Raw genomic sequence first — 144179 nt, 5'->3', positions numbered from 1 at the left:
TGTACTTACAAACCAAATTTCTGTGACATTTCTGGTTTCTCCAACGTGTTGGGAGCAATAGAATGCACAGGCGCCGCTAACCCCTCCAGCTCATTCTGAACATCTCTATAGGAATAGAAAACTGGACATGGAGTGATTTCAGATATTGAATTACAAGCTAGAATAAAAGCAACAAACAAAATCACAAAAAAATAACAAAACAAAAAACAATATACTACATCTCTCTAGAGAGCAGCACCTTCATGCAATGGGCATGTTGGAGGCTGGACTGGGGCAGCGTACTGTGGCTCGCCACCTTGGGGGCTCACAGCCAGCAATTTCAAGCCTAGTGAGATGATATAACCAGACACACTCTGTCAATGACAGACCACAAACTGGGAGACCAAGAGTCACAACACCTGCCCAAGACTGACAGATCATTTTGCAGCATCTTTGTGGTGTCAATTGATAATCAGCACAATAAAAAGTCACTGCACCAGCTCTAAAACAGAGGTTGTCATTTTTCGATAGCTTCTGGTAATTTTATCCAAATATAAGTGATAAGTTTCTTTTGATTCTCAGTATACAAACTGACATTATACATTTGGCTTATAGGCTACTCATGATAATATGAATTAGTGGTATAATTAAAAAATAAGCTAAAATCATTTAGATGTATATAATGCAGCAACATTATTTATTTTTGTTATCGGAAGCTTACAGGCTAAAGTAAAAGGAAAGTGTGGTGGGTATTAATTTGATTTTACTACTGTACTGTATAGGCGTACTGTACAGGTTTATATTTTTACATACTGTAATGTGTAGCCTACCCAAAACACATTAGTGCTATTTCAGCACAATGATTTATATTTAAAATACATAGAGAACTGTAAATGTATGTGTGTGAGCAATTTTTATTATATATTTTTTAAACCCGACCCCTCCTTATGTCAGAGAAACATATCCAGTTTAATGTGGGGCTGCTGTATGAATAAGAAAAGCTTTTTGATAGAAACACATTTTTTATTTTGGGGTGACAGTGGGGGGGGGGGGGGGGGGGGGCACTATAGAATATGATGGGATTAAACTGCCTTTTATTATTTATTTGAAAAAATGTCGCACGACTTTTGCAAAGGTAGAGATCTCGCTAAGATGACACAACAAATATTTAAATTAGTATATTGCGACGTTCTTTATTAACATATCTTCTCTTAGTATATGTGACAAAATGTATACTTTGAGAATTGTTGCAAATTGCTTTATGTTAGCGCTGCAACTTGCCCATTTCAGTACATTTACCCCTGAACGTTTTCAGCACCTGTCAGATATTTAAATGCGTTTTCCTTAGATTATTTTTTGTAAAGAGGGCCCTGTGCCCTTATAATCTATAATTGGTTAAGCAATTATTTGCATGCTAGTCAGCGCTTTAGCCATGTGTCTTCTTTATGCAAATACACATTTTTTTTTAAATATAAAAAACTACTGGTTCCTTTGTACTTAAATTGAATTGAGCTATGCAAGTAAACTCCAGTAGGATCAATCCTTACACCCTGGCCTTCTTTGCATTTCCATCATTTTGCACCCTTCTATATTTTAACTGTTTTATTTACTAATAAGGCAGCCATAGACTGCTCAAGGTTGTCTGAAAGCAAGCAACACTCTTAATTACTTTTCCAAAAATGTTTCACCTTCATCAATGTACAAGATGTCACTTGTCACCTTTTCTTCACTACGCCTGCTAGGAAAAGCATGTCAATCTTGTTCACATCGAATCGAGAAAGTCCAAGCGGAGAAACTCTGAGGTCGAAATCTACGCCGACTGCGACTGCAGCAAGAAAGAGTTTAACGAGCTGATCCTGGTTCTGAAACTCCACAGCAGCAGCATCACTCTGAACCCTCCTGGCAGCATGTGGACAGAGCAGGAGGAGGAGGGGGGTAAGGGCGCCTTCTCCATTCCAGATTCAGTATTCAAACCCACCCTGTAGCTGTTAGGCAGTGTCTCTGTGGAGCTTTGCTCAGAGATTATACCAGGTCTGACCCCACTCTCAGTCATAAATCAAAGTCTATCAAAGTATTAGAAGATCATCTTTTGACTTCCTCTGTGATGCTTGCTGTACGAGACTCGAGATGTTGCTTAATATTACACCCAACCATAATTTCAACAAGCATTGTATTAAAATCTGACAACACTGTGGTTCATATTTACAATGCCTAAGTCCACAAGAAAATGCATTATTGGTTATTTTCTGGTCTTTCACTTGACTGTCTTTGTACCTGAGACTGCACTTTAACTACCAGGCTTCCGTTGGTCTACTCTGCTCTTCGTTCACTGATTATTTGATTTAATTGTATTTCCAGTCCAAGCTCTAGCCTCCTGCAAGGCTTTTTTTTTTTTTTATAACGCTAGCTAGCACTGTAACCTATAAGCCACTTGTTCCTTTGTACTTTGCTAATTGTTTTCTGCAGGAAGCTTCATTAATGACTTTCTACAGTGTCTTATCTGTAATCAGCTTGCTGTATCATTATGCTATATGCAGTGTCTAATTCCTTTTGGGAAACCTTATGCCTGACAACTACTAGTTATCTACAGAAACTATAGACAGCAGATGTTTGAATCTTTAAATGACCCTGTGGTAGATGGTATTCTTGTCACGGAAATGCACTCAGAGTAATTGATCCTTTTTCCACTTTTCTGCACTGTAATTAATGCTTCTTTACTTTAACAAAGTAGAAAAATGACAGGTGCTTTATTTAAATAGTTGTAGCAACATGTGACGACATATAACGCTATATTTTTCGGAACCCGGCTACTTAATCTTTTTAAGGTCATTAAAAAGTATACAGTTTATACCTCAACTACCCTCTTTCTGGTAATAATTGAACCTCACCAATATAAATCTTACATTTATACTTTCAAGCTAGGAATTTATGTTAAAATATTATTGGTGAATTGTTTTCCACTGTAGAAAATCTTCTTCCTCTTAACTTTCTAGATTGCCTTTATAACTAATAAATTCCGATCGAGTTCTGGAGTTCATTGCGTTCTGTGTTTTATTTGACAGGATTGGATGGTGTTTAAATTCCGATCGAGTTCTGGAGTTCATTGCGTTCTGTGTTTTATTTGACAGGATTGGATGGTGTTTAAATTCCGATCGAGTTCTGGAGTTCATTGTGTTCTGTGTTTTATTTGACAGGATTGGATGGTGTTTAAATTCCGATCGAGTTCTGGAGTTCATTGTGTTCTGTGTTTTATTTGACAGGATTGGATGGTGTTTAAATTCCGATCGAGTTCTGGAGTTCATTGTGTTCTGTGTTTTATTTGACAGGATTGGATGGTGTTTAAATTCCGATCGAGTTCTGGAGTTCATTGTGTTCTGTGTTTTATTTGACAGGATTGGATGGTGTTTAAATTCCGATCGAGTTCTGGAGTTCATTGTGTTCTGTGTTTTATTTGACAGGATTGGATGGTGTTTAAATTCCGATCGAGTTCTGGAGTTCATTGTGTTCTGTGTTTTATTTGACAGGATTGGATGGTGTTTAAATTCCGATCGAGTTCTGGAGTTCATTGTGTTCTGTGTTTTATTTGACAGGATTGGATGGTGTTTAAATTCCGATCGAGTTCTGGAGTTCATTGTGTTCTGTGTTTTATTTGACAGGATTGGATGGTGTTTAAATTCCGATCGAGTTCTGGAGTTCATTGTGTTCTGTGTTTTATTTGACAGGATTGGATGGTGTTTAAATTCCGATCGAGTTCTGGAGTTCATTGTGTTCTGTGTTTTATTTAACAGGATTGGATGGTGTTCCTTGGTTCCCCAGAAAGATCGCAGAGCTGGATCAGTGCTCCCACAGAGTGCTGATGTACGGCTCAGAACTGGATGCCGATCATCCTGTAAGTCACTTTCCTGCCAGTCATCAGTCCTGAGGAGGCTTTTCAGAAGCATTGTATTGGTATAGTTAATAAGCCTGGCCAAAACAACAATAGAGAATCCTACAGAACACACATACTAGGGTTTTAAACTGGTAAGAACCCCCCTTTCTACTTACAATAATTTGGTAACACTTTACATTAAGTGTCTCTAATTATGATGCATTTACTTAGTAGTTACTTTGTAAATACAAAAATACATGTGTACTTGTACAACATTTTTTGCATGGTATAACCCAAATCCTAACCCTATCCCTAACTCTAAACCTAACCCTTTCCTGATAAACTGTGCAATTACATATGTAAATATAAAAAAAAAAGTTAAGTGCATTGTAACTATGCACAGTAACGTTGCAATTATGTGTAAGTGCACATGTATTTACTCTGTAACTAATATGTAAATACACAGTAATTAAAGGCACTTAAAGTAAAGTGTTACACATATTAAAACTAAGGAAGCACATGGGGAAAACTAAGTTACTGGGCAAAAATAATCTGAAATAGTTTGATAAAACATTTCGTTGTAATTGAAAAACAAACTATTGTAGTATTCTGATATTTTCAGCACTTGCTAATTCAAATGACTAAATAGAATACAGTTAAAGTGAATGACCTCAAGGCAGATATACAAAATAAGGCAATTTATTGCTGCATTAAAATTACCTTCAGGTATTTACCACATGCTGTAAAGATTTTGTGAGCCCTCTGTAGTTTTACTGTCAGAATAGCATACTAATTTAAGACAACAGCAAGGCTTCTTGTATGTAAATGATTATGGGACATAAGAAGAGTTTTCCAGCTCTGCTCATGTGGTGTTAGATAGATGAAGGATGCAGTTCTGCTCAGTTCTACCCCGGGACAGCGGTGATACAGAGAATGAAGAACAGGTTATCAAAGCTAAATGAAAAGCTCTGAGAGATGAAGTCATTGCAAACAGCTCCAAGCTGTTTGGAAATGAAGTGTGCTGTGTGGAGGCAAATGGCAAACTTTTAATCCTTGGCGATATCGAAAATGGTTAAAAACTTTCATTCTCATTATCGACTGGGTTTGTTTTAATGATTCCCCGTGGCAATGAAAGTGGTGGCTGCATTGTGAATGAATGGAATGTGAGAGCGCTACAGTAACAGGGCAGCTCTACTTGCAGGCTTGATTGGCTGATGCCCTTTAAGTGCCATCCCACCCCCAGTGTATAATTACAGCATCTAGCAGAACCAACACCTTGCTGCTTTCATGGGGTAAAAATAGACCGTGCTGGAGTTAATTACTGCCATCTTAATCGTTAAAGTATGGGAGGCTGTTACCATGGTAAACTGCAGACTCATTACAAAGTCTTGCCGCTAAGTAGCACACTTTGAAATATTGCAGTGAATATCTGACAGGCTAAACACAGTTATTGTCCTATTAGAAGGCAAATGATTTCCATGTCCCCTGTATTCTGCACTATGAGAGTGACTTGAAACAGAGCAGGATGCAAGAAGGGAGTATGACTCTGTGTCTAATGTATACTTTTTAAGCATTTATTGTTCAGCCCTCTTGCATTTAGTACCGAGTTTCACGTCTTCCCCATCACTGTGTAATCAAAAATTGTATTTGTTTTCCTTGGCTCAATCAAGTGGAGCAGAGGGCTGCACTGTCCAGCAAAATACAGTTATTGGCCATAATAACAAACCTTCCTTTAAAAAAAATGGCATACTGTACATAGCCAATTCAATCCAAAACCTATTGTAATCTTACATGATTAACAACTTGCATTCTCATTATTGACTGGGTTTGTATCTATATATAGCCCTCCCTCTTGTGCTCATTCTTACTAATACAGTATTTTAGTTACACTTTAGTCATTTTAGTTCTACTTTTAGAAATATTGATCATTTCAAATGATCAGTGATGTGACTGTATTGAATGCTACATGTCTCCTTTTTTTCAGGGGTTTAAAGACAACGTTTATCGACAAAGGCGAAAATATTTCGTGGATGTTGCCATGAATTACAAATAGTAAGTACTAAACCTATTTGCCAGTTTTACAGTACATATAGCATAGAGGCCAACACCCTTATCTTGTCTTAATAAACGTGCAAACCATAATGGTTAGTGGACCTAAACATGTTGAACAAATCGTCTGTTAAATGTGTAAAGGGTGCATTTGGGATTTTGGGATGACTTTCGTCCTCTCTGTGTTGGCCTGTGTTTTATCTAATTCCGATGACAGCATTACGATGCCTGCATAAGCACCACAATAGATTCTGATCAGGGCTTGGTCAATGCTTAAAGGGAATTAAGCAGAGCTGCAGAAACAATTTTGGGAGCTCAGAAGGGATGAGACATTAAACAGAGATTCTATCCACGCCGCAGACCTCAAACATTCAGGCCTCATTCTAAGAGAATCTGGGTGTCTGGCATGATTGCTAGACTTGCTTGAATTAAATGACACTTTAAAATACAGTGTTGCTTGTATAATCATAACAAAAAATGTTTAATCTCCAGGTTATTCCCCAAAAAAGATTTCTACTTCAATCAATAAATATACACCTAATACACCTAACATAACGGAGGACAGAATAGTTAGTACAGGCTTGATAAGTGAATGCGGTTTTAGAGGCAGCTTGAAAATAAAATGCTTTTAGGTAACACTTACACATAATTACAATGTTGTTATGCATAGTTACAATGTACTTAATGTATAAATCTTTTTTTGCACAATATAACCCTAACCTTAATCCTAATCCTATCCCTAACCCTTTTCTGATACAATTGTGTACTTACACATCATGCAAAATATTTACACATTAAGTACTGTACATTATAACTATGCATAATAACATTGTAATTATGTGTACATGGTACATAATAATTAGAGACACTATCTAAAGCGTTATCATATTTTATAATTGAGTAAAACAAGGAAAAAAACCCTTATATATACAAACATCTCTGTGTGAAACATCTAGCTGCCTTTCATTGAAATCTTATGTAAACTACTGCAAGAAAGACCCCATTACAAGAGTAGCTGTGGTGCCCTAGATGACTGGGACATGGCTGCGTTATTCATACAACAATCCTTTTAATTAAAATGTTTACAGAAATTAATTAACGAGATGTAGCTGCTGCTGCCAAACAAAGAACGGTGAAAAACCAACCGAAGATAGCTCTGTAGGGTGCTTTGTATGGTTATCAAAGCTGGTACTTTCACTTCCACAGATGTACAGATTTTACTGTTTAAAGAATCACAAAAATTAGGAAAGGACTTTTGTTAGAAACATCAAGCAATAGTGGTAGATTACTAAAAGGCCCATTATTAAAATCGACTGAAGTATACTGTGTGTGGTAAAGCACAGTAAACCATGTTTAAGCACTGATGAGTACTGTGTGGTACTGTAAATCCCACATCTTAGCAGCAACATCAAAACCATGCTTAGGTGAAAAGTTACTGTACAGTGATTTTTAAACCACGTTAATGGAAGTTAATTGCACAGGCTGACCCTAACTTGACCTACTTGGATCATGAACATCGCCAATTAATCATTTGCGCATTAAAAATTGATCATAATATGGCTATCAAACTTTCAATTTGTTAATAAATAAGTAGCTATGTCCAGAAGACATACCAGATACCCTCATGAGACCTTTGAAAGGTATATTCAGATGAGCCAGAGCTTGCTGGAGGGCATAACACAGTCGGCATTTGTGCTTCAAGAGAATGGAAAACATCCCGTCAGTAGGATAAACTCGGCTCAGTTTAGAACAATCCCAGAGGAATTTCTGTTGGGGAGTTGAAACCACTGAACCGCACCAAAGTATTGAATTGTAGCTGTTTAAGCAAATGCTGCATTCCAGCAGTACATCTTTTCTTCTGTTCTCTCTAGTGGGCAGCCCATTCCCCGTATCGAGTACATGGAAGAGGAAGTGAAGACCTGGGGCATAGTGTTCAGAGAGTTGACAAGGCTTTATCCCACTCATGCCTGCCGGGAATATCTCAAGAACCTTCCTTTACTGATGAAACACTGTGGGTACAGGGAAGACAATGTACCACAGCTTGAGGATGTTTCTAAATTCCTGAAAGGTATGTCTTGTAGCCCTGTCATTTATGAATAGGAAGTCTGCAAGATAAATAAGGCACTCAAACCTAAAAAAATTTAAAAATCTGGTAGTTCCTTTCAATGCCCTATACTTGCCACAATAGATTGCTTATAACGATGACCATTGAATGAGATTGAAAAGTCCTCAGTCAACCATAGTGCCATTTACTGTAAGTACAGTATGGTAGGGTTCAAACCCAATGAAGTCCACATTTTTGGATATATTAATTACTATATAACAAATACTGGAAACTTAAAAAAAGGTTACTAATACTGAGGTGGCAGACACAGCAACCCAGGGCATAATAATTCCAGTTGCAAGGGTGACATTGTATGGGATGTGCAACAATTTTAACCTATCTTTGGTTCAAGAATCTAAATATTTTGGATTGTGTTCAATTCTGAAAATGTGATTAACTTCATTTTATGTGCAGTGTGAGCTTTAGGAAAGTAGGCAATGATTACATCTTGTTGAAGGGACACCATTCCCGGCGTCTCATTGGCTTAACCACAAAAACAATCCTGCATAATACAACCCCCCCCTCCCCTTATTCGGTAAGATTTGCCCTTCAGCTCCGAGCACACTCTTAGTAATCACCTCAAAATTAAACCTGACAGTTGAATATCTGAGGGATAATTGCCAGTTTGAGAAGCTGTTTAAAAATGCGGTGGATGAAGTGGACGGTTGAGCATGGGGACTATACGATTAAAATGACTCGTGTGGGTTGAGATTTTGATGCTCTCTCTTTCTTTCTCAAATGTCACAAGCTGTCATTTTGGAGTTACACTGTGGAGAATGAAGCATACTACATGGGTTTCATGGTTGACCACTGTAGAACCAATAATACTGGTTAATAAAGAGCTGGTGATACACTTTTACCTGAACACATTTTGGTGAGAGTAAAAATATTCAGATTTTGGTATTCCACAATGTGTCATACTCTCAGTTTCTTTGAAAATACCGGCATACTGAGGTTACCATTCACTATTTACTACATGCGTCTCTTACAAGGATGTAACGCCACACATTTACAACATATATGTAATCGTAAAACATCCTCAGCCCGGGGGCCAGTAGATTGAATTAGAAATGACCCTTTCAACACAAGTGCCAGAAATTTAAAATAACTTGTGTGCTGCTATTGAGATGGTCTCAATCCGTCATGTAAAACATAAAGACGCTCTGATAATCCAATAAGTGAGGCACGTTACGTTTGATGAAGATATGGATTTCCTATCCTGGTCGCTCGTAGTTCTGCAGTTCAGTTGATATGGTACAGTGAATTTTATACTTTATATCATGTTAATATTGCAGCAAATTCTGTGAAAATCTTAAGAATTGAAAAGTATGAGCCTTGGCAGTAGTATTATCCTGTGTTATTGAAATGTAGGGTGGTAGATATGGATGAACGTGAATGAGTCCTGGGCTTCATTACTGACCAGTGTTGTGTGAAACCTTTACGTTGTGAATCCAATACTAACACACCCATCGATCAACAGAACACTGTCCTCGAAACCACAAATAAGACTGGCTCTGGAACCTGCAGGTGCTGGCCCCCGTTAAACACAGAGGTTTTTATTTATTTTCTGTTTTATCATTATTATTCCGCATGGTAAAGACGTACGGCTTTTCTTACTATGATAACATACATTAAATCATTGAAAATAATCCGATCACAGGCATTTCTGTGCCTCCGAAGACTGCATTCCTGTTCCTAACACTATAGTTCTCCTGTAATTACTCTTGGTAGAAGCTGTTTGTAAGTTTGTGTAGATGCTTACTACAGACAGTTTGATGAACGCCTTTACATTTTGTAATAGAAATACATAATAGACATTTACCCCAAGCCATACTCAACTGAGCATTCCTTGGCACTGCATGTTCAAAATTGTTCCATATGTTTTTTTTGTGTTTTTTTTTTTTTTTTTGCCATGGTGACCAAATCCCATTTGAAAGGGCCAGAGCAGTGGCTGTAATATGATTGGAATCACAAAGTATCACAGCAGGATGTCACTCTCTTTTCAGAAAGATCTGGTTTCACAGTCAGGCCTGTGGCAGGATACCTGTCACCCAGGGATTTCTTAGCTGGATTGGCCTACCGAGTGTTCAACTGTACACAGTACATACGCCACGGCACGGACCCCCTCTACACCCCTGAACCGTAAGTGTCTGGCCTTAACAGAGACCACCTCATGGCAGGTACATTGTATTATATAGATGCGTGTGCTGACATGCATTGGCTAATTGCTAAACTAGATGTGTTTTTACAGAGTAGTTATATAGTAGATACATGTGTACTTACACATAAGTATAATGTTATTATGCATAGTTACAGAGTACTTAATGTGTACATCTTTAGGGATTGGGGTTAGGTTTAGAGCTACATTTTGGTGGCTTAGGGTTAAGTTTAGAATTAGGTTTATTTAGAGTTAGAATCATGCAAAAAAATATGACACACATTAAATACATTGTAACTATGCATAATTACATTGTAATTATGTGTAAGTACACAAATATTTACTAAGTAACTACTATGTAAATACACAGCAGTTAAAGATACAATGTAAAAATTGCTGCTCCTTGTTTTAGGGACACATGCCACGAGCTGCTGGGACACATGCCTCTCCTTGCCGATCCAAAGTTTGCCCAGTTTTCACAGGAGATCGGACTAGCCTCGCTGGGAGCCTCCGATGAAGATGTTCAGAAACTAGCAACAGTGAGTCTGTTATCTGTCTAATATAGAACAGCACATTCATCCAGGGCTTGACAGTGTTCTATCGATAGAATGTTCTGACCGGCAATATAAATTCTAAAGAGAGGAAAACTGTCCTTATTTGTCTGTGACAGACCGGACACTGTCTGAGAGATAATCTTAGCCTTACATTAAGAAAACATGTGAAGTCTAATTTCATAAAACACAGCATATCATATTTTTTTTCATACCATCCCGCTCTGGTCAGTGGATCGTTCCGTTTGTACAGGTTTTTGTATGGTATCTGTTCCCTGCTAAGAGGCAGGCATGCTTTCTGCAACCATGCACAGATTCAGCAATGATGCCCCTTCTCACCATTATTGGACTCTTCGAATGCCACTGCTGTGAGGTATTAATAAGATTGTTACCTTGCAGGATAAAGTGCAACATAGTTTAATATTTACAACCCCCCCCATCCACCCCACCTACCCCACACCAGTACAGTACATGGATAAAAATGATAAAAAGGCTGCGGATGTGAATAACTCAATATTTTATAGTGCAGCACATCCTCCCAAGTCCACAAACTCCTAATTTTTAAACTTTGATATACACTCTGGATTACTGATGGAGGGTTAGGGATTACTATGCATCATGCACTAAGGATAGATATGAGGAATTAATGTCTGCAAAATGAATCCTGAAAAAAATGGAACTATCCATCACAGATCCTGCACCTTTTGTCAGTACTGCAGTATTTACTGTGAAAACTTAACAATGCAAAGTCTGTGTGTGTGTGTGTGTGTGTGTGTGCTGTTAACTAGAACTGTGACCTTACAGCTATTCTTGGATAATTATATTATAGCAATGATTACATCTAACAAACATGTAGAATAGTTAATACTACTACTAAGGCTATTGATAATAATACCAACACAAATACTACTAAATACTTTTGTTGCATACCTTTCATCATTTATCATATCAGATTCAGCCAAATATTAATCTCACCAAATAACACACACTGCCTCTCATAATGATATGCATAATGAGCTGTTTTGATCAATTGTGATGTGGCAGGTGAGAGAGAGAACACTGTTACAAGGGCATTCTTATATAATAAACATGCTACACGTCCTTCATTTCACAAAGTATCAGATGCAAAGGAGTTATCTAGTAATATAGTCCCAACCTTGGCAGTGACCTCTTCGTCTTGAAAGTAACCCTAATTAATGACTGCACATTGCGGATCATGACGAGAGCCAGGTTTAGGTGATTGATGCTCTTGTGAGCCTTGATGTTGTTTTAAGGTTTTTTTTTTTTTTATAACCTTTATCACTATTACAGCTAAAGGCTTGTAAATCAAGTTGTATTTATTGGAACCTTTAGCAAAACAGTAAATTTCAGTGTCGGCAAGAAGGTGATGAAAACCATGTGGATCGTGTGATGTGAGCCTCGTAGTTTGGATCGCTTGATGTAAACTTCAGCGTTGCCCAATTCATGGATTCATAAACATTTCAAGAAACACAAAAATGTAAAAATCATATATTTGGTTGGATCAAATTGATGCATCAATGCTTTTTAATGAAACTGCTAATTGAAGCTCTCTCTCTCTCTCTCTCTCTCTCTCTCTCTCTCTCTCTCTCTCTCTCTATATATATATATATATATCACTTTGGAGTATTCTAATAAGCTAGACAGCTAAGTTGTTTACCAGCTAACAAAACACACAGTTTTGGACAACTATAAAATACACACAGTACCTTTTGTATTACAATTGAGCACACCTTCAATCAGGCTCCTTCACACAGCAGCAGCCCCGAAGAGACTGCTTGCTCTCTTTAAATACCCTACACCTGGCTCTAATTTACAATGGTAGCCAGATGCAGGTGATAATTAACTAATAAAAAAAGTGCACTGCCCACTCGATATATCTCAGGCGTCGGGGTCCAAAATTAATCTGCTATATATCGAGGGCCGCGATATCGTGAGAGACCCATAGAAAAACAATTAGGCTATCAAATAAATACTGCACAACCACTCCCTCTTTACAAATAAACCCAAAACACAGCAGGTCCCATAAATTGGCTTGATGCTTGTTCAAGTAGGTTCAAATAGCAGAGTTTTTGAATTCATAATCAAATTTAAATCATTAGGAAGCCGAGATCGGGAATATTGGTTACGGTTTCTTTTTAAAGCCAATGAGTGCCGGCTTGCTTATTAGCTGTGTCAAGTTATATTTGATATGATATTTTGACATCCATTTGAAATTTGAAATTTATGTAGATAAATTGGTCAGTAGAAAGAATCGCATCAGAACTCAAAACAAATCACCCTTTTGAGACACCTTGTGGCAGAGCAAAGCTCTGACCTTTTTAAATTGGCAGGGATGGGGTTAATTTCCCCTCCCTGCCTGGCTTTATTATGTTCAGGTGGCTGGGGTTGATTAGTTGATTAGGTTAATTAACGATCAATCAGCGCCCAGCCACCTGACATAAAAGGAGGCCTCTGCTTCTCATTTGGGAAGAAGGAGCTGAGGAAGCAGGTTGGTGGTTTGTTTGTTTGTTTGTTTGTTTGTATGTTTGAAAGTTTGAATCCAGTGAAGGCATCGCCCAGCCTGGAAATTGTTCTTTTTGCTTTTTGTCTTGCTTTATTTGTGTTTAAATTCCTTTATTTTGGCCCTTGTGCCTTTTTATTTTTGTATCTATTTATAATAAAAGTATATTTTTTTGAACTGCAGTCTGTATCTGGGCCTCTATCCACTCACCAGCCTGCCACACACCTCTTTGACCTGTTTTGCTTTTTGGAGGCCAGTACTCATTCTGTGCACATTAGTTTTATTTTAGGGTTCTTTAAGCATGAAACAAGCTATGGGAATAATGAATCTATTATCCAGTTCTAATGAAGTGGCCTGGGAGAGGACCAGTCTAGTGGATTGCATTGACCCTGGTGTGGGGCATGTTCTCCTATTATACCCCGGTGTGGGGCATGTTCTCCTGGAATACCCCGGTGTGGGGCATGTTCTCCTGGAATACCCTGGTGTGGGGCATATTCTCCTGGTATACCCTGGTGTGGGGCATGTTCTCCTGGAATACCCTGGTGTGGGGCATGTTCTCCTGGTATACCCTGGTGTGGGGCATGTTCTCCTGGTATACCCAAGTCATTTGCTTACTCAGAAGAGCTGAACAAGTGCTGTAGTTTACTTGAAATGCACTTCCAACTGGTGGCAAAGCTTCATTCTAGAGGATAAAGGCACTGGCATGTACTCTAGTCTATGAAAATGTAACAGGCTAAGCAACTGGGTTGTACTTTATAGGGGTGCGCGCGATAATACTGATATACTGGTATATTGCAATATTCATCAGGCAATACAATAACAGGCATTTGAACAACAATACCGGTATTTTTGGTTGAACTGATTCAGGGAAACATCTACTGGAAAATGCCGGCTATTACTTCCCGAGACAATCATTTCCTGAGAGAGCTCGTAATGAGAGCAGTGCTAACACAAAAGAAAATATGGTAGAAGCACACCGAGATTTTGAGCTGCTTAAATTCTGCAAAGCAAAGTCATATGCGGAATCATTTTCAAATAAAACAAATATAAAAAGGATGGCTATATAATATCAAACATTGCTCTATGTTGTTTATGCAAGGCTGAAGTGAAATATGCTGACCGTACCACCAACTTTGTATACGGTAGTGTAATCCTACAGTAGTCCTACATCTTAAAGTACCGGAACACCAATTAAAATATTAATTATTTTTCAAACAAATGATATGAATTCACATTTTACTTGTACACTGAACTCGAGGTAACGTTAATAGGTAATGCATGTGTTTCACATGAAACTTTTAGCATAGTCCCCCTTGATCAGTGCTGAAAGATTGTCAGTTTTCCAGACAAATGTGGCTTGTTTTGAAAGTATCTGGAAGGTAAATGTTGTCTTTGGTGGTTTGGTTATTTTTGGACTATTTTTATCATGCATGTTTTTTTCTATTCCTTTCGATTTATGAGGTAATCTCCAGCATAGAGCTTCAATCACATTGATACCTTGTGTAGTATATCACATCCTGCCCCTGTCTTCAATCACATCGATGCCCTGTATAGTATATCACATCCTCCCCCTGTCTTCAATCACCATCGATGCCCTGTATAGTATATCACATCCTCCCCCTGTCTTCAATCACATCGATGCCCTGTATAGTATATCACATCCTCCCCCTGTCTTCAATCACATCGATGTCCTGTATAGTATATCACATCCTCCCCCTGTCTTCAATCACATCGATGCCCTGTATAGTATATCACATCCTCCCCCTGTCTTCAATCACATCGATGCCCTGTATAGTATATCACATCCTCCCACCACAACATCTTTTTTTTTCTGGAACTCTGCATCCAATAAAATTACAAATTACACAAATGCTCAGTTATTTTTTATTCGTCACAAATTTAAGAACTGTATCAGTGCATTTTTAATAGTTTTTACATTTATTTTTAAAGTCTTTCTGCCGACAGTTCTGGACAATGATGTAATTTTACACTATATTCTGAATATCTTTTTTTTTCCCCTGGACCTACCGCATTTGATCTTTAATAAAAAAAACAGCGGTTAATTTTAAATAAATGTCTCACTTATTTGTGCTTTTGTAATACATATTACATGTGCTTCAGAGGATCCAACAAAAATGTATTGCTGGGCATTTCTAATACTTTAAATTCCATGAAAATGACAAAAAGCACAGTTTATTTAGATTTATTTTGGCAGCAGAAGATCAACATCAGCATCATTTAGCATTCAATGTATCGCAATATATCACAATATTGTCTTCAGTATTGCAATACAGATCTTCAGTCCCAATACCCACCCTTAGTATTTTGTGAACACAGATACACTTCACTATTCTGGTAAAGGGAAAATGTGAAATTCAAATATTCCACGGTCTGACATTATTTTGGAGTGAAGACCATTGTCTTTCTTTTTGTTTTCAGTGCTATTTCTTCACCATAGAGTTTGGACTTTGCAAACAAGAAGGGCAGCTCCGGGCCTATGGGGCAGGACTGCTGTCTTCTATTGGAGAGCTGAAGGTATACAATGGCTTTGTTGGCCTCAAACCAGTTCATTTGCACACTGAACCAGACATGCAATGATGTGAACGCTGTTTTACTTGTTGTCTTTGCAGCACGCGCTCTCTGATAAGGCAAGTGTAAAGCCGTTTGACCCTAGAACCACATGCAATCAGGAGTGTCTGATTACAACTTTCCAAGAAGTCTATTTTGTTTCTGAAAGTTTCGAAGAAGCCAAAGACAAGATGAGGTGATTTGTTTGAGCTTGGTGGAAATGATTTATAAATGTTATGACTTGTTTTTATAACTGAATGACATCTTTATTGATTTTTTTTTCCAGGGAATTTGCAAAAACAATCAAACGTCCATTCTCAGTGTATTTTAACCCTTACACTCAAAGTGTGGAAATGTTGAAAGACACCAGAAGCATTGAGAATGTTGTCCAGGACTTGAGAAGTGACCTCAACACCGTGTGTGATGCTTTAAGTAAAATGAACAAATACTTAGGAATTTGAGTTCCATAGTGTTGTGTGTCTGTCTATTCAGATGTAACACTTGAATATCATTCTGATTCTTTCAATGTACAAGCTGGCATTCAAACACACACACACACACACACACACACACACACACACACACACACACACACACACACAGTGCAGTGCAAACATTGCAGATGTACACTACAACTGTAGCTTTAACTGCTCTTAAAGCATTGTGTATATTCATACCAAAGGTCTGAGCTAAAACACTCATCCAAAAGGGGAATTTGGAAGTCATTTTCCCTTTATTTTTATGGGACAATAGACTATTTTCATCTGTAACACGTTATAAAACAGAACATTCGTTCAAGTGATACACATTGATTCTTGTTTGGTGTAGTGTTAGGGTTGTGGCATGCTTCAGTAGAGCTATAACAATACCCTTGGGTTACACTGTGTCATTGTCATATATTCTGCTTCTCATAATGGAATGATGTGGTAGCTGTGGCGGGGTGACACATGATTTGCACATCATTGTAGACACTGGTGCCAGTTTCAATGTTGAGAGGTTCCATACGTCATCTGGTAGAAAAAAAATAAGAAGCCATGTCTGTCTGATGTGTTTTAAATGATACATTATGCTATGATGGTATTATTTATGGTACTGTGTATAACCCTTCTTGAACCAGGGTTCGAAGTATAACTGCTAAATATTGTAATAAAATCATACCACATTCTGCAGTATTTGTCTTGGTGTGCTATATAAAAGTAGATAAGAAGAGTTTAGTAAAATTACATTGTGGAACTCTGTGTATTGGTTCTGACAATTCATTACATAGACTGCAAAGGCGTATTGTGCAGCCTAATCAGAAACTACTGTCTCCAGTTTACAAAGGAATCAACCTAGACATGTTAATATTGCCCCTTGTACAACTTCACCCTGTTACATTTACATGGCATTTTTGCAGTTTTCCACGATTTTACGATGTATTTACCAAGGTTTACCATGGTTTGCCATTTTTAAAAATATGTTTTACCATACCTCTCTGGGCTTTACAAGAGCCTATGTTTTACCACACTTTCACTATGCTTCATTGCACTTCGCTATGCTTTTACAGCTGTAAACTTTTATTACTGCTCCCAAACACCTTGATGCATCCATGTTTTAGAGGGATCAGCAGTTCACAGCATGTTGGTTTGATATGTATGGGACTGCTGATGGTGGCCTTAATGTTTTACTGCCCAGGGTATGTTCCCATAAATATTTATTGCCCATTTTCTGAATGTCAAATAATTTGGACACTGGGAAGCAAAGGGTTAATATTGAATAATACTGGAGGTAGTTTTATATTACTGTGAACAGGAGAAAATCAGACCTGTAAATTGCCTTAATTAAAGCAATGTTTTACTGTAACTTGACATTATACTGTACATGCAGCAGTGCTGTAAATTGGTTCAGATGGATACACACTGTAGGCTCGAAGAAGAGTCTTGGCAAGGGGCTTTACTGCTTTAGCGGGTTGTCTTACTTCATATACCACTGACAATAGCAGTCTGAAAAGAAATTCCGCCATTCATTTCCATTTTAAACCCTTTCCCAACCACTGTGCAGTTCTCATTTGTTATTTCAAACCGTCAGATCTTCTCTCTACCTGGATTTAGAGCAGTGGAGCCTCATTCTGCTCCACAAACCCAGAATTAAGTGAGGGTTTTTATTCTCGCATGCATACTTAATCTGATCAGGGAGAAAATCGTGTGTGACCTGAATGCGAGATTTTCATTAGCACATGGTAAAGTCCAAGTGTCTTATTAAGCCCATGTTGAAAATATCCTCTCTAGCCTGTTATTGTTTTCTGTTAAATTATATTACAATTAAAATAAAAACACTTTTTTTTTATTCCCTGGGCTATTGCATCATTTGAAAATGCCATTTATTTGTGAAAGAATGATACCTGTTTGGTTCACAGAGATATGCAGATGGAAGAGATGAAACTAATAGCTGAATTTCTTTGATTGTTTTAATTGTTTAATTGTTTCTTCTTTGTTGGACAAAACAACCTCATCATAACCTTGTCAGATTTGTACTCCACACTTTTCACTATAAAGCCATGAATTGTGATTGCCTTTTTAATTGCTTCCCTGCACTGTATGGTTGTAGAAAGTGATGAGTCTATTACAACACCAAGCTATTTCTGGTAACACTTTACATTAAATTTCTCTAATTACTCTGTATTTACATAGTATTTACTTAGTAAATAAATGTGTACTTACACAATTCTACTATATATATATATATATATATATATATATATATATATGTATATATATGTGTGTGTGTGTGTGTGTGTGTGTGCGTGTGTGTGTGTGTGTGTGCGTGTGCGTGTGCGTGTGCGTGTGCGTGCGCGTGCGCGTGCGCGTGCGTGTGCGTGTGCGTGCGTGTGCGTGTGTGTGTGCGTGTGCGTGTGCGTGCGTGTGCGTGTGTGTGCGTGTGCGTGTGCGTGTGCGTGTGCGTGTTACTTAATACTCTAAAGCACAAAAAATTGGTAAACTGCAGCAGGAGGACAAGATTACTGCTGGAACTCCTAATGCAAAAGCTATAGCTTGACTTTATTTTTGTACATAATTGAACCTATAATTTAATACATATAACTGTAGAGATTGTAAAATAGGGTAGACTTCTTTTAGAATGTTTTTGGTTCCAGTGTACCAGGTGAAGATGAAATACATTATCCATGACATTGCTTCCTAATACTATTCATAGAGCTGCCAAGGTCTGGACAGAGGCGATAGGGAGAATTAATATGAGGGAGGTAAACTGCATCTTCAACAAATTAAGACAAGGCATGTAGCAGGTAGCAGGTGGGGATGTCAGAGGATATTGGTTGGAGTTCAATAAAAATTGAATCCCAGGGTGACAATAACTCACCAGCGAAGTGAATGGGAAATGCTGCTTCATGTCATAGAGATATTTTTTCTTGCGTCAGGGATAACAAAGAGTAAAGTTACAGTAAGTGAACCGCAAAAACAGAAGAAGCAGAAATCATTGGAAATGTTGCTGTACGGATTGCTTCTCCTGTCTGTTTCAATATTGACAAGAATCATTTGACCCCAGTTTATCCCCTCAGTTCCATTCCCTCACAGCAATCCCCAAGAGCTGAGAGGAACTGAAGGACAGAGTGTGTCCTCCTGCTGGAACAGGCTTCACTTTCTATACTTTAATAATAACATCTCCTGGGTGTGTGCATGTGTACGCGTGTGCGTGTGCATGTGAGTGTGCATGTGCATGTGTGTGTGTTTGAAAACACATTGTTACAATTATAAATTTGTAAAACTTCACTATCACTCATTTGGATGGGGTCCTGGATCCTGAACAATGTGTTTATTCCTGGGGGAAGTGAGATGATTCTATATAAAACCACAGCAAGCAGCTGACATGGCCATGTATGGGCAAAGGCATTGTGTAGAGAGGGGTAGGACTGGAAAACGCAGACCATACCCAAAAATGAAAAGTGAAAATCTGAGCATTGCGCTCCATACAACTGTCAGACAACATTCAATTTGCAGGGTGGGCCGACCGGAACATTATTTGTTAAATGTACCTTTTATTTATAAACAGACTATTAACTGTGAACTCATGTGTTTATAAATTTTTGTCATTGTTGTCAAAAAGACTGTTAACTATACTTGTAGTTGTACTGTATGTGATACATATCAATTTGAGTAAAAATCTCCATATATCAAAATTGAATAATTATTACAGAGAATAAGAACAAATTATAATAAATAACCCCAACACTCCAATCCCACAACTAAGCCAATTGCCTCTTCACATCGAGAAGCTCCAGTGTTGAGCTAGTAGGTGAGCTACTAGACCCTGGAGGACAAAGGCCAGGTCAGCGGGCGCCTGGCTAGCATGGGTTCAGTTTTACGTTGAAGAGAAACCGCTACTATGATATCTATCTCTCTCTCTCTCTCTCTCTCTCTCTCTCTCTCTCTCTCTCTCTCTCTCTCTCTCTCTCTCTCTCTCTCTCTCTCTCTCTCTCTCTATATATATATATATATATATATATATATATATATATATAATAACGAGCACTTGAAAGCATATAACTAAATGTGAAGAGTATAACACTCATATTAGTCCTTGATCTAAAATATATTTAATAAATGCTTCTCCAAGAGTGAAAGGAATGATCGAGACAAGTCACGTCAAATGTGATTAATGTTCAATCTTATTGGCATGACAAGGGTCTGCTGCAGTGTTTCGGTGAACAGAGCGGCACAGTGCAGCTGTCCAGGAGGAAACCTACTTACACAAGAGGAGCTGCAGCCTGCTTTTGCAACCTTTGCTGTCTCTTTATTGGCATTGTGTGTGTACAATATATGTGCCTATAGCGTGGTCATTTCCTCAGGAGCTGAAAGGATCCAGTGTTATAAAAAGGAGCTGATCCACTTGGCTTGTCATGTTCTTGACAGTATATAAGCCCTAGAGGGGTTTGCTGTGTGTTAGCTGGCTGTAAATGGTGGGTATTATCTTAAGTTTAAAAGGGTCATGCTTTTATATGGCAAACTAATTGAAAGACATGAGCATACATATATTTACTGTAGTTACAAGTTGCAATTCACTAGGGACAGTCACTGTACAGCTTTGCTAAACTGAAGGTATCATGACAAATTATTTCATTTATTATTTTGTGTAGATAAAATAATTCAGGAGATCAATTTAAACTGGTAGGAACCTCAGGCAATTTAACAGAAAAGGTACATGTTACACCAAGTCCTGTTGGTGGGATCAGCAGTCAGATTGTGTGGAAATATTCCTGCTTTCATTTACTGAAGCTGCTAACAGTTGTAGCAAATTCAAAAAGAATACCAACTTTGGACTGCAACAGCAGTCAATAATTTGCTACACCTAGAGAGATAGTATCATCATTAAAATGAATACTGTAACAAATTATTTACAGGCAAGGTCTTAAATGAATGTCAACATTATTTAAAGGGTGAATATATCATCAGTACTCGGCAACATTGGGATGCACATGCATCAAGTAATGTCTGAAAGAATGCCATGTTTTGCGAGAGTATCCTTTTAATGAAATTAATTAGGGGTGGTTTTTGGTTCAGTAACTTGACTAAACAAAAGGATTAGATTTTGGCATGCTTGCAGATTTGTTATTGTATTTAAAATAATAATAATAATAATAATAATAATAATAATAATAATAATAATAATAATAATAATAATAATAATAGGGAATGTGTTTTATGTAATAGGGAATGTTTTTATGTCAGTTTTTTTTAATTGGCTAAGGAAATGAATTAAAAAAAAGTCCTCTTTATTATGCATAATCAAAAAAAGTAAACTGTATCCCTATCTACCTGCCTCTCAGCGTGTTTGTAAGCTGTCTGTCTGTATGTTACTCAATGTTGTTTTTATATGTGCACAGTAAATATATGTTACCTAAAGTACAGAGTTGCAATGCAGTATGTTTGTATTACAGAATAGCAGTTTGAATTTACCGAATAAACACACAATAACACACAGGCAGTATATACTGTAAGGGTTTGGACTTAAATACCTCTGTAATATATAAAAGCGCATCTCTCTGTTGCAAGTGAATTTAGGTTACAGTGGTCAGAAGAGCAGATGTGTCTGACTTTGATAGAGGGCTGATGGCAGGGGCTTTCCTATCCAGAACAATTTAAGGAGCTTGTTCCCAGGGCCACCCTGCCTGCCCATGGTGGCCCTACAACCCATTGACAGCGTGATGGCAGATGTTTCAATTTGCTTCCTATAACTCCAGCATATTTCACATAAAAAGGCTCTTGAAAAGATTCATGAAAGGGAACACTTTTGTAGGATTTAATATTACCTGTTGTATTGAAAGTACAATTGTGTATTTTTTACTGCTGTATTGCTTTTCTGGTTTAATCTTCCACTGGGTCTAATGGCTGACCGTAGGTGTTACTCACTGATACGTTAATATATGTGAACAACTCACAATCAGTTATTGTATTAAGGAACGTTTTTGTTGTCCTCTCTGGGTTTCCGTTGTGCAATTGATCCTGGATGCCCTGCATGCATTTGTCAATTTAATTGTGCAAACAGTAGTCATGCTTCCAGAAACCTAGCTTCTGCCAGTATGAATTACATTTCTTTACAAAACTATTAGCATACAGTAAAGAAATTGGGAAGGCAATCAATCAGTGCCTTTTCATGTAGGTCAGACACTTTGTGTAGAATAGTGAGTCATTAACCAGCACTTGAAAGACATTTATGATGATTTTCCAGTGATGCAAAACAAGTGCTGGGGCTAGTCCTGTTAATTGATGAAGCCTGTTCTAAATTAAATTCCCTTAGTTATATGTTATAAGTAAATACTTCTGTTAGGGTAAAAATAATAAAATGCACTTTATTTTGTACCATTGCAGAATTTTTAGTGAAAAGAAGCATTGAGGAATGTACAGTATATCCAATGTACTGAGTACTATTCTACATGCCCAGTAATGTAGTGCTGCATTCTTCCAGGGCACTAAGCTCCTTGAACACACAGATAAATGTGATCATTTCCAACTGCAGTATTAAAGGCACAGATTCTGTGATTAACTGAAAATAAACACACCCAAAGTGGGTGATATTGTGGGACATCAATGGGGAAGATGCATAGATATTGCATCTTATAAGAAACTAAGAGGCTGGTCTGATCACCCTGTACCCTGGTTAAGTCATATCTGGATTGCACCAGCCAGCTATTTTAAAAAGTAATCCTGCGATAACACGGAGATTTGTATTTTGCAATCCAGGGTGATGCCTCAGTGCTGTAAAATTCTCTAAACACATTTCCATCCTGGTAGGGTGTAGGTTGATCATGGTGTACGTTACTTTCTCACACGCTTACCCGATATTTTGAATTGAGTATCGTGAAGTGCTGGATGATTTAGATGTATTGTATCACAGCCCCAACTATGGTGCACGACATTAAGAATGATTTGCTGCTAAGCATACCCATACCAAGAATTTCAAGTATGCTTTAGTATACTTTTTAAGTATTCCTTCACCATGTCTTTTCTATGCTTTTTCAGTGGTGTGACACCTAAACTTTTTTAACTACTGCATGCTGTAATATATCACCACACACACTCCAAGTTGACATATATTTCCGTGCTCTAATAGGCATCCAGTTTGGAGAGCAGTATCGTATTTCATGTGTAGTATTGCGATCTACTAGACACTCCCTCTGAAACAACTGCAGTTATTCACTCTTTGATAGTGGCACTTTCCCCCCAGTTTATATTGCCTGCAGTACTACTATAAGGTAAAACAATAATAAACAACATAAATCAGTTTGGAAGGAAGCAATAAATAAATAAATAAATAAATTCAAAATAAACTGGCAAAAAATGACTGGCAATGAGACCCAGTCACTGAATTGTGCCCTAGGTGCTGATTGTTTTAGCTCTGGGTCTACAGGTCCTGTGCAGGATTCTGGTTTCTTGTGAACCAGTGAATATAGATAGATAGCAGGATTCTGGTTTCTTGTGAACCAGTGAATATAGATAGATAGCAGGATTCTGGTTTCTTGTAAACCAGTGAATATAGAAAGATAGATAGATAGATAGATAGATAGATAGATAGATAGATAGATAGATAGATAGATAGATAGATAGGCAGTGTAGGTGGGTCTGGCAGAGTTGAAAGGTCAAACTGTCAAAGGACTGGAATGGAATGAGGAAGGCTGTTCAAAACAAGCTCCAATCCAGGAAAATTTCAAGAAGAATAATCTTGTTTACTGGAGAAACAGAAGCCATAACCACTTAGAATGACCACAAACATTATAGACTTTTTAAGCTACTAGTTCTTTAATAAATGACAGTAGAGGTTTCAGTGAAATCATAGCACAATCAAAACACATTAATAAAGGTGAGATCATAGCACAATCAAAACACATTAATAAAGGTGAAATCATAGCACAATCAAAACACATTAATAAAGGTGAGATCATAGCACAATCAAAACACATTAATAAAGGTGAAATCATAGCACAATCAAAACACATTAATAAAGGTGAGATCATAGCACAATCAAAACACATTAATAAAGTGGAGATCATAGCACAATCAAAACACATTAATAAAGGTGAGATCATAGCACAATCAAACACATTAATAAAGGGCCAGTTGGTAAATCAGGTCATTTGGGTGGGGGGGAAGCGCAGGGCCTGGAAACAAGAGTGTCAATTTTTAATGCCAAAGTTCTTGACTTGGGAGTATTGCTACAGGCATGAGTTGGGTAGTACTGTAGTTACTTGTTACACAGAAGTCAACAATTAAGCAAAGTCCTTTACTAGGGGCTGCAAATGGAACCATATGGTTGCCATAGCAGAGACTCTGCTTCACTGCTCCTAGTGGTGCTTGAAGTACACTACACCACTGCTCGCTTAGCAACAGAAGCCTCTCTCCTTAAAACCAGACTGGGTCAGTATTGTCCTAAGTACTTCTCCCCTGTTCCCTGTTTTCACTTTAAGGTCATTTCACTGGAGGTTTGCCTCTTTAAGATGCCATTGCTAAGACCTACATTTTAATTAACCATAACCTAGACTGAAATATTACTGAGGGAAACTGTTCCAGGTATTCTGTATGTAAGATGTGGTGGCATACTAATAACACATACTAAGCATATCTTGGTGGGGTTTAAACCATTTGTTTGGGTGTTGCATGCACTGTCTGGATCTTTGCACTCATTTATTGATGTCATCGTTTTCTGGTCAGTTTCATAACTCTTCTGCAAAGTGTAAATAATGACCAGTTCCAAGAAATGCTGAATGCTGTGCACGGAACTATACTGAAGACGTAATTTCCCCGACCCCAATACGTTAATGCCACTACAAAGAAAATGCTTATAACGCCGACGTTTATCTTTGCAATAGCTGTAAATCAATGTGGAGTTGTTGTTTTTTTTTTTTTTTTTAAAAGACACATGAAGCATTTCTTAAATAATTTGTATTGTACATTTTCAAGATTGCTTGCGTTGTATTTACTGGCACAGTGTCAAAACTCTACGGTCGAGTTTTCAGGTTCTCCTCGGACAGAGATGAGACGGCAACCATGAGTAGATTTATTATTTACAATAATCAAGTAATCACAAAATGAAATTATAAGTGCGGAAAAGTGAAATCGGGAGTCGAAAATTAAAACAAATTATTGCAAATTGCCCCCCACGTCCCATTGTGTTTCACGTCAAACCTACACCCAATTCTCTTTCACACACATCCACACACTCAATGCACCCCCTGCACGCACACACATACACACCCGCTACACTATCCTGATTCTCTCTCCTGCACCCACCTAGGATCGCTACAGTATTAATAATACTGCAGGAAACATTTTATACCACTACTACCACCACCACCACCACCACCACTACTACTACTACTACTACTACTACTACTACTAATAATAATAATAATAATAATAATAATAGCAACAACAACAACATTTGGTCTTTATCCAGTTATTGCACAAATGAGATGGTCGGTACTAGGCCACAAGGTGGAGTAATTGAGGAGGCAAACCCTTTAAAAGCTCACACAAGTACAAACTGTACAGTAGTATTGAATAGCCTAATCCAAAACCTAATTTTCACAGACTCCAATAAACTGCGTGGTTTAGCTCATAAATGTATGATGAATGATCGGTACAGTTCGTGCAAAAGGGTTAAAGATCTCTCTATGAAGCTCTGCTGGTGTCCTTCAACTCAGGTTAAATAACACTATGTAACACAATGTTTGTTCCTGGGTAGTAAGTGTTATTTCCTAATTGCTTATGCCTCAAAATTATAGAAAATGGCTATTATTCCCCACAAACTTTGCTTTTGTGACCAGGACAGGTAAATTTCAAAATATCACTATTTCCAATGGGAAAACGGGCGAATGTGTGTCTTTTCGTTCACATAAAGTCAGAAAAAAACAACATATGAATCCAAATTAACATGTATTTATACTAAAGTAATACAAAAATGACTACAAAAGATTTAGAAGTGAGTAGTTTTTCGAGATTTACGATTATACTGTAAATTTACAGTATAATCGTAAATCTCGAAAAACAAACAAACAAACAAACAAAAAGCTACAAAGTGTAATTTGAATAACCGAATAAAACGGATTGGCGTTTACATTGCAAAATAATATTATAATAATATTATAATAAGTATATAATATTATAATAATAACTATAATATAATAATAATACTATGATGATGATGATGATGATATTATATAAATATGATAATATATTATTATATTAATAATAATAAATAATAATAATAATAATAATAATAATAAACATGTCCTGTAATATTAATAATATGTTGTATTACGGCACAGTTCATTTGGACTTTTATATGTATAACGTTTTAAACAAGAAATTGTGTAGCATATTTTATACTGAACACACAGTTTATTCATTTTTAAATCCTGTGCTCTACAAACAACCGATGACTATCTGCCTATGAATTCACGTTTTTACCAATAATCTCGCAACCCTGTCAAGGCTCGTCCCAAGCTGCGCCCCCTCCAGCACACACGCACCAGGCTATAGTTACACTATATCACCTGAGAACAAGGCATGCATGCTGTGCTTGGATGCTGGGTTTATTTCAGAGGGGTGAAATATCAACCGTTCTGGTCAAGGGATGTTAAAAAAATAAAAAGTTAGAGGGGCCCCTGACATCGTGCCGCACTAGATGATGAGTCTTTGCTGCCGGAGTGTACGTTGTCAGCTGAATATATATTTTTGTTCAACATATGCAGAGAGAGAGAGAGAGAGAGAGAGAGAGAGAGAGAGAGAGAGAGAGAGAGAGAGAGAGAGAGAGAGAGAGAAGGGGGAGGACGGCGTGGGGGCCGCACCCCCTTCCTCCCCCGAACAAGAGGGCTTGAGCACTGCCTGAGAGCCGCTGTGAGTCTTTTTGGAGTGGGCTGCAATCTGCAGGTCGTGGTCTGTGTAGCACAGCTCTGCCTTGAATGAGTGAGGGACTGATAGGGAGAGAGGTTTTCTTACTATGTGTGCAGAGTCTATGGCTCGCTTTCTTTGCAACATCGTTCCTGTTGTGAGACTGGGATCTTAAAACAAGCAAACAAAAAAGAATAAAAACAGACACAAATGATGAGGAAATGTAATCTTGGATAAACCGAAAGCGCTTGTTGTGGACTGTGCTTCAGAGCGTGATAAGATAAAAGTAGACCATCCTGCTATTTTGGAACTATAAAGACGATTCGTATCATGTTCATGTTGTGAAATAAACATTTTACTATTGAATGTACAGAATGCCGGGGTAGACTTTTATGCCGACTCTCAAATGTGTCGCTACCGGAGCTGAGTTACTCCGGTAACCTATTCACTTTTTTTGTTGTTTATTTGCCTGTTGCCTTCAAGCTAATAGCTACTGAGGGTAGTATGGCTTTGGACGACAGACGTGAAGAAAGCTTATCTTTCACGCCAATGGTAATGGAAGACACGATGAGGAACGGCAGAGGCCTTTCAGATCAGTGGGCGGACACCGTAGTGGTAAGACCCCGGACCACGGAGCGGAACATCACCGTGCACAAACGACTTGTCCTGGCTTTCGCCATCTCCATTCTGACCCTCATCATCGTGACCGTCATCGCTGTGCTGCTCAGTGTCAGATTCGAGGAGTGCAGCGGCGACAGCACCGCCAGCGCATCTCATGCGAACCTCACAAAGTTCAACCAGTCACGGGATGCTCGGTTCAGCCACAGGAGCGAAGACTCCTTGCATCCCTGGCGGCAGTTGAGGTTACCCGCTTCACTGAGACCTCTCCAGTATGACCTGCACATTACTGTGTTTATGGACAACTTTACTTTCTCTGGAGAAGTCAGCATTGAACTGCAGTGCCTCAACTCCACAAAGTACATCGTTCTGCATGCGGACAGGCTGCTGGTGCAGAAAGCAGTGGTGCACTCAGAGAGCAAGAAGACGAAAGCGCTCAAGATTCACCGGCACTTCAGATATCCAGCGAATCAAGTTTTTGTTATCGCTATGCACAAAGAACTAGAGTCCCAGAAAAATTACAAAGTGAACATAACTTTTCACGCGCACATAGAGGATGAACTTCTTGGTTTTTTCCGCAGTTCCTATGTATTCTACGGAGAAAAAAGGTATGGAAAAAACTCAAATGATATGTGTTGTTGCTGGTTCTGAATACATTTCGAATATGTGAGATTGATCTTTAGATGCACTCTTGCTGTTTTAAGCGCTTGTTAAATGTGCTGATAAAAATGTATTTAGACATTATTATTCGGAACTGTTGACAGGTTAGCTAGCTCTCGATTTGAATGATCGTTTATGTTTATTTTTTGACAGATGATAGGAACGGCCTGCATTATCACAGAAGGGATACTGAACCAAACCGAGCCATTTAAACTTCAGTGGCAAGCATGACTCAATTAAGCGTGCAGGCACCCCTCTGCACTGTCTTTAACGGCTCATTGCTGTGGGTTACGCGAATATGTAGTATGTACAGCTATGGACACACGTTTTGCATCACCTAGAATTTTAGGCTTGAGACATCCCAGTAATTAAAACAAACAAACAAACAAACAAACAAAAAACCGATATAAACATAATTTAGATATTATTTAACATCATGTTATCAAAGACATTACTGAATGATATCGCAAGTCTACTAGAAGCCATAATAGTAGTACAGTATTTCATGTTAGATTTCGAAATTACACAGTTTTTCGTTACATATACGGCAAACTACAAAGCTGTATGTAATTCGATATGTTAACGTAAGATTATTCAGCAGGTTTCAATCGACTTTATGAAGCAAAATTAGGTATCGGGTGACGCAAAACCTTTGGTCATAGCTGTATAAGGGCGAGCCCTAAAACAGCTTATTGATTATAAACAACCAATTTGGTGCGAATTGAATTATTTTATTAATGTTAACCCACACAATTATAGTACTCCTTAACGTTATAAAAGACATATGCGGAATATTGGAATATCGACGCGGCAACCTCCCCATTCCTTTACCGCCCCTTCAGCATAAACACTTCTGACCTAATGTCAAAACTTAGCAGACTGGTATAAACTGTCTGAGCTCATCAGCTACAAGTTTGCTCAAAGACGTGAATGTAAAACACACATTAGCGAATCAGCTTACCAAGATAACACATAGACTACATTAAGAAATAATACAGACATGTGGAATATCCTTCTACCACATCACCCCTCCACACTTCCAATAGAAACACGGAACAGCAAGTCAAACTGATCACATCAACACTTTCGATTAGATATCACTGACACTTCCATTTCCTAGTTTATTTACTGTATGTATTGCTAATGAAATTTGCCCCAGTACAGGACTGCATTCCACACAAGTCATTTTGAAAAACATGTTCACTCACTATAGGGTATAGACGGCAACAGTGATACATTGTCAGTGCCTCAGAGTTTCATGCATTTAAATGAGGATTTTTTTTTCCACTTATCTACACACCATACTCCACACTGTTAAGGGAAAAAATATATATATTAAAAATACAAAACTGAAAGATCATAATTGGATAAGTCTCCCCCCCCCCAGTTAATACTTGGTGGAAGCACCTTTGGCAGCAATTACAGCTGTGAGTCTGTTGGGATAGGTCTCTATCAACTCTGCACACCTAGATTTGACAATATTTGATGCTCTGTCAAGTTCCTTGGGGAGTGTTGATATACAGCAATCTTCAAGTCATACCACACATTTTCGATTGGATTTAGGTTGGGGCTCTGACTGGGCCATTCAAGGACATTTCCCTTTTTGCTCCTTAGCCACTCCAGTGTAGCTTTGACTGTGTGCTTTGGGTCGTTGTCATGCTGAAAGGAGAACTTCCGTCCCAGCTTCAGCTTTCTTGCAGAGGGCAGCAGGCTTTCCTCAAGGACTTCTCTGTACTTTGCTCCATTCATTTTCCCTTCTATCCTGACAAGTGCCCCAGTCCCTGCCGATGAGAAACATGCCCATAAGATGATGCTGCCACCACCATGCTTCACAGTAGGGATTGTGCTCTTTGGGTGATGTGCTGTGTTGAGTTTGCGCCAAACATGATGCTTTGCATTTAGGCCAAAAAGTTCTATTTTAGTTTTGTCAACCACAAAACTTTTTGCCACACTTCAAACAGGATTCAAGGTGTGCTTTCTTGAGTAATGGCTTCCTTCTTGCCACCCTACCATACAGGCCAGATTTGCGGAGTGCTTGGAATATTGTTGTCACATGCACACTTTGACCAGTCTTGGCCATAAAAAGCCTGTAGCTCTTGCAAAGTTATCACTGGCCTCTTGGTAGCCTCTCGGTAGCCTCTCTGATGAGTCTCCTTCTTGCTCGGTCATCCAGTTTGGTTGGCCTGATCTAGGCAGGGTCTTGGTGGTGCCATACACCTTCCATTTCTTAATAATTGTCTTGACCGTGCTCCAAGGGATATTCAAGGCCTTTGATATTTTTTATACCCATCCCCTGATCTGTACCTTTCAACAACTTTGTCCCGGAGTTCTTTTGAAAGTGCCTTGGTGCTCATTGTTGAGTCTTTGCTTTGAAATGCACTACCCAGCAGAGGGAACCTACAGGAACTGCTGAATTTATCCTGAAATCATGTGAATCACTACAATTTAACACAAGTGGAGGCCACTTAACTTGATGTGTGATTTTGAAGGCATTTGGTTACATCTGAGCTAATTTAGGATTGCTATTACAAGGGGGGTGAACACTTATCCAACTAGGCTATTTCAGTTTTTATTTTTAATTAATTTTCTACAAATTTCTAGAATATTTTTTTTGCTTGGAAGTTGTGGGGTAGGATGTGTAGATAAAAAAATAAATTAATGCATTTTAATTCCAGGCTATAAGGCAACAAAAGGTGAACATTCTGAAAGGGGGTGTAGAGTTTTTATTTGCACTGTATATAGTGCTGTGCAAATGCTAGCCTTTGGTTATGTTTCTGTTTTGCATTAGCATCCAAATAAAGTTGCAGTACACATGAAGTTGAAGTGCTTAGGGCAGGTACCGAACTCCGAGGATTAGTTCAGAAGGGCAATTTAATGACATTTTCTTTTTGCTAGTCCCTTTATTACCTGCAGACTTCCTCCAAGTTCACTTTCTTTTTTTTAATATACCAAAATATGCACTTTACTGATACTTTCCATGAATGCACCTCTTTATTGTTTCTAATGATAACCCTGCCTTGAATAAAGTAACAGCAGTAATATACTAGTTTGCCAGCCTCCTGAATGCAAGCCAGCTGGAGTCCTAGTTGTGGAGGATAATAAACAGATTATGTTGCGGAATTAAGGCTGACTTTTTTTTCCTTGACACTGAAACGTACATTCTAGCCTGACTGGCAGAAAAAACATTCATGAAAAAAACCAAAGGCAACAGTATATGAAGTTAATTCTGTCTTTATTAATAAACAAATCACTCTGTCACTAGTGATACAAATGTTGCATAACACCCCTGCATTGAGATAAAGCAGTAAAGCTGTCACGCTCTATTCCCACCGTTAGTTGTTTTCATAAACATCATGGTGCCATTGGTAGTTATTGTAGCTATTATTGTGGGATGTAAATGTAATACAAGTATCTTAGTGCTTAATGCAATCAGCAGCACATCATTTGATGGGCCACAGGATGTGCAGTGGATTCTTTAGGTGGCAGTTCTCTAAATGTTAGCAGCAGCCATCTGTTGATCAGTGAACAATGTGCTTATTTCAATCTATGCCAGCTCCACCAATGACTCCCACACAGCCATCTCACTTTTGGAACATTTTCAAAATAGTTAAGAAATTATATTTTTGTCTTTCTTAGATGCAAAGAAAGATGTTCTTTGAATAAGTAAGGGAATCACAATAACAGCACTCCATGGGCCATCTCAGGGGTGTTAGAGTTTAAATGCTTCAATGTTTGCCAAGTTTTAAACATTCAATTTATCTTCGTTTAACCGTTGCTGAGAATATGCAGGCCAAATATAGGAGCTAGCCTTAGTGTTTACATAGTACAGTATTAAGTGTACAGTGTAAGCTACACTAATTTCATATTTCTTCATGGTGTTTTCCATATGCAATTAAATATTGTACACATATACAGGCTACGTTCTCAATGCTGTTAAACTCCAATTCATCATTAACACTTTCAGAAAGGAGAAATGCACCCAATAAAGTTACCAAACCAGAATTAAACAATCCAGACTTTTAATTCAGGGGCTTGTATGAAACAACGTACTGTATTAAGTTTCTTATTCATTTTACACGTTTAATTGGTGTTTTTTTTGCATTCTGCTGAATTGTGCTGCTCACAATTAGGAGTAAATGGCTTTGAGAATCTAGCTCACAGTCTTTTACACAAATACTTTTTGCAGAAACACAAAGAATGTGATGATGAGCTTCTTACAATGGCTTTCTGATTGATTGGTAACAAGCATTCCCAATCCGCTAACATTAAAAAATGTTGATGTGTTTAATACTGAAGTTGAAATGCTTGGGAAATCATATAGAAGCTAACAGCTGTATTCCATCTGTTAGGGGTCCTAGATCCGTTTCCTCATGCAGGGAAGAAGGATTGATTTCAGAAAATCGTCAGGGATGGCCCTGCATATCAATATAGCAGTCTCTCTTTTTGCACTCCTTGGAAGCACTAGACTGAAATACTTCTTGAAGTCGTTTATAGGGGGTCTATTAAATTGATTTAAAACAGAGGCATGTCAAAATGCAGCTGCTGTTTAGGTAATCAAAGCCCTTTGTGTGCCAAGTTTATGCAAATCAAACACCTTAACAGGGATCAGTCTAGCCGTGGGTCAGCCTGTGATAGTATTGTGAAGTGAGATGCATGGGAAATTGATAACGGGGATTCTGCAGCACTTGTGGATGCTTGCGAGACAGGAATGCAAGTGCAGGGTTATCTGCATCAGATCTGTAAGTTTTTTTATAATGTCAAGGTGTACTATAATTATGTGGTTGACATTTACTTTCTTTGAGGAATTGTCTCTTTATTGTTGCTTTAGCTAATTATTTACTCCTTGTCTTTGTTTCAGGTATCTTGCAGTAACCCAGTTTTCTCCCACCCATGCAAGAAAGGCCTTTCCCTGTCTTGACGAACCTATCTATAAAGCATCATTTAAAATCAGCATTAGACATGAAAGCACGTATTTGTCTCTGTCCAACATGCCGATCGAGGCCTCGATTTCTGAAGATGATGGATGGGTCACTGACTATTTTTTTAGGACTCCTCGAATGTCCACTTACTATCTTGCCTGGGCAGTGTGCAATTTCACATTCAAGGAAACTGTTACAGATAGCGGTATCACAGTAAGTGCCTTTTCTGTTACTTTTAATAGATATTGATTGCACAGTTCCTCAGACTTAAGAGACTGTACAGTGGTGTCAGGCCGTAGAAATTGCCTCTGGCTCTAGCAGAATACACTCTTTACAGTATGTACTGTAAGAACCCCACAAAACTATCTGACCACAAACTACAGCAGTTTGTCACACAGTAGATTTTAAAATATGAAGCTGGAGGGCCAGAGAAGCATAATAGGGTGATGTTGCTAGAGGCAATAAAGTTAATAAAATAACCTCTCCTGTAACAGCACATTATTATTATTATTATGTTGCGCTGAATTTGGAAGTTTCTTGCTTGACTTTATTGAAGAGACCTTGTGCCGCAAAGCATTAATATGATTGGCTGTACTGTAGATATAACGCGTACACCTGTATTCTGATTGGTTGCCGCAATGCGGCACAAACCTTTAATTGGTTTGAGGTTAGTTTGGCTTGTCATAATGTCTGCTATATTAATTATTCATATTCAATAATATTTGCTCTTGTGTAGCGCTGATGATGTTAATTATATAAACACTTACTTAACATTTCCTAAACAGTAAGCCATTTAGGAAACGTTTTTAGAATTTTAATCATCTTTTCAATTGTGAGCTGTATCCCATTTTGAAATGACATCTCCTATTATATTACTTCCCAGTTGGCTAATGCATGGTCACATGACTGAAAATTGTGCTGTTTCCAAAAAATTAAAAAAAAGGTCTGCAGTCAAGTGCCCTCTGACACCAGCCCAGAAAAGACAAAATGGCAGACCAGCCAGAGTTCTTTTAGATGAAAATGTTTTAATAATTTAATAGATTTGAGTTTATCAAACAGATGTTGACTGCAGTCTTCACCTTATATTGGAAAACAGTTCCCTTTGGGTTGAAATATACAACATTACTAATTAGCAGTTTAAGAAGTTGCAAAATACACTATCGTGGAAAGTTAATTTGGTTTAATTCAGCTTATATCTTAGAGGGCCCAGTTTTAAAACAAGTGCAAAAGCAAAGGTAAATTATTTTAAAAAAAAATTATTAAAATAGTATTTTATAATTAAAATATTATTAATAATTATATTTAAAAAAAAGCGCAAAACAACATAGATGCAGGAAGGAGCGAGGGGTTTACTTTTCTGAGAAGTTCCACACTTGTTTTATCTTGTTAAAATGTAACTGAAGTTAGGCTAAAAATAGAAACACGCAAACATACAATAAATAAAGAAAGAAAGAAAGAAAGAAAGAAAGAAAGAAAGAAAAAGAAATAAGCGGCACATCAAGGAACCAGTGTAAACATAACAATCTTAGGAAACAGAATTTACAATTGATTTGAAAGTTAGAAGGCTCTCAATTATTTGAAAAGGTTTTTGCATATTGCTAAACATTGTATCTTTTTATTTCACAAACCAAAAGATATTTCTGACATAGTATATATAAAAAAGAAAAAAGCACAAAAGCGTAAACAAAACAACAAAAAAATCACCTCTATGGTGATTTTTGTTTGATTTCCATTAAGCCCCTAATTACAGGAATGAATACATTGAAATACACAATGCTGTATTCACACTGCTGATGTAGAGTGATTGCCATGTAGAAACCATTAGCATGTGCAACCTGCAGTGCTTTTGAAATGAAGAACGCAATGCATTCAGATCAGACTACAGTAAAATGAGTTTCACACTGGAGATTTTGCAACACATAATGTGACTGGTGTGTGTGATTGGGGAAATGAATTCTGGTACAACTTGATTAATTAGTTGAAGGCTTGAAATGACCCTGTTTACATTTTCAAGATGTGAGATGATACATTTAACAGACAATTTTGCAGAGTAATTTGTATAGATGTCTGAAGGCATACAGTAGGCATACAGTAGGTACAGATGTTTGTAAGTGTGTGCACTTATCTGCAGTAGACTACATGTTACTGTTTGAATGAACTCAATTTCCATACTAGGCTTTAGTGTGATAGTGGGAGTTCCCTTGAGCTGTACTCCCTACTGTTCACCTTCACAGCAAAGTGGACTGGGGAGAGGGTTCACCTATCTGTTAAAAGACCAATTCCTACCCCAGAGGTGGCTTAGATACAGAATTATATGCAATATAAAAAAGTACAGTGCAGTAAAACTAGTGCAGCAGGATTAATAGATTTTTTTCATAAACGTTTCACCATTATTGTTAGTTATTCACTATTTTAATTCCATATACATGCATTTTGTACACGCATTACGTTGTAGTGCATCATAAACAAGTAACAACACACTAAGATATGTTAAACTTTAGGAAATTAAATGGAACATAATATCCCTACTGAAAAGCACTGTGTACTTCTAGCAGGGGGAGATCTGTGCTGACTCTGCTGGTGTGTTCACAGGGCTGCAGGAAGAGGGCGGCAGTCGTCCAACAACCGCCTGTGAGTCATGGCAGTGACACGGAGAGGTGGGAAAGTGGGTGTGTGGACTTTCCCCCTCTCTGAATGGCTGAGAGGCGAGTCTTGGCAGATTGCTAGCCCTATAAAATAATGCTCTGCTGTTTTCTCAGGTCTGCCCACTTAGACGCGCTGAGAGTGCGGAAGCTGTGGTCCAGGACCGAGAATCAGCCGGGAGAAAAAGAAAAGGAGTTTCACAGCGAGACAGTGAGAGTGGGGAACCCTCGGGCAGACCCCGGAGTATTGTAACAGAGCAGGCTAGTTAGCTGGAAGTGTAGGACGGTGATCCAGGTCGCACGGGTGGCGGCGACTGGGATATAGCTGTTCAAGTGCAGCATCTTTTTCTTTGTAGTTTTGTTACTGTTTTATTTTCCCTGTTTCTTTGTGCCTTCTGTTTTGAATTATTGTTTCGAAGCACCTGCAAGGGCGCCGGTATTGTGTACCATCGCTTGGTATTCCCGTGGATGAAAAGAAAAAGAGCGGGCGAAAAGAAAAAGAGCCCCCCAAAATAAAACTGGGCACCTGTGCGGTGTTGCCAAATCCACCTTTCTGTCTCCCGTCAGTGAATTACCAACCACCCTTACACACGTAGTGTCAGAAGTGGGATTCACTGGCATTGCCCCAACCAGTGCATCTACAGAAGGAGCAGACTGGCAATGGATGCTACCCAGTTTGCCGCGATGATGGACCTCCTGCGACAGACGCTCACCGCGGCAGTGCAGGGGGCGGCTAGACCCGCAGCTCCAGACCACTCCCTACAGAGACCCACCAAATCGATGGCCGAGGATTGACCTGACACCAACTTGGAGGTGTTCGTGGCCATGGCGATCTCGGCCGGATGGCCCCAAACCCAGTGGGCTAGCGCTTTTGCTCTTAAGGGTCTTTAATAAGACCCTTAAGAGCATGTTGCGCAGGTTTATTCGTAGTGATGTGTGTTACTGGGACCAGCTGATTCCTCCCCTTCTCTTTGCGATCAGAGAGGTACCCCAGGCGTCCATGGGATTTTCACCATTTGAGCTGTTGTATGGGCGGACACCCCGGGGTGTGCTCGATCTGGTCAGAGAGATGTGGGAGGAGCAGCAGGACAATTCGACCAATACCGTCTGGTATGTGTTGGACCTGCGTAAGTGTCTTGAGTCTGTTGGGAGATGGGCGCATGACAATTTTCAGCAGGCACAGCACAGACAGGAGACACAATATAACCGAGGAGCCCGGTTGTGCACATTTCAGCCGGGGGATAAGGTACTTCTCTTATTACCCAGTTCGAAACTCTTGGTAAGTGGTAAGGACCCTTTGAGGTTACACGCCAGGTTGGGAAGGTGGACTATGAGATCTGCCAGTTGGAGCGATGGAGAGAGAGACATATTTATCATATCAACCTCTTAAAGCCTTGCAGACGTCACGGACCTGGGACCTGATCTTTCTGTGTTGGCAAGAAAAGGATCGGTACAGATTGCTGAGAATCTGACACCAACGCAGAAATGTCAGGCTCACGGTCTGGTGGCAGAGTTTCCTGACGTTTTCTCTTCTGTTCCAGGGCAGACTCGAGTAGCACATCATCACATTGATATTGAGCTGGGGGCGCTAGTTCGCCAGAGGCCGTACATATACCTGACCGTAAAAGACAGATAATAAAAGCGGAAATTGACGAAATGCTGAGACTGTGGGTAATAGAAGAGTCCCAAAGTGACTGGAATAGTCCGATCGTTTTAGTCAATAAGCCAGACGGGTCAACTCGATTTTGCATTGATTTCAGACGAATCAATGAGAAATCGAAATTTGATGCTTATCCGATGCCCTGGGTAGATGAGTTGCTGAAGCGTCTAGGCACAGCTCATTTTATGACGACACTGGATTTAACGAAGGGGTACTGGCAGATACCCCTGACTCCGGAATCTAGAGAGAGGACGGCGTTTTCAACTCCCTTCGGGTTGTACCAATTTAGGACCATGCCCTTTGGGTTGCATGGAGCACCCGCCGCTTTTCAGCGGATGATGGATCGCATCTTGTGGCCCCATCAGCAGTACGCCGCTGCTTACATAGATGACGTGGTTATCCACAGTGAGGATTGGCCGAGTCATCTCTGTAAGGTGGCGGCGGTGCTGCAATCCTTGCGGGAGGCGGGGCTCACTGCTAACCCAAAGAAGTGTGCCATTGGGAAGAGTGAGTCGGATTATTTGGGGTATCGAGTGGGGGTGGGCCAGATCAGACCGCTGGTTGCTAAGGTGAAAGCCTTGGCTGACTGGCCGGTTCCTACATCCAAAGCCCAGGTGCGCTCTTTCTTGGGACTAGTGGGTTATTATAGAAAGTTCATCCCGAGCTTCGCTACCCTCGCTGCTCCCTTGACAGACCTCACCCAGAAGGCTGCCCCAAATACGGTTTAGTGGACGGAGTCGTGCCAGAGGGCCTTTCTCGCCTTGAAGCGGAGGCTTTGTAGTAAGCCAGTGTTATGCAGCCCAGATTTTGGTAAGAGGTTCACCGTGCAGACGGATGCGTCAGAGACAGGTCTCGGGGCAGTGTTGTCGCAGGAGGTTCGGGGAAGCGAGCACCCAGTCCTGTATATCAGCAGAAAGCTCCTTCCCCGCGAGAAAAATTATAGCACCATCGAGAAGGAGTGTCTCGCCGTCGAGTCACTCCGGTACTACCTCCTGGGGCGACACTTCACCCCGGTTACAGATCATGCTCCCTTAGCATGGCTTCACCGGATGAAAGATAGCAACGCCAGAATCACACGGTGGTACTTGGCCTTGCAGCCCTGTGCCTTCAGGGTAGTCCACCAAGCAGGAAAGCTGCATCAAAACGCAGACTTTTTCTCTCGGGAAGGCATGGGGGTGTAGGATTTTCGAATGAACCGGTGGTGTCATTCTGAGGGGGAGGATATGTAGCAGTGGGAGATCTGTGCTGACTCTGCTGGCGTGTCCACAGGCTGCAGGAAGAGGGCGGCAGTCGTCCAACAACCGCCTGTGAGTCATGGCAGTGACATGGGGAGGTGGGAAAGTGGGAGTGTGGACTTTCCCCCTGTCTGAATGGCTGAGAGGCGAGTCTTGGGAGATTGTTAGCCCTATAAAATAATGTTCTGCTGTTTCCTCAGGTCTGCCCACTTAGACGCGCTGAGAGTGCGGAAGCTCTGGTCCAGGACCGAGAATCAGCCGGGAGAAAAAGAAAAGGAGTTTCACAGCGAGACAGTGAGAGCGGGGAACCCTCGGGCAGACCCCGGAGTGTTGTAACAGAGCAGGCTAGTTAGCTGGAAGTGTAGGACGGTGATCCGGGTCGCACGGGTGGCGGCGACTGGGATATAGCTGTCAAGTGCAGCACCTTTTTCTTTGTAGTTTTGTTACTGTTTTATTTTCCATGTTTCTTTGTGCCTTCTGTTTTGAATTATTGTTTCGAAGCACCTGCAAGGGCACCGGTATTGTGTACCATCGCTTGGTATTCCCGTGGCTCTGTTTACCATCGTTGGTAAGCAGACCACGGACCAACAGCGCCATCTGCGAGCGAAAAGAAAAAGAGCCCTCCAAAATAAAACTGGGCACCTGTGCGGTGTTGCCAAATCCACCTGTCTGTCTCCCGTGTCAGTGAATTACCCACCACCCTTCCACAGTACTTTACGCATCCTGGTTCCTTACTCCCTACATGAACGCCCACAAGACTACTTGGTTCTGGAGTTAGTGGTTGTTTAAAATCATTAAATTCAGCTGCTTTTCTGCATCTGGGTCATGCTGCTTTGATCCTGATGTTGGTACTGATGTGCAGATCAAATGTAGTTTAATGTGCTGTAAAATGCAGGGTTCCACCAATGTTTAATTTACTCATTCAATGACTAGCTTAATCTTTGGTAGATGGAAGCTACATTAAAGCTTGTGCACACTTTTTGTGACATGCTCACTGTAGTTGATGCAAAGATTTTCAAATTTACAGGGGGCTAAAGAAGCTTGAGTAATTACAAGTTCCTGTGAGTTAATTTTAGAATGAAATATTGTCTACTTGACAGAAACATACAAATAAAAAAACATACAGCTGACCCCATGGCATTACCGAAAATAAATAAACCCTAATGTTTCCTTTTTTCCTTGTATTTTCTATGTAGATACGGCTCTATGCCAGGCCTGACGCAATCCAAAGGGGATCGGGAGACTATGCGCTGCATATCACAAAGAGACTTCTAGGGTTTTATGAAGACTATTTCAAAGTGAAGTATTCCCTACCCAAACTAGGTAGGCTAACAGGTGCATTTTTCAGTGCATGTCTGTGTGAATGTATGAGAAATGGGGTTCATCTGAAAGCGTTGGTTTCTTTTTTTATGTTCTGGTGGTGCATGCTTTGAACAAACAGAATGGCATTTCATAAACATGCTGTTACTGTACCCTGCAGTCTGCGCTGCTTTGAGGTGCTGCGAGGTGGGAGGTATCTTAGAGCCCATGAAAAGCTAATTACCTGTTCTTCAGCTACAGTAGTGCTAGTTGTGCAATCAATTATCAGACAGTTAATAATCAATATTGCGTTGAGAATACTTTATTATTCAATAGCAAGAGGCAAAGAAAGAAGTGTGTAGACTCTTCACAGAGCCTACAAACAAGTAAAAACATCCATGTGCTAGTATAATAATATATACATCATAACGTTATCGATCGATGAATGCTTATTTGGGGCTCGCAACTTTCATAGCCTTACAAGCCTTTTTGCTGAAGTCTGAGGGGCATCTTTTGCCACTGTTCCAAACAAATCAGTTTCAACTGCTCAATAACTTGAAGCCTGCTCCTATTCCTAACCACCTCAACTCGATATCTCGATCTGACTTAGTGAAGATATTCTGAGCAACGGTTTATTACATGCTATTCGTGAGAGTAATATTGAAACTAATACTTACGGTGGGCACTACTGTACAGTATATGCCAATGGTTTTAATGAGCAAGCCCTTTCTCATGTTTGGAACAAAAATGTATCATTTTTCTAGGAACAAAGCTATTATTGCCTGTTTTCAATCCAAGCAAACTCTTTTGGTATCCATGAATAGGGGAAGTATGTAAAAAAAAAAAAAAAGTGGTTATATAAGGTGCCATCTGGGTGATGGGTGCAGGCAGCAGTTGCTTGCCCTCAGGAGCATTAGGAGAGGCCCTGCTGTCCAAATAAACTTACAAAGACATGATGGCGAGAGCAAGCGGAAAATATGTGATGCAGGAAAATCTTTTTGCAGAGCCCTTGAAACTGTTCCAGAAAACCAAAAGGGTAGCTGAACTGCCGGCATTCGGTTGCCATCCCAAGTCTTTTTAAATCGACAACAAGCTATCAACTGTTGTAGGGAGGTCTTCGGGTGGAGAGCGGGAGGCTGTGACACACGCAGCTTCTTAAGTCTTTCGAGACGAGCTTGAGCTAGTTCTGTTTTACAAGGGAAGCAAGCTGTCATATACAGGGGGCTGATCATAATTACCCACCTAACTTTAACTTTGGTTTTGTTGGTACAGTACTATATTTTTAACAGAAGTGGTATTTTAATTCAGAACGATATGATTCTGAAAATTTCACTTGTCAAAAGAGAAGACTGGATAATCAAAATGTTATCCATGCACAGAACTGCTTAAAATGTAAACGCAGTGCAATTCAGCAAAAGATTAAAAAATAACAGCAACACAGTCTCCAGAATTAAAACCATATCCAAAGTCAGTATTCAAAATTGCAGAATATAGTGCTCAATAAGGCCTGAATTGCACAGTTCACTTGCAAATGAAAATGCACAAACACAACTAAAGAGCACAGATTTAAAAAAAAATGCATCACAGTATCTAAAACTGTTCACGATTAACTTTACATTACCGTGCCTTGTCTCGTTGGCTTTGTTTTTGGAGGAAGCGCTGTGTAACTGCAGTGCAAAGTAAAGACAGACTGAGTTGCCATCCTAGAAAAAAAGAAAAAAATGTGAGCTGTGATGGTTAAACAAGTCAATTTTAAGAATGAAGAGACGCGCTTTGCATCAGAAGACTGGAGACAGAGTCGCAAACCGCGTGTGACGGGTAAGTGCATTCATTTGTTACGTATATATAACGGATTGATTTTATTCTTAATACAAGGATGGTAAAACGTGACTGATGTGTGTCTGAGTGTCATATATCGGAATACTGACTGTATAACCCTTTTTTTCATTGTATTGTCCTGTGCTGTATGTATTCAACTTTATTAGGTTACCTGCTTTGGTAAAGTACTACAATGTGTCCTAATTTTGGTGCCTGGGTGTTTCTTACTTACATTTTATATCTGTACATGTAATGCTGCCAGGACTTAAAAGTAAAGTAGCTTTTCAGGAAATGGATGATAAATAAAACAGTACAGTCCCAGACACGGTAACAGAGTTGATTTTCAAAGAATATTCCTGTGCCAGTTTCTAGACAGATCTTAATCTTGCAGTCTCTTTAATTACAACTTCAGTGTGCTGCTAAATGTTGTGTTAAACTGCTTGACAAACATCTACTGATAACAGTGCCTTCATCACATGGATTAGGTGCTAAGAGTTTGCTTTAATTTGTATTCTTTGTTCAGTTGCTGTTGGTCAGATGAGATTTAAATAGATTGATTGGAAGAGTTATATAGGTGTTAACCTCGCTTGTAAGAACTGAAACACAAATGGGCTTCTCTTTTGAAATAGCTCTTCATAATTGTATTGTTTCTATAGGTTTTACTTTCTACAGCCATCAAAAACAAAACGTGACTGTGACAGTCTGTGAGAGGAACGCCACAGTATCAGTCCTCTTCATTTCCACCTGCAGCAGACCAAAATTAAACTGGTTTAAATGGACTCCAGGTCGTCCGGTCTGTAGTGAGTGACTAATGAGCTCCCAATGCAAATTACAGACCTCGGACTGCAGAGAAAATAATACCACATTCCCAGGACCTTAATAATGTGCAGCCAACACACATGATTGCCATTCACTCTATTCCCAATGACGTTTCAAAATGTGATGATCTCGCATTATTTCCGTCGTGTGATTAGGCTGAAACAGAACTGAAGGCTGTTAATTAATTGTACTGTCAGGGAAATATTGGATGAATGTGAATGCATTTTAAAATGGGAATTACATTGTCGATCCTTGACCTTTGTTTAATACCCGTTGAGGGTTGGATTGGCGACTGCAGATGGATCTGAGGCCAGTCCCAGTTGGATATGAGAATGAGATGAGATTGTTTGTTTTTTTAGACGGGTTTCGTGGTGCAGATGGAAGCATGCCATATTTTTTTTGAAAGGGGGGGTGAGGAGAATTAAAGGTATTGGTTAGACTAGATGAGTCAGACTGCCAAGCAAAACTCTTTTTTTTTTTCTGAAGCACACCTATTCCCTCACTCATTCCTGTGTGCTTATGAGACTGACGTTGCTTTGACAAAAGTTGCATTCAAGGCAGCCATAAAGGTTGTGCCAGCGGCTGAATCATTAGTGTTGCTTTTAAGACTTCAAGATCAGGCATGCTTGCTTGGCCAGTGAGTTGTTAAAGGCGACGGTTGTTAATTTAGCTGTTTGTATTTTTTATTTTTTTTAATGTTTAAGCTCTTACTTCTGGTTATCTCACTACTACCGTATTCACACGTCACATGTTTGAAATGTGTTTTGGAAGGAAGTCAATGGCAATCAACATGTTTGCAATGTCTACCGATCGCAGATCGTGTGGATATGATAATAAAGATTGCACTGCAACTCTGCACTTTCAAGCTGCCGATGGAACCCTGCTGTGAGAAACAGATCTATCAAAATCAGTCGGCACTGTTGGGAACAGACTGAATCAGTCCATTGATTAATTCCAAAATACTAGCAATGAACAGCCGTCAATCAGTGTCACAGATAACAGTCACTGATCTCTGTTGTATGGAGGCCAAATAAACAAGTGACAACTTTCACAAAAAAAAAAAGTTAATTTGATTTGCTGTTTTTGCTGGTTGGTTTTTATAACTGTTCTGAGGTGAAGTCTATGAAGAAGCATTATGTGCAACATAATAATAATAATAATAATAATAATAATAATAATAATAATAATAATAATAATAATAATAATAATGTCTTAAATCAGCTGTGTGCTCCTTGTTTGTGGAACTCTATTCTGGTTGACATGAAGCAGGTTGAAATATTGGATTCTTTTAAAGTAAAAATTGAAAACCTGCTTGTATAGAAGTGGTTGCAGCTGGAGTATATTGTACATATGAGCCCTCTTGTTTTCTTTTTAATTTTGTACAGCACTCTGGGATGCCGTGGTGCATTACAAATTAATTTGTGTTCTAAGGAAGCAGACAATAAAGATCACAAAGTAAACCTGCAAACCACTGGTCTGGCTTACATTAATTGCCTATAAACATTATTTCATGTAAAGCTGAATTAAATGCGATTAGAGCTACAAAAAAAAGCTAATTATCTATCTAATTTGTATTAACACTTACAAAAGGCACGTTGCTATTTCGGCTCAGGTCCGAAGTATATTGGAGTTCATATGACAGGAAGTTAATTGGCAATTTGGATATTTTTACAGCTCTGCCTTACTTAGAACCAACAGCTTTATTTACTACAATGGCTGTTTTCAGTAAGCTTTGTAGAGGTGATACATAGTCTTCTCTTTTAGAGTCCAGTAGACCACATTAACATCGATACACCCCTTTTTCCCCTTCTCGTTTGTTTTTCCCCTATCGTTTTCACAATGAAAAAAGCAGTGTTTATTGACTCAATAAAGCTAGGTGAATACATACCAATAACCCTGCTATTACCAAATAGAAGCTGTGGTGGAAAAAAGGTGCATTGTGCAATCTACGACCTCTGGAAGGCTCTTAACGGCATGATTTCATTGTGTTGGCTTTGAAGACTGCCAATATAAACTAAAATGTAGCATTCAAGCTGAAACAGATTGATTCCTCCTGATTCCAAAGAAATCCAGTTATATATATATATATATATATATATATATATATATATATATATATATATATATATATACACACTTGTTGGAAACTAGGTGTTTTTCATAATTGACCATGCTTTACGTCGTATACGTTTCTGTAAATACTTGAAAATGAAAACACATGTTACAATATACAAAACATAAGGAGTATCAAAGCAATGTTCAAGAAAATTGAAAATTGTCTCTAAATCTTGGATTCCTTAAAATAGCCACCCTTTGCCTTAATAACAGCATCACAAACACAAGGCATTCGGTTAACAAGTTTCAGCAGGAAATCATCTGGCATGTCTTCCCAGCTCTTCTGCAGCAATTCCCAGAGATGTAGGGCACTTGTGGGTAGCTTTGCTTTGACTCTTCTGTCCAGTTTGTCCCATACAAATTCTATGGGATTGAGGTCTGGAGACTGGGCGGGCCAGGTCATTAGATTAAGTTGTGCTTCACTTTCTTTGTTCGCCAGATAGTTCTTGCACAACTTTGAGGCGTGTTTCAGGTCATTATCTTGCTGAAGAATGAAGGACTGCCCAACTAGCCGTAATCTTGATGGCTTGCCTCTGAAGTATGCTATGATAGCCATGTTGGTTGAGCTTGCCATGGACTTGGTAAAGATCACCAACTCTGTCACCAACAAAGCAACCCCAGACCATGACACTGCCTCCTCCATGCTTGACTGTGGGAACCACACATGCAGAACTCATGCGCTCACCCTCTCTGTGTCTTACAAATACTTGGCGGTTGGACCCAAATATTTTAAATTTTGACTCATCGTCCATAAGACTGACTTCCACTCCTCAAACGTCCAGTTTCTGTGTTTTTTGACCCAGGCAAGTCTCTTCCTCTTATTCTGCACTCTTACCAATGGTTTATTTGCAACAGAAATCCCCTTGCTTTGGGTGACCATTTCATTGAAATTGACAAGATTTATATTTTCATTTAAAAATTACATTTTTGAATGCAATTCACTTATGATTATCAGCTTATGTAAGTACACGTATCACATAATGAAATATTAAGTGTTTATAGACAAGTTTATACAGTTAAAAGCATAGATAATCATGAAAAACCTGGTTTCAAGCAGGTGTACTCAAACTTTTGACTGGTACACTGAATAGCAGCACTGATTAAGCAGTACTGCATATTCTTCTTGTCCAACACACTGGAATACAAACAACCTGCCAAACAACCTGCTCATTTCTTGTTCAAGAGGATCTGAATCCTTTTGATTAGAATTTAAAAGCTTGACAATTGTTTGCCTTTATTTGAAAGCTGGCAGGGAGTTTAGCACAGCAGCTTGCGCTGTATTTCAAGCAGATTATTACCTTCTTTATTGGAAATACCAACAGCCTTCAAAAGTGCAAAATTGTAAACAGCACGATGTTTGGATTTGCTGCCGAAATGTATTGTTTTCGGATTTGAGAAAAAAAAAAACCACAAGGATCAGAATCAATTTAACAAAGGCTTGCCTGACACGAAGGTTAATGTTTTGCTCAGGCATTTGATTAATTTTAACATAATGCTTGTGGTACCTTTGAAACCTTGTTAAACTCTGTTACTTAACTAATGTTTTTGTTTAAAGCACTCCCATTTTTCTTCTGGCTTTTAAACTAATCCCTGTGGGCCACTTTCCCAGCCTAAAGCTGGACCCCAATTCATCACTTGTAAGACTACTGGAAAAAAATTGGATCAAGTTCAGTAACAGCTGTAGGAATAAAAAAAATGGCAAGGTCCCTTTTCTTCTACATGCATATTTCATTTTAAATTGCTTGGAGAAGGTTTTGGAAAGCAAAGCTATGGTGCCAAGTCAGTATGGTCCTCAAAAAATACAGAAACACATAAGCACAGTTTTTTATAAACATTAAAAAAGAATAAAACAGCGTGATGTTTTATAACATGAGAATCCCCAGTGACTCACGCAGTAAAGGTTCTGCCACTGGGAAAGCTGGGCAAGTCCAATCTTTCTCTTATAGGGTCTTAGCTGAAGACCTACAGGGAATATGTGTTGATCTTTGTGCTCCTGCAGTTTTAGGAGAAAGAGGTGCCTGAGCAATCCACTTGTAGACCTCCCAAGCCGAGTCCTTGCCTCCCAGGTTCAGCTGCTTGCTAGGTGATTGGCTTGGCAGCGTGAAGGGAGGTCAGCGTAACAGTTTCTTTTTTTAATTAAACAGAATACATTAACCACATCCTGCAGCATTTGCTTTAGAGATCGAGGTGGGGTTATCTGACTTTTTCTGGGTTACGATGAACCATAGGGACACATGCAATACCGAGAGCACATTTTGTTGCACAACGTCAATATTGCTAGTGCTTGTTGTTCATTGGGGGGGGTGGGGGGGGGGTCACCATGAAGAGGTGTACATTACCATTCTATATTCCTGTAGCTGCTACGCAAACTCCCTCCTTACTACAAAGATAGAATTGCCTTGTTGTCTCAAACTGACGGTCTGTCTGCGCAAGCTTTCTATGTTTCTGTACACAACACGTCATTACTCGGACACAGTCAAAGGAGAGGATGTCAGACAGGCACTGTCGCATACATGCAGAAATTACCACAGAAATAAAAGAGAAATGGACATTAATGAAAATTTGATTCCTAAACGTCAAATTGATAGGATGTCCATCTCTCTTTATTTCACCTTAATTGTGGTCATAGTGATGAGGAGCGCCTTGTTTTAATAATGTTGACCAATAATAATAATCACATTTACACACTAACTGTTGATTTTATAAAAAATGAAAATCAATAAAAAAGTATATTAAATTAATTCTCAGTATTTACAAAGAAATATGTGTAGATGCATTCTTTTTGTATAATTTACATGTTAAAACAGATCACATATAAACAATCATTTTTAAATGTCATTTTTTTAGTGTGTGGTGTACACAGACTTTATCTTTGTTTTGTTTTTTTTGTCTCCACAAAAGGAGCAAAAGCAGACCAGTATTATCTTTTCACGACTAGCTACAGTTGTGTTTTTGTGCGTAACCCTTAAATCAGTGTCAGTCAACAGCACTCTCCCCCCCCCCCCCCCCTCCCCCCCCCGGGTCGGGTCCCCCCGGGAGCCCGGGTTCGGTGTGACATGTTTTCCCATAGTAGGGTTAGATCAGTTGCGGCCTGCATGCCCTAAAGTATTGTAATAGGGCTGCAACACTAATGAGGTCAAAGATGTTTATCTCATTACCTCATCTTTCTTGCAGTGTTCAGCATTATCCATCTATAATCCCTAATGTTATTAGCAGAGGCTGGGCACAAACTGACAGAAATTGTAATGCAGAAGACATTGACACAAAATAAAACGATTCTTTTTAGGACTTCAGTATATCTTGTGCTTGAGCATTTAAAGTTACGAATGGTAAGCATTATCTATAACAGAAGTGTGTTGCATGACAAGCTGCTTACCTGTTTCATGTGCAAATAAGTGAAAATTGCCTTTTCTAATAGTCATGCATAAACATGGTTCTCTGTTCAACTTTTCCTGCCAGGAGTCTGGTCTGATACAGCAGCTTACACAGTAATGAATATGGGCTCCTTGCAATTGGACTGGAACCCAATTTTAAGTGAAGACTGGATCAGCTAACAGATGCTTGCTGTGTCACAAATGTACCCTGCCATTCCTGTCTGAATTAATGCAGCCCTTGCTTTATGTGGAACACATGCACACTTTGTATTGGTTTCCACAGAGACAAACAAATCAATCTCTTCAATTCCTTCTACCAGAAAAAGCTCTCTTTAGTTTTAGAAACTATCTTAGCTTGAGGGGCTGCAAAATATTATTTTGCTCCAATTAGCAAGACTTTTGAGGAAGCTGCATTTATTACTTCTCAGAGAACTAACCTTGGAGACTGAAGTCTGGATGTACTGTAGCAGATTTCCTAGCAGATTCTGTCTCTCATCTGCATTAATTTCCTACATAGCTTCTCTACAACTCACTGCTGAACATCCTACAAATGAGCAAAACTACCACCAGCTCCCAGGGATTTGGTGTTATTGAGAGCAAAATCTTAGTGTTGGTGTAAACACACCAATTGCCCTCTATAACACTGGGTGCTGCTCTGGAACGGGATGGAAAAGTATGCTTTACTGTGAATGTTGGATGATACAGAAAATAAATTGGCATTGCTCTTGGTGAACAGCCTCCATCACAATTTGAAATCCCTACAGTTATATCTTTTTACCCTAATACTGTGTGGTATGTGTGATCAACGTGGCCTAAGGCCATTGTCTCATCTGTGACGTAGATCTGCTGGAATCTTGCCAAGGGTTAGGGAAGTAGAATTCCAGTTCTCTGACAGCATTTATTAGAGCTACAGGGGCATCACAATGTTCATTTATTAGCACCAGTATGGAAACAAAAGCCATCGTTCAAGCTCATTGAAGAACTCAGGCAGAACAACACTGAAGTGGCACCAAGATTGGATGCAATGTAAGCTGCAGAAGGAAGTTTAAATCATTATTTTTTAATCTGCCATTGACTGACGTCTCTGCAGCATAATAACCAGTCACTTCGTACTTCACGTTGACTACATTCAGTAGGCTTACTTCTTTACAGTCATGTGACAAGGTGCACTAAACTTTGTGTACTGGCCAGTCGACTCATCGGATTCACTCTTTTTTTTTTATCATTTGGACTTGTACTGAGGGTATAGTTGAATAGACTAAATAGGCTACCATTTCATTTCTGTATGTAAAGTATGTGTATAAGGAATTGTGGTAAAGTGGTTTGTTGTGCACAGGTGCCAAGGTGATGCAGTGCAGGAATAAAACAGACAGAAATTGTAATCCGGTATGGAAAAGTGCTTTCTTTATTTTATAATCCAGGTCTGGTGATCAAAACAATGATCCACGGCAAAATACACAGCAATGCATAATGCACAGGGTAAATAATAATGGGTTTACAGTCCCAAACAATAAACACAGGTACCTCTCCCACCGTATACAAACATGGTTACCAGTCCTGGGTGCGTGCTGTAGTGCTCGTGGTGGGTGATACAGTTTAATGCGTGACAATAGTGTCGTGCTGTTCCAGGTTTTTATGCTGGCCCTTAGCGACAGTCCCGGAACGTGTTAGCCATCTATGAACACACAAGTAACAATTATAGACAAGACAAACAAACAGTCACAATATTCTTATAATTACTGCACGGGTCCTTCCGGGTTAAATTTCGTAACCAAACCGAAGGAACAGATTACGATTCCTCGTCCCCCTTATATGCTGTCACGCATGACCCCTTGGTAAACAAGTGCAGCTGCCTTTACAATCTGCAGCTTTCTACATCGTTACGCTTACGGGTCAATACGTTCTTGCAACGGAGTCTTGCAGAGTGACCGACTTCCCGACCCGGGGAAAGAACTTAGCGCCCCCATTGGTCGGGATGGAGATTTACAACCAAGATTCATTTTATTTCTGTCACAGGAATCCAGTTTAAAAAAAAAAATCCTCATAGTGTTATGCTCTTTGAAGGGAGAGAGACATAAACATCTCCTAATGCCTGTTTAAAATAGAAGCAGCAGCAGTCTTATCAAGCTGAAATCTGGGAGTGCCAGCAAGGCAAGGGTTAAAGGATACAGGTTTGGAAACAACTACGGAACTATGGAACTAGTACTGGCTTCTGCCTCACACTTCAGCTTACTTAACATGAGGCATATAGATGACAATGAACGTCTTAATAAGGGAACTCAAGTGAACCCATTTAGTTCAAGTGCTTGTACCGTCAATTATTATTTTTACCACATGATTTATGATTCACTGTGTGAATTTAAGGATGTTGTGGTTTTATTTTTCTACTGTGAAAATGCCATTTTTTTCCATAGTTTTTGGTATTGAATGCTGCATCATGGTTTTGTTAGCAAATTGTTTGTCCACCATCTTCCTCACCTCATTATCTGGAGGCTGTGTGGTCCAGTGGTTAAAGAAACAGACTTGTAACCAGGAGGTCCCTGCTTTAAATTCCATCTCAGCCACTGACTCATTGTGTGACCCTTTGCAAGTCACTTCACCTCCTTATGCTTTGTTTTTCGGGTGAGATGTTGTTGTAAGTGACTCTGCAGCTGATGCTTAGTTCACACACCCTAGTCTCATATCTTGTAAAGTGCTTTGTGATGGTGGTCCACTAGGAAAGGTGCTATATAAAAATAAAGATTATCATTATGGCTACTCTATATTCAAAACAAGTTTTAAACCTTTACTTCTGTCTGCTATTCAAGTTAAAAAAACACAGTAGAATAACCTCAAAACCTGCAAAATGAATCCTTGGACATGGCTGTTGATCTTCAAAAACCGATTCAGACCCCTTGACAGCATTAACCCATTAACCCAATTGCTCTGCCACAGGACAAAAAAAAAGAAAACCTTATTTACTTTATCAGTGATATGTATAAACATTTATGAAATTGTATGTAGAATGATGCAGCCTGAATCCAGTCCTCAGCCCTATCTCAACATCAGGGATTACTGTGATTCCCAGAGAACTGTGATCTTAACACCTCAACTGTTCAAGTCCATCTCGCAGCCACAGCAGTCGCTAATATATTAAGAACATAAGAACATAAGAAAGTTTACATACGAGAGGAGGCCATTCGGCCCATCTTGCTCGTTTGGTTGTTAGTAGCTTATTGATCCCAAAATCTCATCAAGCAGCTTCTTGAAGGATCCCAGGGTGTCAGCTTCAACAACATTACTGGGGAGTTGATTCCAGACCCTCACAATTCTCTGTGTAACAGTGTCTCCTATTTTCTATTTTGTCTGTGTTTGTGAGTTTTGTAGAGTAAAGCCCTGTCTGCATGGAACTTGAGTTCGGTTTGCATCATTTGAGATTGTGAACATCAAACTGTTTACAGAGATGCCTTCGAAGAGCCTTACATAATAACACCAATGCTCCATTTAAGCAAGCTTAAGTCAAGATGTAGTATTTAGTGCTGGGAGTTTTTCATGTTTGAACGAATATTCTTATTTATCTTTTACATTTTGAAATAGCTGGAACACAAAAGTATAATTCACACCATATAACAGTAAAAAAAATTGTAAAAATGATATATATACACACAGTGCCTGTAAAAAGTCTACACCCCCTTTCAAAATGTTCACCTTTTGTTGCCTTATAGCCTGGAATTAAAATGCATTAAAATAGTTTTTTTTTTTCATTTATATACATATCCTACCCGACAACTTCCAAGTGAAAAAAATATTCTATTAATTAAAAATAAAAACTGAAATAGCTTGGTTGGATAAGTGTCCACCCCCCCTTGTAATAGCAATCCTAAATGAGCTCAGGTGTAACCAATCGCCTTCAAAATCACACACCAAGTGAAGTGGCCTCCACCTGTGTTAAATTGTAGTGATTCACATGGTTTCAGGATAAATGAAGCAGTTCCTGTAGATTCCCTCTGCTGGGTAGTACATTTCAAAGCAAAGACTCAACCATGAGCACCAAGGCGCTTTCAAAAGAACTCCGGGACAAAGTTGTTGAAAGGCACAGATTGGGTTGGGTATAAAAAAATATCAGAGACCTTGCATATGCCTTGGAGCATGGTCAAGACAATTATTAAGAAGTGGAAGGTGTATGGCACCACCAAGACCCTGCCTAGATCAGGCCGTCCCTCCGAACTGGATGACCGAGCAAGAAGGAGACTGATGAGAGAGGCTACCAAGAGGCCAATCGCAACTTTGCAAGAGCTACAGGCTTTTATGGCCAAGACTGGTCAAAGTGTACACGTGGCAACAATATCCCAAGCACTCCACAAATCTGGCTTGTATGGCAGGGTGGCAAGAAGGAAGCCATTACTCAAGAAAGCCCACCTTGAATCCTGTTTGAAGGATGCAGACAAACACTCAGGAGATTGAGTTTTGTGGTTTGACAAAATTAAAATGGAACTTTTTGGCATAAATGCAAAGTGTTATGTTTGGCGGAAACCCAACACAGCGCATCACCCAAAGAACACCATCCCTACTGTGAAGCATCGTGGTGGCAGAATCATGTTATGGGGATGTTTCTCATTGGCAGGGACTGGGGCACTTGTCAGGACAGAAGGGAAAATGAATGGAGCAAAGTACAGAGAAGTCCTTGTGGAAAACCTGCTGCCCTCTGCAAGAAAGCTGAAACTGGAACAGAAGTTCACCTTTCAGGATGACAACAACCCAAAGCACATAGCCAAAGCTACACTGGATTGTATAAGGAACAAAAACATAAATGTCCTTGAGTGGCCCAGTCAGAGCCCCGACCCAAATCCAATCGAAAATTTGTGGCATGACTTGAAGATTGCTGTCCATCAATGCTCCCTAAGGAACTTGACAGAGCATCAAATATTGCCAAATCTAGGTGTGCAAAGTTGGTAGAGACCTATCTCAACAGACTCACAGCCATATTTGCTGCCAAAGGTGCTTCCACCAAGTATTAACTCGGGGGTGGACCAAAATAAACAAGGTAACCCATCAAATGACCTATTAAAGAAAGGAGTGGAACACTATTCTGTACAGTAGAATGAGTGTCTTTTATTTCAACCCTCTTTCAATGTCTTTTATTTCAACCCTCATTTATACATTGGGTTTCTATTACTGATGTCTTTGTGATGCAGTCATTTGTAAATGTAGTTGTTTGCCACAGAACATATTGTTTCATTATGGAAATATTTGTCCCAGCGCTGGTATTTTTCAAATGTATAGCATTATCTGCTCATATTTTAACCTATACACAAACCCCATGAGTCAGGCTCCTCAGTTCAAATATAAAAAGCTTTTGACATTTAGAAACTTGACATAAAGGTGGCATCCTGATTTTAATTGTCCCCTACAGCTAAATGATTGCTGCTGCTTTTGTGCTAGGAAGGATACACATGAAAGGATCGCAGAATGCTGGTATCCACAACAGCCATATCTTAGGTTAACCACAAGGGTAACTGTAAAAGATTTATCTAAATGGCAGCTTTCAAAATATGTTTCCAAGCAAATATCTGCTGGACGCTTTGCAGTTTGTTCCATCTGTTTTGCGGGCTGCCGTAGACTGAGGATCAAGGCAGTGGTGCTGTCTTTTGCTCTCTTATTATACCTACTGTAGGGCTAGATGATAGAAATTGAGACAGCAACTATGTACTCCACAATTGTTGCATGTTCTATTTACGCTCAGCACAGTCTACCCCTCGGAACCAATAACCGAATGTGTGTACTCCCTTATTTTTTTCCACGTACTTTCAACTAAATCCTTCATTTTAAGACCCCTAACCCTACATGCAATCCTGTATATTAAAAAGACATTTAACCAAGAGACTAAAAGGTTAATGATGACTATGAAGTGAATCACAGTTGCTTCAGACCTTTATGCCACAGAAGCAGTGAGAACCAATCAAATAGCTTATGAGAATCGATCCCGCAACAAAGACCTGGATTCTGATTTATTGAACCTTACAGAAGTTACAGAACAGACATTTCTTTCCTACCAGTTATATATCTAATGTCTGAAGGAATCCCAGGTGTGCACATAGTTAAGCTGTACATTGTTCAGGAGAAAAGGTTTGGGACGTTCTCATTTTGGGTTAAAGCTGAATGGATGTACAGTATGGATCCGTGGTTGACTGAGTCTGTCAGCAGCATCAATGCTGTATGTATATATGTATGTGTAGAGTGTTAAAAAAAAAAATGTCTTTAATGTGATGACGAATACTAATAAAAAAATAATAAATAAGCCAGGAGAACTAGGGGAATTCCCAGAGGTGGATTTGTGTCTTTTACAATAGCCAGGAGCATTGTTTCTGTTTCAAATTGAGTTTTAGGTTCTATTGTAGTTATGCTTTAATCAGACACATCATCAACAGGCCGATAGAAAGATATTCAAAGCAAGACAGATAAGGAGAAAAATGTCTTTGTAGGGGGTGTGGCAGCACGACAGGGTGAAAGCCCTACCTGTGCACAGGCGTGTGTGTGTGTGCGTGTGCTTGTGTGTGCGTGTGTGTGGGTGTGGGTGGGGAGTATTGGGTGGCAGGGAGGGGTTAAATTCTTCCTTGCAAAAACATGTGAGGATGTGCCTGGAGCCGTCATTTGAATAAATAATTAAATGATTAATTAAGCCACAGGTGTATAAATCTAGTGATCACGGGCGTTAGGACGGGGAGTGTGGTGGTGAAGGCAGTGAGTATTGGGTTTTGTTTTGTTTGAAAATGTAATGTAAATAAATGAGCGTAAGCACTTAACTACAGTCTCCTTGTCATCACGCACCCCTTCACAGGGGCTTTCTTAATTACACTGATGATGAATGATGGAGCTCCAAAACCATTTGTCTTTACTGTCTAAATAATGAACCTTGTAATCAGTATCCCGTCATAGGCCACAGAGTGCAACATTGTGTTCTATGCTCTGGAACCTGATCCATGAGCCGCTGAGTTAACCAGGGGATTGGGAACTCAACCCTGCAATTCCATTAAGGGATCAGGTCAGCTAAACCTGAAGCTTGGACCACTCTGGGTCTCGCGTTCCAGTCTGTAATCCCTGTGTAATGATTTTTTTAAGTTGCCTGTTTTCACGCTATTTGCATTTTACAGAAAGTTTTTGGCAGTGATTATAATGTGCTGCTATACATTCATTGTATTTCAAATCAGAGGAGGTATTTACAGGTAATTCTATCATATTGAATTGCATAAAACGTTGTAGTTTTCCATATACTTAACAAAACACTGACACATTAAGCAATTTTATATTTTGAAAATCTAACATGAAATACTGTACTACTATTATGGCTTCTGGTAGACTTTTGCAAAATTATTTAGTAGTTTTTTTGATTACATGATGTTAAATAAAAGATATTTAAAGATTTAAAAGATATAACTAAACGATATTCTTTTTTTTTTTTTATTCTGTCTCAATCCTAAAATTGTAGGAGGTGCAAAGCTTTTGGTTATAGTTGTAGGTGTTTTTCATCACATTGCATACCACCTTTTGGAAAAACATAAATCTCACTAGATGCATTTGACATTACTTGTATAAAGGAAACCAAGCATGTACAGTGGCTTGCGAAAGTATTGACCCCCCCCCCCCCTTGGCATTTTTCCTATTTTGCTGCCTTACAACCTGGAATTAAAATTGATTTTTTGGGGGTTTGTATCATTTGATTTAAACAACATGCCTACCACTTTGAACATGCAAAATATTTTTTTATTGTGAAACAAACAAGAAATAAGACAAAAAAACAGAAAACTTGAGCGTGCATAAGTATTCACCCCCCAAAAGTCAATACTTTGTAGAGCCACCTTTTGCAGCAATTACAGCTGCAAGTCTCTTGGGGTATGTATCTATAAGCTTGGCACATCTAGCCACTGGGATTTTTGCCCATTCTTCAAGGCAAAACTGCTCCAGCTCCTTCTAGTTGGATGGGTTCCGCTGGTGTACAGCAATCTTTAAGTCATACCACAGATTCTCAGTTTGGATTGAGGTCTGGGATTTGACAAGGCCATTCCAAGACATTTAAATGTTTCCCGTTAAACCACTCGAGTGTTGCTTTAGCAGTATGCTTAGGGTCATTGTCCTGCTGGAAGGTGAACCTCCGTCCCAGTCTCAAATCTCTGGAAGACTGAAACAGGTTTCCCTCAAGAATTTCCCTGTATTTAACGCCATCCATCATTCCTTCAGTTCTGACCAGTTTCCCAGTCCCTGCTGATGCAAAACATCCCCACAGCATGATGCTGCCACCACCATGCTTCACTGTGGGGGTGGTGTTCTCAGGGTGATGAGAGGTGTTGGGTTTGTGCCAGACCTAACGTTTTCCTTGATGGCCAAAAAGCTCAATTTTAGTCTCATCTGACCAGAGTACCTTCTTCCATATGTTTGGGGAGTCTCCCACATGCCTTTTGGCGAACACCAAACGTGTTTGCTTATTTTTTTCTTTAAGCAATGGCTTTTTTCTGGCCACTCTTCCATAAAGCCCAGCTCTGTGGAGTGTACAGCTAAAAGTGGTCCTATGGACAGATACTCCCTCTCTTGCCAGGTTTGTTGTGGTGCCATATTCTTTCCATTTTTTAATAATGGCTTTAATGGTGCTCCATGGGATGTTCAAAGTTTCTGATATTTTTTTATAACCCAACCCTGATCTGTACTTCTGCACAATTTTGTCCCTGACCTGTTTGGAGAGCTCCTTGGTCTTCATGGTGCCGCTTGCTTGGTGGTGCCCCTTGCTTAGTGGTGTTGCAGACTCTGGGGCCTTTCAGAACAGGTGTATATATACTGAGATCATGTGACAGATCATGTGACAATTAGATTGCACACAGGTGGACTTTATTTAACTAATTATGTGACTTCTGAAGGTAACTGGTTGCACCAGATCTTATTTAGAGGCTTAATAGCAAAGGGGGTGAATACATATGCACGCACCACTTTTCCGTTATTTATTTTTTAGAATTTTTTGAAAGAAGTTATGTTTTTCATTTCACTTCACCAATTTGGACTATTTTGTGTATGTCCATTACATGAAATCCAAATAAAAATCCATTTTAATTCCAGGTTGTAAGGCAACAAAATAGAAAAAATGCCAAGGGGGGGCAGTACTTTTGCAAGCCACTGTATGCATGAGTTGTATTTGCTGTGAAGCAGTGCCTGTGTGTAAAGAGGGGGTGGGGGACAGTTGCACTCTAGGAGTGTAGAGGGCAGTGAGACAGGGCATAGCACCCTGCCTGGGTGACACGAGGGAGAGAGGAACAGCAGAGTGTGTGATGAGGCTGCCCTGGGCACAGCACCCTGCCTGGGTGACACGAGGGAGAGAGGAACAGCAGAGTGTGTGATGAGGCTGCCCCGGGCACAGCACCCTGCCTGGGTGACACGAGGGAGAGAGGAACAGCAGAGTGTGTGATGAGGCTGCCCCGGGCACAGCACCCTGCCTGGCACGAGCACCCTGCCTGGGTGACACGAGGGAGAGAGGAACAGCAGAGTGTGTGATGAGGCTGCCCCAGGCATAGCACCCTGCCTGGGTGACACGAAGGAGAGAGGAACAGCAGAGTGTGTGATGAGGCTGCCCCGGACACAGCACAGGCAGGGTGGAGTGGCTCAGGGAATGAGTTGAAGAGTTTATTAGGCTGCAATCATTGGACTGATAAGAGCAGGACACTATTATTTATTACTATTGTGTTATATAGGAATCTGTGTTTCTGTTCTTTGGATTTTAAAACCCTCTGGCGTGGGCCCATTTTGCAAGGGGGAAAAAAGTACACAAGATCAATGAACTTCAAGCATGACGTTTCTAAACACCAATTTTTTATATTTTTTTATTCAGTCAAACCTGTTCCTGTAGTAATTTGACAAAAGCAAATATTTTGTTTGCTTTTAATCTCTCCCAACAAACTTATTGACAGGCTTCCTAAGATGAAAAACAAGAACCTTCTTGAAGTTTAATGTGTTCCTGTCATATTATTCTTAGATTTTAAAACGTTCACACAAACACACACATATATATATATATAGATATATGTATATATATGTATATATATGTATATATATAGGTATGTATATATATATATTATAGTATCATATACATATTATATATATAATATATATATATAACACACACATTATATATATATATATATATATATATATATATATATATATATATATATATATATATATATATATATATATATATATATATATATATATATATATATAATATATTGATACATTGCCTAAAGATATTTATGTATTTATTGCTACAGTAGCCCTGGGGGATTATAACGCCTTTGCTGTATCTACCCCCTAATATTGAACGGAAACTTTTTCATAGATTTAACAGAAAGTGAAGATATAGCACAAAATGTTTCAATCCAACCATCTTCCATTTAGATACAAAACAAAGTTTTTCAGGACATCATTTTCATAGGCTTTAAAGCAACTGAACCGATATATTTATATCTATATATATATATATATATATATGCCCTCCATATATATATATTATATATATATCTATTGGCTTGGGGAGGTAGGTTAAAAGGAAGAAGTTATTTGGGTTTAAACACAGGATGCCAAGAAACGCTGTAGCACGTGTTTATTGTTTACAATATTAAAAAGAAAAATAAACAAAACCTAACCCATTCTCGGGATCAAACTAAACAAACATTTCCCTAACTAATAACTAGGCAGGCTAAGCCTGTTACTCTGTCACCGAATCGTAATCCAAGTACCTTTCCAATAGTTCCTTGTCCCATTTCCACAATACACACAATAACCAGCTTACTCGCCAACTCAACCAAACTCCTACCATCAACCTCAAGAAACACACACACTCACACCCTGTTAAACTTAACTAATCAATCCACTAATTAGTCTATTGACTAAACCTGGAGTTGGTCCTGACTCCAATAATCACTAATGGGTCCTATCGTCCCCCCAGTATGGTCTCTATGAAACACAACATATTTATTTTAAACCAGGCTTAATTACATCTAGTTTCCCTTATTTAACACAGTATTATCAATTAATTAACCCCTCTTTAGTTTTAATCTCAAACACTTCACATGAAATACTTTGTTTACAAACCAGTTTGTTTACATTGTCTTTTATGTTTTTTTAATCGACCAATCCCTTACTCTATATATATATATATATATATATATATATATATATATATATATATATATATATATATATATATATATATATATGTACACAGTTTATATATATATAAAAGCATTCAGAACCTCTCACAGTTTTCACATTTTGTTGCTTTAAAGCTTGGAGTCATGACACTTTGAAGTAGGAATATATGTTGTATACACAACCTACTCCACACATTCAAAGTAAAAACAAAAAGAAAGAAGTAAATAGATAATTAATAAGAAATAAACATGGAAACGTCATGATTGCATAAGTATTCAAACCCTTTGCTGTGGCAAACCTCAATTAATTCAGGTGCACAAAATTACCTTAGCGAGCCACACAATTAGTTGAATGGCCTCTGTTTGTGTGCAATATTAGTGGTTCTCATGAGTTCAGAATAAAAACACCTGTCTGTGAGGTTCCTTGGTCAGGTAGTGAATTTCAAGCAAAGACTGAACCATGAAGACCAAGGATCTTCCAAGTCAGGGATAAAATCATTGAAAAGCACAGATCAGGAGAAGGGTACAAAAAAATATCAAAGTCTCTGAATATCCCTGTGAGCACAGTCTAATGGAAGGTGCATTTTAACACCCAGACACTGCCTAGATTGGGCCGTCCCTCCAAAGTGAGCAGCCAGGCAAGGAGGAAACTGGTGAGGGATGCCACTGTGAGGCCAACGACAACTTTGAAAGAGCTACAGAGTTCAATGGCTGAGATGGGAGAAATGCACATCAGTCAACAAAATCCAGAACACTTCAGAAAAGTAGCCTGTATGGCAGGGTGGCAAGAAGGAAGCCATTACTAAAAAAAAAAGCCATCTCAAAGCCTGCATGGCGTTTACAACAAAGCACCTGAGTGATCCTGCAAAAATGTGACAAAAGGTGTTGTGGTCAGACGAGACCAAATTGGAACTTTTTGGTCTAAAAGTGTTACGTTTTGCACAGACCCAACATAGCACGTCTCCCAGTCAACACCATCCCTACAGTCAAGCATGGTGGTGGCAGCATCATGCTATGGGGATGCTTCTCCTCAGCAGGGACTGGAAAGCTTGTTAGGATTGAAGGAAAAATGGATGGAGCAAAGTATAGGCAAATACTAGAGGAAAACTTGTTTCATATTGATTTTCATATTGGTTGTAGCAAAACACATACTAAAGGCAGCTTTGCATGAAAACTTTATTTTTCTAATTGCTGATAAAAGAAAATCGGAAGTGAAATGAGAAAAATTGTTACCGTGGTTGCTGCCTGTGAGTGTATGCTGTTTTATTATGAGTTCCCCTGTATCACATACTCTATTAACTGTTGTATCAGGAAAATGGCTTTTGGCAATGTTCCACCGTGTCAGTACTGACCCTGCACAATAGCAAGGATAGAACCTTTTCAAAGCTGATGCTCATAAAAGATTGATGCTGCCTAATGCCAACAATGGTGTTATTTAATTATAGCACTGCACTATAATGCCAAAGCCAATTTACCGCACCAAAAAAAAAAAAGATTTAGCATGTATTAATAATGCACGGTCGGCATGACCTAATGATAGCAGTTATGCAATATATACTGCAGAGGACATCTATGGCAGTAGAATACATAAATATATATATATGTGTGTAAGCAATGTGGCATGACAGGGTGTGGGATATACTCTAATATCCACACGCCCCGGGTGCTTTATAAGTCACAAGGCGAAGCCGAGTGGGCTGCTCCGATTTAACAGATTAATCAGACCATTTCATCAACTAAATAGTTGATTGCAGATAATTTTTTTTTACAATTTAATCAGGCAGTTTTTTTTTTTTTTGTGGGGGCATTTTGAACTCCATTTCCCAACATCCCCTGCTGAGAAAGAATGCGCGTGAGAAAGCTTCCTGTGTCAGTTCGTTTCTGAATTGTTGTTGTTACACACACCTCTTACATTTTCTATAACGTGCAGAACGATTCTCAATGTCTGCTGCCAGCTTAGAAAAGTATGTCTGCATTTACTACCAACAAGCAGATGTTATTCATTTAAAGAGTGTTGGTGAAAAGGGAGATTTTAGGTTCATTTGGCCTGGCATGGTTTCAGGCGAGTGAATGTCTTTTAATGTCACAAGCTGCGTCTGTAACGTTTAGTTTTATTGATGTTAACTGTTAATATTAGATTACTGTTCAAGTTGTTTATGTATACCAATTTGTACAAGTGGAACATGGGTAAGAGAGTTGTTTTAACTGATGTTAATGGCCCTGGGTATGCCGAAAACCCAGAAGCCCTAAATATAATGTAAAAAATAAATAAAATAAAGGTTGTTCATAAGCAGCCATAAGTGTTATAAACTGTATGTTTGCATCAAAGACAAACAAATAAAAACAAATCCATTTTCAGTTCTTGTGCATTCTATTTTGCTATTAAACACAGGTTGCTCTGAGAATGTATTACATTTGCTGAAATAAAAACGCTTTTAAAACGACCAAATTCCCATTGGGCTTATATTATTTTAGATTCTGTTGATTTTTGTATGTATTACTACTATGCAGGACAACCACTGTAAGATCGTTACCTTTATTAAAAATGTGCAGGGATGAATCTACCAGTTAATCGGCTAATGCCCATAAATTAACTAATCTCAAAAAATTTATATATATATATATATGCATGCATATAAAACTGCAGCAGAATTATGCTTTTTGAATTTTCTGTGCTTTGCATTCTAATTTGTCAAAAACAAAAACAAAAAAAAACACACAAAAAGATTGGTGTTTTATATGTTTCAACACACAATTTGCTGGCATGAAGTAATCAAGCATTTTTTCCAGAGGTCCACAATGGAAATTGTACTGCAGGTCAGATCAGATTCAGAGGTTGATTAGGCTGATGCAATCTTTCTCAAAAACAGCTCTCATGTTTTAACACCTGCTCTCAAGTATGGAAATTGTGTGGCTGGAGAGCAGTAAATCACAAACAACAATACAGTGGCTTGTTTTAATATTTTACCCTTCTCCTCAAAACTGGGACCTCAGAGCTTTAAATAAGGTGCATTTTTATGGATATTTTACTCTTCCTTGTCTTGTTATGTTCTTATGAGTGCGATTGCTCAGCTATTTTTGTAATTTTCATAGCGTTGCTCAGAGCTGGATGGTCAATTCAGGCTGCCTTGCATTTGACTTTCTTGTTCCTAATAGAGTCTTCATAGACAGACAGCAATAAAGGTAAACTCATGACAAAGGGTTCTGTAAGAAAAATAAGTTGTTAACATTTTAGAGCTGGTTTTAATTCATGCCCATAGAATGTCAGAATGTCAGCACATTAGTTCACAGATGCACTGTGCATTGCAGTGTTTCTACATCCTTGTTTAAGTTTCCTGTAGTGCAGTTGCTGTACGGTTAGTAGTAAAATAACATTATATTAGCCTGCTGATATAACACGTTTCTAAACATTAATAGCATCGGACAAGATACTGTTATTTCTGAATTGGTCCTTAAGCGTGACGTACTGTATACACACTTGTAATGTCACTCTCACTGTAACATTCCCATTCTTTACCTAAGATTTCATACTTTTACACATCCATCTCTACTGGATGATATGCATGGCATAAATCAACTACCTAAAGAAGTGACAGACATGCACATTTTGTTTTTAAAAAGAGGGAGGATCGATATGAAGTAGGCAGTGCTGACTATGTGCATGTAATCAATAGAGACACAGATGGAAAGCTTGCAGCATTGTAAAGCCAGCGTTTCTCCTGCTGTAGGTCGTGGTGCACTAGAAGGGAACTTGATGTATGTAATTACCACTAGCCCCTTGTATTTCCAGACTAGCGATAAGCTTGATCCAGCTGTTATTAATAAACGTGGCATTTTCCATAACAACATGGCAATTTAATTTTAGTGCATTAGAGCTTAAAAAAACAGTTCCACAGGAAGCAATGCAGAATGTATTCAGCAACAAGATTCTATGTCATGTTATATCATTTTATTAAAAGCAACTTGTACATCAGACTGGAAACTTTTTAGCTATATATGCTTTAGTTGTAAAAATAAAACATTGTGTTTTGGATTTCTCATTGACAGTATAATGACAGCTGGTTTTAGAATAATGCATTTATTTTGATATTACAATGTGTGTATCAGAGCACAGATATGTATATAGTGGAGGCTGTGAATTGCGCACACTTTGTCACACTGCATTTTGGTGTATATCTGGGGAACCGCTTATCCAATTGTCATGAAACATGGTATTAAAATAATTTAGCATCAGTTATTGAGATTCCAGATTCTGAGGACATGTGGTCATGGCTATCAGTCCATACACCCTTCTATCTCTATGTCACACATACATTTGTGTATATTTCTGGACAATTGCTTATCATGTTGGGAGTAAACATTTAATTGCTAATTTATATTCCATACCATCTATTCAAACTACAGCTATGGCCAAATGTTTTGCATCACCCTGTAGAATGAACTAATTTTGCTTCATAAGGTTGAATTAAATCTGTTGAATAATGTTAGGTTAACATATTGAATTACATACAGTTTTGTAGCTTTCTATATACTTACCAAAAACTGCCACACATTGAAAAATGTGACATTTCAAAATCTAACATTAAATACTGTGCTACTATTATGGCTTATATGCAATATCATTATGTAGTTTCTTTGATTACATGAGGCTAAATAAAAGTTATGTTCATATAAAGTTATGCCTGCCTATATTGTCTGATGTCTCAATCCTAAAATTCTAGGTGATGCTAAACTTTTGGCCATAGCTGCAGAGTGCATACACTAAAGGTGCAGTGCGGCAGGCTTGCTGATGACGTCAGTCCAGGAAGAAGTACATAAAACACAGTGCATGGGCGTAACTGCACTGCTGCTGCGGTCGTACTTTATTAAATAAAATAAATTAACAAAATAAAGACTTTCAAAATACAAAGAAACAAGCACAAGGGCCAAAACAAAACAAACATAAACAAGTACCTATATGTCTCAGCGCCTGCCTCAGTGCCCGCCTGCCTGCCCGCCCGCCTGCCCGCCTGCCCGCCTGCCCGCCTGCCCGCCTGCCCGCCTGCCTGCCTGCCTGCCTGCCTGCCTGCCCGCCTGCCTGCCTGCCCGCCTGCCTGTCTGTCTGCCTGCCTGCCCGCCTGCCTGCCTGCCTGCCCGCCTGCCTGCCTGCCTGCCTGCCTGCCTGTCCTGCCTGCCCGCCTGCCTGCCTGCCCCTGCCTGCCTGCCTGCCTGCCTGCCTGCCTGCCTGCCTGCCTGCCTGCCTGCCTGCCTGCCTGCCTGCCTGCCCGCCTGCCTGCCTGCCTGCCTGCCTGCCTGCCTGCCTGCCTGCCTGCCTGCCTGCCTGCCTGCCTGCCTGCCTGCCTGCCTGCCTGCCTGCCTGCCTGCCTGCCTGCCTGCCTGCCTGCCTCGGCCTGCCTGCCTGCCTGGACGCCTGGACTGCCTGCCTGACTGCCTGCCGCGCCCGACCTGCTCCTGCCTGGCCTGACCGTCTGCCTGCCTGCCTGCCTGCCTGCCTGCCTGCCTGCCTGCCCGCCTGCCCGCCTGCCCGCCTGCCTGCCCGCCCGCCCGCCTGCCTGCCTGCCCGCCTCCCTGCCCGCCTGCCTGCCTGCTGCCTGCCTGCCTGCCTGCCTGCCTGCCTGCCCTGCCTGCCCGCCTCTTCTGCCATACCCCTACCGCCCCTGCCTGCCTGTTTATGCCTGCCCGCCCGCCTAACCAATAATTGACAATTACCTGCCCGCCTGCCCGACAGCCCGACCGCCCAGGCTCCAGCCCTGCCTGCCTGCCTGCCTGCCTGCCTGCCTGCGTCTTCAAACATACCCCTACTCTCCACCTGCCAAACAATTTATAGAATTTAATTGACAAGGAATTTAACTCCCACCCTGCTGATCCAAAACACACAATACTAAATAGCGGACGGCTTTCGCCCACTCACATATAAACAAACACAATACAATATTTACAACAAAATAAACAAATGAAAAACACCAAAAATACATAATAATAATAAATAATTGAGTAGAATTGCCTGCTGCTGTCCATTAATGTTTTTTTTTTTTTTTTGCTTTGCAGGAGATAATTCCATGACAGTTTATCCTTTAGCATCTTTATATACAAACACCATGGATGAATAGAAAAAAATATATCTTGACTTTGCCCGGCATTTAACTTTTTTTAAACTTTTTTTATAATTTGCTAGTGCTTTTTTTGCCCCAGTACCATCATTAAAATGCAGCCCCAGCCTCACAGTTTTCTTTCCAAACTGCTTTGGAATATAAGATTGCAAGTAAATGTGAATAAATTCCATATGTTCATGACCTGGTCCGTTTTTTTGCATAACATTATTTTGGATACAATGATCTGAACCATCAGTGCTTCTGGGTGTAATTTATATTTGAAAAAGAAATATGACAGAAATAGAAATAAACTTTGTAAAAAAAAAATCTGTATACATCTGAGTGGATTTTTTAATTACATTTTTTTGAACCCATGTTTTAATATCCAGCACCGTTTCCTTGTAAATTTGTCTTCGTTTGAAATGAAACGTCCAAGTTAATCAACTCAATTTCCTTCAAGCCGGGGAAGTTCAAAAGTGCAGCTTGAAATCTGAGATTTTCAGCTGGATGCAAGATTTCAAGTGGCAGGGTGACCCGACATCCTGTGTCCCATTTCTCTTCAGCTGGTTGCATTCCGAAACTGCAGGCTGGCGTGGTGGAGGGGGGTCTGAGTCCAGTGATGAGATGGGTTGACATAGTAGGGTAAATATAAAAATTTGAAAATAAGTTTGAATAATATGTCTCTTCAGACAAAATAAGATGGATCTATTTTAATAACCTGAGCAGGGGTGGATGTAAAAGCTTAATCCCATTATTTATTCTGGTGTATCTGCAGAGAGGATTAATTTTTCTGGTTATTAATACCACTAACACAATATAAGTGTGCTGGAAAGAGGTTAGCGATGGAGTACCAGCAGGCCACTATGTTTAATAATCAAATCGGAATCTCTCCAGGCTGGCTTTGCTGCCTTTTCATTTTTCAATGCCGTCATTTTTTGGATAGCAGAGATGCAGCACTGTGTAAGAGCTCAAGGACTCAGCAAGGCATTCAGTCCAGAATGGCTTGCTGATGTTTGATTATGTAATGGATAGGTATGTTATGAAACTCTGGATTCATGCTTTTATTTTAAAATGTTTTATTGCTGATAAATGATGTATACCTGCAAATGTACTAGGTTTTGTTGTGGTGTTTTGCCATAATGTATATTACTGGTACAATTAAAAAAAAAAAAAAAAAGGAATTCAAATGTGTACCTGTATTTTTTATTTTTGAGATATTTTAGAAAAAGACAGCAAATGTCATGTTGAATTGTATTCTGTTGTGTTTGTGTAAATGCTCAGATGGTATCTGTATTGTGAGTTAAACCTGACATTGTCTTTCCATTTTTAACCAATTTTATTTGTAATATAATCTAAATATGATGCAAATGTCATGGTAATGTGTATGTTCATGCAGCTCATTAATCCCTGTTATGCTGTTTTAATTGTATTAATCATCGTTTATATTATACATTATACATTTTAAAATAATAATCTATTAATGCTTGTACTGCTGGGAATGTCACACAGTTAGGAAGTTCAGTCAGGCAGTGTCAGGATGCTGTTGCATGTGGAGGTTATGATCCTAAGCTTTCAAACGCAACATTCGGTTGATTAACAGAGTTATTAATTGGGCCACTTCAAAACACATCACCATACAGCTCTGATCCTGTCACCTTTTCCGCAAAAGGCTTGGCTGTCAGAATTGGTTTTATGCTTAAAGTGACATAAAGCTAACAAAAAACATCTAGCGAATCTCTTCATAATGCACGCATTATGACTTAAAAAAAATACAAATTGTAGCAATTAATTAAGAAAATAGTGCTTGACCCTTACATAAATTCCAAAGAGCTTACACATTGCTTAGAGCAAAGAGATAGAAGTCTTGTCAACCTAGCGCTTTCTACTACCAACCCTAATCCAGTCAGTTAGATCTGCTGTATTATCAACTGTTACTGAACCTGACTTGCAATAGGGGAGTCAGCTTTAATATAATACATAACACAACACGTGAGGATTGCCTTTTATATTTGTATGTTAATCCCTATATTATCACAAGTGTGTTTTTGTAAGCCACATTGTGTAAATTTGCTGAGATTTAATAAATGATACACTGTTTCCATTCCTCCACTGTCAGTATGTCTTTCATGTATTGGACCTCTGTAACATGCACTGGGTTATAGATGTTTCTCAACTGTGCTATATAAATATAGGGTGCTTTCCAAAATCAGTACATTTTTTATGTTTATTTTTTCTTTCCAGATCTTTTAGCTGTGCCTAAACACCCTTATGCAGCGATGGAGAACTGGGGACTGAGCGTGTTTGTCGAGCAGAAGATATTACTGGATCCAGGAGTCTCATCAATTTCGTACTTGATGGATGTCACTATGGTTATTGTTCATGAAATATGCCACCAGGTATGATCACTTCCATTCTTTTCCTTTTTGTTAATAGTTGATTGACTTTTAAACTGAATAGAAATGTCTCTGATGCTCACAACCAGCATTACTGTTCCAGTTGACCCCCCCCCCCACCGATTATGGCATCACTTTCCTTGCATGCATTTGTAATGTTGCTCTATAAAACCACAAGCTCCCCTTTCCCATGACCAAGTACATCAGTTATTCATGCACCTCCTACAGTATTAGTCACATACAGAAATATATGAAGAAAAAAAAGTGTCATTTTTTTGTGCCGTTGATTGATTGCTTGCCCTTAGCCAAAAAAGCAACTTTTGTTGTCTTGGCCCATGTTGAATGCAGAGAGTTAAGCTGGTATATTTCCATTCTGCTTGCAGTTCCCTTCATGCATGACTGGGTTTGTTCTCTTAGTATTGAGGGCAGGAGACAGGAAAATAAAGTTTAGTAAAAAAATAGAAAAGTGCGTGGCCTTGCTTTAGGAGTGATTGGACAGGAGACGCCTGAAACTTCCTCACTCATTTTTCTATATATAAATGTAGACATATTAAATACAGAGATTGTAGTGCACGTCATTTGGATCTGACCTTGCCTTTAAACATTAGCTTCAAAAATAACAAAGCATCGATCTAGATATCCAAAAGAATTCTGATAATGCAGGCAACCTTTTTACTCCCAAATATCACATAATAATTACTGTAAACAGAGTTTACCTGGGGTCTGATCAAAGACAACAATGTGTTTTATCAATCAGAAGCATCTAAGTCATGGGAGTCTGCGATGTTCATTTCTCACCCTAGAGAAGTTAATTTCACAGTGCCTGTAGTTTATTTCAGCCCATAACTGAATGAGACTGCACAGTAAATAACCCTTAGTAAGTCATTGTCTGGTCTCATCCAAGTATTTGTTTGTCAAATAAAATGTCTTTGGGTTCAAATCTTTGTGTTTTATGGCAAACAACCAGTTTTTGGATGTGAGGAGTTTCCCAATAGACTATATGTGAGTGAAGCCTGGGGCTTGGCTACATTACCTGCATTTTCCTGAGCTCAGTTATTCATGGATGTCTGAACTTTCACAGTTCTACTAATTTGGTATTGGCTTTGTTCACAGTTTGATCAATAAGAGTGGAAACAACAAGTGAAGAGCTAACCGTAGAAATAGCAAGCCAGCTACCACCCAGTGAAGTCTTGAAATATAAAACTCAGCCTCTCAAAGACACTAAATACAACATTATATACAGTGTGGTGAGATGGAAACCATGCAGAAGTAACTCACCTAGAGATAGTTTGTAACAGAACCACAATAATTAGCTGTAAAGCATGTTTATACCAAGTTTACAGATGCACAAGCGCTGCACTGGGTAATAAGTGCTCAGATTAGCCTATCAGAAGCCTGTTTTTTCATATATATTTTAAAGTCAACAGCAAACAAAATGATCCTGATTCACCAAGCTTTTTTTTTTACAAACATTTTAACACAGGTGTTAATTCTATTTTGAATTTTAGTTTTTATTTATTTATTTTTTACAATATTTTTCTAACTGTACTATAGCCCAAACACTGATTTCAAACTCCTCCACAACACAACTTACCAGAGAAGTCAACAACCAACATATGGGGCCTGAATCAATTAGTCATTCCAAGGGGAACACAACCTACAGGATAAATGTAGAGTTTTAAATCATTAGATCATTGACCTCACAAAGTGCAAAGAAACCCTGAACAGAACAACAGCGAAAAAACTCTGCTCTGGCACACCAGCAACCATGCTGGCACGTTGAACCAATTTAAAATCAATAGAAGTGTGATCAGCATGCACCTTCTTTAGTTGTAAGCATTATGTGTTGTTTTCTAGTCTATTCTGGATTCAGCCTCTGCCCAGTTGTTGCATTGGCTTGGTGTGTGGATGGTACTGTTTCCTGGCATTCTGTGGATCCAGCTTCTTCTCCAGCCAGCTGGCTGTCCGTGCCCAGAGTCGGCTTTACAGAACAGGAGCCTTTGGCTGACCCTGTAACTCCATTAAATGATAATGTGGTCGGAGTAGAAAAAAGAGAGAGGATCCTTGCATTCTCAATTAAGTGCTCATAGAGAAATGTCCCTACAGACTCAGAGGCAGACTCTGTCCACATTTCAACAATAAACACAATGCACAAGACATACAGTATCAAGAAAGGAAATATATATATATATATATATATATATATATATATATATATATATATATATATATATATATATATATATATAATATACATACACTTGCTGCTGGAAACCAGGTTTTTCATAATTAACAATGTTTTATGTTGTATACGTTTCTGTAAATACTTGAAAATAAAAACACATGTTGCAATATACAAAACAAAACATAAGGAGTATCAAAGCAATGTTCAAGAAAATTGAAAATTGTCTCTAAATCTTGGATTCCTCAAAAGAGCCACCCTTTGCCTTAATAACAGCCTCACGAGGCATTTGATTAACAAGTTTTAGCAGGAAATCACCAGCCATGTCTTCCCAGCTCTTCTGCAGCAATTCCCAGAGATATAGGGCACTTGTGGGTAGTGCTACTTTGACTCTTCTGTCCAGTTCGTCCCATACAAGTTCTATGGGCTTGAGGTCTGGAGACTGGGCGGGCCAGGTCATTAGATTGAGTTGTCCTTCACTTTCCTTCTTCGCCAGATAGTTCTTGCACAACTTTGAGGTGTGTTTTGGGTCATTATCTAGCTGAAGAATGAAGGCCTGCCCAACTAGCCATAATCCTGATGGAATGGCTTGCCTCTGAAGTATGCTATGACAACCATGTTGGTTGAGCTTGCCATGGATTTGGTAAAGATCACCAACTCTGTCACCAGCAAAGCAACCCCAGACCATGACACTGCCTCCTCCATGCTTGACAGTGGGAACCACACATGCAGAACTCATGCGCTCACCCTCTCTGTGTCTCACAAATACTTGGCGGTTGGACCCAAAAATTTTAAATTTTGACTCATCGGTCCATAAGACCAACTTCCACTCCTCAAACATCCAGTTTCTGTGTTTTTTGGCCCAGGCAAGTCTCTTCCTCTTATTCTGCACTCTTAACAATGGTTTCTTTGCAGCAGTTCTTCCAGTTAGGCCAGCTTCACGCAATCTCCACTGAACAGTTGATGTTGAAACATCTGTACTTCTAGTAGCATTTAGCTGACCTTGTATTTCAGGGGCAGTTAATCGCCGGTTTCACAGTCTTGTAACTCGAATGAACTTGTTCTCTGATTCTGAGGTCACCCTTGGCCTGCCTAACCTTGTTCGGTCCTCATGAGTGCCAGTTTCTTCAAATGGTTTAATGTCTTGGCCACAGCAGTTACAGACACTTGCAAAGTTCTTGCAATTTGTCTTAAAGATTGACCTTCATTTCTTAAAGTAATTACAATCTTTTTTCTTTGCTTAACTGAGCGTATTTTGCAATTTTCTGCTCCCTTACATTCAGGAATGACAAACATGTGCCTATGCTACCTATATTTATAGCAATCATGGACCCTCACCTGGTAACAATAATTGGTGCCAAAAGGTTAATTAAGTAACATGCTAGTTAACTCAGAACATCTAACAAATACACTTTTATACTTAGGCCAGTGTTCTAACACTGTGTTATACACATTTCAGATTTTTAACTGACTTCGGCTTCAGACTGAAATCCCCTTGCTTTGGGTGACCATTTCATTGAAATTGACAAGATTTACATTTTCATTTAAAAATAAAATTTTTGAATGCAATTCACTTATGATTATCAGCTTATATAAGTACACGTATTATATAATGAAATATTAAGTGTTTATAGACAAGTTTATACAGTTAAAAACATAGATAATCATGAAAAACCTGGTTTCAAGCAGGTGTACTCAAACTTTTGACAGGTACTGCGTGTGTGTGTATATATATATATATATATATATATATATATATATATATATATATATATATATATATATAATATATACCATTATTATACACATATATGTAGCCTAATGGGGATAGGGGGTGTCTCCGGATTACTTTGGCTACAAAGATTTCAACCTTTAGATTAGTTCAATGAATCAAAAGTATAAGAAATGTAACTGAATCTCTAACACCTGCAGTCACAGTTGAGTCTCAGTATAGTTATCTGTTAATATCTTCTGTTCAATAGTGCCCCAGGACTAAATAGCAGCGGTGTTCTGTCAGGTCAGAATTGAGGTATACTGGCAGAGAATAGCATGGTAGCTCTTATTCCATCACGTTCCACAAGCACTCCATTCACAAACAGCATCACAATACTGCCATGTCAGAGAGACTTTTCTATAAAACAGTGACACAGTTGAGTACATACTGACATTTTATAATCAACTTGCGAAGAGCTCCACTAAACAAAGCTGATTCTGCTTTGGGGACTATTAGATGAAGCTGACTTGAACATGAAACATTGTATTGGAATCACTGTATTGTGGATGGAGTGCACGCAGCAAAGCACATGGAGTTTATTGCAAATGCAGCTACATAGACTCAGTAAAACAATAATTCAATCATGCTGAACTCCAATAGATCTGCTGAAAGGTTTTTTAAAAGACTTGCAAATGGGTTGACTTTTATGAATTGGTATTTAATTACAATGGAATAACAGCCTCTGTTTTGTAATAGCTTAGCTAAATTAATCATTGTGTCAATCGGAAAAAAAAAAAAAAAAAAAATTTGGTGAAATTAATATTTCTATTTATCATTTTCTCTCTAGCTTCCAACGCATATTAATTAAAAAAATAAATAAATCATGATTTCATTGATATTGTTAATTCTTTATGTAAATAGACTGGATATTCAAAATCATATGACAACCAAATTAAAATAAATAAAAATAAATTGAAATTCCATTGGGATTTATCCCGGTAAATGCCAACTCAAAACGCATTCAGCGGTTAATCATGTTAATGTTACTTAAACAAGTGACCTGCTGAATATGCTTTATGTTTAAATGTAGCGTTGCACTGATCTAGGTGCACTGTTAGTGTCTGCACATTTTCTCAAACCACTAAAGACGTTCAAACACATAATAAATGTTACAGGGCTATTTTTACAAGCTAACAAGTATCCTGTTTTATCATACTGGTGTTTGTTTTTTATGACTGATCATTTTTACAGGACATGTCGTCTTAGAATACCCACCAATAATTCCAACTACAAACATAAAAATAGAGCTACTGTTTGTCATGCCTACTTTCATAAATGTACACCTCTTAAAGAGTTTCTAAATCCAGAATGAGATCAGGAGGAATGGTAATCGCTCTGCTGTGTATCAACGGGGAACCAAGCACAACGCTGCTGGCAATGCTTACTGAAAAAAAAAGAAGAAAGAAAGAAAAAACAAGCATTATGGTGATTAAAATACTATTTCTATATACTGTATGTGTTTGTTAGGCTAAACACAACACCTGCAAACCTAGAGTCACATTTATTTTTTCCTTCATACGTGAATCAGAAGGATGGGACTGAGCTCTTCAGGTTCAGCATAAAGATTCAGAATTTCCAGTCCAACTAAAATACATTTTAACAATTTATAAATGCATGATATGAAAGAGTGGCTGATGCTAGGGGCATGTAGGAAATATCTGGAAGATTTGGTTCTCTTCAGGTGCCACGTTAGGGTATCTGATGTACAGGTTTGTCTTGGAGCTTTAATAGAAGTCTTTAAATAGACGGATGGCTATGGCCAAAGATCCATCACCAGCAACTGTGCTGGTTTATTTTCTTGCAGTTTGTGATAAAGAAGAAAGCTACTATATAAGGGGAATTTAAGATGGCAAGCTTGTCTTCTCTTCAAAACTGCAGCAAGAACAACACCACTTTTCAACTGCCACTGATAAACGAAGATTGACCTTTTGTAAAGAGCTCAAAGTTAATTTGCAGCCCCAAGAAGCGGTGTAATTAACTGATATAAACACCAGTGGAGCTAAATGCCTTCTCAGGTTTGACCATGTCTGTCAACAGAAAGTACAGCTGTAAAACGTTAGTACCAAACCACAGAACAATTAAAACATATATAAATTACGATACAGAACAGGATCAAGGTGAAACTTTATGAAAATGAAACAAAGTATACCTGTAAAGACCAGTATGTTTCAGGTCCTTGGTAATTAAAAGACTCAACCCTCTTTCTTCTCTCCCGTAGTGGTTTGGGGACCTGGTGACACCGGTGTGGTGGGAGGATGTTTGGTTAAAAGAGGGGTTTGCCCATTTCTTTGAATTCTTGGGTGCAGACTTCCTCTTCCCAGACTGGCACATGGTAAGTTACCTAACTCCAGTATGTCAGATTATCTCAAATGGCTTTTTGTTTGCCTTTCCGCAATACTGTCTGTTATATTTCTAGGATTGCCGAAAGGTACCAGCTGCTGCTCTTGCAAGCATAGAGCTTCCAGCAATGCATATCTGTTGAATCAATTAAGTGTAAAATATACTGTCAGTGTTCCACACATAGATGCAGAGGAGATAAAGAAACAAGCCATGTGTATTTATTGGAATTTCATTTTAATTTCTATTACTTTATGAAAAAACGAAAAAAAAAAAAAATTGATCAATAAAAAAGTATGTTTGCATATAACTGTCAATAATGATTTCTTGATGGCATTCCATGTTCTCAATTGTATTTGTCAACCTGCTTTTGACTATGTTGTCTGCTAGTGTTTGGTGCAAATGCATAAAGAAAACATTCAGTGCTAAATTAATCCAGTACTTTTGCCCACGAGGTTCTTTAAATAGTGGCCCAAAGCAGCCACTGAGACACATTAAGTGAATTCACCAGATCAAAACCATATCATCTCTGGATTCTGTTAAATGAAACAAACAGTTGTTAAGAACGGTGCTTGTTTTGGAGACGATGCTGTATAGAGAACAAAATAAAGTATTTGTCTGGGGAAAAAACTGCTTCAAACACGACAACATACTCTGTGGGACAGATTTATCAAGGCCTCTGCTCTAAACTACAGTTTTTTTGGAAAGGCAAATTAAACTGCAACTATTACAACATATGACAAACACCTTTAGCACACATTCTTGTCCTGAAATAAACTTGTTTGCAAACATTTACAGTTTTATTTATGTCGGTGCAAATTACGTTTTGGTTTAAAGACCTTGGTAAATATGGACAATTGTTTTCTGCACTACCAACTTACCAGTTGTGCACCACGATAATGAAACAACAAGGAATGCAGCCTTGGAATTTGAAAGGGCATTACATGCCTGGGCAGATCTTGTGCAGACACAACAAATTAACATTGTCCGGGGACAAATATCTGCAGATCTAAATCCAAGCTTTCTTGTTACACGTTCTTGGAATAGCGTTCTAACATTACACATTCTAAATATGGTCAGAATTGTACCTGATCACCATAGTATCATACAGCCAAGTGTACAGCATCTAACTGGACAGTATTTTAACTCTGTGTTCCAAGTCCGATACATTATTTACTACTTCCTGTATTTCCTAAGTCTATTTACCCTAACATTCTAATGAATCTTCATTCCATGTCTACATTCTGGAACAGTCAAAACATTTAGTTCTGCCATGTTAGACAAATAGTATAGAGTGGATAGCTTGATTTAATTCCCGATCCTTATTCATATATGGATTTTCTTGGGAGGAGCGCCCAGTAATTACCGTGGTTAGTTTCAAATGATTGACCTTCTGTGGTCATGCTCAGTGTATGGCTTAATCTATACATAACCAAGTCAATGCTTTTAGGTCTCATGAGACTGACCTGTATTCACTGCTAGGTAGAGCTGTCTGCTTTTACTTAACTGTAGCCACTGTCAGTTAGTTATCTAGCAGGTAATTACAACAGTGTTGGACTTTAAGACTTACATTTACAATGTGAAACTTTTTAATAGCACGTACCATATAATTATCTCAAATGGATTTGTCTTCTTATGGAAATTGGATATTTAGAGTAATAAAAAAAAAATTATACCCAGAATGATGTCTTTGAATAATGTAAGAATCAGGCTGCATCACCAGCAATGATAGTAAAACACAAATTGCCATAAACTCAATCCAAAAAAACCAAACAACCAAAGACACAAAATAATCTGTTGGTAATGGTGACCTGGCTTTGCAGAGGAGCAGGTACAATAGGAAGATAATTATAATAAAGCAATTGTGCCCGACTGACGTCTTGAGTAAAACATGCATGAGCTTCGTAAACAATTAAACTGATTCAAATATTCATGGTATACTTGTTGGTATGACTTTTACTTTCCAGCGAGTGTCTGCAATTATAATTCCCAGCTAATCGCAGGTGGGTGGCATTCATTCATCACTCATCCTGGTTCCCTCCGGTGGCATTCTGGGGGATGTAGTCCCTTAGCCCATCCTGGACTACATCTTTCTCTCCTCTTCCCCCTAGTCTGCCACTGTATCTATGTATGTATATATTTATTTATTTAAAAAATAAATAAAAAAAAACGTCCCTAGGAAAACCTCTTGAGAAGGGTGCCCTGGGAAGTAGAGAGGGCTGACTGCAACTAGACATCACTGAAATGGAATCATGTTAACACAATACCACAGTACAACAGTGCATTAGCATTTCAATAGAACTGAAAACAATTCCATAAGTGGCTCAGTCTTCCAACTAGTTTTATTCATTGAAGTCCAGAGGCTCAGTAAAAGGCTGTATAACTGGAGGTAAAGAATTCAGCAAAGACAATGGGAAGAAGGTCTTTCTCAGACCATCTTGATTGAGAGATGCCAAGATGCTGCCTTGGGTCTGCAGACTGGAAAGATAGGCTGATTTGACTGATTAACAGGTCCTTTACCTTGCAGACCTTTAAAACCCACAATGTACCAATGGAATGATGTCAGAAAGGTCTACCCAGTTGTAAAGTAGTTTGATCAGCTGGGCATGTATTGTGTGATTAATACAATTTTTATACCTGAGGAAGACATTAGGCCTAAATATGCTGCCTGTAATAAGCTTACAAGACTGCTGTAATGTAAACTTATCGGTCAGTATTAAAAAGAGACATTTTAATGGAAGTCATACATGGATACCTTCATCTAGTTGTTCTAAAAGTTGAGCCACAATTGTTAGCTGCTCTGCTCAGAAGAGATGGCTACATTTCTTTTCAAGGCCCACAGGGATTAAGATCACCTAACAGGTGACAAACATGCGTGCAACTAACTGTATAAGATTTAGCTTAAGCCTTTATCACAGCGTTTGTGTGTTCATGCTTTTGAATTCTGGCACTCAGGGTCTCAGTGGAAAAGAGGTTTTATGCATCTGCAAACATCGAGAGCTAAAAATCTAACTACATTATGCACACATCGTGGCTGTCTACTTCTGTAATTTTCCCCAGATGGTGCAAACTGGCATTCTTTTTTTTTTTGACACTTTTGAAAAATTCATTTTCACAGCAAATGAGCCATTAATATTCCTTAAGGATCTCGCAGCTCACGCTCCCGTCTCTGTGATTTATTTGAGGATTACAAGGCTGGTGAGGTCAAAGCATTACTGTGTGGGACAGGGCTTCGAACTGTTGAGGAAGGCATATTCTAATACACTGGCTTCTCATTGTCATACCTGAGACCATGCTAATTGTTTAGCCCTGAGGAATCCTAGGCCTATGCATTCAGTGTAATTTAGTAACGACACACAAGGACAGGCAGGACCATCTCTTCCATAGTTTGGCATTTCTATAGACAAGACAACATATAGCGTATTTCATAAGGTGGTATTTGTTCAAAAAGTCAAAGGAAGTATGTTCTGACTGTTATCAAATTCCCACAAAGCAGAGGTGTGTGAAATCAGACAGTGTGCCTCGAAAATATTTTGCCACAGAAAATCTTTAAAGTCAGATTCAGATCAAGCTGTTTGTGTAGATAACAGCAATTAGAATAAATCCAGAAATTGTAAAGAGGATGTTCAGGCAACATGATGATGATGTTGATGTTGGTCAAAACAATTTCTTGTGAGGGTTTGGGCAATTTATTTTGGGGAGGCTTAGCCTCCCAAAGCCTCTTACACACATTGTCTATGCTTGCAGTTGAACTCTAGAACACTAGAGCTGAGTTTCTTCAGGGGAAAGTGAAGTATGTAATTTTCTGTCCTGTTTGGCTTAACAATCTTACCTTGGGTGTCGGTAGATTAATGATTTTGCCTATGCATTAAATGAAACGTTTTGGGCAGCTTGAGGCCAATGTCCTTGTTGTTTGTGATGTTCTCAGGAGAAGCAGAGGTTCCTGACGGATGTTCTACACGAGGTGATGCTGCTTGACGGCCTGGCCAGCTCCCACCCCATATCCCAGGAGGTGCTGAAGGCAACAGACATAGACAGAGTGTTTGACTGGATTGCCTATAAAAAGGTGAACAAATTCTCACATTCATTATAAACACCCTTTTCATACGGATCTGTAGTTTGTAGTATAACCGTGGTGTGACTATATTTGCATATCTGATGACATCACCTGATTATGATTCAGTTTATCCATTTAAAAAGCATCTATAAACATGTTATGATCATTACTTAATTAGAAAGCTTGATTATAAATCTTTAACTAGTTATTTAAAGACTTTTTTTTGTAAAAACTGGATATTCATGTAACTTCTAGGCAGTTTTTTTTTTTTTTTTTAATCTGAATAGGGTGTCTGAGGTATAAGGCCTCAGTTTAATGTTATTGCTTCTGTATAATTGTCTAATACAATTTATAACATGGGTCAGTTAGTCGTATAGTTTGTTTACTTTCATCAATGTCTTGTGCACCGATCCTATTTATATACAATACATTTTATTTACACAGTATGTAGCTATCCAAGACCTATTACATGAAGGAAAAAGGTAACTTTTCATACATAGACAAAGCTGCTAAAAAGTTAGGTAAACAGTTTGTTGAAGTCTTTCATAATGCCTTAAGATAAATGTGCACACTATAACGTAAAAATGTTCTTCTGTGAGCCGAATGCTTTGGTTATCTAAATGCAAATGCCTGTGTCATTGTGTAACAGACCATTAAACTGGAGTGTTCCAAAAGCAATGCGGGTTTGTAGAAATCATTTTGAAATCGTCTTGAGTGTGGGTTTCACATGAAGAAGTTTGGCTTGAGTGAGTCCCGACTCCTAAAGGATAACGATGGAAAGATTTGTTGAGTTTCTGTCTTGTTCTCGTTAATTTAATACCATCTTACTTTTAATTATTTCCCTGGCACTTTTAATTACCAACACTTACGGTAGTACCGTTTTCAGATATTTCTATCTGTGACCTTTTAATATCTACTTTTGAAATAATTTAGAATTTTAATGAATTCTAGAACAGCCTAATTTAAAGGTGTTTTTTTTCCTAAGTTCAGTCAAGTATAAAAACTATGTATCTTTAATACCTCACTATCATTACGGTTTTTGAACTCTGCCCATTTTGTTCACAGGGTGCTGCGTTAATCCGAATGCTTGCAAATGTTATGGGACAGCCAGTATTCCAGGTGGGATTAAACGTAAGTCTAGAGCTGTTTTCTATTTGTAAAACAGTGCCTTATATCTGTAGCATGAAATATTATTTGGACTCTCGCCAGATATTGTGTTTCCTTATAACCACATTATCTGTGCTGTTCAGCACTGAAGGGCTCAGTAGTATTTTCAATCATTGGTCAGGTGTGCATGCTAAGTCTTTGTAGAATTATTCCCATCTTTTCATAGCAGGAGACCAGAGCACTGATCGACTAGTTCTGGTCACGCTATGAGTTCTTTTAGATCCATTTAGATTGTCGGCCTGCCTTTACTACAAGTTGCCCCTGGATGCTTGATGTTCTATGCACAGTACTGGGGATATAATTTCATTACCAGGCTTAGGACCTGAACAATACAAATTGGCAATGGTTTCAGTAACTGCAGTAGTTGCTTGTGTGGTTTCAAAGAGAATGATAATGAATTGCTTATTAAAACATAAATGTTGCATTAACAAGCAATATTTAACAATATTTAATTAACAAGCTTGCTAAGCAAAGTTTGCTCATTGTGGAATAAAATAAACTGTTAATTTCTAAATGCTCAGTAAATCTAGCTCCTGATGACTCTCAAACTGGAATACAGATTACAGTGTATTTGTTTTTTTTACTATACAGGTGCACTCCACTTATAACACATTCTGTTAGGACATCATTCACACGTGTTTAAGTTTCATGTTCGGAGTTCACTGTGTCATGCGTGACTGATTAATACAGGAGTTATTTGTTTTTCTATTCCTGAACACTAGATGTTTGTTGAACTAATTCTGATGCTGATTGTTTCTTATAATACTTATGAATGCATTAGCCAAAGCATTTGTTTGTTTGAGTTGTTTTATAGTTTTACTTTGATTAGCTGTTCTGTTTGCTTCCCCTTCATTTAAGTTAATATCCCAGTTTAAGGGAAATGCAGTAGTAAAACTAAAGCAATTTAAGTGTAAAAGGAAGTCTTTTAATTTCTTGAGCTGACTAAATAAAACAAGCCATGCCTTACAGCACAGTGGAAAGTGTGGTCTTGACTCTCGGAGCTTGGATAATTGTCCCACCACATGAATGGGCTGCATGTGTAATTTTACAGATCACTGCAGCAAGCATATCATTAAACTTTGGATGTACAACAAAGCTCAAATGATCATAAGAATTCTATGATTATCTTCAAACAGCTCTATAGAAAAATGCACAACAGTTCTGTGACTGATTATTTGTACGAAACAGTTGATCACTTTAGTACGCAGCGATATAAATACTGTACATGGAAATTCTGTAAGATAGATATGTTTTGCTTTCTTTTCTCTTTATCATTTTCAAACAGGCAGAATTTGCCCCTTTAAGATGAAAGATATAATCAGTGACGGATGATATACATGCCGCTAACAAAATAGGATTTTTTAAAAAGGATATGCAGTACAATTCATCTACCTAGTGAGTGCCTCAGAAATGCAATCACATTTCTATGTACTCAGCATTTCAAAAGCCGTTATCACCCAATCACCTGCCACCCAGCTAAGCAGAGTCACTTTGCTGGTCAATTTGAAATAGACAACACAACACGAACAGTCACTTAGACTCTATCTAAATGACATTTTGTAAGCACATTGCAGAATAAAGCTTGCATTATTCTGTTTATATCAGTGTGTGGTAAACACAGTTATGAACAGCAGTAAATTATGAATTATGTATGCTGCAGTCTGGCATTCAGAGTATTCCCGTGAAGTAAATTGATGGTCACCTACAGCACAATTACAGCAAGAGAGGAGTGAGAGAGCAATCAATCCTATCAGTTCTTAGGGAGCAATTTTAATAAGCTGCATTTGGGGATCAGGTTCAGTTTTGGTGTAATAACTCTGCCGAATCAAAATGTATTGAGAAAATCCCCAAGCCTGCCAATAAAAAAGAAAAGAAACTCTGTTTAGATCAAATGAAAAATCAAATGAAACTGTGTAATGAAACTTGACCCAGAATACTCATTTAAGATATATGCAAGAGCTAGCTGAGAAGCTACATCATATACGTTAACGTTTTAATACATAGTATATATATCATATATATATATATATATATATATATATATATATATATATATATATATATATATATATATATATATATATATATATATATATAAGATAAGCATGTTAAATGGCATATGCTTGTTACTTAGTTAAGTTTAAATCAGTTACATGATAATCTTCCTTGTAAATCAGTACAGAAAATGATTGGGGTAACTTTAGCACTGATCTTTGTTTAAATGGATTCCACCTACACACCATTTTGCAGCTTATCTGTATTTGTTAACATCTTGGTAGTCTTCATAGTTTGAAGAAAGTGTGTTTCTTTAGGAAAGGGAAGCCCTCCGTGATATGGCTTAAATTGAAACCTGAGTAACCCCAGATGTCTCTGGAATTGTATTCTTCTTCTTCTTCTTCTTCTTCTTCTTCTTCTTCTTCTTCTTCTTCTTCTTCTTCTTCTTCTTCGACACTGCTATGCTTTTATCATATTGTATAATGACAGTATCTTATTTCTGTTTTAAGATTAGGCATGTGCTCTGCAGCTGAATCCACTTTAGTGCTGATTTGTTGATGTGAAATTTTTATTTAGGTACCTTCAATATGAATAAAGAAATCAGGCCATTGAGATATTTTAGTAGTGTATGTTTATCAATCAAGGCAAAACCTGTCCTGCTAATTTTTTTTTTTTACATGCCTTTCAAATTATCGGGGTACATCTTTAGTAAAGAGGGGGCTTAATGTGGTTATCTTGCTAGCTCTGTGTGATATGGCATAATGTCAAATATGAAAGAATATCTCAAAATGTCTCTGGTCTTATTTCTTTCCACCTCTTTGTAACTTCAAAGCTCTCCTGTTCTGCAGGCTTGTCTTGAAATATGCAACAGCTGAGCAATAACAAGGTATCATTGTGTAGCAGATCATTAGGTGTGTGTTAGCAGCAATGTTTTCTGTTGTACCCTGATAAGACAATCAGGACTTTGCTGCAGCCAATGTATTATGCATCATTTGCAAGTGTGTTTACAAGAGTAACACAATGTTGTGGTTTTCAAAGACTAAATAATTAGGCGGTCAGGGATGTTTCCCTTTTGGAAAGGATTTGAGAGGAAGGGGTTGAGAGCAGCCATTTTTTTGTTGATTGTGTTTATATTGAATTTTTAAAGAAAACTTATATCATTCTGCTATTAAAAACAGCAGTGTTGGGAAAATAGAGTGTTGACCTTGTTTTTCCATCCTTTCTTCTCTATACTCATACCTCCTGAAGTGAAGTTCACCTTGGAGAAGGCCAGGACAAACAAAGTTGTAACAAGTTGCCAAAATTGGGACTCGAGTCGAGTTGAGTCACTAAACTGCTCGAGTCGAGTCGAGTCACTAAACTGCTCGAGTTGAATTGAGTCATTAAACTGCTCGAGTCGAGTCCAAACTGCTCGAGTCGAGTCCAGTCACTAAACTGCTTGAGTCGAGTTGAATCACTAAACTGCTCGAGTCGAGTCGAGTCATTAAACTGCTCGAGTCGAGTTGAGTCTTTGACATGCCAAGTTTGAGTCGAGTTGAATCACTAAACTGCTCGAGTCTTTGACATGCCAAGCTCGAGTAGAGTCGAGTCACTAAACTGCTTGAGTCGAATCGAGTCTTTGACATGCCAAGCTCGAGTCGAGTTGAATCACTAAACTGCTCGAGTCGAGTCATTAAACTGCTCGAGTCGAGTCGAGTCTTTGACATGCCAAGTTCGAGTCGAGTTGAATCACTAAACTGCTCGAGTCGAGTCGAGTCTTTGACATGCCAAGCTCGATTTGAGTCCAGTCACTAAATTGTTTGAGTCGAGTCTTTGACATACCAAGCGCGAGTCGAGTTGAATCACTAAACTGCTCGAGTCGAGTCGAGTCTATGACATGCCAAGCTCGAGTTGAGTCGAGTCACTAAACTGCTTGAGTTGAGTTGAGTCTTTGACATGCCAAGTTCAAGTCGAGTTGAATCATTAAATTGCTCGAGTCGAGTCTTTGACATGCCAAGCTCGAGTCGAGTTGAATCACTAAACTGCTCGAGTTGAATTGAATTCAAGCTTGCACTAGGCAATATTTTAATTATTAGAAACAGGATCCGTACATTCAACACCTTTATTTGTGTGCTAAGAAAACTTGAAAAACAACTATTACTCAATGCTTTTTCTGCCGTGTTGTTTAATTTGCCCTTGCATTATTTTCGTTTTTTAAATATCGAGTTGTGCTTGAGTTTTTAATTAATTCAAAATCTCATTTTAGCCGTTGAAAAAAACTAAAAACCTACCAGTATAAATTAGTGGCAGTTACTGGTGCTATGTTTTGTTTATTCATACTGTCGCTTTACAGTGCTGGCAGGATGCAGCCTGCTTGTTTCTATACTGGTCGACTGTATTAAAAGCAAACTCCACCCCCACAGGTACTTTTAGTGTACTCTCCATGTTGTTGTTGTTGTTATGATTTTTCGCGTCTATGGTAAAACATCACTATTTTCCTCAGGATCAGTATCTGTGATCAGTGATCAGAAATTTGTCTTTGCTTCCTGTCTACACATTTTGATTCCCGGGCTCCCTGCTGCTTGTGACATTATGATCACAGAACAGTGCTAGAAAGGTGTTTTCTATTTCCTTAGCAATGGTCTTAACAACCTGGAACCTGTTTATGTACAAAATGACTGTGTGTGTTAGAGAGGGGATGCCTGTATTGAAAATGAAATAAGTTTGTTATTGTTTTTCTCATAAAGACAATGACTCAAGTCAGATGGAGACTTTTTTGCGTGACTCGAATCGAGTCACATCTTTTGAGCAGGGAGTCAAGTCTTTGCTTGCAGGGACTAGAGTCAAGTCATTTGATGACAAATGACTCGAGTCAAGTTGAGTCACGAAAAAATGCGACTTGATGTCAAGTCATTGACTCAAGTTATTACATCTCTGGGATCAAATGACATTCAAATGTGGTTCTCTGTCACTTCAAAAACACATTATCATCTGATTATGTTGGCCAATCAAAGTCCGATTATTATGGCAATTGCTGGGTGTAGTTACTACTAGCTTAATCAAAAATGAAATTGATCTACTTACACGAAAATATTATATTTTTAGTGGATGAGGAATGGGTAGAAAACATATATACTGCTGCATTGAAGTATATGTTCGCGCTGACAGAATAAAAGAACATACTGAAAAAAGCTAAAACATTAAACTAAAACAAGAAAGTGAACTGAGAGACAAGCAATCCATGTATGCAGCTTTTACACACGCTTTGATAAAAAGAGAGTGCAGAATGACTGTGTGAATGAGTTTGTCAGAGCGCTGTGCTTTTCTGGACAGACACTGTTTACTGCAGAGAGGTATGTATTGGTGACTGTGTGCGACAGTACTGTCCATCAGCTAAAACACTGCCTAACACGACAATCTTAATCGTAAATATTTGACATTTGTTTTGTGCTGGTGTCAACTTCATACCTTCTGCAGATACTATTTCTGTCAGCACAGCGACTGCCCAGACGTTCGCAAAGTACCAGCTAACTTGAGAAAATGTGGCCTCAACTTGCACAGATTCTGCTTCATCATACATGCCAGAGACATTAAACTTAATCAGAAACCAGAACTGCTACGCATCATATTCCACATATAGTGTATATACTGAGATTTTTACTGATGTTTCAATTAAAAACTATAATTTTTACTGATTTTATCCCTATTTGAATATATGTAAAGATAAAAACCGAAAATTCGGAACACTATGCAGAGGTGAAGCCAGTGTAAAGCATACTATACATGTATGAATTGTACAGCCATGGGCAAACCTCCTTACAAATGCACTGTGGAAAACTTTATAAGAGTCCTAGTACCTGTTATTACAGTGCATTGTTCCCAACACAGACACTTTATAAGAGTCCTAATACCTGTTATTACAGTGCATTGCTCCCACCACAGACACTTTGTAAGAGTCCTAATACCTGTTATTACAGTGCATTGTTTCCAACACAGACACTTTATAAGAGTCCTAATACCTGTTATTACAGTGCATTGTTCCCAACACATACACGGAGAACTTGTGTCAATGATTCACTAACTGGGCCTGATCAAACCTTTAGAAAGTTGAATACCCCCTCGTGGAAATCCAAGAAACTCAAATACAGCCTGGGAATGTTCAAGGGGGTCTAATGGGCCTCACTATTTTGCTGTTCATTGCATAAACATCTACAATGTGTATTTCCAATTCGAAAAGCAAATTGAACAGGGCCCCTTATCTTTCCTGCCTTCAGGTAGAGATACTGTGATCTAATCATTTGAAATAAACAGCTCCCTAGTTTGAAATCTAACATCTCTCAGTGTCTGAGACAATCTGGTCATGATATTTTTTGGAAGGACTTACTGTATTGGCAGGGTTGCAGGTCATCAAACATGCTTGAAGGAAGGTAGACAGGTACTTTTATAAAGTAGATGGGTTTCTCTGTACAAGGACAAGGCAAAAAAAGCGACAGAGGTGATCAGCTATATGATCTTTAGATCAGCAGTATCTGCAGTGATTTAACATATCTAGCACTATATTAGCTATTTATTCTGCAGCTTTCAGATTTCGCTTAGTTCTGAGTGATTTAAATCATGATTTTTGGCTCTTGGGCAATTCACTTAAATGCTTTTTTAATTTTTTAAACAAGCATAGTCCAACATTTTTTTTTAATTGGATAGCTGGATTTGTAAAGATGTTTAACTTAACCCCTGGTCTCTTCTGGGGTTCTGTCTTTTCTGAACTTGTTTCCTGTGATGTCTTGTCCTTTTTTTCTCTTAAATTCAGTCTATTAAATAGTCGGAGATCATGGGGCCCGTAAGGTATTCAATTTAAATGTATTTATTAACCTATATACATGATACAAGGACACATTTTTTGGACACCCATGCTCTTCTGAAAAAGGGGTGTTGTGGGAACTTTAATATCCAGAAAGTAAACAGAGCATTTGTCATGTCCCACATCACAATGCTTCTAACACAGAGGGTTGGCATGTCCCACATCACAATGCTTCTAACACAGAGGGTTGGCATGTCCCACATCACAATGCTTCTAACACAGAGGGTTGGCATGTCCCACATCATAATGCTTCTAACACAGAGGGTTGGCATGTCCCACATCACAATGCTTCTAACACAGAGGGTTGCATGGCCCACATCACAATGCTTCTAACACAGAGGGTTGGCATGTCCCACATCATAATGCTTCTAACACAGAGGGTTGGCATGGCCCACATCACAATGCTTCTAACACAGAGGGTTGGCATGTCCCACATCATAATGCTTCTAACACAGAGGGTTGGCATGTCCCACATCACAATGCTTCTAACACAGAGGGTTGGCATGGCCCACATCACAATGCTTCTAACACAGAGGGTTGGCATGTCCCACATCACAATGCTTCTAACACAGAGGGTTGACATGGCCCACATCACAATGCTTCTAACACAGTGCGTCCCACATTGCATAAAGCTTACCTTGAAGATCTCCTTTCAAAGTGCCTAAGCCAAGGGGCAATCTGCTTAGCTCCCGAGATCTAACGCAATCAGAATCCAAGCTAAAATTGCGGTTACAAAAACAAAAGATACACGTCTTTTGTTTTAATCCCATGGATACCTTCCAAGGACTAATGGCCCAACATGTAGTGGCTTTGAATTGGATGGAAAGCAGAAGTTCTTTGTGCATTATTAAAATGTAGGACAGGGAAACAAACCTTAATGCTCATGTTATGTTGTCTACCCTTCATAAATAACTTTTGTGTTGAGCAGGGGACTGGCCTGAAATTATATATATATATATATCTATATATATATATATATATAGTATCTATATATTATCGATGATATATATATATATATATATATATATATAATAAAATTTTTAAAAAATATACAGTTTTCCGAAAAGGTTTTTTCCAAAAATATTTTTAAAAGGTGTTTTACATAAATGAAAATAAATATTTGAAGGGCTGAAAACTTTTATATATATTAACCTTTTGTTTTTAAAAAAAACTTTTTTTAAAAAAAATATATATATATATATATATATATATATATATATATATATATATATATATATATATATATATATATATATATATATTATATATATATACCCACGTACCAAATATTTTATACTTCGTGAAGACAGTCTGTTCTGGGACTGCTAACTCCTCGAGGAACCCTCATACAGTATGTTCAACCATTTTCTTTTTTTTTTCTGTCACAATTTGTTAAACATGTGTAAACACAATTTTGTGTTTTAAAGCGAATAATATATATATATATATATATATATATATATATATATATATATATCGTCTAGATGTAGAAGGCATTGCATTAGTTGTCCTCCCTGATGCGTGTGTTACTCCAATTAAGTTTTGTGGAGGGTGTCGTCGCTTTGTCTTTACGGATTCTGACCCGTCATTGAAGTGCAATTAAAGCTCTGTAACCACAAATGCAGATGAGCCTGCTGCCTATTTTCATAGTTGGTAAGAGGCCCACTTGCGGTGTGTGTGGTTGGAGGTTTTCATCCAGCCTCCACCTTCTTACAAATGCTTCAGTATAAAAAAAGAGTCTGGAGTCTAGTGGCTTATGAAGAGCTACTGCGATCATAAACCTCTTGCTATTGTATGAAGGTATGGAAATATTTCAAATGGCAATAATAAATCCTTGATGCATTCATCCATGTTAGTGCAATTAATAATTATATTCATGGAAGGATTCATGAAGGTCAGTTGTTTTATTAAGGATTCGTGAAGGTCAGTTGTTTTATGTAAAGTACCTGTGCCTAATATGCAAAAAGAATAATACATGTGCGGCGTAGGCTATCAAGTGAATTTGCAGAGGCTCAGTCATTAGGGGCATTCAAAAATCAATAAGACACCAGCCTAGAGGGGAATGATGTACTCAGAACAGTAAGCCTTAGTGGTCCTAACTCCTACTCTTTTTCCTTTAAGGTGCCTCTTTCTCTCCCCTTTCTTCAATTAAAAAGAAACAAAAATAAGCAAGAGAAAGTCACTTAATGTGTTAGGAAGTAAAATTAACATGTTGTTTTTTAATTTTAGGATTACCTGATAACTCATATGTATGGCAATGCAGGAAGAGATGACCTGTGGAACAAGTTCTCTGAGGTAAAACACTACATGTATTTGTTATTCATTTGTTTATTTTTAAAGAGGCTACCCAAGTATACAAAATGGTCACAGTAGTCACACACCCATTGGTTATAAATGAAATGTCTCAAATAGTGATCGGGCTACTTAAAGTTACTGCAAGGGGTAATACCCATGTAGGATCATTTTACCACCTAAATACCACGCCTTGTAATTCTACTGCTGCTGATGCTTTCACCCAGGGATCCTTTTTTACCCCATTACAATGTTTAGATACAGAGATGAAAAGCCACATACCCATTTAGTCAAAGTGTCATTAGCACTAGTTTTTACAAAAGAGAGAAAAGACCTATTTCAAACCACAAATAAATTCACATAGTCTTGAGTGTCTGTAAGTTATTTGTTTCTAGTTATGTAACCTATTCAGGAAAAAAAATTATGCTAAATGCACTTTGCAGTAAAATTAGTTTTTAGATCATAAAATAAACCAGTTGGTATTTCTTCTTCTTCTTCTTCTTCTTCTTCTTCTTCTTCTTCTTCTTCTTCTTCTTCTTAAGCCAATAATTTATAGGCACATATTGATACATATCTGAAGAAAAAAAAAATGCTCACAATGTGCAAGGTGTCAGGTCAGGTTGAACGTCCTTGCAGATGCTACTAATTTTTTCCATACGTTATAATCAAAGGCCTTTATTTCATGTGTCTCCCATGAAACAGCATTGCATCACCTACTGTTTTTGTCTGACCTTCAAAACTGCTTGGTGGGAACTTTGCAGGTCCTGAAATTAAAATTGATATCAACTGCTGGAACTTGATTAAATGGTAGTAGACAGCAGAGGAGGGCATCATGCTTGTTTCATGTTCAAAGCCTTTGAGATGCTGATGTTTCAACACCAGCACCATTACATAATATTACATTGTATTTAAATAAACACAAGTAAATTAGAACATTTCTGAATGCTGGCTTTAAGTATTCATCTATGCATGAAAGGCTCCCAAATTGAGTTCCATTCAAAGTGATCATAAAAAATAAGTGTCTCATAATGTTTACGTTCAGAGTAAATGTGGGTTTTCATTAGTGGCCCCGCTTGATTGACTCTCCCTCCAGGCGATGCAGAAGGAAGGAAGGGATATAAATATAAAGGAAGTGATGGATCTCTGGACACTGCAGATGGGCTATCCGGTGGTCACCATCATGAAGAACGACAGCGTGGACAACAGCGTAACGATCAGCCAGGAACACTTCATCTCTGACATCAAGGATTCTGCACCCTCAAACAGCAGGTATTGCTTTTTTCACTTTTCTACTCTATGCTTAGAACCATGCGCAAAATACAGTAAGACAATATTCTCAGTTATGTCGCTTTTTCTGTTAAATGCATTGTAGCAGCCTGTGCTTTTGTTAGACTCCGGTACAGGATTACTAGTCAGGCCCATTTCTCAATGAGCACAGAATACATGTTTTTGGATAACATTGCACGTGTTCTCATCATATAGGAAGTAATGTTAGCTGATCAGCTTTGGATCCCAAACCCAAACAATGATAATAGATTCGTACTCTAAGGGCACTCTCCCTGATATTGAGAATCAGTGCTTGAGTGTAAATGCTGCGGTCCCATTGATTACCATTCAGGGATCAGTTTCTCTTGAATGTTGACTGAATACTAGCACATACCTGTACCCAACATTATATTTATTCATCTGCCACAAACTGCTGTGTTTACATCTACACTGAGTGATCTTCTAAATAGTGGAATTATTTGTGTGGTTTAGCCAGTAAAGCTCCTAATCAGGATTCAAAGGTTTCCATTCAAATTATGAACCTCCACTATGTTTCCTGTTGACCACACCCTTATAAAAGGTTACCATGTTAAAAGCATGGCAAATTGTAATAAAGCATAGTGTTCACATAGTAAAACATAGATAAGCATTGCATAGCCCAGAGGGATATGGCGAAGCATATTAAAAAACATGGCAAACCATGGATATGTATGTTAAATGCTTAATATAATCATGGGACAAGCATGAGAAAACTGCAGAATTAATGAGCAACTTTACAGTGGCAAACTTTTATAAAGGCATGGATACCAACCAGCCGTTCTCACACATCAAGTGCTCAGTTTCCTGAGGGCTAAGGAAGTGGGGTGGTCTTGACAACTGAATCTTTGAATGCTTTCAGAAATTCTAGCTCAAGGCAGTGGACCTGAACTAAAGGAACATTTTCCAAGCTCTTATAGATTGTAAAGTTTTCAGCTTTTTTTCACTTAATGAGTAGTGTCACTGGAAAAGAGCAACGGCTTTGATATGACTTTGATCGGCTCAAGGCATTCAAACGCTTGTCAGAATTTGTGTTAGGCTAGTTTTGATGTCACAGAGAAATGGTGCCTCTTTTCCAGCATGTAACGTGCAGTATTATAGTCCATATCATTGTATGAGTCAATTTGGCAAAGAGGTAATTAGTAGGGCAGGTGCAGTAATCCAGCAAGAAAAGTACATGTGAAATGGTTTGTGTTTTATTGTAATCCAAATGGTCTGATGACCAAAACAGTAAACAATAAGAGGGCTGGCAATACACAGCAATGTGTATTGCGCAGTGGATAATTATGAGTTGCAGTCCCATAAATAATAATAAACAATAGTCGAGTACATACACACACAAGACACAAACACCATCACCAGTCCAAAGTGAGTACTGTAATGCTCGCTGTGAAGTACAATTTATCCGTGATACAATGTGCAGGGTTGTTTGGATTAGTGGTGGCTGTGGGTGTGTTGGCCATTTAGTCAAACATACAAACAGTGCGTTTTGGACAGACAGACAGAACAAACAAAACACTCATAGTAATAATCACAGTATGGTTTCTTTCGGTTCTTAGCGTAACCATCACAAGGATCAGATCACATCACTACGTCCCCTTTATATAATGTCAACCATGACCCTTTGGTTAACGAGCGCACCCGCTCCTCCAATCTGTGGATGGCACGCCATTTCCCTTCTGGGTCAATGGTTTAGTGTATCGTAGCTCCACTGCTTTGCTAGATGGCCAGCTTCCGCCGAACCCTGGGAATTAATTGTCGGGCCATCCAATACAGGGTACTCTATTCCCTTTACACAGCGCCCTCACAGGTTGGGAAGGAGATCTAACACCAAGAACACAGTGTAACAAATTATTATTTTTTTTTGGTTCCTGGGTAGTAAGTGTTATTTCCTAATTGCTTATGCCAGGACAGTGATATTTTGAAATGTACATATTTTCCAGAACATTCCAGATAGATTCAGTGCTGAGTAAACTTGGAGTAACTTCTAGAACTTTCAGTAATATAAATAGTAGTATAAATACAGGGGCCTTAAGCCCACCAGTTCAGTTCCGTTCCAGCTGCCTAAGTGGATACATATCTGCATTTTTCTGAGATGGCATCAAGAGGCTGCAATGGTGGCATTCCTGATGGGTCTCCAAGGCGGTTTTACCAAGTTTCCCTGCTATCTTTGCCTTTGGGACAGCAGGGACACCAAGGCGCACTACCACAGGCGGGACTGGCCACAGCGGACCGAGTTCTCTGTGGGGAGGAACAACGTCAAGTGGGAGCCACTGGTGGACCCCCGGAAGGTGCTGATGCCACCACTGCACATCAAATTGGGCCTTATGAAACAATTTGTCAGAGCTCTAGATAAGGAGTCAGCAGCCTTCAAGTACCTTCAAGACTTCTTCCCTAAGCTGTCTGAGGCAAAGGTCAAAGCCGGTGTCTTCGTTGGACCACAGATAAAGAAGATCCTGGAGTGCAGTGAATTCCCCAAGAAGCTCACTAGTAAGGAGAAAGCGGCTTGGAACAGCTTTGTTGGAACAGCTTTGTCGCAGTGGTTCAATCACAAGGCTGCAATCACAAGGCTGAAAACTATGTGGAGCTGGTTGAGACTCTGGTGAAGGACAGTATAACGAGAACATGATGGGAGACTATATTTGGGTGTTGATTCGTGAAAGTGATTTACAGTATAATCGTAAATCCTGAAAAACTACTCACTTCTAAATATTTTATAGTCATTTTTGTATTACTTTAGTATAAATACATGTTAATTTGGATTCATATGTTGTTGTTTCTGACTTTATGTGAACGAAAAGACCTTTTTCTCATTGGAAATAGGTAAATTTCAAAATATCACTGTCCTGGTCACAAAAGCAAAGTTTGTGGGGAATAATAGCCATTTTCTATACTTTTGAGGCATAAGCAATTAGGAAATAACACTTACTACCCAGGAACAAAAATTGTGTTACATAGTGGAATCATTCGATCTCTGTCACACTCAAATAACTACTTACTGCCAGCAACAGACTAACCGGGACAGGCTTACATTGCTGTCTTCTCGGGCTGGAGGAGACAGGGGTTGCTGCAAATGTTCTCATGCAGTATCAGCTGAATCCCCTAGAACTACTGGATAAACAAACAGTCAGTCATCTACCCACCACAGAACAATTTAGTGGACGGGGGCATTGTGATGATGGTGATAGTGATGTTGTGGTTAGAGAGAGGGAGGAACATGCTCTCTTTAGTTCACACTCCAAGCCTTTGGAAATGAGATGGCTACTTTAAAGAGTGCTCTTGTCTCCAATAATGAAGCATTCTGTTTAGACAATCAATATTCTGATATATTTTTACTTCATTTACTCTATGATGGTTAATTTCATCCCTGGTTGTATCTTACTGCTGCAGTACAAAAATGCAATGTATTACACAGTCTGTTCTCCAGAGTCTTCAAATATTATATCCAGTCACATTATTATTACTTAGTCATTTAGCAAACACTTTTATCCAAAGCAAGACTTGTGGTGAACTATGTATCACAACTGCTGCTGCAGAGTTACTTACAATAGGACCTTGATTTTACGTCTCATCGGAGGGACAGAGCACAAGGACTGCTCAGGGTCTCACACAGAGTCAGTGGTTAATCTGGGCTGTAACTTGAAAACTTCTGGTAACAAGCCCCTTTCTTTAACCACTGGATCACCAAGGTGGTATTTTACGATTAAATTAAAAATGTATTTACTAAGCAGTGCGATTAGGCTTATCCATCTCACTGGAGATTAAAAGCATGTAAAACTCAGGAAGGAAATGATTTGTAAAATCTGATTTGAAGCAGACCTTTTTTTTTACGTTTCTTCCACGTCACTGTTTTAAAAATGTTGCACCCTGAAATCAATACTCCAGTCTAGCAGAGATATTAATAGCATCCTGGAATTGTGATTTCTGTGTACACTATTCATCTCTGTTACTATGTTAAATAAATGATGCGCATTGGTGTATACATTTCCATAACCCAGGTTCCATTTATTTTGTTAATGTTAGATTACATTTATGTTTCCAATAGTTTATGTATTGTTTTTTCATTGCAACTGAGTTTACATTTCCACGAGTAAAACACGATTCTTTACAAATTACAACCAAGATAGCTATACTTTTTTTCAGAGCTTGGCATTCATGCATTACTGACTACTATTAAATGTTTTTTTTTTTTGTTTGTTTTTTGTAAATACTGCATTGTATTACACAGTTTGCAGTGATTCTTCTAGGCTTAAAGAAAATGTGCTATCAAATTTGCAAAGAGATAAATAATGTAAAGGCATCTGTCTAATGGATGCCCGCCATGTCGTACAATTTTTGACCCCTGAATACACCATACATTCTACTACAGGTACTACTGCACTCCTGTCAAACTAGTTAGCCACAATAACTGCTACATTTGCTGCCCCACACACTTTTTCTTGTTGATAGGCCTATGTATTTCCCTGCTAATGGAGGGATACTTTAAGTCCAAGCAATGTAAGGTGTGGATATACCATTTTTTTAAATACCATAGTAAAACTGGATTGACAAACAGCATCTATTCTTTGCACAGCAGTCAATCTATTGTAACATTCACCCAGTTAAAGGTATGTTAAAACTCTGCAGTCCTAAATAACCCAATTGCACGTTTGTTTTAGTTTTTTTTTAACAAATACAGCACAGTAATGGGTTAACTTAATCCACCATTGAGATGAGATGAATTATTCAAGATCATTTGCAAGCCAATTCCGAAATCCCTTCACTCGTTGCACATTAGCTGCAAACAGAGAAAAGTACTTTGCATCATTAATGTACAGACTTTGTGTTTCTGTTGTGGGTTCCTTCACTCGTTGCACCTACTTTGCATCATTAATGTACAGACTTTGTGTTTCTGTTGTGGGTTCCTAGCAGAGCTCTTTGTCTTGAAACTTTACTTAATAAGATCAAGCATGTGTGCTCTGAAAGCAGCAGACACAGAGGAAATGGGATTCGAAACCTGGCAGAAACCATCTGACCTGCTTAGCCTTCCACTTCCATGTCTCCTTTTTGAAATCAACCAAAGGCATTCTGTGACATATTACCTATTCTTACCAAAGCTGACTTGCTTTACATTCTGTAATTCACTGAGGCATTTCAAGCCAGGACACTTAACCAGACTATTTGTACTCTATTTGATCACCTTGCCAAAATGACGACCATGGCAGCCATCCACGTCCAGTACATTATTCGAGTCTGATTTATATCGCCTGGTTAATTTGTAGCTGGGGCTGTTTGACTTTGCTGTGGAAAGGTAAGTTGCTCATTGTTGCGTCTTCTTGAACTGTTTTATCTGTTGGTGTCGTGCAATGGAGTACTCCATCGAGTCCCACTAGCCTCAGTCGAAGAAAAGCGTCTTTTGAAAGCACAGCAGACGTATAAACTCACCAGTCAATGAGATTTCCTTCAGATATGAGCGAATTTAGAGTTGTCTGCGATTACCAATACAGAATTGGCACTTAGCAAATCCAATCCCTCAGGGTTTTTGTAAATGTATTGCTTCATGCTGCATGTAATTTGAAATTCTATGACCCCCTTTCATACAGGTATGACGGGAGGGCAATAAAAGGCAGTTCTTCAAAACACAACTGTAACCTGATCAACACTCCCGGCTTGGACAGTGCTTTTTTAAATTTCTGTGTAATATTTTTTCTAGCAAAAGGCAAAGATTATCGTTGAAGCAATGTTGAAGCAATATAGCGTTCAATACATCATCCTAAAATTGGTTCCGACAATCTATTTCCCAGCAAGCATTCTTCCTATATTATAGCCCCCCCCCCCCCCTTTATTGAAAGGCAGTGTTAAAAGGTAATTGGTATTACCATTAAGGATTATGCTGGGTATTGATGTCCTCAAGTCTTGATTTTAAGAAATACAATAGCCTAGAAAACTAAAGAAACTCACTAAAGAGATGTGTATGCAAAAAACATTTAAAGGAGAATCTGTCTGTGTGTGCCTATTTTTAAACACAGTGGTTTAAAGAATATGGAGATATTGAAGGAACCCATCTTCATTGAAAAAAGCTGATGAGTTATTATATTCCAACTGAAACTTGTGTCCATTTGAATTACAATAGTTAATGCTGTTTGGTAGCAGTGCTGAACACTATGACAATGCAATGGTTAAGTACTGGAAACTAAAGAGCAGCTACAATGGTAAAACCTGTACCACAATGGGAAAAACAATCATATTTTGACATGCCAAAGGTATCACAAAATCATGATCACACACAATATGCACTGGCATTTTATTGCATATAGTGCTGTGGTCTGCTAATGGTTCTGCTAGAGTGTTTCAAGGTAATACAGTATTACCGTATATTGATATCCCAATGGTATTTTTAAAAACATTTATGTCATTTGTACGTATTAGGTAGATAATACATTGTGTCAGTGTATTGCTTTTAATAAAATATCACTCCAAATGAACTCGCTGAAATTCGTTTTTTTTTTTTTGTGTGTGTAGGTGTTTTTTTTTATATATCCCATTTAAATTTAGCCAGTCAAATCTGGTGCTGTTTCACTGTTTTACTCTTAGTCAGCCATACTCCTTAATTGTAAATGTGTTGCAGTCTCATCTATCTGAGCCCTGATTTTGTTTTCCTTCTTCTCCTTTTTTTTTTTTTTGCAGCTTCCAGTGGCAAATTCCATTAACGATTTCAGTAGGAAATTCAAGTCACATTTCCCCTGAATCAATCGTATGGGTTTCTAATAGAACAGGTACTTTCATATTTTTTGTCTCTCCTGCTTAGGTGTCATTTACAACAGAAGCGTTCTAGCTTTAGAATGCTCCCCAAGCATAAAGGGACCCTTGTGAGAACACTGTTCTTTACTGTGTATCTTCTGACTAACAATGGTAAAATGTGCAATGTTTTTTTAGCTCCTTATGTATCGTGATATGTGAGATCAAATTGTCTTGTCTCGCTTTGATTTTCTACTAACTTCGTCTTAAAATGTACACCTGATTCCCAGGTATGAGCAAGGTCTCCAATGCAATTCAATTCAGATTTTTAACATATTTCAAACTGTAGGCTGTGTTTGAATTAATGACTGCTGCAAAGGGAGAGTAAATTAATTTCATATTATGTTGCTCTGTCTTATTAATTTAGAGGGAAATGATGGTTCTATTTATAATATTATTGATGGGTTTATTCTCAGCTGAGGTTTATTCCACTGAGACAGCATAGCCAAAAATGAAAATGATATAAATTAGAAAAAACAAACAAACAAACAAAAAAAACTATGTATGTAATACAATATAATAATTCCCTTTCATATCCCTTAGTCCCTGTTCAATTTCCAGTTTCATTTTCTCAATATAAGATTAAAATTGTGAAATATATTTCCCACAATGAGTTCCTGAAGTAGCCAAGGCTATCCGAGGTGCAGAGGTGGAAGGTGAAACAACAGAAGCTTGGGTTCCAAATCAAGATCTCTGGGAACCTCTTCCTCTGCACAGTATGACTATGATATCACCAGGTGACTTTTGTACACCTGCCATGGCAAAAAAAAAAAATACTGTATTGAATTGATGGACTCCATCCATCATGCAGTATTGAGTGACCCAAGGATTAATGCTTTCTCGAGATGGATGGTGGCCATTAATGCTCTTTTTACCCAGCGTCCCAAACTGTTGTTGCCCATCACCTGATGTCTGGGCTTTCTAGGGTTCATCGCTCTGCTTGAATGTTTTTTCCATAACAACAGCGTGAAGTGACCAAGAGACTTTAAAGTCCTCTATATCAAAGCCCTTCATTCTCAGTTTGTACCATTTAAAATTTTTTATGTTGGTTTACACAGCTGTGGCCAAAAGTTTTGCATCACTCCGTACAATAAACTAATTTTGCTTCATAAAGTTGACTGAAACCTTCCTAATAATGTTACATTAACATATTGAATTACATGCCGCTTTGTAGTTTTCCATATACTTGAGAAACTGACAAAAATGGAAAAATGTGACCTTGCGAAATCTAACATGGCTTCCAATAGACTTTTGCATCATTTTGTAGTTTCTTTGATTACATGATGTTAAAAAAATATATCGTTTTTGTGCTTTTTATTACATCTCAATCCCAAAATTATAGGTGGCGCAAAACTTTTGCCCACAGCTGTAGGTCGATTTTAACCCAGAACGTGTAATTTGAGGTATCTGTTTAACATACTGTTGCACTGATACAGATTGTCTGTTAATGCATATTTTCATAGCCAATACATATTAACAATGTATATATGTCTTATAGTTAAATATATATATATATATATATATATATATATATATATATATATATAGATATAATAACATCAGCCTCGGGAGCATTGTTTTTAATAGTGCAGTACAGTATCTTCTAAAATGAATGAATGAGTGATCATGTTCAAAAGGCTTTCTCATGAAGATATTTTGGACATGTCCACACTGGAGATGTAGGAATACATTAATAAACCTCAATCTTTATGGGGTCCATACATACCTGAATAAAAGTTTACTATGGCATATTAAAATACAGTAAAGCGAAGTAAGACCATAGTGAACTCATGGCACAGCACAGGTAAGCATATTCAAGCATAGTACTAACCGTGGTTAACAGAAATCAAGACTGTAAATACGTTGTATGAACAGAGAATGGATAAATAAGTTGCAAAACTACATGGCAAGTTTAAAATGTGTTTATTTTTAGAATCCCACAAAATCGGCTCAGTGGATGATGGGAGTTGGTTGCTTGGAAACATAAACCAAACGGGATACTTCAGGGTAAACTATGATCTCAGAAACTGGAGACTTTTAATAGAACAGTTGATGAGGAACCCTGAGGTAAAGGATTTTCTTTTTTTTTTTCTTGTAGCCCGTAACATTGTATTTTCTCTTCACTGTGGACCCCCTGCTATTCTCTGTTTACACTAAACAGCTTGTGATTGATGCTTCCAGGTGATTTCTGTCGGCAACCGCGCAGGCCTGATCGACGATGTGTTCAACCTTGCCAGGTACTGTTTGAGTCTGAAAAGTTTCAGTGGTGCAGTACATTGTTGGTTACATTTCTTCTTTTTTTCTACTTAAGTAGAGAACAAAAGCTGTTTGACCCATCTAATCTGCAAAACATTTTCCTGGACATTATGAGTAGTCATCCAACCAGCCACAAACTGTATGTGTAGCAGGAAGTTTTAAGTAGTGCAATACTTACAGCAAGTTAAATCTAGCGGATATGTTTTTTTTTTTTTTAAGAACAATGTGTTTTTCTGCCATGGCCCTTGTTATAGGGGCTGGACTGTAAACACTGCACTGTTTCCTAATGCTTCTATGCATACGTCACTGCTTTGGCTTCACACCAAGCCAACCCTTCTTTAAGCTGGCAAAGGCAATACAGCCGATTTCATTTTCCTTTTCTTTTTGTATTATTTTGTGTCATATATTTTGTATCCTGTTCAAATGTTTATTATGTTCAAAACAGATTCAAGCATGCTAATTATTCACAGAGGTTTTTATAACAGCAGCTTGTTTTTCTTTTTGACTCTTCCCAGTATTGTAAACCCATGCTAGTGTTTTGTACCTCTGTCCAGCATATGGTACATTAATTTAACTGACACTCCAAAACATAACCACACAAAACCCCATTTGACAGCTTTGCCTGCAGCGTGTCCATGAACATATTGTGCTATGTGTTACTTTTTACTGCTTCCAGGCTCCCGATGTAGCGCACTCTGGAATGAAACAGATGTCAGTCCATTGCTAAGCCATGTGAAAAGCTGTTCAGTCTAAGTTTGATGCGTCATTTTGTTCATGTAGAAAAAACAAAACAACAGAAACAGAGTTTGATGCTGTTGTCTTATTTGTTTTTATTACTTGTAATAACTGCACTCGTTAAACATGAGAGTTACATACTGTAACTACGCAGCTGCGATTGCTGTCTCTTGGCAACCCAAGAAGGAGATCATTTTTAGAGTGACTGGGGTCAATTGCTAAAACAATGGTTAAATTGGTAGTCGGTGAGCAATCATGACAGGCATCCTCCTGTTAACCCTTTAATGTCCAGATACTGCCCCTCAGCTGTTTATTTAAGATGGAATCCTCTGACTGTTATTCTAATCTGACACTCTGTCTTTAGTGTAAATAAAGGAAGTGCGTCCAAATCCTCAACTCATTAGTTAATGCTGCATTAGGCTGGATTTGAATTCAGAACACTCATTTGCCAATGTGTATTACAATGAACATACTGTAGGTGAGCCTATAACATACACCCTGATGCTTCTCTGTGAAAAAGAATGGCAATTACATTGGTGTTGAGTTTGCTGTGCATGAGAAAGACCAGATATTCAATGTTATTTAACTATTTGAGGGTAGATACAGTGTTCCAAGATGACAAATACTCAAATGTGTGGCCTTTCCTGCCCTCCCTACCTCAATCTAAATCTGATCAAATCATTGCTGGGAAACTGTGAATCAACAGCAGAGAAACAGAACCCTCCTAGTTAATGAAAGCTGTTCCATTCATACCGTGGATTCTGATCTTGTCAACTAACCAAACCTATGTTAGATTTTTAACAGTAGAACATAAGAACATTTACTAAGGGTCTTGAGGATCCCAAGCATCAACAAGGTGGCTGAGTAACCCATTCCATACCCTCAGTACTCTGTCTTCACTAAATCCTCAACTGTGCCCCCTGGTTCTGGTTTCTGTGCTGTGCTAATTTGATAGGAGACATGGTGGGGTTGTGGTGTTGGGGGACACTTCTCTTTCTGGGCTGGAATCCTTCATTGAATGGTCAATGAGCTACCAGAGGTGCTTTCCTTTGGAGGAGGTGGTAGTTCTCAACCCCTCTGTCTGTCTCTGTAGATCTACAAAATCGTGTCTGGCAAAAATCACTGACAAAAAAATCTTGAATTCAGTTCTGACTCATATACCTGGGAGTTTTTCCAATTATATTTGGAAAGATTGCTACACATATGGCTGCAATTAGAGTTGCTGTTGCTTTTAACTGATCTTGTCAACACTTTGACAACATTACTGATGGCGATAAGTTATACTTTTTTGTTGTATTATTATTTATTTTAAAATGTCTACTTTTCATTGTCAGACCACGAAGGACCATGTGGATTCCGGATTCCGGATTAAGAGTGGATTCCGTTAATTGAGATAACGTCAAGCTTCTTTAACAAAAACATAGTGTATACATTTTCCTTTCTATTATTATTCATTGTGATTCTTTTTTGTTTGGTGATGTGATCTTGTAGCTTTCTGTCCTTACAGGGCTGGATACTTGCCCCAGAACATTCCTCTTGAGATAGTCCGCTACCTTTCTCAAGAGAAGGAGTTTCTGCCCTGGCACGCAGCCAGCCGTGTGCTCTATCATCTTGACAAACTGCTGGACCGCACAGAAGAATACAGCATCTTTAGTGTAGGTGAATTATACACACTGATAATACTGAAAAGGCAGAAGTGGTTATTATGGAAAGAGCAACTTTGCAATAATAATAATAATAATAATAATAATAATAATAATAATAATAATATATTACATTTAGACTGAAAATGAGGTAGCAGCTGTTTTTAAATGTCACCAAAATAAACAGACAAATATCTTACCCCAAAGTATTTTCCTATAAATCTGAAAATCTGAAAAGAATTATCTGCACTGATTTTTATATTGTAGAGTGTCCTTGTAAAAACAATGCTGGTCCACTACCCATTGAAACACATTTAGTGTTTTGTAGAGCCAGTGTGAATTCCAGTGGAAAGCTGTTGGTGAAGTCCCTCCCAAGACTGCTCTATATCCTCAATATGTGCCTGTTTGACTTGACAGTTCCCCCTGGCGGTGATTTTCTTTGTGTTGTTTTCCCCTTGTCCTTCCACTGTAAAATCCCATTCCACACGGTTGTTTTTGGGTGTGTGGTTAGCTCACAGGTGTCCCCATTGCTCTTCCCACTAATTTGGCACACGTCATTCAGACAATCAGACAGCTTTCAACTTGGAGATGTGGCTTCAAACTGGGCTGTATCAGCTGTGGCGTGACCTTGTATACGTGTTACCATTGGTACTATGCAAATCATCAACCCCTGAAGAGGTGTGGTGCATTAGAGGCTCCGTCTTGGGTGTGATCGAGCACTTTTTCCAGGATTCTGTATGCAATCCCACTTCGTTGTACCACAATTTTAATTGATTCTGTGATTTGTGTCTATTAACAGGAATACATATTGAAACAAGTCGCCTCAATGTATCACAGGCTTGGCTGGCCAACAAGTGCTGGGAATGGCTCTATTGATCAAGTCACTTATCAGACTGAGTACTTTCTTTTTAATTCAACTCTGTCGTTGCAATTAGCGCCACACATTAGAAGGAGCTCTTAATTGAAATGTGTTGTTTTTTTTTCTCCCTCACAGGGAGCTACGGCGAGAAGTTATTATGTTAGCCTGCAGCTTCGGGAACAAACACTGTCACCAGCAGGCAATAACTCTTATTTCTGAATGGATATCAAGCAACAAAAACAGGTGAGGGAGACTTTAGAGACGTTGTACAGATGCAGGGTACAAGTAGTAAAGTTCACATTTCTCATCAAACTGTAATAATTGCATGAACCTATTCTTGTGCAAATGCATTGGGCAAACTCTGTTATGGTCATCACGTGTCTTGTCAGAGGTACAGATAGGTGTATTAAAGATAGGTGTTTTCGTAGTATAATAAATATCCACACTGCCAGTACTTGGTGAAAATCATGAGTGACTCCTTGTGCACTGTTCTGGTCAATGCAGCTCACTCTTGACCTGTTCAGTTTATTCTGCATTTTGATTGTTGCCTTTCAGATGTCACAGAGAACAACAATGGCTTACCCCTATGTGTCACCAGTCGATTGTTACCGCACATAGACGGATATCACATGTTGCTATTGTGGGATATTTACCACCTGTTGAATAGAGGGAATGGGTTTTAAATATACAGAACAAACTTAATAAGAGGGTTAAAGAATATAATTCACTTTAACTTTTGACTTTGAATACCTGACCTCTCACATGCAGATGTAGTTTTCTAGCATTTACATTCATACTGGTGTACCCTGTTGCTTTCAGCAATTCAGTGCTGTCTGCTTTTAATCTCATTATATTTTCTAGTTTTAACCTATTTGATTGTTTAATTGATTACCAAGTCCCGATGCACTATCGTTGTCTATCAAAGGCATCAGTGCTTGCTGATGTGCATTGGGGTTTTACCCTTCCCTCCTCCACCTGTGACTTTGAATCAGCCATGATCCAGTTCCAGCATTGCATTCCCTTACCACTTTGCTCTCTGTGTCCCTTTTGTCTTCTAGCTTCATTTCAGCAAGGAGCAGAAAAAGGCTAAAAACTCAACTGAGCATTTCAGTAAATTGCAGCTGTAGTCTTGAAACTGTTTGATGTACCGACTTCTTAACCAGCATTAATTGCTTATTATGCTCACTGGTTATTTATACACATGTTATGTACATACAGTAAAATGTCACTTCACATGTTGTAATATATTCAGTCCATTTATTAGCGATAACAAATTAGTCTTGTGACCATTTCATGCTTGACATTTGGAGCATGCAGTATCTATAAATCAGCTCCATTTTGATTTAGCTATTACACGAATGAACGAATGCTCAGCAGACTGTAGGAACAAGGTGCTTCAATGTTCATGCTGCGTGTAACGCTTATATGCCTGAGCTACAGTTACTGAATACCAAATATCTTGCCAAACTATTTAATTGTGCGTGTTCAAACTGCAAGGATCATTCACGTTCGTGGCATTTCCTCAGACATTAAGGTCCATCAGACATTCTCATACACTGTTGCGCTCCTGCAGTTTGACCTGCTTAGCTTTACTTTAATGGCAGATATAAGGATAAGCATTGAATGTGTCTTGAGCTTTTACCACAGCAGAATCTCATCAGCGATTTCACCAAGGTTTTTTATAATGTTTTTTCGCTGTCCGTGCATGTATGTTTGTAGGATACTTTGTGCATTTGAATCCAAGATTTTTTTTCATTTTACTTGGAACGGGGCAGCATTTGTATGAGCTTTACTCTAATGTGCTACAACACTTTTTCTAAATGTAATCGTAATGTAGAGTCCAGTGCATGGCAGTAAAAGCTTTTTGCTAGCCTCATCCAAGATCATTTTATGGAAATTAAGCCTTTTGGTTCAGGTAGAAAAGATCCTAAGTATGTTGGTAGTGTGCAATTTATCAAAATGTATTAGCTGTTGCTCACCCCTTTTCCAATCATTAGTCAGTTGAGGCTTTGATGTGTATTATAAGCCTGCCAAACTCCAGTTGAGGTCACACTCTTTCCTCAGTGGCTCAAAGGTGTGTGTCATGTAGCTGCAAGTCAGCAGATCTGCTTCACAGCCTCTCACTGCTCCACTTCCTCAACCAAGCAATGGAGCAGTTTGGGGGAATCAGCATTTCAGAAACCCTTTGAAGCACATGAACTCATTTTATTTTTATCCACTGCATATCCCTGGAAACATACAGTACAGGCTGTTTGTCACACTTAGGTTTCAGCTCTGTGATGAGAACCACGTCAAATTGACATAAAACTTGGTCTGAACTTTAATAGTTCTTAAGGTGTCAGAATCAATGTCATGGTGGCTTTATTGACTTTTTATATATTTTTTGTTAACATTTTAAATGTTACATAAATAAATCAATTTAGTTATAACTTCCCCGCTAAATAACAGGCCCACTGATGTAGGTAGGTGACTGCAAATTGCTGCGGATGAAGAAATCCCACTCCACCTCTATTCTAACTCTGTTCTTATAAAGCATTTCTTTATTACTCTAGGTGGAATTACTCTATTAGAATATCTTTTTGAACCAAGTGAGAGTAAAGTTGTTTCACAGATCAATAATTAATCTTACATCCCACATCTTTTAAGTTATTAGCCTATGTATCACATATCCACATAACAAAGGGAAAGCCTTTACTTACACTTTATAAATTGCATTCTCTTTAAGCATTTCCAATTAATGTAGATAAACACAACATTAGACTGAGCAACATTAATTAGCTGTATCAGGGATACATATATAGTATGTGCTATATATGTGTGTTAAAACTTGCCAACACTTATTTATATATTGAAAACATTTTTTTGTTTACCCACATCAAAGTTGTGTATTAGCCACACTGCAAACACTAGAATCTGAACTTATATACTATGTATATATATATATATATATATATATTTTCAATATAACAACCTTCTAAAAGAAGAATTTAAAATCTTGCACTGTAATGAATGAATGTTCCATTCAGTGGCACACAGTTACTTTCTGCTTTATTTATTATTTATCTTTTTCTTTTTTCTTCCTCAGCTGTATCTTTTGTATCATTTTGGAATGGAGTAACGGAACACCGACCTGTGACCTGGCCTTCAATTTTTAACATCTTTACTGTTTTCCTTACAGTACTTCGGTTATTTCATATTGATTTTTTTCCATTTCTAATGCCATTGATATCCTTCCAGAATCCCACCAAATGTCAGGGACATTGTTTACTGCACCGGAGTGTCTCTAATGGACGAGGATGTCTGGGAGTTCATATGGATGAAATTCCACTCGTCGACTGCTATCTCTGAGAAGAAGGTGCTGCTGGAAGCACTGACTTGCAGTGATAACACATTCTTATTGAACAGGTAGGTGAGCCCTCAGGACCAGATAGGGTTGCCTAGTTCTTATGAAATGGGGATAAAAATTAAATAAGTTCAGTAGTCTCCTTCATTGCATATACTGTATGCAATGACAGCTGTTGCAGGTAAACTTAATTAGGCAGGTTATAGAATTGCCTCCTGTAGGTCTTCATTAAACATCTAAGTATACACTAACCCAGTGAACCTGACCAGTCATAATTACCTTAGAATTTCATCTTCTTCTGCTCCAGTGAATACATTCCTTCCAGGCAGTCTCTCAACTAAACACTTTGTTTTAAAAAAATACAAAATACTATTATGTTTATTCTACAAATATTGCAAATTTTCAACTGTGGTTAAAATGCAAGCAAATGAGAAACTCCTACAGGCGAATAATAAACTCCACTGGCCTGTTGAATTCAAATTACTTTAAGTCTGTCCAGTTCTGCTCCAAGTTACCCACTGTTACAGCTGCGGGACAACTAAGAGGATGAGACATCTACTCCAAGAGCAGTAAGTCGCCGAGCTTGGATTGGAACCAACGTCTGTGAGCCTCATGCATTCCCCTCAATCACTACTGTGGCACACAGGAGGCCTTACAGGTGTATTGCTTTGCACCACTGCTGATTAAAGCAAATGGAGTGGTTACAGCTGCCTTTACCCAGATTGCTGTGTTTTATTTATGCAGTAGGGTTGGCAGTAAGTGAACTACATTTCATTGGCCTCATGCACTCAAGCACCTCTGCCCCATTTGTCCTTTAGGTAAGTTTGAGTTCCTGATCATTATCCATTAGGGACATCAGGTTAGAACTCCAACAATTGGCTGTTGTCCATTTTATAAAAATAAATGTTTCCCCACGGTGGAGGCTGATCTTGCATTTAAGAAGCTGACATCCCCATTTGTATTCTTGAATCAGTTCATTTCTTTAATAGTACTGTTAGAGTGAAAAGGTCTGCCGCTGTAAATAGAACTCTGTGTCTCCCTGGGGGCCATGATAAAAACTGCAACTCTGCATCGTCCTATTAAAATAGTGATATAATCTAAAAATATAAATTCTGGATGGGGTGATCAGAGTTTGTCTGTGTTTGTTGAGTTTCAGAAACGGATCCTGCAAATAAGTAAATATTGTGTAATAAATATGATCTCTGTAAGGGTTATAAGGGTCACAATTACATTTGTCTCATTTAACCAACCTCCATTTTACCAGCCTTTCCAGAGAATTGGATTTCGTTTACCATCTCAAAAGAATACAGTTGATCAACAATAACAGAACATGAAGAGACTTATCTGTTAAAGGCAAAATTAGGTTAGGGAGGCTAAAACTGACAGAGACCGAGTCATCCACACATCATAAAAGAAATCAATGACTGGGACTTAGCCAGGCACCAGGAATAGATTTATCAAATGTATATCATGTGTTATCCACCAGCAAAACCTTACAGCCGGCACATGCTGCCCCTAAGATCTAAATCCTGTAGTGCGCTCTGTCAGATTCCTCAAAGGTTGTGCCAGTCTTTCTTTATACAGTATTGATCTCTGTCCTCTCAGTACCCCTGAAGAAGCAGAGTGCATCTTCTAATACTTCAAACTCATATTAAACTCGCTGAGGTTAAGTATCTGATCATAGATAACAGAATGAGGTCATCGGCGGAGAAACCGAGGGACGTGGTTTCTAGTTCTCAAGCCAGCAAGGCTGAGGGGTTGGGTTCCTCTTGGGTGTGTTCCTCTGAAGGACCTTGTGGGGGTTTGATTTCAGACTGCCTCAAGTGAGTCGACTGAAGATGGAAGGGAGTGGGAGCTGGGCTGGATGGGTCAGGGCAGCAAGAATCCTGATGCCTGGTTGCTACTACCCAATTAGTTTGGCCCTTTGTTAATATGTTTCTTCTTCATACTCATGTGAACCTGTGTGACTCTTTGGTACTTGTTGTGCTGTTTTTGAATGCATGTAGTTTCCTGCACTAATGAATAGTTTTGCTTTTTTTATTGCAAGACTGCTGAACCTCTCTTTGAGCTCTGATCTGGTTCCTGATCAGGATGTCATTGACGTCATTATTCACGTGGGCCGCAACCCGCATGGCAGACATTTAGCCTGGAAGAACTTCAGAGAAAAGTGGGACATTTTAAATACCAGGTATACATTATTATTAACTATCTATTGAACTTTTTAAGGTTTGCTGAATGTTTGAAAAAAACATGTATAATTAGTCCACAAATCAATGCCTTTTCAGCAAGTATAGACTTTTTTGTTTTGTTTTGTTTAATCTGTAAACTATGAAACACTGCAAATCCCATCTAGTGATTTCTTCATTTCAAATGCAAGGACAATTTACTGTGCTCTTTAAAAAATAATCTTATTTATCATTTAAAAATTTATTAAATAAAATTGTATATCCTTACAGATATGGAGAAGCATTGTTTATAAATTCCAAACTCATTAATGGTGTTACAGAGTTTCTAAACACAGAGGCTGAGCTTAATGAGGTGAGTTTTCTTTAATACAGACCCTTCTCTTCTTTGAAACTGTGCCATGAGAGCTTTCCTATTCACATCTCACCCCAGCCAAGCACCAACTCATCCACTCAAAAGACAGGTTTAGATTCACTTTAATAGGCTGATCAAATCGTAACGTTACCATTCTGATTCAGGTTACATCTAGAAAGCAGGCACCCTGAGTTCTAAGTTCAACTCTCCCTAAAGGGTTCACCTGCGCAGAAGCCTTACATGACTCTAAACTCTGAGCTCCTGTAGTAGAACAGTGATTCAGCCCAGCGAAATGAAACAGCATGCTCATAAGTACATACTGTACATCATAATGTTGCCAACTGTCAGGGTATTATGGATTCACAGGACCCAGGTTCTCTCTGGAAGACCTCACACCTGTTAGCTTAATTCAAATTAGTCATGTGGGGTGACTTTGCAATTTTAAAGGACAAGTAGCTTCCAATAAGAGTATCTTATTTTTATATATATATTTTTTACTGTTCCTTATTTTTATGATGGTTTGAATCATTTGTTCTACAATTTACTCAAATGTTAAGTTTTACTTTTTAAAAGTCCTCGTCTAAGTTCTAGAGCTGCTCTTCAGGTCTAGTTGCCTGCCATAGACATTTGTGTAAGGTAGGCTAGATTAGCCGGTGTTATTATATTGGTAAGGACCAGCACCATCTAGTGCACAGCTGTGTATTACAAGCAAAACAGCACAAAATTGTATCCATGAAATTGCTAACCTAGAACTAGAACTGAAACCTTATCACAGTTTTTGAGAAATTACAATAAGAAAAACATCATAGAAAATGTATGGAGACAGTAAACTACTTACTCTTTAAAAGAAGATCTAAGTTCAACTCCCTGTCAACCAACATTCAAGTTGCATCCAGCACCCAACATCCAACATCCATCTGCTGCACCACTATTTCCTCATACAAAGCTGCTTTATGTTTTTCAGCTAAAGGACTTCATACAGACCAACAGAGGGGGGGCTGCGGCTGCCTTTGCACGGGCTGTGGAAATTGTGGAAGCTAATGTGAGATGGCACAGCCTCTTTGAAGAAGAGTTTTTCCAGTGGCTTAGGAAATCCCCAACCAGTTAATCTGTGACAGTTATTCATATTTATAGCATGGCATCTCTTTGAAACATTTTTACTCTTAAAAAAAAAAAAAAAATGATAATAATAATAATTTAAGACAGAGAAGAACTTGATCTGAATTGCAAATTGTGCTCTGATAATTTTCCTGCAACATGAAAAGAAACCTTTCTGTTAAAAAAAGAAAAGAGGGTCGTGTATTTTCCCTGTCAACATCAGTCTTGCATTTGCAGGGCAAAAGAATGTTATTAAAAAAAAGATATTGCATGATGTTATTTCTCTTCAGTTGAGGCATTTTTAATTTCAGAGTATTTTTTGTGCATGGTTGTACAATCCCTCACCGATATTCCAGCATGCTGATTTGCAGTTCAAGATTTCCCAGTCCTGTGTAGCTAAATTACTCTCATGTACGACACACACACAAAAAAAGGGGGCATTATTATACAATTGTTTAAAGCACAACGACTAATGACAATCAGGGCTTTCATTTGGAAAAATTGAAAATCAGAAGGCGGCTTCAAATTAAAGAGACAGTGTACTAATATAAAGTTATTGTACAGGTATATGTTATTATGCAAACCAAACATAGTAATTGAATACAGGTTCCTGTAGCTGCAGCACCAGAGCTATCAGCTGCAGAAACTTGTGTGTGTGTGTGTGTGTGTGTGTGTGTGTGTATATATATATATATATATATATATATATATATATATATATATATATATATATATATATATATATACTCTGAGCACTGAGCCCCTTTCGGACTGTCATTTGCCTAATTTAGCCCGCTACAAATCCCTTTGAATTAGTGTGTTGAACTCACAGGCTTATCCACTTGATCCAAGACCCTTGGAAAAAAAATACATAAATAAGATGTTTAATTTTGCTCAAGTAACAGCCTAACACAGGTTAGTGATGACCTGAGTTTCATGCATAATACAGTAGACCTGAAGAACAAGTATGGTCCCATTTTCAATGAAGTGTTGACAGAGCTACTTTTCTAAATGAGAGACTATGTCTTCTGAATTTTAAACGGAGCACCTATGGAATTCTAACTCTGATAATATTTTTTTTTTGTACAGTAATGCATCACTGTCTGGATTTGTGACATGTTCAGATGTGGGCTTGTAGAGCCAACTCCGGCTCTGTGATTATATTTCCATTTTGACTTGATAAGCTAGCTTTTTTTTATTAACATTTAAGTGGATTCACATCTAGCGGCAGAGAAAAGGGAAAGAAAGAAGACAAGAAATGGTCTTGTTTTTTCTCTGACCTGCGTAATTTTTCAGATCCACCCACAGTGCTGGCTGGATGTACAAACATCAAGGTGTTCAAATGCAGCAATGGTCATTTTTTGTCAGCAAAATTAAATATTTTCTATTAAGATAAATGTATAAATAATGGACTTCTTTGGTTGTTTTAATAAAATTATTGTGTATTGAAGTTTCTTTTTCTTTTTCTTTTTTTTTTTAATATGCTGATTTTATGTGTGTAATGTTTTTGTGTGACATGGGACATATATGGTGAGACATTGCCAAAAATGCTTTGCTTTCTTTAAGTGCTGCTGTGCTAGTGCAAAGAAACTTGGGCTTTAGCAGTAATCTTAACATATAGCTCACACAACACCTGAATTCAGGTTTTTACCCTTGCTCCCTTAGAAACTGCCACAATAAAAAAGGCTTAAGGTCTAAAGTTGTCCCAAAGTCAGTGCATACATATTAGGCCAAGCCTGTTTGAGGTTCTTCTTGTTTCTTCTGTACACAATGGATCACACATAGCCTGTGCCATCTGACTCTTTTAGACTTTTGATCCAGGTCCTCATTAGGTATAGAAAATCTTATTTACTAGTCTAGGATAAGAAAACGTATTCTCCAGCCATGTCCAGAGTGATTCAGTGATCACAAAAACTGAGCAGTCGACCGAAACAAGGGCAATGGAAATGGAAGGCACTCCGTCAGCAGGAAGGCTACTGACAGTGGGGGATCGCAAAGTAAAAGTAATTGGATATTTCTGAAGATGTTTCATAGATCACTGTTGTCAGTCCAGTCTAAAGGTGGCATTTGTTTTGCATTTAGTCCACTAAAATCTTCCACACGGTAATGCTGCAATTTGGCTGCATTGTACTCAGGGGTGATTTGGGTTGTTTGGAGTGATTTAGAACAGGTTATGCAGAGCAAAACCAATATTGGTGTCTTCGTTGTAAGGTACTGTAGCCTAATGTTTGCGCAGAAAAAAACTTATTGTTTTTATTTTTGCACACGCAATCAACATTTCCATGGGGTTTAGATTTCAGGGGTCTCCATCCAATCATATTAATGACATACGTGGCTTATGCATGAAGCTGTGCTGCCTACGTACCCTTCGGCTGAGCCCACGAAGGTGTCCCTCCACAGCTCCACAGCTCAGTGAGTTTGCCACTTACCAAGCTGCCTCTGCCCCATGAGTACCCAGTCAGAAACCTTATTAGAAGAGTGCCCCATGCATGTTACAGTATTTTCATAATTGAAAACGCCATGGAGCCAGAAGCAAGGATTATAGAAAGTGGAAGTTTTGCGAGCAAGGATACAGAACAGCTCGATCCAACATGGCACCACAAAGAAAATGTTTAAAGTGTTCGGGATGAAGTTACTAACCCTTAATATAAGCCTGGTTGTTTTGAAGACCTAGCAGTGGTTAAAATGACCATTCCACAATGCTCACCGCCTCTAATTCCTTCAGGGAAGTTGGAATGCAAAGTGCACCTTATCTGCTCTCTGCTAGTCGTGCTTGAAACTGACTTGCAGAAAATCACAGAAAACAAGTGAAGGGTTTTTACTTGCATAACAAATAAATCAGTCGTGAGTGACAGCCCTGAGTGGATTTTTATTAAATGTACTTGCTTGTCATTTCCAAAAGACTAGATCTGCTTTTCATTTGTATTTCAACTTAAATGAATGTTCTGTTTGCCTGGTAAGTTATTTTGCAAAAAAAAAAAAATATATATATATGTTCCTATAAAATATATTTTATTATGTATTTTATGGGTAAACAATACCCCCTCCCCCACCTCACACCTACCATCCTGACTGCCAGTCACCAAGGTAACAGTTACTCATATAAAACAAAATGAAAAAAAAGCTGGGTTTTTTTTTGGGTGAAAAACTGAGATATCAGTCTTCATAATATAACTCAAGAGGATGAAATGACACCGTTTAGTGTCCTGAATTTGCACATATGTTTTAATCAAAAGTGCGTAATTGCCATAGCACTGGAACTTCTGTCTGCATATCAAAACAATGGCCCATTAAACAGCTTCAAAACAAGTGCTGTTCTCACCATGCAGCCAATACAGGGGGCAGGACAGGTTGGCACTTGAGTTACTCAGAATGTCTCTGTGAAAAAAAAAGGGTTCAGATTTTTATTTTTGTTTTAATCTTCTAGGGTTTTGTTGTCTTTAGTGATGGTGAATATGTCAGACTTGAGGGCAAACAGTAACAGAATTATAACATTGTGTACAGCATAGACTAAAAGGACAGGCTCACCAGAACATACTTGTAACTTTTATAAAACAGCATATTTAAAAGAAAATAGTAATACATTAATTGAGTGATATTCTGCATACCCTTACAAATTAATATTTTTCAATGCCATCAAATTGCAAATTCAATGGGTCTACCAGTGGAAATAACCAATACACATTGGCAAGTCCCTTATAGGAATTAGGATGCTATGATATTGGCACCACTGTGCTTGCAGTAATTCTTGAGGAGAGACCTTATTGACCAAACAGTCTTATAAAGGCAGAGCCCAACGTTACCTCCCTACTGCTTTCTTTTCAGCTGAGCAAAAACAATAGCAGCTGTGGCCCCTTCTGCCAAGCAATGGCAGGTATATGGAGTACATTGGTAGGTCTGTATAGTCGTCTTGTATAGCACTGTTGTATAGCAGTGTAGCAAAAGGCAGACTTTCTCCTATTCCCTTGGCTTGTCTATCCCTCCCTCCATCACCACAGGTGGATGTTATGGAACCTCTGCGATGAAATTAGATTTATGGACTAAGAAATGAACTGACCCTCCCTGCAACTCTTTTTTACTTTTATAATGTTACACTTGTTTTATTCCTCACTATTGTCTTTTGCTTCAGAATAGGACCATTTGTTCATCTTTAGCCTCCAGCTCTTGAAGCACGTGTTTGTATTTGATTGATGGCATGATCTACATTTTAGAGCTGAAAACTTCAAAACATCCATCCACTTTCCTACTGTTAGCAACACTGCAACAGCCAAACACTGATTGGATTATTAAATGCTGGTTTCTATACAGTACAACATAAGAATAAAACTTTACACAAAGAGAATCGCACTGGTGCGAAATCCTCCTGCTCATAGCAGTGGAGGGGATACTTCAATAAAAGCGTATTGTTCAGAGTAAGAGGAGAAGAAAGGGATATTTCCAGAAGACCTCAGAGGAATACCTGCAGTAGAACAAAATGTGCTGGATGAGGAATAGTTGATGTGAGAAGTGGACATATCTTAGACTCGTAAACACAAACAGTAAGCATTACATCAACAAAAACTATAATATACATTCATATACTGTATATTGTATCTATAATTTATACATCATGCAAAATGATTAACACATTAAATACATTGTAACTATGCATAAGTACACATGTATTTACTAAGTAACTACTATTTAAATGTACAATAATTAGAGACACTTAATGTAAAGTGTTACCTAATATTCATATATTTCTGCTATGCAATACCTGCATTTCCTATAACATTTTTTTCTGTCTAATTTGATATAATAATCTTTTTTATTTTTAATTACTATAATTCATCAAGTGCAGCAATGTCTGGTATATCTCTAAAAATAAAATCCCTCTATATCATTGAAAAGCAGGAACATCAAGGCATTGAGTAACTATCACAAGCAAGTATTGGAATCGATCTTTTGTAAAATTCACAAGAGCTAGAGGTGTGCTTCATGGTGCACAATGCACAATGTCTTTAGGTAAAGAGAACATGGGTGTTGCAAGTGTTAACATGCAACATTTTCTATAGTACATGTCTTATGAAACTTTATTAGTAAGTAATTCTACTACTGTGGTGTGAATTTTGCTCTCAGGATCAGTTTGAATTTAGAGCAAAGAAAGGGAAGAACATCCTTTTCTCCAAGTGTAAAATTGGAGTTCAGGTCTTGTATGGATCTATCTGGGAGATTAAAAACAAATTAATATTAAATTTTAAAAAAGCAAATGTGGAAATTGTTCTGTTGCAGTTGCATTTTCTAAATTTTTATGATATATTCCCCATATGTGGTTAAACAGTACATCAAAGTAATGTTAATTTATGAGTGCAAAGTGCAGAATATTTTTTTTTAAATGATTGGACAACGTGTCATTCAGACACAACCAAGGCAGGCTGAAATATCAAGACTATTCGCTGGGTTCTGGTAACTGAGTGATCTATACTTCCAGTCACAGTGCTGTGGAAACCAAGATCAATATTGCATAAAGGTTGTAATCAGCTTGCAGATTAATGAGCAAGATTCTGCTCACATGGGGCTTGTAGAACAAAGACCAGCTGAACATGTTAATTGCTGCGCTGTTGTTGATTCTCTGTGCATTATTAGTCTCCATCCGTTATGGCTATTGAAGCATTGCAACCATTAAGAGGCGAACAGAAGCTTATTGATTCATAAGTGGTGAGGAGCACATGGGTATTAGCCACCGGTCTGCTCCTCAAGACTGGACCATATTTTACAGTTCATACAAGATCAAACACGAATCTAAAGGACACAATCATTATTTAGGCTGATTAGGCACACAGAAGGCTCCTCATTAAACCTCTTCCAAAGTAAGATGATAAGATTTATTTTAACACAAAGAGCAAATTAGAAGAAAAGGTATACTTTACAAAGTAGCATATTTTTTTAATTTTTATTTTTTTTAATCTATGACTGTTAGAACTAATCACCATATATCAACATTATAAAACCCCACTTTCCTTAAACAGCATGACCTGTTGAAGATAGTTGCCAATAATGCAACTGGAGGTCAGAACAGCTGGCAATTTACTTAAAATCACAGCCTGTCGATACTTACTGTGCTGTTTGTAGAATTGATTGGTTTATCCAGTGTGACATCATTATTTGCTTCCTCCTTTACTTGTGACTCCCCAAGGGGAGTAATTGCCATATCAGAGATTGAAGAAGACCACCCCTGACCAGCATGTCAGACATGAGACTGCATTGAGTCCGGGGGACTTGGAAACTAATGAAACAAGAGGCAGAAAGTCAATCTATTAATGTGTCGTGCAGCTGCGCTTTTACCCCACTGTGGGGGCTGACTACAGTTGTTTTTTTTTTTATTAAAAGGGTATGCTAGCAATTTCTTTTCCATGTTTACTCATTTGAGGACAGGCTACTTTTTAATTTTTTGGAGCATTTTTTAACTGGTATCTACAGTTTTCTCTTTAACTATATTGTTACGATAACGGTAACACTTTACATTGTGTCTCTAATTATTGTGTATTTACATCTTAGTTACTTAGTAAATCATGTGTACTTACACATCATTACAATTTGACCCTTCCCTCTCCTATTCTCAACACATCTCTTCACTAACACATACTTGTTGTTTCTTTCTTAACAACATCTATAGAATCTGCTCTTTTCTATCTGCTTATTCCACTCAACTCCTAGTCCAAACTCTTGTTCTTTCTAGAATGAATTATTGTAACACTCTCCTCACTGGTCTCCCTGCTTCGGCTATTTGCCCTCTTCAACTGTTCAAAATTCTGGTGCTTGTCTGGTATTCTCTCAACCCCGTCACTCTCACGCTACCCCTCTGCTTCGCACTCTCCACTGGCTACCTATCTCTGCTCGCATCTAATTGAAGACCCTTTCTCTTGCCTATCACTGTATTCATCATACTGCCCTTTCCTCTCTCCAATCCCTTCTTATATTCCCTCTCGCCCTCTCCGCTCATCCTCTACTGGCTGACTTGTTATGCCTTCTCTTCACTCTCCTTCCTCCCGTGTTCACTCCTTCTCTCCCCTCGTCCCCCTCTGGTGGAACCAGCTACCGGTTCTCCTCAGGACTGTTCAGTCTTTTATTGCTTTCTACCATCTTCTCAAAACCAACTCATTCAAGCTTCATTTGTAAATTTCTATTTTTATATATTTTTGTATTTTGGTATTTAACAGGTTAAAGGAAAGGGTTGACCTTGTCACTTTCCTATTCATTGCTGAATATATTTAGCAAATCAGGAAGATCTTGGAATTTGACATCCAGACATTTATTTCCACTAGCAACATGTCATGATAAATGCTGACTAGAGGACATACACTGCATTATAAAAACTATTTACCCTATCATACAAGTGTCCACTTGTATGATAATAAATAAGACTATTATTGGTGTGTTTGGAAATGGAAGACCTATTGCAATGTTGCTTGACAGTTGTGTGTGTGTGTGTGTGTGTGTGTGTGTGTGTGCATTATTTGTGTTGACAAAAAATGTTATGCAGGACAATGGTTTTGCTACGGGGGAATATGTAAGAATAGGGGTTGTTAATCAGGACAGCCCCCTATTTCCAGGTCCAGCAGAGTCTTTCCAAATTTGGTAAATGTTTTATTCATAAAGTAGTTATCAGTGAGTATGAATGGCGAATTCTTTCAAGAAAATTTTAAACTGAAATATTCATAAATCAATTAACATACAGTAGGCACACAGCACTGATGTCATCTTACACCAGAGATTCAATTTATATTGCATTTCATTTTCTAATGCATCTTTAAAGAGGAAGTAATTACATGTTTACCTCTGAGAGCATTTCTGGTAAAACAAACCAATATAAAAATAAATAGATAACAGTAAATGATTGATGGCATGTATTGTAATATTGACAACACCTTATCAGGTTAAATGGATATTTTTTACTTGGTTAGTAATCCTCTAAGTGTGTTCCGTACACATCTCTGGTACAGATATTCTTTCTTTTCTTTCCTGTTCAAGGAGGTTCCTGAGCAGCCTTTGAACAAACTTCAAACGGCTCTGTAAGGCTGGCATCATGTCACATGGGGTGATGCGCTTCCCTGTTAAAAACAGTCCTCCCATAACTGAAGGTTAGTGTAGGGTAAACGTTCTTATTGTAAACGTAGCTAGTTATCAGATGAGTGACAGCCACACCGTTTCTGCACAGGGGAGTAGTAATTACTGGTCTTCACTACAGGTGTTCACAGGTAGACCCTCACAATCTGCATTTTGTTAACCCTCTGCAGTTGCCCACAGGTACAGCAGGTCACAACCTGTAAAAGAAAAAGTCAGTTTGCATGAGTTTTTGGTTGCGAGCACTCCGTGTCACGTTTGTTTTAACAACAGAGAGCTCAGGCTCTGACACACTTATTGAAAAATGTGGCCACTTATATTCTGCAATCTGATTTATATTTCACTGATGTGATTCTTTCATAGCCATTGTCCAGGGAACTCACAACAGTGGGAATTAAAAAAAGATTGACATTTTGAAAGATATTTCAAAAGCAATATTCTCTGGGGTAACATTAAGTATTTCTAACTACTGCATATTTACATAGCACAGATAGTTGCTTAGTAAATTAACGTGTACTTACACATGATTACAATGTTATTATGCATAGTTACAATGTACTTAGTTTCAATGTAATTTTTGCATGGTATAACCCTGACCCTATTCCTAACCCCAATCCTAACCCTAACTCTAAAACTAACCCTTTTATGATACAATTGTGTACTTGCATATATCGTGGCAAAAGATTTTCATGTTAAGTACATTGTAACTATGCAGAATAACATTGTAATTAAGTGTAAATACACATGTATTTACTAGGTAAATACATATTAATTAGCAACACTTAACATAAAGTGTAACCTTTTCTGGATTATCAATTAGCATCAGCCTTACTGACATGGGAAGGCAGCTTTATGAGAGGATAGATCATGTTTAAAAGATACAGCTTGAGGAGAGTCATAAACAGAAGATATGCTAGCCAATATTTTAAAGAGTAACTGAACAAGCCATGCAGCTCAAGGAACTTGAGAATAAAAAACCCACAGGGTGACGATATGCTGCTCATATATACTGCGCTGGAGGAAATTAAAACCTTGAAGCAGATGGTGCTAGATACATGCTTTCAGGTTAGCACTGATTGCATGCTTCCTTTATTGACCATGGGACCACACATGCTCTTGTTTGTTCAGATACTCACTGGGAATTTAAATCCAACCATAGGGCTGTGTGCCGGTGACTGGGCTGATTCTTGTATTCACAGGAGGAGGAGGAGGTGAATGTTCACAGCTGGATTTAAAATGATGGAGTTCTAAATATTCCTGTACTTTATTCTAGATGCAATGCATGTATTCACATGTGTCTGAGCACACTAATTGATATTCTCAGGGACAACATTTAACCACGTTTCTCTTTCTGTAATAAAAAAAGGATAGAAACACAAATGCTACACCTCCTGTTTAACACAGTACTTGGGTTAACAAGTGTGTGATTCAAATTCCACTGGCGTTCTGTAGATCCCTTCATCAGGCAGTAAAGTAGCAACTGAACAATTACAGCACTAACACTTTTGATGTGATGAATTACACTGTTGCATATTTATTGTCTTGAAAGGAGAGATCTCTGTGGTCTTGAAAGCAAGTGAATCCTATCTGCTATGCCCCAGAAATTGAAGCTATTACTGGTTCCCTGATCTTTATTGCTGTATTTTGTCAATGTATCCTAAAGGGCCATTCTTGCAAAGTGGTAAATCGGCAAGGCAAAATGCGTTATGATACATATTTCTCTTTTCTCTCAATTGTGACATTTCTGGTGGATGGTGACAGCTTTTTTTGCATTCGAATACATCTATAGAAATGTTTGTTTAAATATTTTCTCCAGCACAAAAAAAAGAAAGAATTAACAGGAGAATAAAGAATACTGTATTACTGAGCTCCAGATGCTCTCCTGAGTCATAGACATCTTTCAGAACAGCTGGAAACCAACCTAATGCTAAAGACAGATTATGAATCAATTCTAATTCTAATTCACAAACTGCCTAGTGATGATTTTTCTGTTCCTTAATAAACTTGATACTAATTTATTTTAACAAAATCATTTTCAGCAACAGTGGAGCAATGCAGAACAGTATGGTGCAGATAATGTATAATCTACACATCTACAATGTTCATAATTAAAATGTATGCTATTTTTCCTAAGAATTAACAGAACTTGAAAATGTTGTTGATAACTAACTGTTGCTTTAAGTATTAGCAGTAGCGTTTCAGTTTGACTTACAGAGTAAATGACTACCAAGCAGGTACCAAAAGATAGGCTAATGTTGGAAGACTGGACGATTACATGTTTGATTTCACACAGACTAGCTGTTTCATATCCTTTTAACTCATGTCCTCTACACTGCAGTCTCTTAACTTTTCAAGACAGTGCAGAGTCAAGCCAAGCTTGTCTCGATCTAACAGAGATCCAATGGAAGGCCAATGATATGAATACAAGACCATGACATTTATATAACATATATAATCATACACATGATTATATATGATATATAATACAATTCTAGTTTTCCCAAATCAACGTCAGTGCACCTTTTTACATAGGCCATCAGATTTGGCAGTATCTCAATTTCCTTTTAAACCATCTGATAATTACTGTTCAGGACACTGTCAGAGAATGTAGCAATGCAACCCAACTAGTCAGACCAATTTGTCCGCTTGGAGAACATTTCTCTTGGCACTTACACGCTAACTTAATATAATTGAATTAGCTGTTTTAATTTTACTGCTAAAAATCTGTGTGTCTGGCTGTGATATCGTCACAGCTGGAACTAAGAGATGTGATTGAAACAGCCGGGCTTTCTGATTACTGTGTAAACACAGCATGCAAAAAAAAAAAATAATAAAAAAATAAATAAAAAATGTTCGTAGCAACAAAAGCAAACAAACAAACATGAAAGCATGGCTGCGAGTTATGGGTTAGTTTTAAAAGTTTGTTTGTAACATAATATCTCCTGTAGTGAGCGTCTAGCCTTCCTCCAAATTTACATCTCTTTGTAATTGCTACATCTGATCCAAGTACATGTTGGATAAAATTCACTGCAAAAAACAGCCTTTTGATATGTCAAATAGAAACAGCAGACACTCTGCACACCTTACACCAGTTTGGACGGAAGACCGCCCATGAACAGCTTATGCCCTTCTGTTGATGTTGGTGACTCTGCAGAACATACACTTCCAATAGATCAACCGATCAACCAGCATAGAGGGACACGCTGATGGAGATTCATGGAGCGTCTGTTTGTAGTTCTTTCACCTTAGTTCAGGATCTGCCACTCAGTTCTGGTTTCCTGTCAGATATGAGTTGGCACCATCTAGTGATTTGCCACATATGATCAAGTTTCTTTTTGTTATTTTGGCAATACACAGCTGTGCACTAGATGGCGCAAGCACTTTCTTATCTATAGACATTAATCTAGCCTGCTTACATATGTCTGGCAACTAGAACTATTAGAGCTATTAATCTAATTGTCAAAGCACCTTAACATAGCCCATACAATATTTGAGTAGTAACAATAATAATTATGTTGCAAATATGAAAAAAAGTAAGAGAAGGCTGTAGCAAAAGAAAACATACACATAATTGCAATGTTAGTATGCATATTTACTATGTACTTAGTGTGCAAATCTTTTTAAACAATATCTGTCATGTAAACAACTGTATCAAAAGTTGGTTAGGGTTAGGTTTGGGAAAGGGTTAGGCATAGGGTTAGTGTTACTAGGGTTAGGTTTAATAGGGTTAGGGTTAGGGTTAGGTTTAAAAGGGTTAGGGTTAGGGTTAGGGTTAGGGTTAATAGGGTTAGGGTTAGGGTTTAGGGTTAGGGTTAAGGTTAGGGTTAGGGTTAATAGGGTTAGGGTTAGGGTTAGGGTTTAGGTTTAGGGTTATGGTTAGTAGGGTTAGGGTTAGGGTTTAGGGTTAGGGTTAGGGTTAGTAGAGTTAAGGTTAGGGTTTAGGGTTAGGGTTAGGGTTAAGAGGGTTAGGGTTAGGGTTCAGTGTTAGGGTTAGGTTTAATAGGGTTAGGGTTTAGGGTTAGGGTTAGGGTTAAGAGGGTTAGGGTTAGGGTTTAGGGTTAGGTTTAGGGTTAAGAGGGTTAGGGTTATGGTTATATCATGCAGAAAGATTTATGCAAGGCAATATTGTAACATCTCATTACAATGTTTCTGCTTGCTAAATATTCCAGATCCCCACCCAGTTCCATGCTCTTTTCTTTATTTGAATGCATTTTAATATCATTTCAATTGATTAACAATGATGAAGTGCTAATTTGATAGACAGAACGGCAGGTGAAAATTATTATTTATTGACAAATGCTTGCACACTATGTTTTGGGCTCATTATTTATTGTACTGTAGCTGGTGTTTTAGTGGCCCTGCAGGATTAATGATTCATACTATAAATCTGATAAAAAGTGATCCCTGACCAGGCTTACAAAACAACAACAACAACAACAACATGCAAAAACAACAACAAACAGGTTTTAGGAGTACAATACAGCATCGGAGCATCCAAACCACATTTCTACTGTATGATTCACAAAAACCCATCCTCAATAATGATTTATTGAGCAGTCTCTCTAGTTTCAAGACCGTAGAGAATACAGTTATCTAATTAGAGGAACATAGGCACTTAAACTTACAGTATATGTACAGTCTCTTTCATTTAAAGAGAGCACAATGCAAGATACTTGCCTTTTCTATTTTAAGTTATTTCTTTATTTATCTTTGTTTGTCTGAAATAATCATTTGAGTTCACTGTAAGACTTTGTGAAAGCAGGGCTCTAGTGTCCCTGTGAAGCGTTTCATCAGTAAGCAGCGGTTTAGTACTGGTATCATCATTATTCCATTATTGAGTAATATCAGAATGGCTGACCTTCACTGGAAACAATGGGAGAGCAGGTTCGGTTGTTGTATCTTGATGATTTTATTATTTTTAACAGATGCTTATTGCACTTAAAGTAATGCTGTGGTAGATTTTACACTGAGTAAATTAAAAACATATTTCTAGTTTAAAGCTTACGTGACCCATTTGACAGTATTGTTTACTTAAACAAGCTGTCAGATACATTTCAAACAATATATTTTATTTGCAATAAATAGTCCTTGCGTGAACCTGACAGAAAACAAACCCCTTTCAGCTTCCTGTATTTGTCTTGTTATTTCTTGATCTGCCTGGAACTCTTTCAAACAGCATTTTATTAACATGCTTTATTCATGATTTTATCTTTGCTTTTTATTCCCATGTGCCATACTGTCCAATCAAAGAGAAAGATAAGCTATGTTTAGATGCTGCATTAAAATGCCATGCAGTCAGTCATTCTGCACTTGGAATCATGGAGTCTTAACATCCACCAATACCCATCTTTGACTATAAGGGTCTTCACATCTACTTAAGTGGTTCCCAGCATAGGCTTTCTACAAATCAGCAAAGAGACAGAATTTTCAGTACCTTGGCAGTCGTGTGTTTGTGTTGGGCATGATGAATCTTGGTAATTCCAGCATCTATAATATATTTTTTATTACAACTAATAAAGTATCATTAATTAAAACCAGGATGAAATATTTATCTAAAACAAAATGAGTGCTAATGGATTCATGACCCACAACGTGCTCCCTTCATCTAATTTCTATATATCCTCCTTGCAGTGCTGGTTAGCAAATTAACTTGAACGAATGCACCGAATTTTTATTTAACATTTAACACAGTATATCGAAAATCTTCAAAACGGTCGAAAAAAAATATCAAACTCAATGAATCTCTTGTGGTTTTTTCCATGTAAATGTAAATTATTATTATTTATGTATGGTAAAATTTAATTAGTCGCTCAGTGGTACAGCTGGAATATTTTATTAAACATTACTATTACAGGATGGTAGGCCATTTTGATGCCTGGGAATTTATTTATAAGTCAGCTGGCAGCGATCATTCAGATTCATTGAGTGGAGAGAAACATTATTGCAGATTATAGACAAATTGGTAAAACTGTACTATCCCACATCATTTCTAGTTATAATGTTTTTTCTTTACAGCTGAATGTCTTTAATAATTAGTTTTATTATTAACACTTAAGTACTTAGTTTCAAGTACTTAAACTTACTTTACAGTACTTGTAAGTAAGCACCTTATACAAATGAAAGACCCTATCTGTAATGCATCAGCATTTCTGCATGTACTGCAGTCCACTTGTATCCTACGTGGATGTATAATCTTTTTAGTTTTCACTTTCATCTCTATTAAACAGCAATGGTTTTTAATCTGTTGACAAAATTTAATATGTTGGTGTTTTTTGTTGTTTTATAATTTTTCTGAATTCCATGGTTAAAAGGCTCTCTTACCATTACGTTGATTAATGCTGTTCTATCAGCACACTTAACCATCATTAGGGGCATGAACCGCCATTATTCTTCAATTGAACCTCTTAGCAACAATGAATAAATGCAGTACTTAAAAGCAGTACTTATATGTTTATTGTAATGATACATGAAGTGGATTATTTACTTTAACCCTGCTACCTATATATCCTTTCATTTTGAAAGCTTTTATTTATTTATTTATTTATTTTACAAGCTTAAATAATATGACTTGACTGGACAGCTTAAATTGCCATAATATCCATTAAATTATTATTAGGCATATCCACTCATTGGGCAGAGAAGAGGTAAGCAGGGCAAGAGGAAGACTTGTTTAGAAATTAGCTGATGGCTCTTCTTAGAATGGGTTACATGGGTAATTACATGTAATCTCTGCAGAGTGTCTTCTGAGATATATCATTCCAGCATTGCAATTCAACCCTGGAGCAGTGGGGCTGAGCTCTGATACAGAGTTTCTTCTGAGATATATCATTCCAGCATTGCAATTCAACCCTGGAGCAGTGGGGCTGAGCTCTGATACAGAGTTTCTTCCTAAATATATCATTCCAGCATTGCAATTCAACCCTGGAGCAGTGGGGCTGAGCTCTGATACAGAGTTTCTTCTGAGATATATCATTCCAGCAGTGCAATTCAACCCTGGAGCAGTGGAGCTGAGCTCTGATACAAAGTTTCTTCTGAGATATATCATTCCAGCATTGCAATTCAACCCTGGAGCAGTGGAGCTGAGCTCTGATACAGAGTTTCTTCTGCGATATATCATTCCAGCATTGCAATTCAACCCTGGAGCAGTGGGGCTGAGCTCTGATACAAAGTTTCTTCTGAGATATATCATTCCAGCATTGCAATTCAACCCTGGAGCAGTGGGGCTGAGCTCTGATACAGAGTTTCTTCTGAGATATATCATTCCAGCATTGCAATTCAACCCTGGAGCAGTGGGGCTGAGCTCTGATACAGAGTTTCTTCTGAGATATATCATTCCAGCATTGCAATTCAACCCTGGAGCAGTGGGGCTGAGCTCTGATACAGAGTTTCTTCTGAGATATATCATTCCAGCATTGCAATTCAACCCTGGAGCAGTGGGGCTGAGCTCTGATACAGAGTTTCTTCTGAGATATATCATTCCAGCATTACAATTCAACCCTGGAGCAGTGGAGCTGAGCTCTGATACAGAGTTTCTTCTGAGATATATCATTCCAGCATTGCAATTCAACCCTGGAGCAGTGGGGCTGAGCTCTGATACAGAGTTTCTTCTGAGATATATCATTCCAGCATTGCAATTCAACCCTGGAGCAGTGGGGCTGAGCTCTGATACAGAGTTTCTTCTCTAAATATATCATTCCAGCATTGCAATTCAGCAGTGGGGCTGAGCTCTGATACAGAGTTTCTTCTGAAATATATCATTCCAGCATTGCAATTCAACCCTGGAGCAGTGGGGCTGAGCTCTGATACAGAGTTTCTTCTGAGATATATCATTCCAGCATTGCAATTCAACCCTGGAGCAGTGGGGCTGAGCTCTGATACAGAGTTTCTTCTGAGATATATCATTCCAGCATTGCAATTCAACCCTGGAGCAGTGGGGCTGAGCTCTGATACAGAGTTTCTTCTGAGATATATCATTCCAGCAGTGCAATTTAACCCTGGAGCAGTGGAGCTGAGCTCTGATACAGAGTTTCTTCCTATATATCATTCCAGCATTGCAATTTAACCCTGGAGCAGTGGGGCTGAGCTCTGATACAGAGTTTCTTCTCTAAATATATCATTCCAGCATTGCAATTCAACCCTGGAGCAGTGGGGCTGAGCTCTGATACAGAGTTTCTTCTGAGATATATCATTCCAGCATTGCAATTCAACCCTGGAGCAGTGGGGCTGAGCTCTGATACAGAGTTTCTTCTGAGATATATCATTCCAGCATTGCAATTCAACCCTGGAGCAGTGGGGCTGAGCTCTGATACAGAGTTTCTTCTGAGATATATCATTCCAGCAGTGCAATTCAACCCTGGAGCAGTGGAGCTGAGCTCTGAGACCCATTCATCCCAAAACTAGACCATCAACATCACATCTTGCAACACACAATGTTTCCTGGAGGACACCCAAGTACTGACCATGAATGATTCATCTTGCTTTGCTTCTTTCAGCTGACAAGTTCAGACTCTGAGGGGACTGTTTATTTTCGAGACCTCCGGTGCATTAATGTTCTACCTCCTGCACTCCAATTCCTCTGAAACAGCTGTCTCTACTGTATGTTTTCCTATCAAACCACTGGACATGTGGGCAACTAAAGAAATGTATCTGTTTAAATTTAAGTTCTGATAGATGCTTGAAATGGAAAATGAATTACATTTGATGCAGCTGATTTGTTCTGGACAGACAACTTAATATGCGTCATACCGTCATACTGTCATACTGTCAGTTCATGGAATGCCAGCAATAGAAATATTTGTAATAATAGCAAAGTATTTTGGCAATCATTTTGTTTAACAAGTATAGATATGTGAATGATTTTAGTATGCCTTTAACAATTTAAATTCAGTAAGCATGGTCAGCACTGAAACCTGAATCTCACATCATATTATGTCAAGGTGAATTCTGGATTGTGCTTATTTGCTTGATGTGTGTCTCCACTCAACCCAAATGGATCTACTCAGTTTGACGGACATTGTGAGAGAAACAACTTGCATTCTGTGTTTAAATGAGCAAGTTCCTTTTTTAAAAAAGATGTGGTTGTAGCGTTTTACTCTTTACAGAGTCAGAAATACAATTTCACTTTCCTCGATTAATACAAAATAACATTTGAAAACAAGGTGGGTTCTATTCAAAAGTTTACCACAGTGAAAGAATAGTAAAGTGTAATAAAGCATAGTGACAGCATGGTGAAGCTTAGGCAAGCATTTTAAAGCCCAGGTAGGTATGCAAAGCATATTGAAAAGCATATGGCAAACCATGATAAACTCTGATGAATGCATAGCATAACCATGGAAAAGCAGGCATGCAATTTTACTATGGTAAACTTTTATACTCGTGTCCATATGTTTTATATTTAAAGAATTTCAGTGTGTATTTTAAAGCACAAGTATCTTTGTTATTAATTATGCTGCTCCTTGTTTTTGCTCATTAAATCACCTTTTTGAAACCAGGCAAAAGCTAGTTTAATCCACCTCCTTGTATTTCTTGACTGGATTTCTTTTTACAGGGACATTTAAAATTGACATCCAACAACATGTGTAGTTTCTAATGGGACTGGCTGACATGATCAACATAGGTAGCCTTGGAAACATGAAGTGCTGGTCAGTGCTGGTGTTACCGTGTGAATTCTCATTATAGTTCAGGCTCCTATTCCTGATTGCTGAGCTCCTTGGGGGACTGAAGCCTATTACTCCACTTATTTTTTCTGACATTAAGAAGTGGTTGTTATTAAACTGGTTGAAACTTTGTTTTCTTCTCAATTTTAAAGAAAAAAGGGTTAACTAGTTACATGTCAGGATGTGCCAAACTACCCCTATGTGGCTATTTAAGCTTGAGCTCTTATCGAGATTCACAGATGAGAGAGATTGTGATACAAGGGCCACCTACAGAACAGTTTTGAAATAGGCTTATCACTTAGCCAAATAATACAACCAACCAAACGGCAGAGACATACTCTTAGAACAAATCATATACCCCACACATATATACACCACCATAACCTTGAAATAAATTTAAAAAAAAACAGTTGAAAGAAAAATGCAGAAAAATACTCAGTACTGCCCAAACCAAATTAGATCTGCTGTGTTTTTATTCATAAGAAAATCTACAAACGAGGAGGCTATTTGGCAGTTCAATGCAGGCCCTAGTGGTTAATTGATCCCAAAGCTTTGTCATGTTGGTTCTCAAAAGTTCCCAACAAGTCTTCATCAGCTGCATGACTAATTGGGCAGAACCAAGTTGCTGTAGTTAACATTTAAAATATATCAGAGTAGTGTTTTTATGATGCAGCAGCATGCAGTAATTGGGACTGGATTCCGGTTGAGTCACTCCAGAGCTGTCCTTTATATTCTGGTGGATAATGGAACATGGAAGTGATCAAGAAGACATAAAGTTCTGAAGCAGAAAACCATGATACCTTTTAGTGCCTGGGGGCATAACCATGATTAAACATCTGATGCTCTAAAAGCCAAATGTTCTGGGCTGTGCAGCCTTCATTATCTGCACTGCTATATATAATCCAGTTGTTGTTTTTTTTCTTCAGAGCATTTAATTGCTGATTTGCCTGACTACTAGTTGTTATTGTATAGCCAGTAGACTTCTAATTATCAGGAACCCATACAAAAGCAATACAAAGAACTCCAGGTAACACTTTATATTGTTTCTCTAACTGTTATGTATTTACACAGTAGTTACATAATAAATACATGTGTACTTATACATAATTACAATGTTTTATGCATAGTTAAAATGTACTTAATGTGTACATCTTTTTGCACAATATATGTAAGGACACAATTCTATCCTAAAAAGGTTAGGGTTAGGGTTATATTGTGCAAAAAGACTTGCACATTAAGGACATTGTAACTATGCATAATAACATTATAATTTGTAAGTACACATGTATTTATTAAGTAACTACTGTGTAAATAAACACTGAATGGAGGCACTTAATGTAAAGTGTTATTGAACTCCATGAGAGTGAATCCTTGATAAACAATGACAAGCAGTGCAAAAGGTAACTGGCTAATGAATGGTGACATAATGTTCTTAATGCATTAACATTACTATGACATGCAGAGGGATCTTATGAGGTAAAATGTCCAGAGATTCGCTGACAGTCTTTATTAAGCATGTGTCACTCAACATAGTACATGCAGAGTCACCATAAGCCCCCCATGTCTCACAATTCCTCGAAGTTCACTCCAAGTATGAAAAAGGTCAAAAATAACAATCTCCCAAGAAACAGTGCTCTGCATGCAGACACCAAAGTTAATGACTAGCATGTAGTTTTGCAGTAAAAGACTGCTGAAGAAGTAATTCCTTCCAAGCCGTTTGCTTGAACGCTACCATAAAAAAAAAAAAAAAAAAAAAACAATGTGTACATCTGTCTTGAGCTGCAGATCCATAAGAGTTGAGTGGAGACAATTTCTCAAGCTTTGCCTTGGATATGTCCATTTTTCAAGCTTTGCCTTGGATATGTCCATTTCTCATGCTTTGCCTTGGATATGTCAATTATTCAAGCTTTGCCTTGGATATGTCAATTTTTCAAGTTTTGCCTTGGATATGTCCATTTTTCAAGCTTTGTCCTGCATATGTCCATTTTTCAAGCTTTGCCTTGGACATGTCCATTTTTCAAGCTTTGCCTTGGATATGTCCATTTTTCAAGCTTTGCCTCGGATATGTCCATTTCTCAAGCTTTGCCTTGGATATGTCCATTTTTCAAGCTTTGCCTCGGATATGTCCATTTCTCAAGCTTTGCCTTGGATATGTCCATTTCTCAAGCTTTGCCTTGGATATGTCCATTTTTCAAGCTTTGCCTTGGATATGTCCATTTTTCAAGCTTTGCCTTGGATATGTCGATTTTCTGCAGATCCGAACATTAAAGCTTTCAAATCGATTTCAAATTGACCTGCTGTAGCCGTATCAACCTGACACAAGCTAACTTAAAATGGAATGGCCACGGTAAGGTTAGGAAACTGGGGCTTGTAATGTGAGCTTGTCAGCTCACCCATCTCTGCCACACTGAGCTGGAAAAGTAATAGCAAATTAATGTCATGCACAGTATATTTTTCTCTGTGAACTCATCCATTAAATTTTGACTATAATGCTAAATGAAGCGCATTTCTTTCTTGCTAGTTATTTATTTCAAGCAATAATGCACAAAAGTGCCTTGGAAAATAATTGCTAAGTGTATGTTCTCATGGCTTTACATATTTGTTTTAAAAGTATAACACTATTGTCTCTTCGCCCCAAACCTGTTCTCTGGCATCTAACATTATTAACTGGGGATTTACATGTCTTCATTTCATCTAGTGCACAAACAATTGGTTTCTGGACTAGCCTATGGGTAACATATACATATCTCCATTCATGTAAAAAGGAAACTGGCAATAATGAACACATCACATGTTAAAGAAATCTTCTTCATCTGTTTGCTTACTCATGCATTTATTCAACACTACTGCCTATAGCAGTTTATCTAAAATAAAGTTTAAAATAAAGCCCAATATAAGAGCTTCTGCAGAAAACCTTTAAATCATACTGACATCCATTAAAAACTGCTAGAAGCAGAAAGAAATTGAAGCCCAGTCTTTTGACAAGACGGAAAGAATAAAAGAAACATTACTGAGGGATATAACCTATATTTTCATATTATTTTTCTGTAACATGGCAGCACATTCAGAACAAGCAAAGCACAATTTGAATAAGTAAAGGGTGAAATAATAGCAGTGGAGACCTCTTTCTAAGCTTTGCCTTCTACAAAAAAGCGCTCTGAGATTTCTTTCATTTTGCGAGTACTGTGCAAAATCCTTTTAAACATCTAACTAAACACTCAACATTTATCTTGCTGGCATAAATCCAGTGCCTCAGTATACATTAGCATTTACCATAATGAATTGCTTGTGCCACCTAGACCAGTGTAACACAATCAACCCTTGCCCATATGCTTCTCTTGGGCATTCTTTCTTGCAGTCGTAATGGTCACGTTACTAAAGTGACACTGTGGCCAAAAGAAGGCAGTGGGAACCTACATGCTGCCTTTGTGTCTCCATCACTTCTATCTCCAAGCTGGGGTCCTGGATCAAGAAATTCCTGCACATTTATTTTTACTTATTTTTTTCTTGTCTAATCAGTTTTCTCCTTTGCTTCTCTATAGCCCCATTATTTAAACATTAGGTTAAGATACACTACAAGACCAAAGAAAAGCATTATGCATTACACATTATAAGACTTTAACATTGCTGTATCCCTTGTTGTGCCTATTGAGCGGCTGTATTTCTGTTAACACTTTACATTAAGTGTCTCTTATTACTGTATATTTACACATAATTGTAATGTTATTATGCATAGCTACATTGTAGTTAATGTGTAATTTTTGGTTTGCATGATACAACCCTAATCCTAACCCTCCAATCCTAAACCTAACCCCACTAAACCTAACTCTAAATCTAACCCTAACCCTTTTTTGATACAATTGTGCACTTACTTATATCATGCAAAACAATTTACACATTAAGTACATTGCAACTATGCATAATAGCATTGTAATTATGTATAAGTACACATGTATGTACTATGTAACTACTAGGTAAATGCATAGTAATTAGAGAGCGTATTTTTTAATATAAGCCCAATTTTTGTTTCTGTTCACACATTATGGGAATCTACTGAGGAATAAACCTAAAAACATTTCTAAAACCTTCCATCTGGATCATTTGACATAAGAAAGGGGTTTTTTCTTTCAACAGTGCTCTTGTAGGAACAGAAAACCTGCATCATTGTTCCTGGAGGGAGTGTGGTGTGGATATCACATGAAGAACTACAAGACAGATTTTATAAATAGTTCAATAAACTTCAATTCAATTAGAAACATTTCTCATTGAATTTAAGTTTATTTTAGTATTTATAAAGTGCTGACTTTGCAAACACATAACAACACAGACTCAGTGCAACTTCCCCTGTCAACAAATATATGTCTGTGGTAGGATAGCCAGGAGGACAGAGACTCAGAGACTGTAAAACTGCATTGAAAGCATTGCTGCGCTGTTTTAATCCACAAAAATAAAAGGTCAAACAAAATACAAATCTCACACACAATAAACACTTACAAAATAACTGGCACAAGGGCCAAAACAAAAGTTTAAACAAAACTATTCAGGCTGAGCAGAGCCTTCACTGAACTTTATAACATCAACCAAACACAGTAACCCTGACCCCAAAACACCTCCACCAAACAAAGTAATTTCCCCCTTTTTTATAGCATGTGGCTGGAGCCTAATTATCAATTATTCAATTAGCTCCAGCCACATTCTCACATGTGTTTTGGCAGGGATAGGAAATTAACCCCATCCCTGCCAACCACAACCAAATCACCACAGCATAATATTTACAGACAGGGCCCTGCCCTGCCACAGTGTCATACAAGGTCCATTTGCTAGAAATGTACATAATGGAAAGGCCCTGTGTACACAACTAAGATAAATGCAACTGGGCTGCATCAGTCATGTTGACACTAAAGATTGGTGGTGTACTTTTCTCATCAATCTGTCATCTGTCGTCCTGGAAATACTTAACAAAACCATTCTAGAAAATTGTGCACACATGAACTAAATAGAAAACGCTTGTGTCCAGGAGGAATCAAACTGGATTTAAGTGCCACCAGATGTAAAATAATCGACAGGTAAAATCGACATGATTTATAATTAAGTGATGATCTTGGGGTTCCTTGAGTGTACAGTCTATGGAATGCATACACAAACATGCTGTAAACAGAGGTGTTTATATTAGAGATGGGAGGGGTTTTATGTGAATGATGAGGTTGTGGCTGGGATGTGATAAAAAGTTTAAATTGGGTAGTTTTACTTTGTTTGTTTTTTTCAATCCCCACCACCAGTGAAAATCTGAATTTAATTTGTCAAAGAAACTGGTATTTAAAAAAAGAAACACTATTTACAATTAAGTTAGCCACAGTTTTTAATGCAACCATTGACTGTTTTTACAGTGCAGTTGACAGTTGTTTGCATATTCCATTATGATGTAAAGAAAGATCGTGTCCCTTAACGTCCCAAAAGACAAGACTTCTTTATAGAACAAAATATAACTTTTTTTCTCTCTTTGATTTTCTGGAGAGATTTTTTGTTTTATATTTGACAGAATCCATCCAGCAAGCTTTGATTATCTTTTTTTTTATTATTATTATTTTGATGCTCATTAAGTTGTGGTCTAATAAGCTTCCGTATTGTGGTCCTTATGTGTCTTTTTGGTTTCCATACAATAAAAAAAAAAAAAAAAAAACACTTTGAGATGTTCCATTTATTAAAAATGAATTCTTCTGTGGCAGTGATTTTACAAAGCTGGGTAACAGTTTACTCAAATTACTTTTAATTATACAGAATAGATACATAGTAAAATTCCAATGTTACTATGTTACAACGTACTCGTGCAAACACAATACTACAGTAATGGACTTTCCTCCCATTCCTCCCTTCACATTGCTTTAGTAAGCGGTGGGGGTTGGGATTGGTCTAACTCTGTCGACTGAAGAATGCAATTATGACCCTGTTAGTTCCACTTGCTTAGGCATATACTTTCCATTTTCATCTTACACAATGCATTAAATTGCAGTTAAGCCTTTAGCCCTATTTATTGTAGCTAGGGCTTAGTATAACCCTTGTTGTTCTCTGGATGGAATTCAACTGTTTTCAAACTCTGTAATCCATTACTTTGTATTCCAATAGGTCAGGGCAGTGACCCTTCCATTCAACACCATTCGACAAACCCTAGTTTCCCTCAGCTCCTCCTGGCTTCTAATTGCAAGAGGTCTGCATTCCGATGGGCTTGACTTGTGCAGCAGCTGTAGTTGCAACACTAAGACAGTTCCTTCCTCATCTTCAATGGCAGGAGACAGCATGTCTTATAATTTACGGTTATATATCAAAGCCAAATGTAATCACCCCAAATGTGATTACACTCGCCACCGTTGAATTTGCTTAGTTTATGAGTGATAAGTCACAACTGGTTCACCAGCATTAAGTAATGTAATGTCTGGGCGTTTTAATGTTTTAATGACATTAAACAGTAATGCTATTGGGATTCAAAAAAAAAGAAACGCTTCTTCAGCGTCCCAAATAAACAGAATAAATAACTGTTTCACAGACAAAGTCGAATTTCCTAGACTAGAATAGGGTAGTTCCCTATTTACAAAATGAAGGCTATACCAACTTATTTAAATGTGGGGGGGGGGGGGGGGGGGGTTGGGGGGTGAAGAAGCTCTGGGCTTATGATTTAATACAGTAGCTCATATTTCCTTTACAGAGTCTTTAGCAATGGCAGGTCTGGCAATTGCAAATATGCTAAGTATCCCCAGGGATTTTAATTGAGTAATTGGTTTCAGGATGATTATAATAATTATCCCCATCTCAAAAGATTACACGCTTAATAAAGAATTTATTTGAACTCCTTTTTTGTTTTCTTTTTTTCCAAATAAAGGCGCTCATATGTAGCATTGTAATTCACTCCAACAGTAATCTGTTACACACACACACACACACACTCACACACACACACACACACACACACATTTGTTTTCCTATACTTGTGGGGACTTCTCATTGACTCTCACTATATTTTTATTTACTATTTCTCTAACTCCAGTCAGACAAAACTCCACACAGGGTGAAGGTCGACAACAAACTAAATACTTTGGCACTTTTTTACTTTTTAAAGGCATATTTAGTTCTTAAAAAGGTGCGTTACAAAGTGGGGACATCCCCACAACGTCGTTTTTTCAGGAATTCCTATCTTTGTGGGACTTTTTTTCAAATTTTGTCCCCACATTGATAGTAATACCTGCCCACACACAGAGAGAGAGAGAGAGAGAGAGAGAGAGAGAGAGAGAGAGAGAGAGAGAGAGAGAGAGAGGAGAGAGAGAGAGAGAAAATGTTATTTAGTTCATTGCAATGTCATTGCTCTTCTATGTATCACCGGGGCTCGTTGATTGGCAGATAACGAGTGATACTGGTTTAGATTTTATTCTTGTCTATCATTCCACCAGAATACCAGGCTCATTTGCAATCATATTTTATAAAGGTGTGAGCCATGGAAGAAGGAACTGCCTGTACTAACGATGAAACAAAGAAGGGTACTTGATTAAAGTCTTAAAAGGTTAAAAACAGTTGATAAAGTAATCCCTAGGCAATACCCTAGTCCATAATTTCAGCACAGAAACCAATATAAGAGGACACAGCTGGAAATGAAGAGGCGGCTTTCTATTTAATTGAGTGGTAAGGCCTTTGTCTTTGAACCGTATGGTTTGTGATTTGCATCCAGCCTATTCCTTCCCATTCAATTCAGTCGGCTGTGATGCCAAATCATTGCAGGTTATTATGGTCTCAAAAATCAATCAAATCTGCCACAGATACCATTTCAGAACTATTAATTAGAACTATGTGCTGCAGTCAAGAAGCAAACATACATACATTGCTGTACTGTGCTGCTTGCTATCATAGGTCCTGTCATAATGTAAATGTTCCTGTCAGTGTGATGTTTTACAATATAAATGGAGATAACTAGCAGAGTAAATCTCTATCATAAGAACAGAAGAAGATTTATGAACAAGAGGAGGTCATTTGGCCCATCAATGCTTGTCCAGGTTCCTATTATTTTTATTTTATTTATTTATTTTTTTCATTTTATAATAGCAGATTTTCTATCTGGCTAAAATGCATTTTGACAAACACTGTACTTCAGTTTGTGGAAATGTTTTAGGAGTCTGAGCAGTAGACCATCATTTTGATCTATGTACAGTACAGTGGTTTGCAAAAGTATTGACCCCCCCTTGGCATTTTTCCTATTTTGTTGCCTTATAACCTGGAATTAAAATGGATTTTTATTTGGATTTCATGTAATGGACATACACAAAATAGTCCAAATTGGTGAAGTGAAATGAAAAACATAACTTCTTTCAAAAAATTCTAAAAAATAAATAACGGAAAAGTGGTGCGTGCATATGTATTCACCCCCTTTGCTATTAAGCCTCTAAATAAGATCTGGTGCAACCAATTACCTTCAGAAGTCACATAATTAGTTAAATAAAGTCCACCTGTGTGCAATCTAATTGTCACATGATCTGTCACATGATCTCAGTATATATACACCTGTTCTGAAAGGCCCCAGAGTCTGCAACACCACTAAGCAAGGGGCACCACCAAGCAAGCAGCACCATGAAGACCAAGGAGCTCTCCAAACAGGTCAGGGACAAAGTTGTGGAGAAGTACAGATCAGGGTTGGGTTATAAAAAAATATCCAAAACTTTGAACATCCCACGGAGCACCATTAAAGCTATTATTAAAAAATGGAAAGAATATGGCACCACAACAAACCTGGCAAGAGAGGGCCGCCCACCAAAACTCACGGACCAGGCAAGGAGGGCATTAATCAAAGAGGCAACAAAGAGACCAAAGACAACCCTAAAGGAGCTGCAAAGCTCCACAGCGGAGATTGTCCATAGGACCACTTTAAGCTGTACACTCCACAGAGCTGGGCTTTACGGAAGAGTGGCCAGAAAAAAGCCATTGCTTAAAGAAAAAAATAAGCAAACACGTTTGGTGTTCGCCAAAAGGCATGTGGGAGACTCCCCAAACATATGGAAGAAGGTACTCTGGTCAGATGAGACTAAAATTGAGCTTTTTGGCCATCAAGGAAAACGTTATGTCTGGCACAAACCCAACACCTCTCATCACCCTGAGAACACCACCCCCACAGTGAAGCATGGTGGTGGCAGCATCATGCTGTGGGGATGTTTTTCATCAGCAGGGACTGGGAAACTGGTCAGAACTGAAGGAATGATGGATGGCGCTAAATACAGGGAAATTCTTGAGGGAAACCTGTTTCAGTCTTCCAGAGATTTGAGACTGGGACGGAGGTTCACCTTCCAGCAGGACATTGACCCTAAGCATACTGCTAAAGCAACACTCGAGTGGTTTAAGGGGAAACATTTAATTGTCTTGGAATGGCCTAGTCAAAGCCCAGACCTCAATCCAATTGAGAATCTGTGGTATGACTTAAAGATTGCTGTACACCAGAGGAACCCATCCAACTTGAAGGAGCTGGAGCAGTTTTGCCCTGAAGAATGGGCAAAAATCCCAGTGGCTAGAAGTGCCAAGCTTATAGATACATACCCCAAGAGACTTGCAGCTGTAATTGCTTCAAAAGGTGGCTCTACAAAGTATTGACTTTGGGGGGGTGAATACTTATACACGTTCAAGTTTTCTGTTTTTTTGTCTTATTTCGTGTTTGTTTCACAATAAAAAATATTTTGCATCTTCAAAGTGGTAGGCATGTTGTGTAAATCAAATGATACAAACCCCCAAAAAATCAATTTTAATTCCAGGTTGTAAGGCAACAAAATAGGAAAAATGCCAAGGGGGGTCAATACTTTCGCAAGCCACTGTATGTTCAATTCTGACTCAAACAACAAATTAGGTTGTCTCATTAACTTTATTATGCTATTTCCCTGGGATGCTAATTATTCTATATTGAACAAGAGCAATTAGTTTGGGTTCTCTGAGAGAGTAAAGTGGTTCTATTTTCCTCTGATGTCACCTGATTGATTAATTTTCCAACCAAAAGAGTATTTAGTCTTACATGTTATTTATTTGCTAGCAGCAGGTAGATTTAGAAATAAAAACACAATGAAAACCTTTTCAGAGTGAACGTGAGTCAATGTACATTAGATATAATTCTCAGAAATAAAAATATAAAAAAAATAAAATACTATGTATAACATCTGATAGCTGTGTTTTGTTTTTGTTTTTTAAACCTTTTAATAAATCCTAAAGGTCTGCTTTAAGGAATGTTTTTTGTCTAATTATTCTTTTAGCTCTGATTGTGCTGTGAAACATGTTTCAACTAGATCTTATTTCCTCAACTTGATTTAATTAATCAAAATTGGCTTTAAAAAAAGTGCTTAATTAACAAAAGATTCCTTGAAACATTCCCTTAAAGCTTTGTGAATTCGTATAGGCCAGTCGTATCCTATGTCGCAATATAAATTTGTATGACCCTTTTGCGTTGATCACTCAATATAGCTATCTTTATTTGCAGAGGAATACTTTGGAGAAGATGTATACAGCAACTCACATATTGCACACATACAGTAGAAGTGTTATATTAAGCACACACAACATCTATGCCCTCAGAGGAAACTCATATACATTTTCTTGCTGTATTACAACAGGAAAAGATCAATAACTTCCACCAACCCTAACCTTAAACAGCAGCAACATCCTTTAGCGTGTCTAGTATTCTCTCTATCTGTCTATCTATCTATAAATACATATGCACAGCCACACAGTTGTTGACAGAAACAAAGTGCTATCTTAATGCTGGTCAGAAAGGACTGTGAAACGTGTTCCCATAACAAACTCCAATCACATGCATCCTCTAAAAGGTGAGAGTCGTATTACGATATTTTGTGAGTACCTGAAAAACAAGCAATAAAATTGTACCAACCCTAAAGATAAGATGTACTGGAATTTTGGCAAACCCTTATGGAGTATTTACAATGCAAAACTAGAATGCATGTCTTTTTGTAGCTAGTTACTAAATGTAATATATGTATTAACGTATGGTGGCTTTTCCAATGTAAATGATTACTTTTCTAATGACTGATAACCAAGTTAAGTAAAGTTGTTATAAGTTGGATAAGGAGAGATTCTTGTTGAAGATAACAAACATAGTTGTGCTGATTAGGTTTCTTGACCCAATCTTGACCTCAGCAGTGTTTGCTGTCACAAGGGGTTACATCTTGTAACAAGCAAATAAGCACCATCTCAGTCTGGAATAATGGCTGCTGACATGCAGAGGTGTAACTTGTGCACCGCTGGCGAGCACTAGCAGGAGAGACAGACAGGCACATGTCTGATATGAATGCATTATTGATGTTCACAAGGTAGCTTCTTGATTCCTGATTTATAGCTTAATGCATTTCATTAACAGAGAAAATTCAGCAGACATGAAAAATAACAAAGCCTTTGAAAGAGAATATGAGTGACAATGTTAAAGGGGTTATGTGCTGTTTTGAAATTCCTTGTAGGGGCATAAAAATCTATCTCTCTTTTCTTGATAAATTTCTTAGTGAGATGCAGAGGAATTCTAAATGGCAGTGGAATTATTAATTAACCCTTTGACTGCTAAGCAGAATGACCATATATCGACATGAATATGATCCATTTGTGCTTTAGTGCTTGTAGTTTGGCAACCTTAAATCAGAAATTAAAACCCAATATATCCACAGAAAGGCCTTACCTATCTGTTTCCAAGTACTGTATATAATTTATTTTGTTGTATATCTCTTTTTTTTTGTATAAGCCGTGGACCCCCAAAAATGCATAATAATAAATAATATTTTTAAAAACTACCAATTGTTACCCCTTTCTAAGTTAGATATAGAAAAAAAAAAAATAGAACATTACAGTTGAGACATTTTATGAGGATTTCAAATAAAAACAATCTGTTTGGCACTGCACAAAAAAGGTCATTTTTTTATTGAACTTGGTCTGATTTAACCTACTTCGTCAATAACCTCTTTCCAACATTTGTAATTTTACTTTAATCAGTGATAGTAATAAAGGGGTCAATAAATCAGTCCTGGGGAAAATCTCTAGTAGAATTAATACAGAGATAAATACTTTAGGCATTATGATATGATGCTGGTTTGATCATTAAAATAAATCCCAAAAATGTTATAATCATGAAACTTTCATGACCCAAACAGGATGCTCAACCTAAACGAACGTCACAAACCTGAATTTGTATTACTGAGCACAGTACATGTCTCTCGTATAAATCTGACCCTTTAACTGTAAAACCAAGACGATTTTTGTCGCTTATTGTTGGCTGTCACTACTAGAGAAAGGGTAAATCTGTGAGGATAAAAAAAAATCATCCTAAGGTTGCAGTTGGCACCTGTCAGTCTTTCATTAAAGTGACACAACAGCTATGGTCACATAGGGTGCTATGGTATATCATCAGATTGAACCTCTAGACATTTCCTTGAAGATTGGAGTCTTCAGTGGTAGAATGGATCTGGGGAAGATGACGGACTCAGAATTTAATGTGATGTCTGTTGCCTTTAATATAACTAGACTTGCCATCTAAAAAACAAACAGAGGGAGAGCTTTACTGTGACAATATCCTAATTGTGCACTCGAGCAGAATAAAGAGTGTGTGTTTTTGGGCCAGGCTTTGAAGAACAATCCTGGGAATGATAACTTGAAAGTCATTGATTTTTAGTTGATTTTTCTCCACTAATAACATTATAATTGTGGATCCTGTGGCTTTTAAATGGCATTTGCATTGGTGTTGCTTGATCTAAGAAGATTTAATTCATGAATTATCTGGAGGAAATAGCTGCTTTTGAATGGCAACCTCCAGCATAGACAAGGCTCTGTACCGACAGCGTGGTCCAGTGGTTAAAGTCCAGGGCTTGTAGCCAGAAGGTTACCTCTGACTCTAACTGACTCACTGTGTGACCCTGAGTAAGTCATTTAAAATCCTTGTGCTTCATCCTGTGGATGAGATGTTAAATCAATATCCTATTGTAAGTGACTCTGCATATAATGCACAGTTCACAGTCTACCTCTATAAAGTGCTTTGTGATGGTGGTCCACTATGAAAGGTGCTATATAAACATAAAGATATTATATTATTAATAAAAAATGTTTAGAAAAAAAAAATCCTCCATCTTAGCATGGCAATTACAAATTTCTCAGGAGTACAAATTAATGTCAGATTTGAAAATCTGCAGTCCAAAAATGTCAATTCTATTTTGTTTTATCAAATATCTGTGTACATTTCTGTTCAAATACAAGATATCTCTTATGGATACACATATAATCGCTTGATTAATAGATGTACAGCATAGTGTAGACCTAGTTTACTCTGGACATTCTGACAGAGTAATTGACATCTTAATTGGTTTATTATAAATATTTGTATTGTTAGCGACTTATTGTACTCTAACGAGCAAATTATTGCTGTAAATGCTGTAAATGTACTTGATGTAAATGATCCAGGTACATGATCCAGGTACATCAGTGAGACACAGATTAAGATCCTTTCTGCTTCTTAGAATCAGCCTGTGTCCTTCAAAAAAATCTAAATAAAAAAAAGCCCAACCAGGAACTCAGAATCCGTCAAATGTGTCTGAGGTACATATATTATAATACACTCTCTCAGCTCTATCCGGGAGATAGATTTTGTAGCTTGTTTGTTTGGACTGATTGTGAATTTGGATCTGCAGTTGCAATATTCCAAATCTATCTGTAGAATAATTGGGTTTCATTTTACTCTTATGTAAAATTCTTCTCAGCTGGTTCATTGTTCTTACATAATTCAAAGTTCAATATAAATAAGGGTCTGTAATTCAAATGTAATTACACGTAAACAAGCAGATGGTTTACTATTAAAATCAAATTAAATAAAAAATCATACTTAATCCTAACACTAACATTAACCTATTTAAAAATAACAACAGTAGGTATTGAATGGATATGTTAGCTCATACAAAATTATATTGGAATTATTGACACCAAAGTGTAGCCCTTTTTTCAGTCAAAATCAATAGAATTCCTGCAGAGACCAGTGATATTAAAAGGGCCTTTTTTTGACAGAATCCCTGTTTCTCTACTTTCTCAAAACAAGTCGAATTGATGAAATGCTAAACTCACATATAAAGAGGTATATCATAGTCAGGCTACAGGCTGTATCTACATTCTACATAGTAATTCCCCCTGAGACTGATCCCAGTACCTCACCTTAAGGTCTTTATCAATGGTTTTACACCATTGCTATGCATTTAGGGTTCTGTATAATCATTTGGTCACAAACAGGGAAATCTGTTGTTCAGCCATTTTGCTCTCTGTATAAACAAAGCCTAAAAACTCTAGACATAAAACTATGAGAGCTCACCATTGTGACATTCTTACAAAACACAATATGTTGTGATAATTGTATACATTATTCATATGGAGTTCTGTTTTTTAAGTCTCTGCATGAACTTGCTCCTCCACCACTAAAATAATTAATTGCACTCTGTTCTGAATGTAGCAACAGAATCACCAGAGCAGCTATCAATAGTAATTGTATAGAGGCAAGACGTCATACTAAATTTGCACAAACTTAAGTCCCAATTAAAGGGGTAATATTCTGGAATTCATTAACAGATGATACAAAAAATGCTCATGAACTTAGGGATTTTGCTTTTAAACAAACATCTATTCATTGATTGGGAGGGTTGTATTGATTTTTATTCTGCAATTGATTGTTGATTTGCTTATCTTTGTTCTCACCTGCCCAGGGACTATCAATGAAAATTAGGGTACACTGTATCATATGACATGTTCATTTATGTTAAAAATTCTATAATGTCCCTGTCAAATAAACAGAATAAATACAATTAAAATAAATACATGTGTTAAAAGGTATGCATCCTTTTAATGTGATTAACCATATGAACTATATTAACCAAATGTGAACTTGAAATTACTTGACCTTTTTGTAGCATGTCTAGGTGTTCTTCAATTTACCTTTTTGTTTTTTTCGGGGGTGGGGGGGTCCAGCTTCAAGTGCACACAGTTTAGTCATCCAAAGAAACAAGACACAAGCAGACCAATGTCAAAGATTGGGTATTAAACTGGTTCAGCCTTTTAAATTGTTGGAAGGTGTTTTAATTTGACCTAGTTTAAACCTGTTAAAGGTTCATTTTAACATTTTAAATTGCAAGGGATGCTAACTTTTTGTTACATTTTTGTGCACAAAACAGGTTTTAAATTAACTGATGAAGGTTCGATCTTCTTTAAATGATAAGTTTCCTCATGATACTTGAGTCACTGTCGAATGTACCTTAAAGAAGAAATCGCTTGAACAGCCACTCAGTGCCTTGTGTACTTTCAGGGTTTAATACATAATATTTTAAATACCAAACCATATTCAATTTTTTTATGGAATGGCTACTGAAATACAGACAGTGAATGTTCTTGCCCAGACTTCCGAATGTCTAAAGATGACTCAAGTAATGCCAAGTTTCATTTTCAGCACTGCGGGACTCCAGTGGCAGGCTGAGGAATTGCACATCTCTATCACTATAGCTCCTTTTGGGTCAGTCTGTGCCCCAGGATTATTTGTATTTATTATTTTACTCCAGCTATACATAGGAGGATGCATGTAAAGGGTTAGTCTAACCTTGCAGTATATTTAGATGTCTTTATTATTGTGCACAAGTCCTTCCAGCAATGCTGCAATGTCCCTGAAACACAAATCTCCTTCTTGAGAACTTAGGGGACATCAGAAATTGACAGCTTACTATGGACCTGATGTCAGGGCAGGGAATAACCTAGTTTTGCAATAACTAAAGTATGTTGAGATGTGCACTTGGTAGCTGGCGGGTGGATTTGAGGATCTGAATAGTTCCTTAGATTTGATGACAGGGATAGAAAGTGATGCTAAACATACAGCAGCAAGCAGCAGGTTTTATTTTATAGAAGCAATGCTGGGAAGTACAGTCCATTTAATGACTGTACCTTTTCCAGAACAAATAGAATAAAATTACTTAATCAAATTTGTTATCACACAACAACATCTCTGAAATGGATTTCATGCGATAAACTGTTCCCATTAATCACTCCCACTTAATCCAGATACAAATCTGTGAGGTTTAGTCAATGTTTTTTAATTGTCTTGTTCTTAAAAAAAAAAAAAAAAACTTCTGTTGTTGGTCTGAACCAGGCTGTTTTGGAATTCTCGTTATTGTTGAAGGTCTGTATTCTGAGTCTGTAACAGGAGCAAATTGCCCATGATTGTTTAACTTTCCATGTTATAACCAGTCTATGACAGCTCAGGACACTTACACACTGAAGAACAACAACACATAAACATATATGCAATAGCTTAGAAACAAGAAATGATTGTTGTGAACTTTTCAACTCTGCTTGACACTGTTACTATGCTACAACAATAGACCGGACCTGCTCCACTAAGAGGTCACCTCATCACGTGATTTCTTTGGAACCAGGAAGTATTATAAACACCTCCTCTTGCTAAGCCACATAATATAACTATATCTATCTATCTATCTATCTATCTATCTATCTATCTATCTATCTATATATATATATATATATATATATATATATATATATATATATATATATATATATATATAGATATATAAAACAATACGCTTGCCTACTATACTTGAATACACTTGCCTACTATACTACATTGCTGCAAGTCTTAATAGAGAAATGTATACTCCACCTAATTGTAATACATCACAGGTCTGCTGTGCCATTGTTACACCATGTCAGACCTCATCAGAACATGAGCAAGTTGAGTCCAGCTTTCCCCTAAAGCTGCCTGTAGTGTTCAAGTCTCACTGAGGCTGAAAAGGACAATATGTCTCTGTTTCTTTTTTTTTTTAGGCTCCTTTTATTAAGGAATAGTGCCACTCGTGTCTAAAATGAAAACAGGCTTAATTATAAAATAACACAACTGCAGATGCACAGTGTACTCTTGTGAATGTCCAAAATACGTGGACATGTGTAACTGTAGATCTTTAACGGCAACATGTGTTAATCATGTATGTGATAAGATCACTCCATACACACATATAGTATGTGTTTGATCCGCATTGGGTTAACTGAACAAACTTTTTTGTTGATTTTTGTTATTAACACAGATGAAGGCATTACGATTGCCTGCTTGACTTTTTAATAGCTTTAATATCTGAGTGTTACGCAGCCCCTTCATATTCAAATCCATTGCAACGATCGTCTTGGGGCTATAGCTTCAAAGC

The 144179-nt window shown here is 38.1% G+C and overlaps 2 protein-coding genes across 2 annotated transcripts in view; both read left to right on the top strand.

Annotated features, from left to right (window-relative positions):
- The window catches only part of LOC121320056 (tryptophan 5-hydroxylase 2-like), a 22942-nt gene extending 4598 nt beyond the window's left edge, over positions 1-18344 (top strand). The window contains exons 3-11 of the mRNA XM_041258210.1: positions 1722-1914; positions 3768-3868; positions 5832-5899; positions 7768-7964; positions 10007-10142; positions 10571-10697; positions 15670-15765; positions 15861-15994; positions 16085-18344. Coding sequence (XP_041114144.1) covers positions 1722-1914; positions 3768-3868; positions 5832-5899; positions 7768-7964; positions 10007-10142; positions 10571-10697; positions 15670-15765; positions 15861-15994; positions 16085-16259 — 1227 coding nt within the window. The 3' untranslated portion in view covers positions 16260-18344. The remainder of the gene's footprint in view (positions 1-1721; positions 1915-3767; positions 3869-5831; positions 5900-7767; positions 7965-10006; positions 10143-10570; positions 10698-15669; positions 15766-15860; positions 15995-16084) is intronic.
- An 8838-nt stretch (positions 18345-27182) lies between these two features.
- LOC121320055 (thyrotropin-releasing hormone-degrading ectoenzyme-like) lies at positions 27183-110587 on the top strand. The gene is made up of 19 exons (XM_041258209.1): positions 27183-28402; positions 33313-33586; positions 40107-40233; positions 67837-67991; positions 74163-74276; positions 78210-78347; positions 79404-79469; positions 88567-88632; positions 89723-89898; positions 96598-96686; positions 98642-98775; positions 98890-98945; positions 101207-101354; positions 102142-102239; positions 102337-102444; positions 105439-105606; positions 107592-107732; positions 108001-108082; positions 109047-110587. Exons 1-19 carry the CDS (start codon positions 27681-27683, stop codon positions 109188-109190), a joined length of 3006 nt encoding a protein of 1001 aa, XP_041114143.1. The 5' UTR covers positions 27183-27680; the 3' UTR covers positions 109191-110587.
- The last annotated feature ends 33592 nt before the right edge of the window (positions 110588-144179 follow it).

The sequence above is a fragment of the Polyodon spathula genome, chromosome 8 (genome assembly GCF_017654505.1).
Source record: "Polyodon spathula isolate WHYD16114869_AA chromosome 8, ASM1765450v1, whole genome shotgun sequence".
NCBI classification, from domain to species: Eukaryota; Metazoa; Chordata; class Actinopteri; order Acipenseriformes; family Polyodontidae; genus Polyodon; species Polyodon spathula.
The sequence above is the reverse complement of the archived record's forward strand: the minus strand, read 5'-3'. Positions and strand labels throughout refer to the sequence as shown.

Excerpts from the sequence above, each read along its gene's own strand:
- LOC121320055 (XM_041258209.1), top strand. The coding sequence starts at position 27,681 with ATGGCTTTGGACGACAGACGTGAAGAAAGCTTATCTTTCACGCCAATG. Across the intron at positions 98,776-98,889 it reads AGTTGATGAGGAACCCTGAG|GTGATTTCTGTCGGCAACCG; the intron begins GTAAAGGATTTT and ends TGATGCTTCCAG. Across the intron at positions 98,946-101,206 it reads GATGTGTTCAACCTTGCCAG|GGCTGGATACTTGCCCCAGA; the intron begins GTACTGTTTGAG and ends CTGTCCTTACAG.